Source organism: Macaca fascicularis, chromosome 9 (genome assembly GCF_037993035.2).
Source record: "Macaca fascicularis isolate 582-1 chromosome 9, T2T-MFA8v1.1".
Lineage (NCBI taxonomy): Eukaryota > Metazoa > Chordata > Mammalia > Primates > Cercopithecidae > Macaca > Macaca fascicularis.
Genome location: NC_088383.1, coordinates 6,086,306 through 6,230,484, shown reverse-complemented (window position 1 = coordinate 6,230,484; position 144,179 = coordinate 6,086,306). Strand labels below are relative to the sequence as shown.

The 144,179-nt window shown below is 39.8% G+C and overlaps 4 protein-coding genes and 2 pseudogenes across 11 annotated transcripts in view; 3 read left to right on the top strand and 3 right to left on the bottom strand.

Annotated features, from left to right (window-relative positions):
• The window catches only part of LOC102144231 (aldo-keto reductase family 1 member C15-like), a 17,792-nt gene extending 13,705 nt beyond the window's left edge, over positions 1–4,087 (top strand). Inside the window, exons 5-6 of the mRNA XM_065521386.2 lie at positions 522–631; positions 1,410–4,087. Of these exons, the coding sequence (XP_065377458.1) occupies positions 522–631; positions 1,410–1,695 (396 nt within the window). The 3' untranslated portion in view covers positions 1,696–4,087. The remainder of the gene's footprint in view (positions 1–521; positions 632–1,409) is intronic.
• A 39,012-nt stretch (positions 4,088–43,099) lies between these two features.
• Positions 43,100–65,649, bottom strand: LOC102116844 (aldo-keto reductase family 1 member C4-like). Of its 4 annotated transcripts, none has more exons than XM_045399488.3 (7): positions 65,448–65,592; positions 55,708–55,785; positions 55,153–55,275; positions 49,222–49,331; positions 48,791–48,956; positions 45,214–45,296; positions 43,100–43,338 (listed from the first exon to the last, which is right to left on the bottom strand). In XM_045399488.3, exons 1-7 carry the CDS (start codon positions 65,529–65,531, stop codon positions 43,296–43,298), a joined length of 687 nt encoding a protein of 228 aa, XP_045255423.2. In that variant the 5' UTR covers positions 65,532–65,592; the 3' UTR covers positions 43,100–43,295. The 4 variants fall into 4 exon arrangements, with proteins under 4 accessions (XP_045255423.2, XP_045255424.2, XP_045255425.2 ...); XM_045399489.3 differs by lacking the exon at positions 65,448–65,592 and adding an exon at positions 57,103–57,220; XM_045399490.3 differs by lacking the exon at positions 55,153–55,275 and having other exon boundaries at positions 65,448–65,649.
• On the bottom strand, positions 53,768–54,692 carry LOC102145996 (ADP-ribosylation factor-like protein 4A; annotated as a pseudogene).
• An 8,906-nt stretch (positions 65,650–74,555) lies between the features above and the next one.
• On the bottom strand, positions 74,556–99,682 carry AKR1C8 (aldo-keto reductase family 1 member C8). Of its 4 annotated transcripts, none has more exons than XM_074000910.1 (10): positions 99,547–99,682; positions 90,685–90,842; positions 83,791–83,958; positions 82,810–82,926; positions 81,725–81,802; positions 80,832–80,954; positions 79,553–79,662; positions 78,268–78,433; positions 76,327–76,409; positions 74,556–74,823 (listed from the first exon to the last, which is right to left on the bottom strand). In XM_074000910.1, the coding sequence occupies exons 4-10, from the start codon at positions 82,813–82,815 to the stop codon at positions 74,781–74,783; spliced, it is 609 nt and encodes a 202-aa protein (XP_073857011.1). In that variant the 5' UTR covers positions 82,816–82,926; positions 83,791–83,958; positions 90,685–90,842; positions 99,547–99,682; the 3' UTR covers positions 74,556–74,780. The 4 variants fall into 4 exon arrangements, with proteins under 4 accessions (XP_073857011.1, XP_073857010.1, XP_005564601.2 ...); XM_074000909.1 differs by having other exon boundaries at positions 90,685–90,777; XM_005564544.4 differs by lacking the exon at positions 90,685–90,842.
• Positions 99,683–111,204: 11,522 nt separating this feature from the next.
• LOC102117205 (aldo-keto reductase family 1 member C4) lies at positions 111,205–143,393 on the top strand. 2 transcript variants are annotated; one of them, XM_045399491.3, is made up of 9 exons: positions 111,205–111,319; positions 114,428–114,595; positions 122,587–122,703; positions 123,992–124,069; positions 124,501–124,623; positions 137,096–137,205; positions 137,471–137,636; positions 141,192–141,274; positions 143,173–143,393. In XM_045399491.3, the coding sequence occupies exons 1-9, from the start codon at positions 111,236–111,238 to the stop codon at positions 143,213–143,215; spliced, it is 972 nt and encodes a 323-aa protein (XP_045255426.2). In that variant the 5' UTR covers positions 111,205–111,235; the 3' UTR covers positions 143,216–143,393. The 2 variants fall into 2 exon arrangements, with proteins under 2 accessions (XP_045255426.2, XP_045255427.2); XM_045399492.3 differs by lacking the exon at positions 124,501–124,623.
• Positions 131,241–132,253, top strand: LOC123566767 (ADP-ribosylation factor-like protein 4A; annotated as a pseudogene).
• Positions 143,394–144,179: the final 786 nt, after the last annotated feature.

The following is a 144,179-nucleotide window of genomic DNA, read 5'->3' as shown; positions in this document are numbered from 1 at the left end:
TTTGAACTCGTGAATTTTAACAAATATGTCATTTTCCCAACCATTGTAGTTACTATTCTTTTTGATGCTCAACTTGCCATCATTTTGACCAGCAGGAGACTTTTCAAATGAGCTTCTTGGTCCTTTGACTTGCCTCATTTTTTTTAATGTTCTTTGCCATTTAGAATGTAAGCTGTTCTAGGCTGAACTTGTAGCTTCCCCAGTCAGAAATGGAATTAGCCATTTTTCTAAGAAATCTTGGTTTCTCTGAGTAGAAATGTCATGTAGAGACTATAATTTGGGGACAAGAGATTTTAATCATTTAAAAACACTAATTAAAAAAGAATATGTAAGTTATCGTATTAGTACGACCGCTGATGGAATTTGAAGGCATTTCAGAAGGTGCATGGGGAAAATCACCAATCTGAAATACATAGTACATATATTAATATAGTTCTAGATATTCCTTCAAAGCATTTTAAAATTTACATGTGGCTATTGGCTCATGTATTCTGACACCTTTTGGTCTTGAAAAATTACAGGTGGAATGTCACCCTTACCTCAACCAGAGCAAACTCCTGGAGTTCTGCAAGTCCAAGGACATTGTTCTAGTCGCCTACAGTGCCCTGGCATCTCACAGAGACCCAAACTGGTAATAAGAGTATCAAAGAGTTAATTTATATCAGCAACTCTATCGATTAAGAAACTTTTAGCATTTCATTATAGATAAAGTCAAACATATAACAGTGAACACAACAGTGTAGTGAATTCCCATGCAGCACCACTGAGCTTCAATGTCACCAACATTCCTTCCCTGCTGTTTCATTTGTATATCTGCCTTCTCCCAACCCCACTCCAATTTCAAAGTGATTTGAAGGTGAAATTTACATAGACTGTAATGCATATATGTTAGCTGTACAATTTTGATAAATGAATGTAGTTTGTAATCCACATTATTGTCATGATATAGAAACTTTCTCCCAAAAATGTTAATTTGTGTTCCTTCTGAGACAATTCCTCCCCACCTCTAGGCAACTATGTTCGTAATGTTTTCAGTCTTAGATTACTTTTGTCTGCTGTAGTACTTTATGTAAAGAAGTCATATATATTCTTTTGTGTAACTTCTTTTGCTCGACCTGTGAGATTCATTCCTGTAGTTGCATGTGTCTGTTCTTTCCATTTTACTGCTGTAAAATATTCCATTGTATGGACATGCACACCACAAGTTGTTTATCCATTCACCTATTGATGGGTAGTTTAGTTGTTTCCAGTTTGCCACAATTGCAAATGAATCTCTATGAATATTTATGAGACACTTTGAAACATACTATATTGTATCTTCTCCTCTTGTTGTCTGGGGCTTTGGGCAAAAGGGGTAGCACACTCTAGATTTTTCATCTATACTCTTCATATCTATTGCTTTTCTCCAGGATGGACCCAGATAGCCCATATCTCTTGGAGGAGCCAACCTTGAAATCCATTGCCAAGAAACACAATAGAAGCCCAGGCCAGGTTGTCCTGCGCTACCAGCTGCAGTGGGGGGTGGTGGTCCTGGCCAAGAGCTTCTCTGAGAAGGGAATCAGAGAGAACTTCCAGGTACAGGTCAAGTGGTTTTGCTCCAAAGTGAGCCATGGTCGCTGGTCTGGGCCATCTCTCTTCCACGGGGGAATGTGCCACATGTCATTCATGCCCATGCTTCTCTCCTCTGTGTGCTAAGGGAGGGGGTTAGGATGGAAGAGTATGAAGAGAGATCACTGGATTCACAGTTCTAAAGTTTATCACCTCTAGGACTGACTTTGCCACTCGCTAGTTGTGTGACACTAAGCAAATTTCAACTCCACCATTTTCATGAGTTTCAGGAGTTCTACATGGTAAATAACTTTAAGGACCCTCATTTCTCTCCTTCACCATCTCTATCTGACAAATCTCCATTTGTATTTTATGATCAAACTCAAATAGGATTACCTGCTTTGTTACATCTCATACATACATAACCATTGGGACAACGTAGCACATTTTTCACCACAATAGTGCCTGGCATGGTTCTGTTAGTGAGTCTTTTCCCTTTTAACTTAACATTGTTTTTCTCTAAGATGTCAGTGTGCTCTCTGGACTGTGAGACCCTAAATGCAGTGACTCCTTCTAGGTCATCTTTTATCACCTTTCCCCTGGCAGTGCCCCAAGCAGGTGGGAAGCTAGGTATAATTTCATAGACTGATCAAATTATTCATAGTAAATCAATGAGTAAAGATTTTGCCTGAAGACTTCCTCATATACACTCCAATCCATTAGATCAATCAGTGGTCTTTACTTTACTTTGTTTTGAATTCTAAAAGAATTTTTAAAGACTATGTATGCTGTTGTCCATGTAAAGATGGCAGCTGGAAAAATCAACATGAGTTTAGTTATTACAAAGGGTGATATTTGAAGCATATTTTCTAATGTATTTGTTTCACAACTTTGTAGCTCTAAATTTTTAAAGTTATACTAAAATCAAATAGGCAAATCTAAACCTTGCTACAATATAGAAAAAAAATCTTACTGTATTTTATTTTTCAATTTAACGTAACATGTTAATACATATCCCTGTGACAACCATGTCACTTCTGGAGTATATTTTAAGACGAATCACTGATGGGTAAATGTATGGGTGGATAGGTAGATAATGGGCAGATACAGGTAGGTAGAGAGAGAGAGAGAGAAAGAGAGAGAGAGAGAGAGAGAGACATTAGATAGATATGTAGATCATAGACGGATGGATAGATAGGGCTCTGAGTTTTCTGTCTTCTGCATGAAATAATGAACTTAATTTTTTTAAACCAAATATCTCTTTTCTTTGCTATTAAGGGATTCTTCATCAGGGGTTATGTGTCTATATGTTTTCAAATAAAAACAACTCTTGGCTTAAGTAAGATAAATATATTCAAAAAAGTTTTTTTTTTTTTTTTTTTTATTAGGAAGTAGTATTTGGTACTATTTAGTAGTAGCTGGAAATAGTATTTGGGGGCCTGCAATGAGCCAGTGGTATGGTGAAACAATTGATCAGGAAATGCTTTTCTAAGGCCAACAGATTCTTGGAGCAAGGTTGTCCTGTGTTCCAAGGCTTGCACAGTCAAAGACTGGGTCAAGTTCCAGGGGAAGTGAGTAAGGGAAATCCTCACCAAGTGTGGTCAAGTCAAGGAAGCAGGTATTTTGTCCAGATTTGCCTTTGTTTAGGATAAAGAATTTATTTTTTCTGTCTCAAGCAATTCTCTAGAAATGTCTAAGATTGATAAGTTGTCTTTCTTTTAGAAGTGGGCAGAGCAGGAGGGAGGTGGGATGGAAAAGTAGCAGAACTCAGGGGGAAGAGGTCTCGGGGGGAAGAGCTCTCACCTAGAGGCCAATGAGGACAGAAATACTTCCCATATTGCCATCCTTGCCTCTGCCCTCTGAAAGCCTTGTATTCCCAGGAAGAAGCTGCTGTCCTGGGGACAGGTTAATGTGTTTTCTTCCTTTCAGGTTTTTGACTTTGAGTTGACTCCAGAGGACATGCAAGCCATTGATGGCCTCAACAGAAATTTTCGATATGCTAAGTTACAATTGTAAGTCATGCTTGCAGATTCTTTCACAGGCTATTTTCTGTAATATGCAGGCAAACAGAGGAACACATCTTCCCTAAATCGGGAAGGCAGGCCAGATTGCAGGAATAGGTATGAAACAGGAGCTTCCCTATAGTCCTCATTTGGCTCAATCTCTGACCCAACAGGAATGTGAGTCTGTAAGTGAAACTGCTGATGTCTGCACCATTGTGAATGCACTTCTTCTACTTTTTTTGTTTTTTTTCAGAGACAAAGTCTTACTCTATTGCTTAGGCTGGAGTGCAGTGACACGATCTCAGCTCACTGCAACCTCCGCCTCCCAGGTTCAAGCAGTTCTCCTGCCTCAGCCTCCTGAGCAGCTGGGATGATAGGTGTGTGCCACCACGCCCAGCTAATTTTCATATTTTTAGTGGAGACGGGGTTTCACCATGTTGGTCAGTCTGGTCTTGAACTTCTGACCTCACGATCTGCCATTGCGCTCCAGCCTGGGCAACAGAGTGAGACTCTGTTAAAAAAAAAAAAAAAAAAAAGACCTTGTTGAAGGGTGCACATGGAGAGGAACTCAGCAGGGCCTCAGACCACCAGCCAGCGAGAAACTGAGGCTTTCATTCCAACAGCTCAGAAGCAGCTGGATTCTGCCAGGGATCCCATGACCTTGGAAGGAGCTCATTCCCCACTGAGACTTCAGGGACACCCTGCCTATGTGTTGTGCCTTCATTGCAGGGCATTGAGGATCCAAGCAGAGACATTAGCTCAGTTCTGTCTGGCTGCACACAAATCACTATAACCTTAGCAGCTTACAACCAACACAAGGGGAGAGAGTGCAAGTGGCAATTATAATACAGGATGACAGTCAAGGAGACAGAAGGACACGTGCAATCCTGGAAGATGGGGTGGAAGGAGTGTCAGAAAAGATGTTACAATGGCCTCTGAGGAACATGCTACAGAATTATATGAAATATATTTCATTCAACAATAAATATGTGTTGAGCAGCTATAATGTGCAAAATATTATTGAAGGCACTAAAACCAAACAGATAAAAATCTAAGCCCTCATATAACTTACATTCCAGGAGACAGAAACAGACAATACACTAATGAGTATGTAGAATGAGGACCATGTTGCATGACAAGAAGCGCTGTGAAGGGGAAAAAAAGCAGGGAAAGGGGTAGAGGATGGAAGGAGTGCAGGCACAAATGAAATTACAAACAGTAGAAGCAGAGAATCCTCAGTGAGACAGAGACATTGAGAAAAGACCTGAAAGAGCAGAGGAAGTGAGCTTTGCTGACAGCTGAGGGGAGAGGGCATCAGGCAGAGGGATCCTGAAGGGCAGTCCCTGCAGCAAGGGCAGGCCAGGAGTGAATTGTGTATGTGTGTGTGTGTGTGTGTGTGTGTATATATATATATACACACACACATGTGTATATATATATATACACACACACACACACACATACACACATACACATGTGTGTATATATATACACACACATACATATACATACACACACACACACACATGAGTAAATATACTTGCTCAGGGAAAGATTTTTCTCAACTCAATTCGTAACATATTCACACAAACTCACATACTGTTTCCCAGCTACCCTCCCTAACCAGATGCTCTTACCAAACCCTGGCCTGTGTCCACCTGTGTGCAGCTGGGGGTACACGGAAGGGAGGAAGGAAAGATAAGAGACTTGACTCTGATGGCCCTCGGTCCTGAGTAGAGATGGGTTTCTCCATGTTGGCCAGGCTGGTCTCGAACTCCTGACCTCAGGTGATCCACCCGTCTCAGCCTCTTTACCTTTCAAATAGTCATTTGCTTTTCATCCTCTCCCTTTGGCCCTTTGAAGTTTCACTGGAAACTCAACTCAAAAAAAAAAAAACCAGATTATTTGGAAAAATATATTTAACATGTACAAACAGAAACCTTCAGAATGAAGACCCAAAGATACAGGGGAAATTACACACGTTTATTCTTAGGTTCAACAAAGTATGGACAGCTGTGTAGAAATAGGATGGGATAAGAAGGGCCTGACCTAATGCTAACGGACAGAGCGGGGCCCCCAGCAAGGCCTGACTGTCTAGATTCTCCGCAGCCTCCCTGAGCAGCACTCCCTCCTTGCTGCTGTGGGGCAGGGCCCTCTGTGGAATGGGGCTCTTATGACCTACAGTCAAAGAAGGTGGGCAAATAATTATTTAATAGACAGCATTTACACAGAAAAGCAGAGGGAAAGTTAGAGTAATATTTTTTTTGAGATGGAGTCTCGCTCTTGTTGCCCAGGCTGGAGTGCCACGGTGCAATCTTGACTCACTGCAACCTCCGCCTCCTGGGTTTAAGCAATTCTCCTGCCTCAGCCTCCGAAGTAGCTGGAATTACAGGCATGCACCACCATGCCCGGTTAATTTTGTATTTGTAGTAGAGAGAGTGTTTCACCTTGTTGGTCAAAGTGGGTCTCAAATTCCTGACCTCAGGTGATCTACCTGCCTTGGCCTCCCAAAGTTAGAGTAATATTTTTATGTTTCATGGCTGGCTTTGGGAAAGGGGCTCTGCCTTCTACGACCCACTTCAAGGAAGAGGGAGTCTAGTTTCAGTGGCACCTCAGGGGAACGGGAGACAGAACAGCAGGAGGAGGTCAGAGAAAAACCTCTGCGACCTTCACATTGAGGCATTGTCCTTGCCTATACCTCAGAGGAGCCACTGCCATTTCTCTAGGTCAAGTTCATGAAGTTTACCCTCCCTCAGCTCTCCAGAAATGACTGAAATGCAGTGGGAAAAACCTGCTGCTCGGGAGGCCAGGAAAGTCCTTGTCACACAATATTCCCCGAACGGCAGTGCTGTTGGCATACTTGCTTCCTGGTGTTTTCCTTGGAGAACTTCAGAACCCTGGGGAGAACTTCAGTACATGGAATGACTGGAAAATTCATAGCCCCATTTTAGGAGCCTCCTTTCAACCAGCTGGTACTAAAACCTGTGCAACTCAGAGCACGTTCCCTGATCCAGGTTGGTGATTGACAGTTCTAGCATGCCATCAAAGCCCCTTGGTCACTGTGAATCAGCGATATTGTCCAGAGAGGGCAGTTGGATTTAACGCTATTGAATCACTTTTGGATTATCCACCGTGGTGGGCATGAGTTTGTAAATGAGGGTGGGACAAGGGAGAAATGTCTGCTCCTGACAGCAGATGGGCCTGTCCTGTCGTTTACCAAAAGCTAGCCTCTGGAAGCTCCTCTTCACCTGTTTAACCTTGAGGCAAATTGTCACTAGCACAGGTGGGAAATATTTTCAACTTCCAACACTAACTACAAAGCAAAGGTAACAGCATTTAAACCACTTATGGTCTTAACCTTTCTGGGCTGCTTGATATATATCTCATATATATATATGATATATATATGATATATATATGTTTTTTTATATATGTTTATATATATGTTTATATAACTTGTATATCTGAAACTGCAATCCTTAAGCTAATTAGAAAATATATTGAAGAAAATTACTGGACTAGAGGAAAAATCGACTCACAAACAAGTACTATACTTTACTGTTGACCTACTTGGTATTTAAAACTGTGGTGAGTTGTGATGCCAGTTAAAGACATCTGTGATTTTATCCTGGGGCATGTTCAAAAAAATCAAATTGATAGCCCAGATAGACATACAAAAAATGAAACTTTAATGTTCTCCCTTTGTCTTCAGAAATCCATCCAGAAAATAAACACTGCATTTTCAAAACAGGACAAAGTGATTAGATGCCAGTCTCTTAAGAATGAAGGGTTATGTAGACAGTCAAGGAGAATTGGGAAATTCAGAACTCAGATATTACGTTTCCCACTAGAACAACGTTGTAACAAGCAACACAAGAAAATCAAGCCCAGTTTTGGTTTGACCCATTCTTTTCTTGGCAGACACATTTTTCTTCCTTCTCTGCTTCTTGGTCTTCTCCACTGACAGCCAAGATAAAATTCTGTGACCAGGAATCTACCAACCCTCTCCTCTCCATGAGAAACAGCTACTCAAGACTCGCTGGGGGACTCGGGGACCCACTGGGCAAGTGAACAGCCCTTTGCTCTGCATAGCTCAGTCCAACAAAATTCTTCTTGGGGAAAAAAATGATGCAAATTAATCTTATGGCCAAACATTTCCGTAAGTGTTTCTCTTCACATGCCTCATGTTCAGACTAAGAAAAATCACAGATTTTCTTCAGTGAAAAAAAAAGTATCGTGTTGCAGCAGGGAAATGGCTAGAGGCTTTTATGAACATTTGAAGTTCAGGTAAAGAGTTTACTTGATTTGAATAATCTCAGTCAGGTGCTGAAACAGGGACCACTGCAATGTGATTCTCACAAATACGTAGAGATGACTCTTATGAACAGCAAGCCATATGACTTCACAAACTAGATTTGTGTTTGTTTGCACCATGTAGCCACATAATTCTGGGCATGACTGTTTAAAACAGGAGTGTGCAGCTAAAGGAAAGCCAAGAAGCAGGGTTGGGGCGGGGGATGGAGGATCACTAGGAGGAAGTGCCCAGGGTAAGGGGCATTCTGACTCAACCAACCTAACAGGATTCCTGCTGAAGGCAGCTCAGGGTGGCCAGAAATTCCTTGGGGATGGTGAGGGACAAGGAACCTGGCCAGATATTGAGGCTGAGGGTGACAGACATCAAGGGTGGGGCATTCTGGCTAAACTGAGGTAACAAGATTCTTGCTAAAACTGGGGTCTTGGGACACACCCCAAAACGGGGCCTCACTGAACAAGGAGCTCAGAGGAGCCTGACTAGGGTTGGGGCAAGAAGAGAGTCTTTGTCACCAGAGAATGCTCTCTAAACACCCTCCCGTGAAGAAAAGGACAGCGGCCCAGCATTCTCTGTGCTTCCTGGCCCAAGTCCTCATCTTGCATTGACCTGATGATCTCCACGCTGTCCACATCTGGAGCAGAGGTGACAAGACTGCGTGGCCTTGTTTCTCCTTCAGCACAGCTGAGATGAACTAAAATCCACCGAAGGAACTTGAAGTTAGCACAAGTACAGGGTCTAGGAATCCTAGAAAAGAAAAAATGGGTTCACCAAAACTCTAATGCAAGGTTGAAACCCTGACAACAGGTCAAAATGGCACACGTTTTTGTGTTTGTTGGTTTTGTAGGGACCAAGGGAAACCATCCTCTTTGCCTCTGAAAAAGGCTTACTGGAAAATTAACTGGCAAAAGGCAGATTAATAAGAGAACAGGCGTACAAAGGTGTTAGTGTGCAAAGGACAGAATCGGGGTGATTACCCCAACCCCTCCCTCAATTGGGTTCAGAAGTGTATGTAGTATCTTAAGGTTACCAAAAGAATGGGAGTTGAGAGCATGGCACAAAACAGGCTCTGGTGAAGTATTAAGTTATGAGAGGAAGAGAAAAGGAAGCCTGGCTAGCAAAGGTGGTCTTGTTGTGTAGCTGAAACCTCACAGGGAGCAGCGCTCAGAGAGAAGAGGTGAAGGTTTCAGGTCTATAAAGGTATCAGACTCTCAGTTAATCATCCCTAGGTCTAAGGGAGGGGCTCCGAGGAAGCCAGGCTGCATCGAGGCAGATTCTATCCAGATGCAACTCTCCCCTGCCCAAGCCAGCTTTGCACAGCTGTTTCTGTTGGCAGTCCCTTTGAAAGGCCACCTCAAAATATGTCAAGGAAAGACCCATATTAGATTGAAATACTTTGGTTTCCTTCAGTTTTTATTGATTTTGTTTAAAAATAAAGACCCTACCTCTGGCTTCCTGATTCACCATCTCCCAGGGTTAGGCCCAGGCATTTGCATTCTTGGAAGCTCCTCAGGGGAGCTGCCCCGGTAAGAACCCCTCCCTGGGTTCTTGGGAATGGACATTCATTCCTCTGGGCAACAATCTTCATGCACTACCCGCTGTACATCCTAATCCAAATGCCTGTGATACACCAGGGACACCTGGGGGCAGCTCCCTCACGGAGCTTGTGTTGTTCCTCTGTCCCCTTTTCTCCCTCTCTCTGCACTGTATGGTTTCAGGGAACCTTTTCTGATATGGATGCCACCTCCAGATTTCTCCATTGTGCTTGCTGTGATGCGAAAGCTAGGACTATTTTTCAGTTCTTAATGTTTCCTGTGGTCCTTTTACCTGCCTGGGCCAAATTCCTTTCAAACCCCGCTTGGTCATCTGGTTCTGTTTCTGACTGTCAGATTTACGAACCCAAGCATTGGCCATTCTCATCACCACCATGACACCCACACACCAGTGTCAGTTTCCTAAAGTCATCGATTGTTGGCCAGGGGAATGTTTGCAAAGCAGAAGATTATGAAGACCCCTGTCCTGAATCCTCATGCAGCTCATACTTGAGGAACCTCTCCTGTCTTCTGAATTTGCTGCCAGAGTTGCTGTCTTGGCATCTTCTCTTTGCATTGCTCTTCATGAATTGGAGGCCTGATCCATTTCTCTCCCTGGATTTGTTCCATTGTCTTTGGTGCTGTGTGGACGGCATACCTTGTAGGGTAGACACACCTGTCAGCAATAACGTAGGCATCCCCGGTAAGGCAGACTCACCTGACAACAATAACGTAGGCATGCCACGTATAGTAGACACACCTGTTACAAATAACTTAGGCATACGCTGTAAGGCAGATGCACCTGTCAGCAATAACGTAGGCATCCCCAGTAAGGCAGACTCACCTGACAACAATAACTGAGGCATACCCTGTAAGGTAGGCTCACCTGGCAGCAATAACGTAGGCATAACCTGTAGGGTAGAGTCACCTGACAACAATAACGTAGGCATTCCATGTAAGGCAGGCGCACATGGCAGCAATAACTTATCCTAAGAAATGAGGGTTGTCACGTGGAGGTCGCTGGTGGGAGGAGTTCAGTGATGGTGCTATATAAACTGCATGCTTTTGTTTTTTATTTTTTGGCAAGTGATTACAGTGTTCCCGTCCAGCCTGCTGACGCCGGATCACCCTGTAAGTAACCCCCAACTAAGCCCTATAGGTTAATAGGTGCCCAGCACAATGGGTTCCTTACTTATAACTTGGTACCATCTTCAATAGCTACAAAAGTAGATATATGACACTGTTCCTTTATGCTTATTTCAATTCACCTTTTTTTACCTGAGTATTCTCTGAAGAGTGAGACTTTTGTAGTTTATTTTTCTTTTTTTTTTTTTTTTTTTTTTTTTTTTTGAGACAGAGTCTCGCTCTGTCGCCTGGGCTGGAGTGCAGTGGCTGAATCTCAGCTCACTGCAAGGTCCGCCTCCCAGGTTCACGCCATTCTCCTGCCTCAGCCTCCCGAGTAGCTGGGACTACAGGCGCCCGCCACCTCGCCCGGCTAGTTTTTTTTTCTTTTTTTGGATTTTTTTAAGTAGAGACGGGGTTTCACCGTGTTAACCAGGATGGTCTCGATCTCCTGACCTCGTGATCCACCCGTCTTGGCCTCCCAAAGTGCTGGGATTACAGGCTTGAGCCACCACGCCCGGCCAGTTTATTTTTCCTATCCTATTCTATCCTAAAGGAAATGTAAGATTCAGATGTTCTGTGTTTGTAGTTTTGTTTAGTTGAGGGGAACCAGTTAGATAAAGCAACCAGGAGCTGGGAAGTGACGAGACACATGAAATCTCTCTAGACCTAGAGAAGTCGATATCCCAGATCTTCCCTGGGGTATGAGCTAGTTCTTGGTGATATTCTTGATCTGTATGATAACACTCCTAATTTCTTTGAGCACCTTTGCTGCCCGTTTTCCACGTTTCTGGATATTGCTGGACTGTTTCTCCACCTCACTCACTCCCTCTTTTACACCTCATGAAAGCCAAACTTAAACAGTAACAGCTGCTAATCTATGCAGCTAAATATGGGTAACTGCGACCTTAAAGAACTGAGCAAGAATTGCCCTCTCAGCAAATCTCAACTCTCGAGTCACCTTTCTTCCTGCACTGAAGGAAATCCTGGCAGCTTTTCTCTAGCAGGAACCACCAGATGGGATGAGAGGATAATGAATTTCTTCTTTACTTCCCAGAAAAAAAGGATGTTTGAGCCCTTCCATGTAAAAGCATAAACTGAGAAAAGGCAGTATTTGTTTTAAAACATTTTGCTGAAATGGAAGAAAGTTATTCACAGAAAAACCATGAGGAGTGGGATAGAGTTTAAACTCTGATAGGGAATTTAACCAAACAGAACAAAGTTCAGTAAGGGCTCTGCAATTCATGAGGAAAAGGCACTTGGGTTTATCAGAAAGGTGTTTTTTTTTTTTTTTTTTTTTTTAAATACATTCATACCACATCGTTTATTGTCATGCATTTGTAGGATTATTGTAGACCTTGCAAATTTTTATTTTACAATAACTTGCATTTATTCATTCATTCCTTTCCCAACCTGTTGACTACAGTTTGGGACCAAGGGTGGCCAGAACCCATCCCAGCAGCTCCAGGCACAAGGTAGGAACCACACCTGGACAGGACACCATCCCATGGCAGGGTGTACTCACAATCTATGCCCACAGTCACTCAGAATGGGACCAATTAACCACTATGTGCACATCCTTGGAATGTAGGAGCAAAGTGCAGTATCTAGAGAAAACCCACGCTGGCTGGGGGACAAAGTGTGAACTCCACTGACAGTGGCCCCAGCCAGGAATTGATTTTTTGTCTCATCAACATTGTAACAAAGACATTGAACAAAACAACATTATTCAAGGACCTGCTATATTGTCTTCTACAACCTAGTTATTCAAGCAGTTTTAACAATTGAATTTAGATCACTAAAAGCTTTAAAATGACTTTCCTGATAGCCAATTTATTCACATGGTATAAAAACCCAAATCTCCTAAAGCCAGGATAATTACATAATGTAACATTTTTAGAAGGGGGAACTGAACAATGACTTTAACTGAAACCCTGGTGGGGGATCTGAGATAAGTACAATGGAACTGCCTAAATTGGATGCCGCCCATCCTTAGCACACTCATCTGTAGGAAAGTGCCAAGAAATTGTCTTGGCAATAGGCATTCTCTAGAGGCAATGGGGGAATGAAGTACAGAGATGAGGGTTTGCAAAGTAGCCAAAAGTTTAAAATTCCAGGGGCTGAAAAGTAAGCTTTCACAAACCCACCTATTTATAACTTAAGCACATTTCTGTATGTATATTTCAAAATATTCACTGAAAGAAAAACCCCCAAAACATAAAGCAGACAAGGAAACAAATGTAGGATGCTTCACAGTCAGCAAGACAACTGTGCTAGATCCTTCAAAAAGGTCAATGACATGAAACATACACACCCAAAAAGGAGGAATTGTTCTAGATTTAAAAGGACCAAAGAGACACAACCAATTCTTGAACCTTGGTTGGATTCTGAGTTGATTCTTCTTTAAAAGCTAAAAGGACATTTTGGGGACAACTGTGGAAATCTGAACATGGGTTGTTTATTAGAAAATATTAGGCAATTGTTGGTTTTCAAAAGTGTGATAATAGTATTGTGCTTATGTAGGACAGTGTCCTTATCCATAGGAGATGCAGGCTTAGGAAAATCACGATGTCTGCACTTATTTTTATTGTTTCAATAAAAACAAGGAAAAGTATTAAATGTGATAATAGTCTAACAATAAGTATTCATTGGTCTACTCTTTCAACTTTTCTATAAATTGAATATTTTTAAAATTTAAGTTCTAGGGTACATGGGCACAATGTGCAGGTTTGTTACATATGTATACATGTGCCCTGCTGGTGTGCTGTACCCAATAACTCGTCATTTACATTAGCTATATCTCCTAATGCTGTCCCTCCCCCATCCCCCCACCCCACGACAGGCCCCAGTGTGTGATGTTCCCAACCCAGTGTCCAAGTGTTCTCATTGTTCAATTCCCACCTATGAGTGAGAACGTGGAGTTTGGTTTTTCTGTCCTTGTGATGGTTTGCTCAGAATGATGGTTTCCAGCTTCATCCATGTCCCTACAAAGCACAAGAACTCATCCTTTTTTTATGGCTGCGTAGTATTCCATGGTGTATATGTGCCACATTTTCTTAATCCAGTCTCTCATTGTTGGACATTTGGGTTGGTTCCAAGTCTTTGCTATTGTGAATAGTGCCACAAGAAACATATGTGTGCACGTGTCTTTGTAGCAGCATGATATATAATCCTTTGGGTATATACCCAATAATGGGATGGCTGGGTCAAATGGTATTTCTAGTTCTAGATCCTTGAGGAATTACCACACTGTCTTCCACAATGATTGAACTAGTTTACAGTCCCACCAACATTGTAAAAGTGTTCCTATTTCTCCACATCCTCTCCAGCACCTGTTTCCTGACTTAATGATCGCCATTCTAACTGGTGTGAGAGACGGTTTCTCATTGTGGTTTTGATTTGCATTTCTCTGATCAGTGATGATGAGCACTTTTTCATGTGTCTGTTGGCTGCATAAATGTCTTCTTTTGAGGAAGTGTCTGTTCATATCCTTCACCCACTTTTTGATGGGGTTGATTTTTTTCTTGTAAATTTAAGTCCTTTGTAGATTCTGGAAATTAGCCCTTTGTCAGATGGGTAGATTATAAAATTTTTCTCCCATTCTGTAGGTTACCTGTTCACTCTGATCGTAGTTTCTTTGGCTGTGCAGAGCTCTTTAGTTTAATTAGATCCCGTTTGTCAATTTTGGCTTTTGTTGCCATTGCTTTTGGTGTGTTAGTCATGAAGTCCTTGCCCATGCCTATGTCCTGAATGGTATTGCCTAGGTTTTCTTCTAGGGTTTTAGTGGTTTTAGGTCTAACATTTAAGTCTTTAATCCATCTTGAATTTTTGTATAATGTGTAAGGAAGGGATCCAGTTTTGGCTATCTACATATGGCCAGCCAGTTTTCCCAGCACCATTTATTAAATAGGGAATCCTCTCCCCGTTTCTTATTTTTGTCAGGTTTGTCAAAGATCATATGATTGTAGATGTGTGGTATTTGAGGGCTCTGTTGTGTTCTATTGGTCTATATCTATTTTTGTACCAGTACCATGCTGTTTTGGTTACTGTAGTCTTGTAGTATAGTTTGAAGTCAGGTAGTGTGGTGCCTCTAGGTTTGTTCTTTTTGCTTAGGATTGTCTTGGCTATGTGGACTCTTTTTTGGTTCCAAATGAACTTTAAAGTATTTTTTTCCAAATGGACTTTAAAATATTTTTTTCCAATTCTGTGAAGAAAGTCATTGGTAGCTTGATGGGGATGGCATTGAATCTATAAATTACCTTGGGCAATATGGCCATTTTCAATAATTCTTCCTATCCATGAGCACGGAATGTTCTTCCATTTGTTTGTGTCCTCTTTTATTTCATTGAACAGTGGTTTGTGGTTCTCCTTGAAGAGGTCCTTCACATCCCTTGTAAGATGGATTCCTGGGTATCTTATTGTCTTTGAAGCAGTTGTGAATAGGAGTTCATGATTTGGCTCTGTCTGTTATTGGTGTATAAGAATGCTTGTGATTTTTGCACATTGATTTTTGTATCCTGAGACTTTGCTGAAGTTGCTTATCAGCTTAAGGAGATTTGGGGCTGAGATTATGGGGTTTTCTAAATATACAATCATGTCATCTGCAAACAGGGACAATTTGACTTCCTCTTCTCATAATTGAATACCCTTTATTTCTTTCTCCTGCCTGATTGCCCTGGCCAGAACTCCCAACACTATGTTGAATAGGAGTGGTGAGAGAAGTCATCCCTGTCTTTTGCCAGTTTTCAAAGGGAATGCTTCCAGTTTTTGCCCATTCAGTATGATATTGGCTGTGGGTTTGTCATAAATAGCTCTTATTTTGAGATACGTCCCATCAAGACCTAGAGAGTTTTTAGCATGAAGGGCTGTTGAATTTTGTCAAAGGCCTTTTCTGCAACTATTGAGATAATCATGTGGTTTTTGTCTTTGGTTCTGTTTATATGATGGATTATGTTTATTGATTTACATAAGTTGAACCAGCGTTGCATCCCAGGGATGAATCCCACTTGATCATGGTGGATAAACTTTGATGTGCTGCTGGATTCGGTTTGCCAGTATTTCATTGAGGATTTTTGCATCAATGTTCATCAGGGATATTAATCTAAAATTCCCTTTTTTTGTTGTGTCTCTGCCAGGCTTTGGTATCAGGATGATGCTGGCCTCATAAAATGAGTTAGGGAGGATTCCCTCTATTTCTATTGATTGGAATAATTTCAGAAGAAATGGTACCAGTTCCTCTTTGTACCTCTGGTAGAATTTGGCTGTGAATCTGTCTGGTCCTGGACTTTTTTTGATTGGTAGGCTATTATTGCCTCAATTTCAGAGCCTGTTGTTGGTCTATTCACAGATTCAACTTCTTCCTGGTTTAGTCTTGGGAGGGTGTATGTGTCCAGGAATTTATCCATTTCTTCCAGATTTTCTAGTTTATTTGTGTAGAGGTATTTATAGTATTCTCTGATGGTAATTTGTATTTCTGTGAAATCAGTGGTGATATCCGCTTCATCATTTTTTATTGTGTTTATTTGATTCTTTTTATTAGTCTTGCTAGTGGTCTATCAATTTTGTTGATCTTTTCAAAAAGCCAGCTCCTGGATTCACTGATTTTTTTTTTTTAAGGGTTTTTTGTGTCTCTATCTCCTTCACTTCTGCTCTGATTTTAGTTATTTCTTGCCTTCTGCTAGCTTTTGAAAGTGTTTGCTCTTGCTTCTCTAGTTCTTTTAATTGTGATGTTAGGGTGTCAATTTTAGATCTTTCCTGCTTTCTCTTGTGGGCATTTAGTGCTATAAATTTCCCTCTACATACTGCTTTAAATGTGTCCCAGAGATCTGGTATGTTGTCTTCATTCTCATTGGTTTCAAAGAACATCTTTATTTCTGCCTTCATTTCATTATGTACCCAGTAGTCATTCAGGAGCAGGTTGTTCAGTTTCCATGTAGTTGAGTGGTTTTGATTGAGTTTCTTAATCCTGAATTCTAGTTTGGTTGCACTGTGGTCTTGAGAGACAGTTTGTTATAATTTCTGTTCTTTTTACATTTGCTGAGGAGTGCTTTACTTTCAACTATGTGGTCAATTTTGGAATAAGTGTGATGTGGTGCTGAGAAGAATGTATATTCTGTTGATTTTGGGTGGAGAGTTCTGTAGATGTCAATTTAGGTCCGCTTTGTGCAGAGCTGAGTTCAATTCCTGGATATCCTTGTTAACTTTGTCTCCTTGATCTGTCTAATGTTGACAGTAGGGTGTTAAAGTCTCCCATTATTATTGGGTGGGAGTCTGTCTCTCTGTAGGTCTCTAAGGACTTGCTTTATGAATCTGGGTGCTCCTGTATTGGGTGCATATATATTTAGGATAGTTAGCTCTTCTTGTTGAATTGATCCCTTTACCATTATGTAATGGCCTTCTTTGTCTCTTTTGATCTTTGTTGGTTTAAAGTCTGTTTTATCAGACTAGGATTGCAACCCCTGCTTTTTGTTTTCCATTTGCTTGGTAGATCTTCCTCCATCCCTTTATTTTGAGCCTATGTGTGTCTCTGCATGTGAGATGTGTCTCTTGAATACAGCACACTTATGGGTCTTGACTCTTTTTATCCAATTTGCCAGTGTGTGTCTTTTAATTGGAACATTTAGCCCATTTACATTTAAGGTTAGTATTGGTATGTGTGAATTTGATCCTGTCATTATGATGTTAGCTGGTTATTTTGCTCATTAGTTGATGCAGTTTCTTCCTAGCATCAACTGTCTTTACAATTTGGCACGTTTTTACAGTGGCTGGTACTGGTTGTTCCTTTCCATGTTTAGTGCTTCCTTCAGGAGACCTTGTAAGGTGGCAGGCCTGGTGGTGACAAAATCTCTAAGCACTTGCTTATATGTAAAGGATTTTATTTCTCCTTCACTTTTGATGCTTAGTTTGGCTGGATATGAAATTCTGGGTTAAATTCTTTAAGAATGTTGAATATTGGCCCCCACTCTCCTCTGGCTTTTAGAGTTTCTGCAGAGACACACAGTTAGTCTGATGGGCTTCCCTTTGTGGGTAACCCAACCTTTCTCTCTGGCTGCCCTTAATATTTTTTTCCTTCATTTCAACTTTGGTGAATCTACAATTATGTGTCTTGGAGTTGCTCTTCTCAAGGAATATCTTTGTCGCGTTCTCTGTATTTTCTGAATTTGAATGTTGGCCTGCCTTGCTAGGTTGGGGAAGTTCTCCTGGATAATATCCTGCAGAGTGTTTCCCAACTTGTTTCCATTCTCCCCGTCACTTTCAGGTATACCAATCAGACATAGATTTGGTCTTTTCACATAGTCCCATATTTCTTGGAGGCTTTGTTCACTTCTTTTTACTTTTCGTTCTCTAAACTTCTCTTTTTGCTTCATTTCATTCATTTGATCTTCAATTACTGATACCCTTTCTTCCACTTGATCGAATCAGCTACTGAAGCTTGTGCATGCCTCAAACCCTGTTTGAGCTTCCCAGCTGCTTTGTTTACTTACTCAAGTCTCAGCAATGGTGGACACACCTTCCTCCGCCTTGCTGCCACATTGAAGTTGGATCTCAGACTGCTGTTCTAGCAGGGAGTGAAGCTCTGTGGGCGTGGGACTCTCCAAGCCAGGCGTGGGATGTAGTCTTCTGGTGTGCTGTTTGCTAAGACCATTGGAAAAGCACAGTATTTGGTGGGAGTGTCCCGATTTTCCAGGTACCATCTGTCACGGCTTCCCTTGGCTAGGAAAGGGAATTCCCCAACCACTTGCTCTTTCTGGGTGAGGAGATGCCCAGCCCTGCTTCAGCTCACACTCCACGGGCTGTGCCCATTTTCCAACAAGCGCCCAGTGAGATGAACTCGGTACTTCAGTTGGAAATGCAGAAATCACCCGTCTTCTGCACCGCACGTGCTGGGAGCTGTAGACTGCAGCTGTTCCTATTAGACCATCTTGGAACCAGACCGCTATCGGCAATGTTAACATTGCATGAGAATACAATGCCAAACACCTTGCTGTGGTTTGATTGTATCCCCCAAAGTCCATGTGTTGAAAGTATAATCTCCAAGGCAACAGTGTAAAGAGATGTGCCCTCCAAGAGGTCACTAGATCATAAGGTCCCTGTTCTCATCACTGACATTGTGAAAATGGGTCCATTTTCATGAGGGGGTTTATTGTAAAAGTCATTTCAGTCCTCTTGTTCACTTATCCTCTTACCCCTGCTTCCCACCCCCTGCCTTCTGCCATGGGATGACACAGCACAAATGTCCTCACCAGGTGTGGGCCCCATGTACCTGGACTTTCAAGCCTCCAAGACTGAGCTAAATAACCTATTTTCTTTCAGTCACTCAGCCTCAGGTAATTCTGTAACAGAAAACAGACTAAGACACCCATACAATCCTTCCTGAATAAGTGAAAGTCCATTGTCAAGCAACAAAGACAAATGCTGCTGGATTCGCTAGGGAAACACACCTCATCCCTCCTTTACCACTTCGCACAAGTGGGGAGCCAAAAAGGTCACCTTTCAGGGTTCTCAAAATGCCCCCAAAGGCTGGTTAATACCACGCCTTCTGACTGGGAATCTAGTTCATTAATGCTGCTATGACAAAGTACTGTAGACTGGGTGTCTTGAAAACAAAAAACATATCTCAGATCTGGAGGATAAAAGTCCAAGATCAAGGTGCTGGCAGATTCAGGGTCTGGCAGGGGCCTGCATCCTGTGTCATAGACAGCTGTCCTCTCACTGTCCTCATGTGGTGAAACAAGCATGAGATCTCCTGGGGGCTATTTTATCAAAAGCACTAGTATAGTTTGTACATTTGTCCCTTCCAAATCCCATGTTGAGGCATGACCTGCATTGTTGGAGGTGGAGTCTAATGGGAGGTTTGGGGTCATGGGGTTGGCCCCTCATGAATACACGAATGCCCTCTCTGGGGAGGGGTGAGGTCTTACTCTATTAGTTCCCAAGAGAGCTGGTTGTTAAACAGAACCTGGCCCCTCCCCTCCTTCCTGCTTCCCTCTCACCAGGCGATCTCTGCACGCACCAGCTCCCCTTCACCTTCTTCCATGCTCGGAAGCAGCCTGAGGCTCTCACCAGAAGCCCAAACCTGAAACTTCCAGCCAGCAGAACTGTGAGCTGAATACACTTTTCTCTAGAAATTATGCAGCTTCAAGTTCTCTTTTATAGCAATAATAAATGGATTAAGAGGGACTCTAATCCCATTCATGAGGGTTCCACCCTCACGACCTAATCACATGCACAGGACCCACCACCAAACAGCATTACCTTGGGGGTTAAGGCTTCATATATGGCTTTGATGGGAATGGAAAGATTCCATCCATTGCACAGGGCAAAGGGAGGCCACAGCAGCGGGTCATTCTCATAATAGTCAGTGTTCTGGGGCTGCTCACCGCCCCTCACTTCCAGGCCTGCCCCCGCCCCCCCAGGCCAAAGCCTTCATGCTGCTCTGAGCCACCTCTCCCAGGTCCTGCATCCCAAGCAAAGGTGCTGGCTCAAATAAGGTCTCTTGAGGCTCACTCCCTGCCCCTGTAACAAGATGGCCATGTCCTTGTCAAGTTCTTCTCTAGGAAAATGTGAGAGTCACATAGAGACTTGTACCTACCTGTGTAGAGGTTGTCCAGAGCCTCCTGTCACCCCCTCTCTCATCATTGGTTTTTGGCTTCAATCTCACCTTCTTGGTGATGTCTTTGTCCCTGTGTCCCTCTAATCAAAGTAGCTCCCCAGTCCCCACTGTGTCTCCATCCCACTCCTCTGTTTTAGTTTCTTCAGAACAATTGTGACCAGAGCAATTGCCTGAATTATTCACTCATTTTGTGGTGTGTTTTCATATTTATTGACTGGCTTCTGCAACACTAATCACCACACCTAGAAAAGCTCCCTAGTACGTGGTCAGTGCTCAATAAATACTTGTGGAATGAATGAAATTGAGCTCTAAGCGTGGCCACAGTGGGGTTTTTAAGTTATTCTGTGCTGTTATTTACTGTGATTTCCAAACTGTTTCTAAATCCTTATTAAAGGTTGCATCCAACACTATTTTTTTTTGCAGTGGGAAACTCAGAGGCCCACGTTGCACTCAAACAGAGCAGCAAAGCAATCGTCATCCCTCCCCTTGGGGCTGGGACTAACAGCAGGGCCTTCCTCAGTAGAGTACAGCTGTGCCCAGCTGAGTGACAAATGCCATAGTCACAGAACACAGCAGCACAGCAGGCCGGCAGGGTGGCCACAGGGAGAGTTCACGCTTGGCAGCTTGTGGACAGGTGCAGGGTGGCAGCCCTGAGGAGGTTCAGAGGTGACCAGGGACATCTGGAGGGAACAGCATCAGTCATGAACCAGGATATAAATATCCATGCTGCTTATTTAAACAGGATGTGTCATCTGATGGTGGGAATACCTCGAAGCCAGTAGGGAACAATGAAGCAACCCAGAGGCTTTTAAACCCAGGAAGCCGCTACCCTCCTAGGCTGGAGAAGCAGAGGCAGTGCTGGGGGCAGAGCCCGGGCACCCTGGAGGAAGCAGCAACTACGGAGGGCCTGAGAGAGGCAGCCAGGATGACTTGGGGGATGGAAGCTGCTGTGTCCCCCAGAGAAGGGAAGAAAGGCGTGTGGACTCCAGCTTTCCTTTCTGCTCTCAGCAGTACCTCAAAGTGGCCAAGCCCAGCTGGAAGGCAGCAGGTAGAGAAGGCAGTACCCAGGGCTGAAGAGGGCTGCCCTCCTGGGCTCTACAGCAGAGCAGGAGAGGGAGGAGGGAGGGGCACTGAGCACACAGGAGTTTCAGTCAGGCTGATCGTGGCCCCCGTCCTTGGTGGGGTATGAATGAAATCCACCGCCTTCTGTAGTTCAGGCTGATGGGGCGGGAACGCTGGGTTATGTAATTGTCATGGTGTTCACTGAGGCGGATAACTAGAACACATGAAAAACAGTATTTGTTCCTGGGAAAAATTCTTAAATCTCATTAAGGCTTAAGCATTCACAAGATTGAAGCCACCTTTGCCAGAGGTTAGGATTAATACTCTACCTGAAATTCAGTTCCAGAAATATTTACTGAGTATCCTTTATGTGGAAATCAGTGTTCCTAGTGTTAGAAATGCAAAATGTTTTGTTCTTTCGTGCCGCAAGGAAAAATCAGTATTCAGACCAAAAGTGCTCTCAGCAGGGCAATTTTTACTTTCTGCAGAAAGGGTACCCCTTGCGGATGGAACAATGGTGAGGGCGGCACACGTAGAATAAAGAGACATCAGAATATTTATTCCTCATGCATGAGGTCCCTATTGCTGTATCCTTTCTCCACTGGCTGGAGCCAGACCTCACAATCTGGATTAAAAGCTGATTGGCTAATTTCAAACTTTTAAAAATAGATAGAAAAGTAATAATATTCCCAAATAAGGAAGGGGCATAGGCTGTGAGCTTGGACATGCCTATGAGCATGTCCAGCACACATCTTGGTTAAGGTACAAGGACATAGGATGTATTACATGCCTGTGAGCATGTCTAACAGCTGTATAGCATAGGGCTTAAAGTTATTAGCATAAAGCAAGGAGGCTTGAAGGAAGTTAGTCTTTAAAAGAAACTATCATTTCTAACATTTATGATTTATTTTACAAGTAAAACTTTGAAGAGGAAACTTTTTACACTATTTAAGTCAGGCATGTAAGAATAAGTAAGAGTTCCACATTGACTTTGTGAGGCTATTATCTTCACGTGTTTCCCTGGGCTGGGACTAAAGAGCCGTTTTTGAAACTAGGACATGGGAGTGATGCAGTTAGGGCAATTGCATCATGACGAAAGAATACCCAAGACTTGGGTAATTGATAAAAGGGGTTCAATTGGCCCATGGTCTGCAGGCTGGACATGAAGTATGGTGCTGGCATCTGCTTCTGGGGAGGGCCACAGGGAGCTTACAGTGATAGCTGAAGGTAAGTGGGGAGCCCGTGTCTCACACCACAAGAATGGGAGCAAGACAGAGTGAGGGGGCTTGTGCCACACTTGACATAGCCAGATGGCCCATGAACTCACAGCAAGAACTAATCACAAGGGATGGTGCTGAGCCATTCATGAGGGATCCCATCCATGATCCAATCACCTTCCACCAGGCCCTGCCTCCAGCACTGGGGATTACATTTCTGCATGGGATATGGAATGTACAAATATTGAAATTATATCAGTAATTATTGCTGAATTTTGAAGCCCTTGGTCCCGGGGTAAACACCTTCCCAAACTTGCCCAGAAGACGAAGGGAGAATTTCCTGTCTGTCTGGGTCATGGATTATACCAGGGAAAAACATCAGGTGTTTGAGTGCCAACGGCTCTGCCATTTGTAGGTTGTAGCACATAATGAGAAGAGTGCAACAGATTGAATATCCAGCTTTGCTAAGGTTGCAGAGTTTGGCCTGAGCTAGGAGTGTGCATTCTTCACCAAGGTCTTCCTCAGAATCCATGCCATGGGATCTGTGCTTGCTGAAGAGGGGGATAAGCCACAGCTGAAGACACTCCAACTTCAGAGAACACAGCTGCCCTTTAATACTGAAAAGCTCACTGCCATCAGCACCCCAAGTTTTCTCCTCTCCTAGCCTTGGGTGTTCTAAGTGTGTGAACTGTAGGAAAAGAGGAGACACCCAGCATCCAAGAGAGCAGTTGGGTGTAATTGGGACCCACTCAAGACATGAGCAGATCCTTCTCTCAGCCCCAGGGCACCCCCACCCCCCGACCCCCGACCCCAGAGACAGAATGAAATCTGCCATGCAGCTCCTCATGCCTAAAATTATCTGCATTCCTGGTTTTGATGCTGCAGGAAGTTAGACAAATGCTGAGGCTATTGGAACAGTAACAACAAGAATACTTACTGCTGTTTGCCAGCACCTTTACTGAAGTAATTTACATATCATGAAACTCACCAAATTTTAACATACAGTTTTAATGAGTTTTAGCAAATGTCTAGAGTTCTGCAATCATCCCTATGTTAAGGCTCAGAAAATCAAAGTGGAAAATGATACCCCAAGGTAGGGTGCTTTGACAGGCTGAACTCAGCAGCCTCAGGGTCTCCCCTACCATACCCCTCTCCTCCTCCCACCTCTCCTTCCTTTGTCTCCCAAGAAGGTGCAGGATTAGGCTCTTTTCTGAAGTTTCCTGATCTACCTAGAAACTAGACTCACAAAGAGGAACCCAATTGCTTTCAATCTCTCCCCTGAAATTTCATTAACAAAGGAGGTTAGAACTTATGTAACAGACAGAGGAAGAGACTGAAACTTAAACACCAACATCTACAGCCTGAACCAACTTAGTCCCAAATTGTTATTTGTTCTGTGCTCCCAACATCCAAAGTAAAGAGACTACAGGATGGTCTCTGCCTCCCAGGTCCATTCATCTCTCCTGAAAACCATTGACTCCCATACCGCCTATTTCCCCAGCTCCCTTTCTCTCGTGAAGTGAGGTGTATAAGCACCTGGACCTCACCTGGGTTATTGGGTCATGATTCTTCTGCAATTCTTCCATGCTATACACATAAAAATAAATTTATATCCCTTTTCTCTCCTCGTGTGTTTTTGTTGTTGTTCATTTTTAGTGAAACTTCAAAGGATAAAGAGGTAAGGTTTCCCTTTTTGGCCCTATAACCACAATCTCGTTTTGAAACACTTTCATCACCCGAAAAAAATTCTCTGCCCGTCTGCAGGCAATCCCTGCTCCCAACACCAGCTCTAAGTAACCTCTAACCTACTTTGTCTATAAAGCTTCACCTTTTCCAGAAATCTTATAAAAATCCAGTCAAACAATTTTTTAAATATTTGACTTTCACTTGATAAAATATTTGTGGTTAAGTTTTGTTCCTGCCTGTACCAATAGTTTGCTCCTTCTTATTGAGAAGTATTTATTCCATTGTATGGATGTACCACATTCTGTTTCTCTATCCACCAGTGAACGGAGTTTAGATTGTTTCTAGTTTTTGGCTATTATGAGTAGGAATGGTACAAGGAACACTTGTGTAGTAGTCTCTGTGAACCTACAGTTTTCTTTTGGGTGGTTGTCTAGGAATGGAACTTCTGGGACCTAGGATAAATGGATGTTTAACTTGTTAAACTGCTTCACTGTTTTTCAATGTGGCTGCACCATCTTACATTTTTCATTAGCCATGTTTGATGACTCTCCTGCCCAGAGAGAGCCACCTCATCCTGTTTTTCCATCTTTGTTTGCTTTGTTTTGCTGACTGTGCCCACCGGAGTTTCTAGGTCATGAGCCTCCTCAGTTCCCAGTCCAGGATACACAGGAGGCAAAAAGATCCAGAGGACTCACTGCCTAGTCATCTCCTGAGTCCTGGGGTCTAGGTCCCTAGACAACTTACTTTCTTTTCTCAACATTTTAGACTTTTACTGTTTTTAGATGTAATGTGTAGAGGGGGAGCACATTTAAGTGTGACACTACATTTCTGGAACCAGAAGCAGGTGTCATGATTAAGAGCATGGGCAAATCTAAGTCACACTGCTAAGTCTCATCTCCTGGCTCTGGATTACTTCTCCCAGATTCTGGGAGAAGTCCAGCAGAGGCACTGGCTCCAAATGGGGTCTCCTGAGACTCACTCCCCCTCCCCCCACAACAATATGACCATGTCCTTGCCAAGTTCTCCTTTAGGAAAGTACTTGAGTCACACCAAGGATTGTACCTGTCTGAGCAGAGGTTCCCTAGAGCACCATGTCACCCCCTCTATCATTTGGTTCTTAGCTTCAGTCTCATCTCAGTGAGGTCTTCATCCCTGTGTCACTCTATTCAACGTAGCTTCCCAGTTCCCATTATGTCTCCTTGTCAACCCTTTGTTTCAGTTTAAGAATTGTCACTATTAGTAATTATTTGATTTATTCACTTATTTCATAGTGTGTTTTCATAGTTTCTGATTCTTCCAACTCTGACTACCACACCGAGAAAAGCTCCCTAGTAATAAACACATCTTTGTTAATCAAAAGAGGAACAATTATAACCAACACATTTTTGCCAATGAGAAATACGTTTGTTCCTGTAACATAAAAATCCATGCTTCAGGATTCTGTGAACTCGTGGAAAGAATTTTCTGTATCAAGCTGGTTGTGGAAGCATTTTTCCTGCAAAAAGTTGTGAAAATGCTTCAAAAAGTGCTAGTTGGTTGGCGAGAAGTCGGGTGAATATGGAAATGAGTCAAAACTTTGTAGCAGAATTCCTTCCAGTTTTGAAGCGCTGGTTGTGCGACGTGCGATTGGGCGTTGTGGAGAAAAAATGGGCCATTTCTGTTGACCAATGCCTGCTATAGGCATTGCAGTTTTCAGCGCATCTCATAGATCTGCTGAGCATACTTCTCAGATGTGACGGTTTTGCTGGGATTCAGAAAGCTGTAGTAGATCAGACCAGCAGCAGACTACCAAACAGTGACCACGCCCTTTTTTGGTGCAAATTTGGCTTTGGGAAGTGCTTTGGAGCTTCTCGGTCCAACCATTGAGCTGGTCCTCATCAGTTGTCTTATAAAACTCACTTTTTGTTGCATATCACAATCAAATCATGAAATGGTTCATTGTTGTTGCATAGGATAAGAGAAAACGAAACTTCGAAATCATGGTTCTTCTGATTTTTTGCTCAGCTCATGAGGTACCACTTATTTCACCTTTCCAATTTGCTTCAAATGCTAAATGTCTGTAGAATGGTCGATGTTGAGTTCTTTGTCAACTTCTTGTAAGAGGATCAGCTTTGATTGCTCTCAATTGGTAAGTGTCAACTTCCGATGGCCGGCTACTACATCTCCAAGACTCTCGTCTTTGCAAAACTTCTTGAACCACCACTGCACTGTATATTAGTTAGCAGTTCCTGGGCTAAACGAGTTTTTGATGTTGTGTGTTTCTGCTGCTTTACAAACCATTTTATACTTGAATAAGAAAATCGCTTGAATTTGCTTTTTGTCTAATTTCTAGTCTAAAACATAAAATAAACATCAAGTAGTAAGTCACTAACAAAATACATTAAGTGAGAAATGCCCATTAAAATGATACATAATATAATCACATTTATTTAAGAATGCATTCTCGTATCACACAGAAAATTCCAACAATGCAAAAACCACATTTTTAAAAATTTAAGTCCTGGGATATGTGTGCAGAACGTGCAGGTTTGTTACATAGGTATACAAGTGCCATGGTGGTTTGCTGCACCCATCAATCCATCTACATTATGTATTTCTCCTAATGCTATCCCTTCCCCAGCCCCCCACCCTACAACAGGTCCTGGTGTGTGATGTTCTCCACCCTGTGTCCATGTGTTCTCATTGTTCAATTCCCACCTATGAGTGAGAACATGTGGTGGTTGGTTTTTCTGTCCTTGCAATGTTTTGCTCAGAATGATGGTTTCCAGCTTCATTCATGTCCCTGCAAAGGACATGAACTCATCCTTTTTATGGCTGCATAGTATTCCATGATGCATATGTGCCACATTTTCTTTATCCAGTCTATCACTGATGGACATTTGGGTTGGTTCCAAGTCTTTGCTATTGTGAATAATGCAACAGTAAACATACGTGTGCATGTGTCTTAGAATGATTAATAATCCTTCAGGTATATACTTGGTAATGGGATTGCTGAGTCAAATGGTATTTCTGGTTCTAGGTCCTCGATGAATTTTCACAATGTCTTCCACAATGGTTGAACTAATTTACACTCCCACTAACAGTGTAAAAGCGTTTCTTTCTCCACATCCTCTCCATCTGTTGTTTCCTGACTTTAATGATTGCCATTCTAACTGGCATGAGATGGTATCTCATTGTGGTTTTGATTTGCATATCTCTAATGAGTATTGTTGAGCTTTTTTTCATGTTTGACTGCATAAATGTAGTCTTTTGAGAAATGTCTGTTCATATCCTTTGCCTACTTTTTGACGACTGTTTTTTTTCTTGTAAATTTAAGTTCCTTGTAGATTCTGGGTATTAGCCCTTTGTCAGATGGATAGATCGCAAAAATTTTCTCCCATCTGTAGTTCGCTTGTTCACTCTGATAGTTTCTCTGGCTGTACAGAAGCTCTTTAGTTTAATCGGATCTTATTCGTCAATTTTGGCTTTTGTTGCCATTGCTTTTGGTGTTTTAGTCACGAAGTGTTTGCCTGTGCCTCTCCTGAATGGTATTGCCTAGGTTTTCTTCTAGAGGTTTTATGATGTTAGGTTTATGTTTAAGTCTTTAATCCATCTTGAGTTAATTTTTGTATAAGGTATAAGGAAGGGGTCCAGTTTGTTTTCTGCATATAGCCAGTTTTCCCAACACCATTTATTAAATAGGGATTCCTTTCCCCACTTGTTTTTGTCAGGTTTGTCAAAGATCAGATGGTGGTAGATGTGTGGTGTTATTTCTCAGGCTTCTGTTCTGTTCCTTTGGTCTATATATGTTTTGACACCAGTACCATGCTGTTTTAGTTACTGTAGCCTTGTATAGTTTGAAGTCAGGTAATGTGATGCCTCCAGCTTTGTTCTTTTTGCTTAGGATTGTCTTGGCTATACAGGGTCTTTTTTGGTTCCATATGAAATTTAAAGTAGTTTTTTCTAATTCTGTGAAGAAAGTCAATGGTAGCTTGATGGGGATAGCACTGAATCTATAAATTACTTTGGACAATGTGGACATTTTCATGATACTGATTCTTCCTATCCATGAGCATGGAATGTTTTTCCATTTGTGTCCTTTGATTTCCTTGAGCAGTGGCTTGTAGTTCTCCTTGAAGAGGTCTCTCACATCCCTTTTAAATGTATTCCTATGTATTTTATTCTTGTATCAATTATGAATGGGAGTTCACTCATGATTTGGCTCTGCCTATTATTGGTGTATAAGAATGCTTGTGATTTTTGCACATTGATTTTGTATCCTGAGACTGCTGAAGTTGCTTATCAGCTTAAGGAGATTTTGGGCTGAGACAATGGGCTTTTCTTAAATATAAAATCATGTCAGCAGCAAACAGATAATTTGACTTCCCCTCTTCCTATTTGAATATCCTTGACTGCTTTCTCTTGCCTGATTGCCCTGGCCAGAACTTCCAATACTATGTTGAACAGGAGTGGTGAGAGAAGGGATCCTTGTCTTGTGCCAGTTTTCAAAAGGAATGCTTCCAGCTTTTGCCCATTCAGTGTGATATTGGCTGTGGGTTTGTCATAAATAGCTCTTATTATTTTGAGATGTTCCATCAATACCTAGTTTAGTGAGAGTTTTTAGCATGAAGCACTCTTGAATTTTATCGAAGGCCTTTTCTGCATCTATTTGAGATGAAAATGTGGTTTTTGTCATTGGTCGTTTATTTGATGGATTACATTTATTGATTTGCATATGTTAAACCAGTCTTGTATTTCAGGGATGAAGCCAACTTGATCGTGGTAGATAAGTTTTTTGATGTGTTGCTGAATTTGGTTTGCCAGTGTTTTATTGAGGATTTTTGCATCGATGTTCATCAGGGATATTGGCCTGAATTTTTTGTCATGTCTCTGCCAGGTTTTGGTATCAGGATGATGCTGGCCTCCTAAAATGAATTAGGGAGGAGTCCGTCTTTGTCTACTGTTTGGAATAGTTTCAGAAGGAATGGTGCCAGTTCCTCTTTGTTCCTCTGGTAGAACTTGGCTGTGAATCTGTCTTGTCCTGGTCTTTTTTTGGTTGGTAGGCTATTACTGCCTCAATTTCAGAACTTCTTACTGGTCTATTCAGGGGTTCAACTTCTTTCTTGTTTGGTCTTGGGAGGGTGTATATGTCCAGAAATTTATCCATTTCTTCTAGATTTTCTAGTTTGCATAGAGGTGTTTATAGTATTCTCAGATGGTAGTTTGTATTTCTGTGGGATCAGTGGTGATATCCCCTTTATCATTTTTTATTGTATCTATTGGATTCTTCTTTCTTTATTGGTTTGACTAGTTTTCTATTTGTTGATCTTTTCAAAAAACCAGCTCCTGGATTCATTTTTTTTTGTTTTCTGCGTTTTTTTTTTTTTTTTTTTTTTTTTTTGGTGTGTGGGGGGTAGTTTTCTTGTCTCTGTCTCTGTCAGTTCTGCTCTAATCTTATTTCTTCTGCTAGCTTTTAAATTTGTTTGCTCTTCTCTAGTTCTTTGAATTGTGATGATAGGGTGTCAATTTTAGATCTTTCCTGCTTTCTTCTGTGGTCATTTAGTGCTATAAATCTGCCTCTGAAGATTGCTTTTAGCTGTGTCCCAGAGATTCTAGTATATTGTGTCTTCATGCTCATAGGTTTCAAAGAACTTAATTTATTTTAGCCTTAATTTCGTTATTTACCCAGTAGTCACTCAGGAACAGGTTGTTTAGCTTCCATGTAGTTGTGCAGTTTTGAGGGAGTTTCTTAGTCCTGAGTTATAATTTGATTGCACTGTAGTCTGAGAGACTGTCATGATTTCCATTCTTTTGCATTTACTGAGGAGTCTTTTATTTCCAATTGTGTGGTCAATTTTAGAATAAATATGTGGTGCTGAGAAGAATGTATATTCTGTTGATTTGGGGTAGAGAGTTTGGTAGATGTCTATTAGGTCTGCTTGGTCCAGAACTGAGTTCAAGTCCTGAATATCCTTGTTAATTTTCTGTCTCGTTGATCTGTCTAATATTGACAGTGGGGTGTTAAAGTCTCCCACTATTTTTGTGTGTGAGTCTAAGTCTCTTTGATGGTCTCTAAGAGCTTGTTTTATGGATCTGGGTGCTCCTGTATTGGGTGCCTATATATTTAGGATAGTTAGTTCTTGTTGCATTGATCCCTGTAACACCTATGTAATGCCCTTGTCTTTTTTGATTTTTATTGGTTTAAAGTCTCTTTTATTAGAGGGTATGATTGCAACCCCTGCTTCTTTATTTCTTTCCATTTGCTTGGTAAATATTCTTCCATCTCTTTATTTTGAGCCTATGTGTGTCTTTGCACTTGAGATGGGTCTTCTGAATACAGCACACTGATAGGTCTTGACTCTTTATCCAATTTGCCAGTCAGTGTCTTTCAATTGGGGCATTTAGTCTGTTTACATTTAAGGTTAATATTGTTATGTGTGAATTTGATCCTGTCATTATGCTAGCTGGTGATTTTGCCCATTAGTTGATGCAGTTTCTTCATAGTATTGGTGGTCTTTACAATCTGGTATGTTTCTGCAGTGACTGGTGTACTGGTTTTTCCTTTCCATATTTAGTGCTTCCTTCAGGAGCTCTTATAAGGCAGGCCTGGCAGTGACAAAATCTCTCAGCATTTGCTTCTCTGTAAACAATTTTATTTCTCCTTAACTTATGAAGCTTAGTTTGGCTGGATATGAAATTCTGGGTTGAAAATTCTTTGCTTTAAGAATGTTGAATATTGGCCCCCACTCTCTTCTGGCTTGTAGGGTTTCTGCAGAGAGATCCACTGTTAGTTTTGATGAACTTCCCTTTGTGGGTAACCTGGCCTTTCTCTATGAATGCCCTTAACATTTTTTCTTTCGTTTCAACCTTGATGAATCTGATGATTATGTCTCGGGGTTGTTCTTCTCAAGGAGTATCTTTGTGGTGTTCTCTGTATTTCCTGAATTTGAATGTTGGCCTGTCTTGCTAGGCTGGAGACTTTCTCCTGGATAATGTCCTGAAGAATGTTTTCTAACTTGTTTCCATTCTGCCAGTCACTTTCAGGCATACCAATCAAACGTAGGTTTGGTCTTTCACCTAATCCCATATTTCTTGGAGACTTTGTTTGTTCGTTTTCATTTTATCTCTAATCTTGTCTTCACACTTTATTTCATTAAGTTGATCTTCAATCTCTGATATCCTTTCCTCTGCTTAATCAATTCAGCTATTGATACTTGTATATGCTTCATGAAGTTCTCATGCTGTTTTTCAGCTCCACGAGGTCATTTATGTTCTTCTCTAAACTGTTCTAGTTAGCAATTCCTCTAACCTTTTTTTCCAAGATTCTTAGCTTCCTTGTGTTGGGTTAGAACATGTTCCTTTAGCTTGGAGGAGTTTTCTATTATGCAACTTCTGACGCCTACTTCTGTTAATTCATCAAACTCATTCTCCATCCAGTTTTGTTCACTTGCTGGCATGGAGTTGTGTTCCTCTGGAGGAGAAGAGGCATTCTGGTTTATGAAATTTTTAGTCTTTTTGCTCTGTTTTTTTGTTTCTCATCTTTGTGGATTTATCTGTCTTTGGTCTTTGATGCTGGTGACTTTTGGATGGGGTTTTTGTGTGGGCGTCCTTTTTGTTGATGTTGATGCTATTCCTTTCTGTTTGTTAGTTTTCCTTCCAACAGTCAGAATGCTCTGCTGCAGGTCTGCTGGAGGGTCTAATCCAGACCCTGTTTGCCGGGTTTCACCAGCAGAGGCTGCAGAACAGCAAAGATTGCTGCCTGTTCCTTCCTCTGGAAGCTTCGTCCCAGAGGGGCACCCACCAGATGCCAGCCAGAGCTCTTCCTGTATGAGGTGTCTGTTGGCCGCTGCTGGGAGGTGTCTCCCAGTCAGGAGGCACAGGAGTCAGGGACCCACTCAAGGAGGCAGTCTGACCCTTAGAGCTCAAGTGCTGTGCTGGGAGATCTGCTCTCTTCATCGCTGGCAGGCAGGAACTTTTAAGTCTGCTGAAACTGTGCTCACAACTGCCCCTTTCCCCAGGTCCTCTGTCCCCAGGGAGATGAGAGTTTTATCTATGAGCCCCTGACTGGGGCTGCTGCCTTTCAGATATGCCCTACCCAGAGAGGAGGAATCTTAGAGAGGCAGTCTGGCTATAGTGGCTTTGCTGAGCTGTAGTGGGCTCTGTCCAGTTCAAACTCTCCAGTGGCTTTGTTTACACTGTGAGGGGTTAACTGCCTACTCAAGCCTCAGTAATGGTGGATGCCCCTCCTTCCACCAGAGCTTCCCAGGTCAACTTCAGACTGCCTGGCTGGCAGTGAGAATTTCAAGCCAGTGGATCTTGGCTTGCTGGGCTCTTAGCAGGGTGTGGGATCTGCTGAGCTAGACCACTTGGCTCCCTGGTTTCAGCCCCCTTTCCAGAGGAGTGAACTGGTTCAGTCTCGCTGGTGTTGTAGGCACCACTGAGGTATGAAAAAAACTGCAGTTAGTTTGATGTCTGTCCAATCGGCTGCTCAGGGCTGTGCTTGAAACCCAGGGCCCTAGTGTGGTAGGCACCCAAGAGAATCTCCTGGTCTGTGGGTTGCCAAGACCATGGGAAAAGTGTAGTATCTGGGCCAGAATGTACCATTCTTCACAGTACAGTCCCTCCCGGCTTCCCTTGGCTAGGGGAGGGAGTTCCCAGATCCCTTGCACTTCCCAGGTGAGGTGACATCCCACCCTGCTTCGGCTTGCTCTCTGTGGGCTGCACCCACTGTCTAACCAGTCCGGATGAGATGAGCCACCTGCCTCAGCTGGGAATGCGGAAATCACCCGCCTTGTGCGTTGATCTCACTGGGAGCTCCAGACTGGAGCTGTTACTATTCGGCCATTTTGCCAGCCACCCTGGAAAAAACAAAAACAAAAAACTTGCTTTTCTTATGGCTGCTGAAAATGAATTCCTCCCTTTTCTCAAAAACGAAAGTAGTTCTATTGCCTGCAACTCTCACTTGAAGACCACACAGCTCCAGCAAGGCAGCCTGCCTTCTCTTAAACCCCACTCGAATGGGATGACACACACTAACCGCAACCGTCTGTTGAAACACGTCCTCAAGCTCTCAGTGCAGTGGTGTCAAGACAGGCTGTCCAATTCAATTGCTCACTCATAATTACTTTTGCACTCACCTAATGCATAGTCAGTGTTCAGTAAAGTGAGCACTTTATATTTGTGAAGTGAGCGAAAGTGAGCTCTGAGCATGGCCACATTGGGTAGTTTTAAGTTCTTTTTCTGGTTTGTTCTTACTTTGTGATTCTCCAAACTATCTTTAAATTCTTAGTAAAAGCTACATCTGAAAGTTGTCTCCACTGTGGGAAATCGAAGGGCCAATAACACACTTGGAACAGAATAACGAATACTTAGAAGCGGTGGTTTTACCATCACACATCGATGTCCACACCTATAGCCATATTCCCAGGAAATGTAGGCCTGGGATATTAAACCTCCATCAGGAAAGTGGTGCAATGATTCAGATACTGGCGTTTGCAAAGTGTTTAAATATGAAATTGTTAGATAAATCTGTCTTCCAAAGACAATTCTAACATCTTGCATCTATTATATGTACTAATAAATACCATTTTCTTATGGGGTCTCCTAGTTGACTTAAGTTACTTTTTCCTGCCCCCTGTATGTTGCTTTGTGGAAATGCTCCTTTTCACTGGGAAAGGCAGTAGTTACCTGACCTTAAAGTTCAGCAATACTGGATTGCAGTTTTGACCCAGGGTAGACAACCCGTTTCTTATACCTTTGGATACGAGATGGTCCAAAGGCAGATAAAAGCATAACAGTGTCTGTCAATGTTCTTTTCAGTCCCTCTACTCAGTGGATATCAGAAGGTCTAGAGAACTCTCATGTATTAATGACCTTGAGTCTTGAACTGTCCCATGGTCATATTTTCCACCAATGTAAATGCTGGGACAAAAATAAAGCAAGCTATAAAATGCAGAGATACAAGAAAAAAGGACGTTTTTGAAGACAACTTGGAATTAAGTCTAATGTCTTGGCCTTCCCATGTATGTAATCCAATAAACTATTTTATGGAATTCTGTCGAATTCGGCTTAATCAGAAATAGGACTTGCAAATACTTTCCTCATTCTGTGGGTTGCCTTCTGATTCTCCTTGTAGTTTCTTTTGATGCAAAAATGTTTCAATTTTTATGAAGTCCAATTTTTATCTATCGTTTTTCTCCTTTTGTGGTGCTTTTTGTGTCACTTGTGTTTGATTTTCAGCACTTTTAGCCCTGTGGGCTACAGGACATAAGATTCTCCTTCCCAACACACCCATGCATTGCTTGATCCTGGAATTTCACCCATGAGCTCATCCTTTTCTTTCCTCAACACTGTCTGGCAACATTAGGTGCCACCAATCAACTAATTATATTCTTTAGTTTTCCACTAATGTTCAAAAGTATCACATGCAGAGTCACCAATTTCCTCGCTACCTGTGGGTCATTGAGTAGAGTGTGATTGCAGATGTCTTGTACATCTCTATAAATAATTGCCATGGACTATCATTGTTCTCTGTATTACTGTAAATAGTCCTCAATGTTTTCAAGTCTAATCTTAGGGAGACAATCTAGAAACCCCACAACCAATCAACCAGCTCAGAAAACTTATACTTAGATTCCTGTTCCTCTAGAAATACTCCTGTTACTAAAATCTATTAGAGTTCTGAAAAACAGAATCAATTTTTGTGTGTGTGTGTGTGTGTGTGTGTGTGTGTGTGTGTGTATGTATGTATGTGTATGTGAGGGGATTTATCCAGGAGCATTAGCTCATGTAATTATAGAGGCTGAGAAGCACCACCATATGCCATTCACAAGCTGGAGAACCAGGGCGCCAGTAGCATGGCTCAGTCCATACATGAAGCCCTGAGAGCCAATATTTTATCTCTCAGCCTGAAGCCCAGAGAGCCACTGGTGAATGTCCTAGAGTTCAAAGACCACTGAAATTGGGGCTCTGATGTCAAAGGGGAGAAAAGAAAGTGGTGTCCCAGCTCCATAAAAGAGAAAGAGACCAAATTCACCTTTCCTCTGCTTTCTTCTATCTGGGCCCTCAGCCAGTAGGATTGTGCCTGCCCATAGTGGTGGCACTTCCTTAATCACTGATTCAAATCCTAGTATCTTCCAGGATTATCCTCAGATACACCACAAAATGCTTTACCAGCAGTCGAGGTACTACTTAATGCAATCCAGTTGACACCTAAAATGAACCATTACACATGTTATATTTTTCATGATTTGACCCATTTATCAAGAAAGGATTACCTCATTTTATTCCTCACTTTATTGTACTTTGCAGATATTACATTTTTTACAAATTCAAGGTTGGTGACATCCCTTTTGAGCAAGTTCACGGGTGCATTTTTCCAGCAGCACACGCTCACTTCATGTCCTTGGGTCAAATCTTGGTAATTCTTACAATATTTCATTCTTTATTATTTTATCTGTTTTACTGGTCTGTCGTCAGTGATCTTTGATGTTATTATAATTGTTTTCGGGAGCCATGAACTGTGACCAGATAACATGGTGAACATTCGATAAGTATTTTCTGAAGGTTCCACTGACTGGTGGTTTTCCAGTCTCTTTCTCCTCAGCACCAGCCCTCCCCTGTTCCCTGAGAAACAACAATATTGAAATTAGGCCAATTAGTAATCCTACAACAGCCTCTAGGTGTTCAAGTGAAAGGAAGAATTGCACATCTCTAACTTGAAAACAAAAGCTAGAAATGATTAAGCTTACTGAGGAAGGCATGTTGAAAGCTGAGATAGTGCAACAGGCCGAGCTTCCAGACATTTTTTTTTTTTTTTTCTTGAGACAGTCTCGCTCTGTCGCCCAGGCTAGAGTGCAGTGGCATGATCTCAGCTCACTGCAACCTCTGTCTCCCGGGTTCGAGCAATTCTGCCTCAGCCCCCTGGGTAGCTGGGATTACAGGCACGTACCATCATACCCAGCTAATTTTTGTATTTTTAGTTAGAGACAGGGTTTCACAATGTTGCAGGCTGGTCTCGAACTCCTGACCTTGTGATCTGCCCACCTCGGCCTCCCAAAGTGCTGGGATTACAGGTGTGAGCCACCACACCTGGCCTGTTGCACTAAGTTTTAGCCAAATCGTGAATGCAAAAAGGAAACGTTCTTGAAAATTCAAATACTACCTCAGTAAACACACAAATGATTAGTAAGCAACAAAACAGCCTTATTGTTGATATGGAGAAAGTTTTGATGGTGTGGGTCAACCAGCCACAACATTCTCTTCCACCACAAGCCTAATCCAGAGCACAGCCTAACACTCTACTAGTCTGTGAAGGTTGATAGAGATGGAGGAAGCTGCAGAGGAAAACATGGAATCTAGCGGAGATTGGCTTACAAGGTTGAAGGAAAGAAGCCATCTCTATAACAAATGCCAGGTGAAGCAGCAAGTTATCCAGACTTACCAAGATCATGTAGCTACACTATAGATTTTCAGCATAGAAAAGATAGCTTTCTATTGAAAGAGGATGGCATCTAGGACCTTTATAGCTAGAGAGAAGTCAATAGCTGGTTTTAAATCTTTAAAGACAGGCTGACTCTCTTGTTAGGAGACAGTGCAGATGGTGATGTTCGGAGAAGCCAGTGCTCATTTACCATTCCAACAATCCTAGGGCCCTTAAGATTTAAGCTAAGTCTATCCTGCAAGTGTTCTGTAAATGGAGCAAGAAAGCTTGGATATCAGTGTATCTCTAAATAATAGCTCACTGAATATTTTAATTCCATTGTTAAGACCCACTGCTCAGAAAACACAGATTTCTATGAAAATATTGCTTGTTGCTTGTTGACAGTGCACCTAATCACCCAAGAGGTTTGTTGGAGATGTATACAGAGATTACTGTTGTGCCTCTACCTGCCAACACAACATCCATTTTGCGTCCCACGGATTGTGGGGTAATTTTGATTTTTTTCTAGTCTCGCTGTTCACAAAATACATTTAATAAATCTATAGCTGCCATAGTGATTCCTACAAAGAATGTAGACAAAGTAAATTGAAAACCTGGGAGGGATGTATTCTAAATGCCATTAGAAACATCTACGATTCATGGGATGAGGGCCAAATATTAACGTTATTGGGAGTTTTGGATGAAATTGATTTCAACCCTTCTGGATGACTGAGGGATTCGAGACTTCAGTGGAGAGAGTAAATGCAGATGTGGTGGAAATAGCAAGAGAACTAGAATTAGACTTGGAGCTTGAATGTTATGGAATTGTTGCAATCTCCTGATAAATTATAACAAATGAAGAGTAGCTTTTTATGGATGAGCAGAGAAAGAGGTCTGGTGAAATGGATTCTACTCCTGATGAAGATGCTATTGAGCATTGTTGAAATGACAAAGCATTTAGAATATTATATACACATATTTAATTAAAGCAGTGACAGGATTACAGAATTGACTGAGTTTGCAATAAGTTCTGCTAGGGGTAATGTGCTATCCAACAGCATAATGTGACAAATATTTCAGGAAAGGAAGCGCCAATTAGTGCAGCAGACTTCATTTTTTGCCTTTAGAAAAAGACATTGTCACAGCAACTCCAACCTTATAACTACCCTAATCAGTCAGCCGTCAACATCAAGGAAAGACTTTCTACCAGCAAAGAGATTTTCCTTTGCTGATGGCTCTTTTGATAATAAAGTATTTTAAAATTAAGGTATATACATTTTCTTTAGACAGAATGCTATTGCAGACCTAATAGATTACAATACAGTGTAAACATTCTATGGGCACTAGGAATTCAATTTTTGTCACTCATTGGGTTATTTGCTTAATTGGGGTAGTCTGGAACTGAAGCTCTGCAATATCTAGGGTATGCCGATATTTAATGTCTTGTCTTTTGTCAGTTTTTGACTAAATTTTATTTTGTCTAATCCTAGTATAAATATCACAGCTCTTTTGGTTACAATTTCCATGGACTATCTACTTTTAAACTACTTGTCCTAAAATTTTGAGTTTCTTCTAGAGAGTATATAGTTTGATCCTATGTTTTAAAAATCTATTCTGCCAATTGATTTGCTTTTGGAATTTTAATCCATTTAAGCCCATGTCCCTCACAGACCCACGCTTCCCTCCGACCACCTCCCCCCTCAGATCAATGCCTGCCTCCTCTGCTCTCCCCCATCAGACCCAAGCCCCCTCAGTGGCCCTCCCTGCTCAGTCCCACGGCCCTCTCAGCCCTGCCTCTCCCCCCCCCCCGGCCTCCCCCCGCCGCCTACCCCTCGCCTCACCCCCCGCGTCCCCCCCACTCCCCCCCCCCGCCTCCTCCCCCGCCTCCTCCCCCGCCCACCTCCCCCCACCCCTCAGCCTCGCCTCCCACCTCAGCCCCGCGGCCCTCACCTGGACCCGCTTCAGCCCTGCCTCAGCCCTGCCTCAGCCCTGCCTCAGCCCTGCCTCAGCCCCGCCTCAGCCCCACCTCAGCCCTACCTCCCCACTTAGCCCCACGGCCCTCACCTGGACTTGCTTCAGCCCCACCTCCCCCGTCAGCCCCACCTCCCCCGTCAGCCCCACCTCCCCCGTCAGCCCCACCTCCCCCCTCAGCCCCACCTCCCCCCTCAGCCCCACCTCCCCCCTCAGCCCCACGGCCCTCACCTGGACCTGCTTCAGCCCCACCTCCCCCCTCAGCCCCACCGCCCTCACCTGGATCTGCCTCAGCCCCACCTCCCCCCTCAGCCCAGCGGCCCTCACCTGGACCTGCTTCAGCCCCACCTCCCCCCTCAGCCCCACCGCCCTCACCTGGATCTGCCTCAGCCCCACCTCCCCCCTCAGCCCCAACTCCCCCCTCAGCCCCACCTCACCCCTCAGCCCCACCTCCCCACTCAGCCCCACTGAGCCCCACCTCCCCCCTCAGCCCCATTCCCCCTCAGCCCAACGGCCCTCACCTGGATCTGCCTCAGCCCCACCTCACCCCTCAGCCCCACCTCACCCCTCAGCCCCACCTCCCCACTCAGCCCCACCTTCCCACTCAGCCCCACCTTCCCACTCAGCCCCATGGCCCTCACCTGGACCCGTCTCAGCCCCAGCTTCCTACTCAGGCCCACAGCCCTAACCTGGACCCGCCTGAACCCCACCTCCCCCCTCGGCCCCACCTCCCCCCTCGGCCCCACCTCCCCCCTCGGCCCCATGGCCCTCACCTAGACCCACCTCAGCCCCACCTTCCTACTCAGGCCCACAGCCCTAACCTGGACCCGCCTCGGCCCCAGCTTCCCCCCTCGGCCCCGCCTCCCGCCTCGGCCCCATGGCCCTCACCTGGACCCGCCTCAGTCCCACCTCCCTCACCTGGACCTGCCTCAGCCCCATGGCCCTTACCTGGACCTGCCTCAGCCCCACCTCCCCCCTCAGCCCCACCTCCCCCCTCAGCCCCACGGCCCTCACCTGGGCCCACCTCAGCTCCACCTTCCCACTCAGCGCCACCTTCCCACTCAGCACACATAACAATATTTTGGTCAATGATAGATCACATATACAACAGCAGTTTCATAACTTAATAGCTTATTTTATTGTATCATTTCCATGCTAAAATATATTTGGATATGTAAATTGGATATGTAAATACATTTGGATATGTAAAACTATCCATTGTGCTATACTTGCCCATGGTATTCAGTGCAGGACCATGCTGTACAGGTCTGTAGCCTGGGACCCATATTTTTATTTTACAGATTTCTTTTTTGAGTCAGTCTTGCTCTGTTGCCCAGGCTGGAGTGCAGTGGTGTCATCTTGGCTCACTGCAACCTCCCTGGTTCAAGCAATTCTCCTGCCTCGGCCTCTCAAGTAGCTGGGATTATAGGCATGTATCACCATGCCTGGCTAATTCTTGTATTTTTAGTAGAGACAGGGTTTCACCATGTTGGCCAGGCTGGTCTCAAACTCCTGACCTCAAGTGATCTGCCTGCCTCGGCCTCCCAAAGTGCTGGGATTATAGGCGTGAACCACCGTGTCTGGCCCCATATTCTATATCATACCTTTAATGTATAGTAAGCTATGCCATCCAGGTTCATGTCATTATACTCCTTCTTCTTTGTACAAAGAAAGATGTAATTGCCTAATAAAGCCTCTTTCAGAAGAGAGCCCAGGTGTGATGTGATGCATGATTGAATTAGTGACAGGGAAAATGTGACTTTTGCCATTTTCAGTTTTTCCTTTCTGTCTGTGGCTTTGTCTTTCACATCCACAGTTATTATTTTTTTTGGTGTGTTTGTATGATTTTTATAAGTGACATTGGGATTCCCATATCATTTCCTCTTAAGTGTATTCTATAGTTATTTGTGGTTGCTGTGAGGATGACATACAACTTTATAAAGTTATAATAATTTACTTTGAATCAATACTAACCTACCAATATTTCATAAAAAACTTTCCTTTTCCACAGGGCTTCTCTTTACCTCACCTTACTTTTGTCAGTAAAATTATATACTATGTACATATTTAGTGTTATTTGCATACATTTATATTTTAAATCTGGAGATAATTGGAGTACAAATGTGAATTTCAAAAGTACATTTTTTTCATATTTTGTCCTATGTATAGAGTCTAGCAGTCTTTATACCTCTTCATGGGTTTGAGTTACTACTTTTTATTTAAACCTGAAGTACTGACTTTAGCATTTCTTTTTTCTTTTTCTTTTTTTTTCTTTGAGAGGAGTCTCACTCTGTTGCCCAGGCTGGAGTGCAATGGTGCAATCTTGGCTCCCTGCAACCTCCGCCTCCCGGGTTCAAGCGATTCTCTTCCCTCAGCCTCCTGAATAGCTGAGATTACAGGTGCAGGCCAGAACACCTGGCTAATTTTACATGTTTAGTGGAGATGAGATTTCACCATGTTGGCTATGGTGGTTTTAAACTCCTGACCTCAAGTGATCTGCCCACCACGGCCTCCCAAATTGCTGGGATTATGGGCGTGAACCACTGCTCCCAGCCTCACTTTAGCATTTCTTATAGAAAAAAAATAGTGAAATGAGGAATTGGAGGTTATAGAATTTTGTTACATCCCATGTGTTACCAATTTAAGCTTTAAAACATTCTAAGTAACTTTTATTTTTATTTTTTAAAAATTTATTTATTTTGAGACGGAGTCTCGCTCTGTCGCCCAGGCTGGAGTGCAGTGGCACGATCTCAGCTCACTATAAGCTCCGCCTCCCGGGGTCACGCCATTCTCCTGCCTCAGCCTCCTGAGTAGCTGGGACTATAGGTGGCCACAGCCACACCCAACTAATTTTTTGTATTTTTAGTAGAGATGGGGTTTCACCGTGTTAGCCAGGATGGTCTCAATCTCCTGACCTCGTGATCCACCTGCCTCAGCCTCCCAAAGTGCTGGGATTACAGGTGTGAGCCACAGCACGTGGCCTTTTTTTTAAAATAAAGTTTTTGTGAAAATGATGGATAAACAAGTAGAATAAGCCTGTAGCAGATTTACTATTTATAAATGACTGTTCTAATTATTACTTCACATCTTGGGGAAAAAAAGTCACGCATGCTAAGAAAATCTGAAATTCTTTGGCATTACATACTTGACTAATGAGCTTAATTTTTGATTATGTCAATCAACTTTACAAGATGTGAAATAATCATTACTGAGTCTAGGAACATTGAGGTGGAACAGGAAGGCAGCAATCGAAATGAGCTTTGAGGCACACTAAGTGTGACTGTCCATTAGGCACTAAGGTAGAGATGCAGTCAATATGATTCATTCTGGAGTTTTGGAGAAAAAGCTGAGCTGTAGATACTGATTTACCGTTTCTTGGCCTAGAGGTTGTATTTAAAGCCATGAGAATATTTGACATCAAGGAAATGAGTGAAGACAGAAAACAGTCCAGAGATTATGGCCTCTTCCAATTTTAAGAAATAAATTATTTTAGGAAATATTGTAAACTATGAAACTTGGCAGGATATTTCTCAGCTGAAATACGTGGCTTAAGGAAACCCCTCTAATGGGGTTAAGTCAGTGGAGGGTAAACGCATTGGGAAATGTGCACAGGTCATAAACATCTGTCAGTCTCAAAGTGCTTTGGCCAGTAGCCCACGACTTTGTTCCAACTTTTCAAAAAGTTGTCTGGAATGAAATGTTATGTTCTTGACCAACTGATTAAATTTGTACCCCTACAAAGTATAGGAACAATTAGGTGTCTTTGTAAGAATTATTCCTGAAAGTTACCAAAGTTTGAAAGCATCATGCTATTTTACATACTGTTTTCAAAAGATTTTTGAAATTTTGGATAATTAGATGTTTTTGTAATTTTGAAATTAATTTGACAATAACATGTAATGGCTTTTGGATATTTTATATTAGTGTGCCTTTTTAAATGTATGAAATATTTCAAAAGACTGAGTAGAACAAATTAATAGTATATTTTTAGGTCCTAATATTTGCTCTATATGGAGCTGATATTCAGGAGAATGTGACCAGTCAATGGTGTCTTTGGTGTCCTGCTCCACCACAGCCCAGCAAGGCCACTGCTGATACTGGGCACACAGGAGGTCAAGGCCTGGCTCTCAGCCTTGAAACAATGTGGGAAGTTTCCTTTTATGTACAAGACCTAATTGACAAAAGAGCATGTGTTTGTATTTCCCAAGCAGAATTGTGCTCAACTCTCTTCTTCTAACCTCTCCCATATCTGACTTCTCATTATTTATCCTGGATGGGTGCCCTCCCACCTCCCTAACCATTAACCCACAGGGATGCTGCATCCCTAGGTTGCTGGAGCTCCAATTTGCGATGCTGGAGGGAGGCCATAGATTGTTGGTCATCCTGTCAATATGGCTTGTGTTCAGGTTCTATGCTGTGTGTTTTCCTCTTTCTGAAAGAGCTAAAGACAGACTAACTGATAAATACTGGTCACTTGCTCCTCCTCTAGAGGCTGCAAACTCCACCCACTCTCACCTCAAAAATGTCTATAAAATATCCACTCTGCCCCAAACTTATAGGCAAATCAATTTTTGGCCCTAATGAAGTAGAAGGAAAAGAAACACACAAGTGTGTAGAAAGGAGTAGGAAAAGAACCTTTAAGGAAAACATTCAATTACTTCAAGATAAAATTTATTTTCTTTGCTTTCTGGACTATGGATGTATGTAGCTAACTGAAGTTGCCAAGCAGGAGGGATTTAACCAGAGGCCGTGTGTCCACCAGCATAGAGACATCCTCTGCATCACCATCCACACGCAGGGCTTCTGCTAGATGTCGTGCAACACCCTCTCTGCTAATATTCATCTGAAAATGGATAATCAGGGTGGTCCACAAGACTGAAAAGAGAAATGATAGTACATAATATGGATGAAATGACTCTATTAAAAAGCTGGTAGCAAAGTGATTTCTAGGACGCTGCCATTAGTGTGAATGTTAAGTTTATTTTCAATTTGTAGAATCTGTCTTTCATGAACATGACTTTATAATGTGTTTTTTTTTTTCCCCAAATTAAGAGCATTTTCAACTTATATTCCCTTGCCTGGAATTTATCACACAAACTACACAGGGTCAGTTGTTCAAACACAGTCTTTCATATCTGTTAACAGAGCAAAGAGATACTCTGACCTTTTCTATTTCAAATTCTCAATGAAAGCAGCAACTCATCCTGCATTGTTTTGAATAGAAACAAGCCAGCTACATGTTCATCACTAAATTTTGAGGGTTAAATGTTCTTCGTAGCAATCACACATCCTTTAAAGTATTCATTACTGACTAGCTGCTTACCATATGGAAAATATTTTCTTTGATTCAGACATGTAAACTGTCCTATGTGATATGGGGTTCCATATCCAAAACTCTACAATATAAGGGCAATCTTTAGGTGGAAATAACACAAAATAGAATGAATAAATGATTAATATTGAATACTTGGTGAGAATTACTGATGTTTGCCACTCTTCATTTCCTTTTTCTGATTTCCTATTTTACTATTTTCCTCTAAACAATGATATTTAAAAACGTTTGAGTTCTTACGACGTGCTGCTGTGTTTATCTTTTTTAATACATTATCTCATGTCTATTACCTGTTAACATCGCCACTGCAAGCAGTGACATAACTTGTTTTTCCCTCATCACGTGAGTGCCTTTCTGTTAATCCTAGAACCTTGGAGCATATAGAAAAAGAGTAAGATCTTTTGTCAGCTATATATTATCCCCAAAGATGGGACTTTCCAACTCTTCCCTTGATTTTTTTTTTTTAATGATGGAATCTTGCTCTGTTGCCCAGGCTGGAGTGCAGTGGCACAATTTCGGCTCACTGCAACCTCTGCCTCCCAGGTTCAAGGGATTCTCCTGCCTCAGCCTCCTGAGTAGCTGGATTTACAGGTGTATGCCACCACGTATGGCTAATTTTTGTATTTTTAGTAGAGACAGGGTTTCTCCATTTTGGCCAGGATGGTCTGAAACTTCTGACCTCAAGTGATCCACCTGCCTTTGCCTCCCAGAGTGTTGGGATTATAGGCATGAGCCACTGAGCCTGGCTCTTCCCTTGACTTTTAATCTCTCTTCTCTAAAACTTCTTTATAGTCTGCATTTAGATTTCCATATTGGAAAAATAAATCAGAGCCAAGAGTTCTAATGCCCACTAAGGGCAAACTTTCTGGAGGCAAAATGCAGTGCTTGGGTCATGAGCAAATGTCTAAAGAGAAGGAAGAAAGAAATTTGAAAAGGGTAAAGATACTGAACTGACATGATCTAGTGAGCAATTCCACACGGAAGAGATGAATTTCTGGCATGGACACCAATGTTGTTGGAAATGTTTATCTGATAAGGAACTGAGCAGATTTGGAAGAAAAAGCTGTAAGTACAGATTTGGAAAAACATGTAATCAAGCCATGTGGGCAATATCCAATTTGTCCACTAGGCCATAGCAGAAATGCCAGGCCAACATGAAAGGTGCTGATTCAGCAATAATATTGGCTGCTCTGGAAATTTTCAGGGAGTCAGGAGAGCAGAGGCACAGGTTGACCCTGGGCCCGCTCACCCTGTCAGAGAACAGCTCTGGAGTGAATCCAGAAGGAGAGTTCCAGAGTTCCTGTCTCACCTCTGACTCACATTGGCCTGTCTCCCTGGTATTGAAGTCACTTTTAACACCCATCTGACATTCCTCCCCTAAAAATAAACTTGGCAACCCATTTTCCAAAGTTACTTACAAATCCATGACAGCATATCGAAAATTTCCGTTTAGGCCATCTAGAACTTTCATATCCTCCGAAGTCAACTGGAATTCAAAAACCTACCAAAGAAGTAGAAAATTTTCATTGTTAGATTGCATAATTGTCAACTTGGAATAGCCAAGTATATCAGAGCAGGGTATAGAGGCAATATGTAAAATATTTGATAAGTTTCCAAGTTATGAAAGATCATCTCTAAACTCTCAAGTGATTAAAGAATATCAGGTAAAATATAAATCCATTCCTAGATATTATATATTGAAACTGCACAAAACTGTAGACAAAGAAGATCTCAACAGAAACTGGAGACGGAATGAAGTTGACCTGGTGTGCGCATGATTGGTTCATGTACTTAGAAGATTTAGAAGAATCTAGAGGGAAAATTTTGAAACATTTTTAGAAATTTTAGACGTTTGGTGGTGCTACAATTTGGATATCTGTCCCCTCCTAATCTCATGTTAAAAACGTGATTCAGCAATGATGGAAGTGGGTCCTGGTGGGAGGTGTTTGTGCCATGGGGGCATCCTTCATGAATGGCTGGGTGCCCTCCCCATGGTAATGAGTGTTCACTGCATTAGGTCACATGAAATCTGGTTTAAAAAGGAGACTGACATTTTTTTTCCCTCTTCATCTCTTGCTATTTGATATGCTTCCTCCTCTGTCACCTACCATGAGTAAATGCTTCCTGAGGCCTCACCAAAACCAAATTGGTGCCATGATTTTTGTACACTCTGCAAAATGGTAAGCCAAATATACCACCTTCTGGCATATTTTATCTGGCCTCAGGTATTTCTTTATAGCAGTGTGCAATGGGCTAATATGGAAAATTGTTACCAGGAGTGGAACATTGCTAAAAATGTCTGAAAATGTGGTAGTGGCTTTAGAACTGGGTAATTAGCACAGTTTGGAGTATCGAGAGGGTTCAGAAGAAAATGAGAAGATAAGGGATAGTTTGGAACTTGTTAAGCATTGGTTAAATGATTCTGACCAAAATGCTGATAAAAATATGGGCAATGAAGTGTAGGTTAATGAGATCTAAGACCAAAATCAGAAACTAAAAACTGGAACAAAGATCACCCTTGGTATACCTTAGGAAATTGGCTGCATTGTGTCCATTCCAGGACTTTGTGGAAGTCTGAACTTAGTGATGATTTAAGGGTTTCTGGTGGAAGAAATTTCTAAGCAGGAAGACATTCAAGAGATAGTGTGACTGCTTCTAACAGCCTATGATCAGGTATGGGAGCAAAGGAATGACCTAATGTTGGAATATAAAGCTTCCTGAAGCCTCTCCAGAATCTGGTGCTATGCTTTTTGTACAGCCTGTAAATTGTGAGCCAAATATAGCTCTTTTCTGTATAAATTGCCCAGCATCAAGTATTTTTTTTTTATAGCAGCACAAAACGGACTAATACAGATGGATATTGTTGGATTTCTATATTTGTCCCCATGACAAAAACACCTCCCACCAGACCCCACTTCCATCATTGGGGATAACATTTTTTCTTAATTTCTAGGGTACATGTGCACAACGTGCAGTTTTGTTACATATGTATACATGTGCCATGTTGGTGTGCTGTACCCATTAACTCGTCATTCACATTAGGTATATCTCCTAATGCTATCCCTCCCTCTTCCCCCCTTCCCCACAATAGGCCCTGGTGTGTGATGTGTTCCCCTTCCTGTGTCCAAGTGATCTCATTGTTCAATTCACACCTATGAGTGAGAACATGTGGTGTTTGGTTTTCTGTTCTTGCGATAGTTTGCTGAGAATGATGGTTTCCAGCTGCATTCATGTCCCTACAAAGGACACGAACTAACCTTTTTTGCATTTTAAAAATGAGATTAGAAGGAGACAAATATCCAAACCATATCATCATCAAACTATCTAAATCATAAGTTTCAAAGTTGTTCTCTAGATTCTTAATCTTATAAGTACATGAACCAGTCATGTACACCCAAGGTTAACTTTATTTCATCTCTAGTATCTGTTGAGATCCTCTTTGTCTGTAGAGTCGTACAGTTGTACAGTTTCACATCAGATATAGAAATACTGAAATCGAAATATATTCATCTGATTTCCATCTTCAATGAACAGGTATAATGTGAAAATTGTTTTCAACAAGATTCAAGACAGTAATTGTCCAAATCCTAATAACATCATGCTCAAAGAAAACAAGTAGTTGCTTGTAGAGGATCTCAGTATTCAAATATCAAAAGATGTCACTAACTGCTAGCATAATACTAAATTACTAAAATTTATTGGAATACTCTAATACAGAGAATAAGAGGAAAAGAGAATAAAAGTCTAGGTAAGTCTAGAAAATTCTCAAGTTATCCAAAGACTATTAAAATTATAAGTTTTCTATGAATAAATCTAGGAAAACATACACAAATGCCTCAAGAATGCTATGTAACATAATTTAGACAGTACAGGAAAGTTAACTCTGAAAGAAGGGAAATGTCAGAAGTACTTATGGACACTTTATGACAGGATGAAAAATCAAGATAGGTGAGCAAATATGGACTTTTCAATCATTCTTAGTGGGACATTTTAGTATCAAGTGAAAATTGTATGTACATTTGCACCCTTATTTCACATATTAAAAATCAATTATCCCAATTTATAAAAGTACATTAATATTTTTATAAGATATTAATAGAATATAGTATATTACTCTGTATTACTATATAATATTTTACTACATAATATAGTAATGTATTGTCATGTTTCCAATATAGGAAAAGTCACGATATTAGCAACTACAAGACAATGTCATAAAGAATTTGACTACATTAAGAGTAGAAACTTTTGTTAAAACCACCATAAAGAGAATCAAAACACGGGTACATTTTGGGAGAGGCTATTTCAACAATACATCTGAAGCTCTAAAGAATATCCAGAATACAAATTCTGGATTAATTCTGCAGAGCTGCCTCATTGCCCTGCACACACGTGAGACAGCCCAGCCAGGAACAGAACTAGACTGAGTTCAGGTGGAGCTTAGGCTAAATTACAAACCATGAAATTGTCAGTTAAATAAATGGTTTTCTATTAAACCTCTATGTTTGAGAGGTTTTCTTTTTTATAATTTTACTTAGTATTATGTTTTTCTACACATAGAAAAAGACATGCAACCTAATAAAAATACCCAAAGACTTCAACAGGCACTCAAAAAATAATTCTAAGAGAATAAATACATGAAATTTATACGGAATAAACAAGGACATGAAGAAAAAATCTGCAATGATTTGAAGACTAGAGAACACCTAACCCAACTCATTTCAGAAAATGAAGACAAGGTGATGTCCCTAGCAGAGGGATACAGAGTAAGTTGCCAACTTTATGCCAAAATTTCTGGTTTTGGTCCCATCCTGATTCTTTCCACCCATACTACTGCTATAGTAGAGTAGAAAACCCTTATGATGCACACAAAGCATTTGTGCATAGGAAATGCCCAGGAGATGGACTTAGTGCAAGGGTGTCCTGAGAAGCTTACAAGAAGCACACATGTGAAGGACACCATGCAGGAGCCCTGACACCCACTCAACTCCTCACCTGGACGTTTTCTCTGATCCGCTGTTCATTGTAGCTCTTGGCCAGGACCACAACCCCACGCTGCAGCTGGTAGCGCAAGGCAATCAGGGCTGGGGATGGTTTGTGCTTCTTTGCTAAGGCACAAAGAACTGGGTCTTCCAAAAGAGCTGGGGAGTTCTGGTCCACCCTGGAAGGAAAGCCAGAAATGCTGAAGTCTTGAGGCTGGATTCAGTTTGGTAGGAGGCTCCCTAAACAGACTAAGGTGTTCATTCTGCACCAGAGCCTCTCAAGTGAGGCCCCTGTACAATAGCATCACCTGGGAACTCATCAGAAATGCAAATTCTCCCCGTACACTGATTCACTGAGAGTGAACTCCAGGAGACTGAGTAGGCTATAATTAAACTTTTTCATCAAAATGGCATTTTAGGTAAACTTCCTGTTGCTTTTATTACCATAGTTTATGTCGTTGGGTTCCCAGAGCACTATGGGCAACCAGGACAATGTCTTTTGACTTGCAGAAATCCAGCAGTTTGCTCTGGTTGAGGTAAGGATGACATTCCACCTGCAGATGAGCAAGACGGAAAAGCATCAGATAATCCAAAACATAGGTTAATATAAAGATTAAAATAAGCTGAATAAAGTATAACATTAAATTTGAACTGAGACTATTATTGTCAAATAATGATCTTTTTAATAAAAATACATTTTATATTGCTGTCCTAAAAGTATACACAGAAATGTTATTTCTGAGCATAAGCAACTCTATGAACCAGAGTCAGTTTCTAACAACCTTTGACCACTAGAATTGCACATGGCCAATTCCAGTCTTGGAATAGGTTAAGATTCTGAACTTTGAACATCAAATTGTGCCAGAATGTAAGAATTTCTTTAAAGACTTATGAGATCAGGTTTAAAATAAAAAAGTAGTTTTATAGGAATCTCAGTAATATTTGTGTAGATGTGAGCATCAAAAACCAATAATGAATAAAAATCACAAATTATAGGAAAACAATCCATGTCTTCATAGTGTTGAGTGGTTAAAAGTGATCAAAAGTATTTGCCTTCATCAATGGTGATTGATATGTTTTGGCTCTGTGTCCCCACCCAAATCTCATTTTGTAGCTCTCATAATTCCCACATGTCGTGGAAGGGGCCCAAGGGTGATAATTGAATCATGGGAGTGGGTGTTTCCTGTGTTCTCATGATAGTGAATAAGTCTCTCAAGATCTGATGATTTTAAAAATGGGTTTCCCTGCACAAGCTGTCTCTTTGCCTGCTGCCCTCCATGTAAGATATGACTTGCTCTTCTTTGCCTTCTGCCATGATTGTGAGGTATCCCCAGCCATGTGAAGCTGTAAGTCCATTAAACCCCCCTTTTCTCCCCACTCTTGAGTATGTTTTTATCAGCAGCATGAACACGGACCAATATGGTAACTTCGTACCAGTAGAGTGGGGCGTTGCTGAACGATACCTGAAAATGTGGAAGTGACTTTGGAACTGGGTAACATGCAGAGGTTGTAACAGTTTGTAGTGCTCAGGAGAAGACAGAAAAATAAATGTAAGAATGTTGGAAACTTTCTAGAGACTTGTTGAATATCTTTGACAAAAATGCTGCTAGTAATATGAACAATAATGTCCAGGCTGAGGTGGTCTCAGATGGAGATGAGGAACTTGTTGGGAACTGGAGCAAAGGTGACTCTTATGTTGTAGCAGAGAGTGGTGGCATTTTGTCCCTGCCCTAGAGACTTGTGGAACTTTGGATTTGAGAGAGATGATTTAGGGTATCTGGTCAAAGAAATTTCTAAGCAAAGCATTCAAGAAATGACTTGGGTGCTGTTAAAAGCATCCAGTTTTAAAAGGGAAACAACATAAAAGTTCAGAAAATTTGCAGTCTGATGATGTAGTAAAAATTAAAAACCCATTTTCTGAGAAGAAAGTCAAGCCAGCTGTAGAAATTTGCATAAGTAACAAGGAGCCAAATATTAATCACCAAGACAATGGGGAAAATGTCTCCAAGGCAGTCAGACACCTTTGTGGCAGCCCTTCTCATCCCAGGCCCAGAGGTGGAGGCCTAGGAGGAAAAAATGGTTTCATGGGCTGGGCCCAGGGTCTCCATTCTGTGTGCAGTCTAGGGACTTGGTACCCTGCATCCCAATCACTCCTGCTGTGACTAAAAGGGGCCAAAGTACAGCTCAGGCTGTGGCTGCACAGGGTGCAAGTCCCAAGCCTTTAGCAGCTTCTATGTGGTGTTGAGCCTACGGGTGCACAGTAGTTAAGAATTGAGTCATGGGGCCAGGCGTGGTGGCTCACGCCTTTAATCCCAGCACTCTGGGAGGCTGAGGCAGGTAGATCACAAAGTCATGAGTTTGAGACCAGCCTGACCAAGATGGTGAAACCCCATCTCTACTAAAGATGCAAAAATTAGCCAGGCGTGGTGGTAAGTGCCTCTAATCCCAGCTACTCAGGAGGCTGAGGCAGAAGAACCACTTGAACCCAGGAGGTGGAGGTTGCAGTGAGCTGAGATCGTGCCACTGCACTCCAGCCTGGGCCTGGGCGATAGCAGCACGCTGTCTCAAAAAAAAAAAAAAAAAAAAAATTTGAGATTTGGGAACCTCCATCTAGATTTCAGTTTTCAGAGGATGTATAGAAATGCCTGGATGTCCAGGCAGAAGTTTACCACTAGGCCCGTGCTCCCATGGTGAACCTCTGCTAGGGCAGTGTTCTGGGGTCAGAGCCCCCACACAGAGTCCCTGCTGGGGCACCACCTGATGGAGCTGTGAGAAAAGGGCCACTATCCTCCAGACCCTAGAATGGTAGATCCACTGACAGCTTGCACTGTGCACCTGGAAAAGCTGCAGACACTCAATGCCAGTCCATGAAAGCAGCCAGAAGGGAGGCTGTACCCTGCAAAGCCACAGGAGTGGAGCTGCCCAAGAACATAGGAACCACCTCTTACATTAGCATGGATGTGAATGGAGTTCCATTGACTCCTGGATGTGAAACATGGAGTCAAAGGAGATCATTTTGAAGCTTTAAAATTTGACTGCCCTGCTGGATTTCAGACTAGCATGGGTCCTGTAGTCCCTTTTTTGGCCAATTTCTCCCACAGGGAACAGCTGTATTTACCCAATGCCTGTACCCCCATTGTATCTTGGAAGTAACTAACTTGCTTTTGAGTTTACAGGCTCATAGGTGGAAGGTACTTGCCTTGTCTCAGATGAGACTTTGGACTGTGGACTTTCGATCTAATGCTGAAATGAGTTAAGACTTTGGAAAACTGTTGGGAATGCATGATTGGTTTTGAATTGTGAGGACATGAGATTTGGGAGGGGTTAGGGGTGGCATGATATGGTTTGGGTATGTGTCCCCACCCAAATCTCATCTTGTAGCTCCCATAATTCCCATGTATTGTGGGAGAGACCTGGTGGGAGATAATTAAATCATGGGGGCAGGTCTTTCCCGTGATGTTCTTGAGATAGTGAGTAAGTCTCATGAGATCTGATGGTTTTATAAGGAGGAGAGATTTCCTGAACAAGTTCTTTCTTTGCCTGGTGCCATCTGTGTAAGATGTGACTTGCTCCTCCTTGCCTTCTGCCATGATTGTGAGACCTCCCCAGCCATATGGAACTTTAAGTCCATTAAACCTCTTTTTCTTCCCAGTCTCGGATATGTCTTTATCAGTAGCATGAAAATGGACTAATACAGTGATCATTACAGTAATTTTTTTCCAGGACATGAATAATTAAAGGGAAAGAGTTAAGCTTTTTAGCATATCCAAGAGGAGTAATTGTTTGACTTAGTGAAAAAAATTTTTTCATAATAAAATGTAAAGTGAGAATAGTAAACTTGTAGTTAAAATTGAAAGTAATTACTTTAAAGCCCCCAGGAAAGAACAAATACAATAAAAATGCAATACAAAAATTTAAAACATCATTAATGTATACTCAATCATTATGTGAAAATTTGCTGTGGAATATAACTTTCCCTTTTGATTATTTTCACCCAGCAGATTACTAGCAATTGCAAAGGGGAGAACACGTGTCTCTGGAAATTATTGTTATTTCCTTATATATAATAATTGCAGTGTTACTGGGAGAATATCTTCATTCCTATGCCATGCTTTGAAAGGTCTGTAGAGGTGAATTGTGATCATTACAATATATTTTGAAGAGATTCAACAAAGACTACATGTATTGATGCAGATCTACTCATATATACCTATATATTTGCCAGGTTGGCAAAGTGTCAACAATTTTGGATATAGATGGTAACATGTAGATGTCCTGTATTATCCCTTCAAATTTCTCTAAAATTTGAAAATGTCATAATAAAAAAATTGAGTAAAACTAATATTAAAACCACATTAATTCCTTAACTTTTTAATTGGCAATCAAGATTTTGTACTATATTACCAAATACATAAATTTTAAATACTACATGTTTCAGCTGTAGACCTGTACTCATTGACTCTAAGTAGTAAAAGAGTAAGTTAGAGAACCAGAACCATATGCAGAATAGATGCTTCTCAACAGTTGATTTGATGACAGAAAGCAAAGAGGTGCATCAAAATTAGATGTGGGCAGTCACAAGGTCGGCTCAATGTTCTGCTAAATTTTCCTCAGTGTTGATTTCATCCACCACAACTAGTGATCTCCATAAATAGTTAACTCTCTTTTTTTCAGTCTTTAAAGTTTTATTTCACCAACTTCGCGTCAAATTTCCGCAATTGCATTCTGGTTAATTTAGTATACTTGCTTGACTTCCCAAAATGATAGTACTGAAATATTTGTGGGGTAGGGAGAAGAGACCACTTGAAGCATCACTGCATTTACTCATCTTCCACACAGCCACAGAGTTGGGCATCTGATTGTTCGATGAAATGAAGCTTTGACAGCACGCAGGAGGGCATACGGGATCTGATTGTTCAATGAAATGAAGCTTTGACAGCACGCAGGAGGGGCATACAGGAAAACCAGGCTTAGACAGTCTTGCATTTGTCAAAATCAGACCAGAGAAAATCTATTCCACATATATAGAAAAGGTATCATATTCATCTTTTTATATTACTGCAACATTTTTCTTTTGTCACATCATGGAGTTTCTCAAATCCTTTATTTCATGTCCTATGATTGCACAGGTAGGCAGCAAATGCCAAGGAGTGGATGAGCTCAGTTCAACCATTGCTAACAATTTCTCAATTTCTGAGAGAGACAAGTTCTTCAAGTCTAGTTTCTTAGTACCCGTAAGTACAGGGACATCTTTATTTTCTTATACCCTATTTTATAAAGTTCAGTTTTGACTTCTTCCATTCTTTCAACATCAACAGAGTCCACAGCAAACACAATGCCATCTGTGCATCTTGCATATGGCTTCTACAGTGTTCCTCATTTCCCCTGACCACCTACATCCCAGGAGTGAAAAGTGACTGTTTTAGAATTTTCCAAGGTTACCTTAATTTTTCAGTGTTAAATCCTTTGGTGGGTATGGTATTTACAAATTTATTGAATAGCAGCCTGTATAAAACAGTTCTTCCAGCACAGTCCAAACACGAAATAACAATGTGGAAGGACTGAAATGATGGCAGGATGGTAGTTTAGTCAGTTAGTCCATTCCCCTATTTCCAGCTGCAAATAAGTGTTCCAAAATGAAATGCTTTCTTTTTTGTGCTTTAGAACTTTTCTTCCCAGGTGGTCCAGCTATAAGACTCCCGTTTTGGGTCTGGGTCTAAATGAGACAATATTAGCAGGCTTTTCTACATGAGGCAAGGGTGGGGGTAGCACGCCACATCCTTTCAGCTTCTCTCTCAAGCAGCTCTCATAAACAGGTAACTTCCTCTCCCTAACCTGTATGACTTTTACTGTTTCCAGTTAGTTCTTAGTACCTGCTGAAGAACTATGAAAACAGAGATGCCAATAAAAAGCATTCAGACATCTAAACCTTATTTAAACCCGTAGTACCTATCTTCTCTTATTCTCACTCCCCTGATTTATTGCTCATCCCATGTTTTTATGGCCTTTATAATTATACACATTATACTCCAAATCATCTTTACCAATCCACTCTCTGGTGGTCTTTTCAAACCTTAGAGATAAGTCCACCTTCTCCCTGAGCTCTGATTAACCATTTCAGTCCTCCTTGATGAAATTTACCTCCTCCAAAAGTAGTATACAGAATTCAGCATGAAGGTCTCTGTACCTTTTTCACTAAGACTTCTCCAAGGAGAGGTACAATTAAGGGTCTTCCATGTTCTTCTAGACAGAGGCTTTGCTTTCTAGAATCTTCTCTTTCACAAATGTAAGTGGAACAAAACAAATGGAAGCCAGGCAGTAGGACAGGAAGATGGGTATTGAGAAGAGAAAGGAGAGGAGGCTGAGGGCCCTCACCTGGTTGCAGACGGGCTTGTACTTGAGTCCTGGGTTGTTGAGGATCATCTCCAGCTGTCTGCGGTTGAAGTTTGACACCCTGATGGACTTGGCCAATCCTGCATCCTTACACTTCTCCATGGCCTGGGAAGGGGTTGTGAGGAATTATTTGTGTGGTTGGCTGCAGATTATGATAAATGCAAGACAGAACTGTTAAAGCAACAACTGTTAAGATATGACAATGAAAATAGCAGTGATTCTCAAGAGAATTACAACAGATAACAGAAAAGGATAGTGACAGCAAGAAGAATTTGGGTATCCTCTTTAGGAAGCTGGAGAGAAAAATGCACATGGAGGGGGAGGAATACCTGTCTTCCTTGTCCCCAATTTATCTCCTTCATTTCCCACTATTCTATTTCAGTCATGTGTTCTTCCCTACCACTCAGCAAAACTTCCTTCGTCAAGCTCCTGAATTTCTAGTTCCAGTGATGCATATTCCACTGGTTGCACATGAAAGCTGGGAAACAGGTTTACCTCTTGTCTTCCTTTTCTGTACTCTGTCCTCCTAGCACTTACCTCCCATATGGCACAGAGATCCACTGTGTCGAACATTACTTTTCCATTTTCATCTTTTGGTAGTGGCGTCTCACCTGGCTGAAGTAGAAGCAGTCATTTTAATGTCACAATTTAATTTCTCCACCCATAGGCTTGTTCCCATGTACATTTTAGGATAATCCACCAGGTGCTGCAATGTTCTAGAAAGTGGTGTGGGCAAAGTGTCTCACATACGGAGTTTTAAGGTATGTCTTTAGGAGACAGGCTTCCTTTAATCTCCTACTTCCATTTTATATATATATATGTATATATAATATATATGTGTATATAATATATGTATATATTATTATGTATATATGAAATAAACATTTTACAGGTTTATAATGGGGTTTCACAGTTGATTTTTGTTACTTGTATCTGCTCCTATAATTTTCTCTGGGGAAATGCCACTCTTTGACTCAAAAATCCTTGATATCCAGCAAATATCCAGCAATAAGGGATTGTATTCTTGATCCACGTGATACAATAAGAGTTCCTTATCCCCCTGAAGATTTGATAGTACATGAGCAGGATCATAAACCAAACATGGTCAAATATATGTATTTGAAAGTTGTAAGACCCATGGAGGCTCTCTTATGTTAATCACCATGAGCCTTGAGCTGCCTCAAAACTATCATTGCCAACAATGAAAAAGGCTGGGACAAAAATCCAGAAAACCTCTTGCAGTTCATAGATAATTATGGAGAAAAGGTCACATTTTTAGAGTCTAGGTGAAATCTTTATTCATGGCAGTGACTACCCATTTGCATCATGGAATAAACTCTTTTTTAAATAAGCTAGCCTGAGTTTTTCCCTATAAATTTAAAAGTTATGCACAGCCGAAATTCATGACTAAGCAAAGCTACAAACTCCAGTGTGAAACAAGCTTTAGTGAAGAAGGCAACGATTCTCAGGTCCCATTATGGTTTCCTTTTTAAGACTCACCCAGAGTGAGTTCCACCAATTCTACTTCAGCTTAAAATGGGGAGAGATAATGGAAACTCACTGTGTACCATATTGCAGCAGTTTTTTTGGGTACCACAGCTGCGTGGATCTCTATATCTGTGAACATCCTAAGAGATGGACTCAGGAACCCCAATTAAGACAGAGCCTTGAAGGTGGCTATTGTTATTTTCTCGAGTTTTTGAGGCAGAGGCTTTGAGGTTGATGTACTGTCTTCTGTTGTCATCATACATTAGAGAAGGAAGGTTTCGCTATTTATTCAATAAAACAGGGGTTAGGCATTATACTTAGGACTCTTCTTCCATGTAACAATACCTACATCCTCCTAAGAAGAAGCTTAATTCTACCATCAATGTAAAGGATTGTCATGCTGGCAACAGAAGAGAAAGAAGTTTGATCTCAAAAACTGCCAACCTTGAGAGCCATTGGGAAATGAATAAGATAAAGGTCAACATAGTCCAGTTGACGTTTTTTTCAGTGAGCTTTCCAAGGCTGGTTGTACCAACTCTGGTTGATGGAAAGTACACCAAAGCTGCAGGGTAAAACTAAAGAATTGTGTTGAATAAAAACATGACCCAGTTTTATTAGTTTGCCCCATCTAATAGTTAGACATTTTTTCCACTGGTTCAAAACTGAAGACTGCTAGCAAAAAAAATTCACATTCTTGTTGTATTTTCTTTTGATATGATCTATCCACGTAAATTCTACTATCTATTGCAAATATAGTTAGTACAATTGCTAAACAATGGAAATAAAATTTTCAATAGGTAAAAATTGATATCAATAATTATGTTCATTATCTGAATGTTTGACAGAATTTATAAAACACTTCAATTGTCTAATTTTCTCATCCATTGAACCCAATGGACAATAATAGTTATTCCTGTTGCTTAGAAACTAAAGAAAATAATGTTCTTAACATGATGACATTTGTGGAACTCCATTCAAGATACTTTAGTTATATGTTATTTAATACCTATAGGGCTCCCTTATTTTGTACTCTCCCCACTCACACACACTCTGATGAAAGGGACAATTGAGATTCAGAATAATATATTAATGAAAGTCATCCAGGACCTAAGAAAAGCTATATTATTATTATAGTTCTCTATGATTTTTTTTTTTTTTTTTTTTTTTATTTTTTGAGACGGAGTCTCACGCTGTTGCCCAGGCTGGAGTGCAGTGGCGCAATCTCGGCTCACTGCAAGCTCCGCCTCCCGGGTTCCTGCCATTCTCCTGCCTCAGCCTCCTGAGTAGCTGGGACTACAGGCGCCCGCCACCGCGCCCGGCTAATTTTTTGTATTTTTAGTAGCGACGGGGTTTCACTGTGGTCTCGATCTCCTGACCTTGTGATCCGCCCGCCTTGGCCTCCCAAAGTGCTGGGATTACAGGCTTGAGCCACCGCGCCCGGCCTATAGTTCTCTATGATTTTATAGCCTGATCTGAGATTTTTTTCCCCAAGAGTGTGGATCAGAGCCAGTGTTAGCATGTCCCTCCCACTTGGAAGAACAGAATAGTGTGTAGATATTCACACTGTGAACTATTTTCCAAGAAGCAACACAGAAACTTAATAGAAAAACTGAAAGAATTCATAGACCCTTTGAAAGAAGTGGCAGGCTGCAGCATACACTATAAGATAGATGAAAAACTGTAAGTGCCCAGAGTGTAAGAAGGGGAGAAACTGCCTCCAGAATATCCTTTCCTACCAGGGAATCTGAAAATGTAGGCCATGGGGCCTAACTGATTTAGGGAGAGGTGAGAAATAAAGTAGAAGCAGCAGTGGGAAATGCCACAAAGGCATTCCCAATCTCCAGCATGGACAGAAGGAGGCCATTTCTTATTTTATCTCACAGGGGACCCTCAGTGAAGTCAGCCAACTAGTTCAGGCAAGGGTCGCAGATTGAAAGAAGCTCCCAACTGAATTTCATATTATTGTTTTGAGTGGGGATGAACTCCTTTGGTTAGAACTCGGGGGGCAAGCAAGAAGTGTGCTGCAGACACAAATGCAGAATTCTTGTGCCCAGCCTTGCAGTTGGATAAGGAGGGGCATAGCTTGAAAGCCACAGTTGCTATCTCTACAGGAAAACTTTTGTCCCAGGGCAGTTCTGAATTCTGAGCACAGGCTACTTAGAACTTAGTCCAGTGCTCCTAGCACCTGCACTCAGCAGCCTGGGCAACAAAGCACTGTAGAACCGAGATCTGCCTTGCCAATTGTGTGGGATCTCAGTGAGGCTTACTGCCACCTGTTACTCCCACTCCCTGTGTGAATACTTCTGCGCAACAAAGGCAGTTGTACTCCCTTCTGCAACATGACCCTATTGGCCTGAGAACCATCTCCTTGCCCTCAGAGCAGCTGCAGCTAGCACCACTCCAGGAGAGTCAGAATGCAGACCTGCCTAACCCTGACCCAACCTGGTTGTGCCCCTCCACCCACCCTGGTAGCTTAACACAAAGGACGTAAACTTTTGGGAACTCTATGACCCTGCCCATCACCTGAGAAACGAGAATACCTCCCTAGGGAAACATAAGGCAAGCTCAAATCGCACAGCTGGTGCTCTTGTGCAAGAGCTGGAGGCCAATGCAGTTCATTACAGCATTCCTAGGTAGAATAACATTGCACCCAGGAAGAAGAAAACTTGTTTGTAATCTCAGCTGACCCCATTGCCTGCATCTATCTGACTAACCAGAAGTCCTGAGTCTGTTCCTGAGACAAGTTCACTACCATTATAACCAGCATTTGAGAAAGCCAACACAAAATGGCTATCTGCAACCAAGGAATCTCACAGTCTATGTCACTTCCCTGACGCCATCATGAGAACTGGTGCTGGTACCCACTGCTGGGAGACATGAAGACAGGTCACATCACAGAATCCCTTTCCAATATTCCCCAGCACTAGCCCAGAGAGGGGCAACCCCACTGGGTCGTTAGACCCAGAAGAGCAATAGCAATCTGTCACTGTAGTCTGGCTCTCAGGATCTTTTACTCATAATGTAATAGAAAGAGCATCACATCAGGACAAAAATATCCAGTTAGCAGGACTTGAGTTCCAGATCTTTACACTGGCAGCAAGTTTCTTTCAGCAGAGACACAATCTCAGTGCTAGATTCAGTAGGGAAAGTCTGAACCTCTACCACCAACAGTCAAGTGGCCTTGGTGCTCATGAAGAGTCTTGGAGAAGGGGTCTTCTTTCCCCCCTTTTCCATCAATGCAGACATAGCTAGGGCTTCTCCTAAAGAAGCTCTGCATGGGTACACCCATACACAACTTTCCTGGAACACTTCAGAATGACTGCGTCCCCACAGGAAGGGCACTCCCCATGTTCAGGCTTGCATGAGAGGCAGTCACAATTTCTCCCTACTTGGAACATCAACATTTCTACAGATGAAAAGAGGTACCTGTCTGATCTCAAGATTCAGAACACTGGGACAAGAGTGAGACTGGGAAGCGCATAGCTTTCCTGTCAACCTGGCATGGGAGCAGAGGTAGCTTCCATCCTTAGCATTGATAAAAGAGGTGAATCCAATTGAAAACTCTCCCAACCACATTGGGTACTTCATTTATCCACCTGCTTTAGTTACAAATGGTTCCTACCCAGAGATACCACCTCTACTGGCCTGTGGTTATATCCCTGGGTAGGGGATACTCAATAAATAAAATAGTGGGAAAAATTGAATAAATATAAAAGTACATATAACAGCAGTATAAGATAAACTTCAAGAGACTGCTGCCGTTCCAATCCCACAGGAGACAGTGAACTTGCCCACACACTGAGTATATAGCTACTACAACCAACATCTGAGGAAGCCATTATACAAAGACTCTCTATAACCAAGGAACTCATATAAGTCTTCACACCTAATAGCACTAAGAACCCAATTAGGCTATTATAAACTATAAATATTAAAGTCAGATCCTTAAAAGGGAAAAAAGAAATTAAAGAAAAACAGGGAAATCAAAAATGAATTCAAGAATAATTAGAAGAAATAATCTAGCAAAATGAGAGGACATCAGAAAAGTAATTATGGTAATATGACAAAACAAGATTTTGTCAATCCCAAACCCTGGGGCCACCCAAGTCACCCCAAAAAGATCACACTAGCTCCCCAGCAATAAATTCAAACTAAGATAAAATATTTGAAATACCAGATAATGAATTCAGAAGGTTCATTATTAAGCTACTCAAGGAGATATCACAGAAAGGTGAAAAACAACCTAAAAAATTAAAAAAAAATTCAGGATATAAATAAAAAATTTTCCAGAGAGATAAATATCACAAAGAAAAACCAATCAGAACTTCTGGAAATGAAAGACACATTTGGGGAAATACAAAATGCAGTGGAAAGTTTCAACAATAGACTAGAACAAGTAAAGGAAAGAATTTCAGAGCTCAAAGACAAGGCTTTTGAATTAATCCAATCAGACAATGATAAAGAAGAATCAATCAGGCTGGATGGATGGCTCACACCTGTAATCCCAGCACTTTGAGAGGCTGAGTTGGATGAATCACTTGAGGTCAGGAGTTCAAGATCAGCCTGGCCAACATGGTGAAACCCAGTCTCTACTAAAAATACAAAAATTAGCCCAGCATAGTGGCATGTGCCTACAATTCCAGCTACTCAGGAGCCTGAGGCAGGAGAATCGCTTTAACCTGGGAGGCAGAGGTTGCAGCAGTGAGCCAAAATCACGCACTTGCACTCCAGCAGCCTGGGCAACAAAGCAAGACTCTTGTCAAAAAAAAAAAAAAAACCAAAAAACAAAAAACAAATTATCTAAGAAATATGAGATTATGTAAAACAGCCAAACCTAAGAATAACTGGTGTTCCTGAGGGAGAAAAGAAGTCTAAAAGTTTGGAAAACTTACCTGAGAGAATAATTGAGAAAAAATTCCCTGGCCTGGCTAGAGATTTAGATATCCAAATAGAAGAAGCTCAAAGAACTCCTTGGAAATTAGAGGATGTGGAGAAATAGGAACACTTTTACACTGTTGGTGGGATTGTAAACTAGTTCAACCATTATGGAAAACAGTATGGCGATTCCTCAAGGATCTAGAACTAGATGTACCATATGACCCAGCCATCCCATTACTGGGTATATACCCAAAGGATTATAAATTATGCTGCTATAAAGACACATGCACACGTATGTTTATTGCAGCACTATTCACAATAGCAAAGACTTGGAATCAACCCAAATGTCCATCAGTGACAGATTGGATTAAGAAAATGTGGCACATATACACCATGGAATACTATGCAGCCATAAAAAAGGATGAGTTTGAGTCCTTTGTAGGGACTTGGATGCAGCTGGAATCCATCATTCTTAGCAAACTATCGCAAGAACAGAAAACCAAACACCGCATGTTCTCACTCATAGGTGGGAACTGAACAATGAGATCACTCGGACTCAGGAAGGGGAACATCACACACCGGGGCCTATCATGGGGAGGGGGGAGGGGGGAGGGATTGCATTGGGAGTTATACCTGATGTAAATGACGAGTTGATGGGTGCAGCACAGCAACATGGCACAAGTATACATATGTAACAAACCTGCACGTTATGCACATGTACCCTACAACTTAAAGTATAATAATAATAAATAAATTAAAAAAAAAAAAAAAAAAAAAAAAAAAAAAAAAAAAAAAAATATTACCACCAAGTCACATAGTCATGAGTCTATCTAAAGTCAACATGAAGGAAATAATTCTAAGAGATGTGAGAAAAAAGCATCAGGTAACACAAAGAAAAATCAAACTAACAGAACTTCTAAGCAGAAAACTTAAAAACTAGAAGGGATTGAGGTCCTATCTTTAGCCTTCTTAAACAAAATAAATGTCAGCCAGAAATTTTGTGTCCAGCAAAACTACGTTTCATGAATGAAGGAGAAATAAAGTCGTTTTTAGAAAAACAAATGATGAAGGAATTTGACATTATCAAACCAGTTCTACAAAGCATGCTATAAGGAGTTCTAAATCTTCAAACAAAAGATTGTTATTCACCACAATGGAACCTCCTGAAAGCATAAAACTCATGAATCCTATAAAACAATACACAACAGCAACCAAAAGTATTTAGGTAACAACTGAAATGATGAAAAGAACAGTACCTCACATCTCAGTAATAACATTGAACATAAATGGCCTAAATTCTCCACTTAGAAGATACAGAATGGCGAAATGGATAATAAATTACAAACCAAATACCTGCTGTATTGAAGAGATTCACCTAACACATAAAGATTTGGATAAACTCAAAAAGGTGGAAAAAGAGATTCCATGCAAATGGAAACCAAAAGTATGCAGGAGTTGCTACTCTTATATCAGACAAAACAGACTTTAAAGCAACAGCAGTAAGAAAAAAAAGACAAAGAAAATCATTATATAATGATAAAAGAACCAATCTAGCAAGAACATATTACAATCTTAAATTTATATGCACCTAACACTGGAGCTCCCAGATTTGTAAAACTATTACTAGCAGACTTAAGAAATGGATAGCAACACAGTAATAGTGAGGCACTCAATACTCCATTGTACAGTGCTAGTCAGATAATCAAGGCAGAAAGTAAATAGGAAACAATGGATTTCAGATACTCTAGAAAAATGTTTACTAAACAGATGTTTACAGAACATTCTACCCACCAACTGCAGAATATACATTCTTCTCATCAGCACATGGAACATTCTGCAAGATAGACCATATGATAGGCCACAAAACAAGTGTCAAACTTGAGAAAATCCAAATTATATCAAGTATCTCTTAGAACACAGTGTAATAAAACTAGAAATTGACTCTGAAAGGAACCCTCAAAACTATACAAATACATGGAAATTAAACAATCTGCTCTTGAATGATTTTGGGTTAACAATAAAATCAAAATGGCAATTCAGTAATTTTTTGAAATAAATGATAGTAGTGACACAAGTTATGAAAACCTCTGGAATACAGCAAAAGCAGAGCTAAAAGGCAAGTTCATATCATTAAATGCCTACATCAAAGAGTCTGAAAGAGCACAAATTGACTAAAGATGTACTAGAGAAACAGGAACTAACTAAACCCAAAGATATTAGAAGAAATAATATTAGAGCAGAACTAAATGAAATTGAAACAAAACACCCCCAACAAAAGATCAGTGAAAGATAAAGCTGGTTCTTTGAAAAGAGGAACAAATTTGCTGGACCATTAGTGAGATTAACCAAGAAAAGAAGAGAGAAGATCCAAATAAGCTCAATTAGAAGTGAAACTGGACACATTACAAATGTATCATAGAAATACAAAAAATCATTCAGGACAACTAAGAACACCTTTATGTGCACAAACTATAAAATCTAGAGTAGATTGGTGAGAAATTCTGAGATACCAGCCAGGCTCCAACTTTGAAAACAGGTGCATCTACGGGTGGCAGTCTATTGTGTTGACTCCTTTCTACACAGCCATTAGCCATTCTGTGTGCATGCCAGAACTATATATGAGGAGTAAAGACATACACTCCAAGGATGTAGAGTTATACATAAGAAATTAACTGCAACCTGTAAAAGATTAGTAAAGTATGCTTTAGTCTTAAAAAATAAGGATAACTTTTTTTAGGAGACATAAGTTCAGTGAAATTTAAAATGATTGACTTATCTATCAAATTTGGATAAATATTTGAAAGGTACATTTTTAAAACAACAAAGCCATAAATGGAACAATTTTCTATTTTAATATGAGTATTTCAGGAGTTTTTCTATTTCCAATGATATTAAAAGGAACTAGATGCCAGGTCTCACTGCCTTCCCCTGATACCAGCCCTGATCTTCTCTTTGCTATGCAGGCACTCAAGTTTATCAAAGCTAAAGTTTTCATGTTGTGCTTTTCCTTACTTCCCCTTCATGCCAATTTTCATTACAAAGTAAACCGCTAGTGTTGATGTTTTCAAGATATTTCTCTGTAAATTCTTACAATGTAAAGTTGAGAAAAGTGAGACAAATTTTTATGTGACTAGTCCTTATTCACACACTTAGTAGCCTTGGAATACATGCTTTCTTCCAGTATAGAAATAGTTCAGTCTAGAAAATAAAGTCTCCATTTTGCCTACTTTCATGTCAGGGGACCACCCATACCATTTTGATACAAATCTGATGCATATTAACATGGACCAAAAATTTAAAATTTCTCTTGTGAGGTTCTAGTTTTTTCTTAAAGTTATTTTTCCCTTCAGATAATTTTCCTAGAGGTGAAAGTTGTACATGGGAAATTGTATTAAGTCCAAGACCAGTATTATTACTCTGTCATGCTCAAGGCCACACAGCAGCTCAGCAATACTCTCCCCAAGGGTTTTCATACACCCCATCTCCAGACACTGCTACCACAAAGATTTTGTTTGATCATGTACACTTGGAAGAATAAACAATTTCTTCAATGATAGAAAGAAATAGAGAAACCATTCCACTGCAGTCAATCTCCTACAAAAGGAAATGCCAGGCAGTGTTCTTCATTGTTGAGTTTTAAATATTCTGCAAAGCTGGGAATACCCATAAACAGAAGAAAAAAAAACAGTGCACAAAAGAAAAGTAAGCGGTACATGACCATATGACCAGACCTCAATGCAGAACAGATTGACTGCCTTTTCTCATTGAACTTGGAATAGCTCTGGCCTATTAAAACAGACCAAGTGAATCATGCAGAGTAACACAGGAACACAAAGCTAAAAGCCAGGTCATCATCTACTTATTCCAGCTTTGCTCTTTTAAATGCTCAACACTGAAAATATGATTGTTACCTCTGGAGGCACATAGGTGCCAAATCCTAATACAGGCATGAAATGACCATCATTTAGCTCCACACGCTGATATTTGGGATCCATTGAATGTCACTCCTTTTGCTAAGCAGACGCTGTTTCCTTCTTCAACATCCAGCATTTATATTCACAGGTTATATAAACAATGGGCAGGCAATGTGACACTGCCCACTGTCTGGGGCTGACCAATGCCATGTAGGAAGAAGCAAGTGATGGTATATTACACAGGCTGTGAAGAAAATTGAATCCAGTCCACTTGGCTTTTATCAAAGATAATTCTTAAGTACATTTTTATATAGTCAGAATAAAATTATTTTTTGCTAAAGTAAAATGTTCTATCTGGAATCTATCTATCTGGCAATTTATTATTTATCTATCTATAATCTATCATCTGTCTTATCTATCTTATAAATTCCTCCAACAGATTTATTGAATGATTATCATATATTAGACTATGAAACACTTCTAGAAACAAGTCTCGTTTTTGTTCATGCCATGACGATGTTTCATCTTTATTTTATGTCATATAAATGATCAACCATTTTACATCTTTCTGCCACATGACACTATTTAAAGGAGTGACTAGTAAGCATTTTTTAACAGGTGACAATAAAAAAATTAAACATTAAAACCAAAAGAAACTTTCTCCTTTTACCTTTCCATGAGCTAATATATATATTTTTTCTTTGCATTGTAGAAAGAATATTCATTCCTGATGAAAATGCAGTCCTGATGATGTTGTAATCCTGACAAAAGTACAAAGGAAAAAGAAAACACAGAAATTCTGACATGTTTATTAGAGTATTAATTATTAACAATGTTTGGTCTTTGGACATCATTTCCAATATGCAAACAGTGCCTTATAGTATTTGTATCTTTCATCCAGTTTTAGAAGAAACTATCAAAAGTAACTTCCCAAAAAACTGGTAACTATTTTATATAATTTGTGATCCTGTTAAATATTATAAAACTGGAAACTAATTACAATAAATTGGTGAATAATCCTCACATGCTTTAATTTTTACTTGTGTCTCTCTTTGGAGGGCAGCTTTGAACAGATTGGGCCAGACACGTTGGCTCACACCCATGTAATCCCAGCACTTTGGGAGGCTGAGGTGGGTGGATCACTTGAGATCCAGTGTTCGAGACCAGTCTGGCAAATATGACAAAACCTCATCTCTACCAAAAATACAAAAACTAGCCATGCAAATGTCTGTAATCCCAGCTACTCAAGAGGCTAAGTAGGCAGAGGCTACAGGGAGCCAAGGTCGTGCTACTGTACTCCAGTTTGCATGATATATGATTAACATCCCTGATGAATCAACACCAATATCTGTTGTTTTTTGACATTTTAAGAATAGTCATTCTGACTTGTGTAAAATGATATCTTAATGTGCTTTGTTATGTGTATCGTAAGTGTACATTAAATGTAAATGACTTAAATTTCCACATCAAAAGGAAGATTTGCAGAGTGGGTTTTAAAAAATCCAGGATGCAGCTATATGTTCTGAACCAGAAACTCACTTTAGATGAGGACATAAATAGTGTGAACATGAAGGACAGAAATAAGTATTTTAAGAAAATAGTAACCAAAGAAAAGATGTGATAGCTATACCAGGATCAAACAAAATAAAATTTAGTCAAAAACTCTGACAAGAGATAAACAAGACATAAAACACAGGCATATTTTATAGCTATTAAAAGTCGGGTTACAGACCACCAATATAAAGCAAACACCACAATAAAATGAATGACATAATTTTTAAAATTTCAACTGTATATAAAAATAATGTTTATTCTATATTAGATGAGCAATAGTATCTAAGGAAAAAATATACATATCTTAATTTAAATATTTTTTGTTACAAAAAGCTAACAATTATCTGAACCTTCACAGCAGGATGTAATCTTTTGGCTGCTAGAAATTATTCCCTCACTGGGAGTCCATTCCAAAATGGCTGAATAGGAACAGCTCCTGTCTGCAGCTCCCAGCGTGATTGATGCAGAAGACAGAGGCCAGCATCATCCTGATACCAAAGCCTGGCAGAGACACAACAAAAGAAGAGAATTTTAGACCAATATCCCTGATGAGCATCAATGGTGAAAATCCTCAATAAAATACTGGCAAACCAAATCTAGCAGCACATCAAAAAACATATCCACCAAGATCAAGTTGGCTTCATCCCTGGGATGCAAGACTGGTTCAATATATGCAGATCAATAAACGTAATCCATCACATAAACAGAACCAATGATGAAAACCACATGATTATCTCAATAGATGCAGAAAAGCCTTTGACAAAATTCAACACCCCTTCATGCTAAAAACTCTCAATAAACTAGGTTTTGATGGAACGTATCTCAAAATAATAACTTTTTATGACAAACCCACAGCAAATATCATACTGAATGGGCAAAAACTAGAAACATTCCCTTTAAAAACTGGCACAATATTGGCGGAACCCACCCCCAATATTTCAATGTAAGTTCTTTCTATTTTCCATGTGTCAGCTGGCTGAGAAATACAGTATAAAGAGAGGAATTTTACAGCTGGGCCACCGGGGTGACATCACATATAGGTAGGACTGTGACACCCACCTGAACCTCAAAACCGGCAAATTTTTATTAAGGGTTTCAAAAGGGAAGGGGGTGTAAGAACAGGGAGTAGGTACAAAGATCACATGCTTCTGAGGGAACAGGACAAAGGGCAAAAGAAGAACTACTGAGAAGGGTCCAACAAATATCACAAGGCAAAGGGCAAAAGCAGAACTACTGATTAGGGTCTATGTTCAGCGGTGCACATATTGCCTTGATAAACATCTTAAACAAGAGAAAACAGGGTTCGAGAGCAGAGAACTGGTCTGACCACAAATTTACCAGGGCAGAGTTTTTCCCCACCCTAGTAAGCCTGAGGGCACTGCAGGAGACCAGGGTGTATCTCAGTCCTTATCTCAACTGCACAAGACAAACATTCCTAGAGCGGCCATTTATAGACCTCCCCCCAGGAATGCATTCCTTTCCCAGGGTATTAATATTAATATTCCTTGCTAGGAAAAGAATTTAGTGACATCTTCCCTACTTGCATGTCCATTTGTAGGCTCTCTGCAAGAAGGAAAATATGGCTTTTTTTGCCCTACCCCACAGTCAGACCTTATGGTTGTCATCCCTTGTTCCCTAAAAATCGCTGTTATTCTGTTCATTTTCAAGGTGCACTGATTTCATATGGTTCAAACACACATGTTTTACAATCAATGTGTACAGTTAACAGAATTATCACAGTTGTCCTGAGGTGATGTATATCCTCAGCGTACAAAGATAACAGGATTAAGAGATTAACATAAAGACAGGCATAAGAAATTATAAAAGTATTATTTGGGAACTGATAAATGTCCATGAAATCTTCACAATTTATGTTCCTCTGCCATGGTTCCAGCCAGTCCCTCCATTTGGTGTCCCTGACTTCCCACAAGCACAAGACAGGGGTGCCTTCTCTCATCACTCCTATTCAACACAGGAGCAAGAGAAATCAGGCAAGAGAAAGAAAGGATATTCAGTTAGGAAAAGAGGAAGTCAAATTGTCCCTGTTCGCAGATGACATGATTGTATATTTAGAAAACCCCACCATCTCAGCCCAAAATCTTCTTAAGCTGATAAGCAACTTCAGCAAAGTCTCAGGATACAAAATCAATGTGCAAAAATCACAAGCATTCCTATACACCAATAAGAGACAGAGAGTGAACTCTCATTCACAATTGCTAACTCTCATTCACAATTGCTACAAAGAGAATAAAATACCTAGGAATCCAGCTTACAAGGGATGTGAAGGACCTCTTCAAGGAGAGCTACAAACCACTGCCCAACGAAATAAAAGAGCACACAAACAAATGGAAGAACATTCCATGCTCATGGATAGGAAGAATCAATATCGTGAAAATGGCCATACTGCCCAAGGTAATTTATAGGTTCAATGACATCCCCATCAAGCTACCAATGACTTTCTTCACAGAATTGGAAAAAAACTACTTTAAAGTTCATATGGAACCAAAAAAGAACCCACATTGCCAAGACAATCCTAAGCAAAAAGAACAAAGCTGGAGGCATCATGCTACCTGACTTCAAACTATACTACACACCTGCAGTAATCAAAACAGCATGGTACTGGTACCAAAACAGAGCTATAGACCAATGGAACAGAACAGAGCCCTCAGAAATATCACCACACCTCTACAACCATCTGATCTTTGACAAACCTGACAAAAACAAGAAATGGGGAAAGGATACCCCATTTAATAAATGGTGCTAGGAAAACTGGCTAGCCATATGTAGAAAGCTGAAACTGGATCCCTTTCTTATACCTTATACAAAAATTCAAGATGGATTAAAGACTTAAATGTTAGACCTAAAACCATAAAAACCCTAGAAGAAAACCTAGGCGATACCATTCAGGACATAGGCATGGGCAAGGAATTCATGACTAAAACACCAAAAGCAATGGCAACAAAAACCAAAATTAACAAATGGTATCTAATTAAACTAAAGAGCTTCTGCACAGCAAAAGAAACTACCATCAGAGTGAACAGGCAACCTACACAGAATGTGAGAAAATTTTTGCAATCCACCCATCTGACAAAGGGCTTATATCCAGAATCTACAAAGAACTTAAACAAATTTACAAGAAAAAAATCAAATAACTCCATCAAAAAGTGGGCAAAGAACATTAACTGACACTTCTCAAAAGAAGACTTTTATGCAGCCAACACACACATGAAAAAATGCTCATCATCACTGTTCATCAGAGAAATGTGAATCAAAACCACAATGAGATACCATCTTACACAAGTTAGAATGGCAATCATTAAAAAGTCAGGAAACAAGTGCTGGAGAAGATGTGGAGAAATAGGAATGCTTTTACACTGTTGGTGGGAGTGTAAACTAGTTCAACCACTGTGGAAAATAGTGTGGCAATTTCTCAAGGATCTACAACTAGAAATACCATTTGACCCAGCCATCCCATTACTGGGTATATACCCAAAAGATTATAAATCATGCTGCTACAAAGACACATGCACACATATGTTTATTGCGGCACTATTCACAATAGCAAAGACTTTGAACTAACCCAAATGTCCAGCAATGACAGACTGGATTAAGAAAATGTGGCACATATACCCCATTGAATACTGTGTAGCCATAAAAAAGGATGAGTTCATGTCCTTTGTAGGTACATGGATGAAGCTGGAAATCATCATTCTGAGCAAATGATTGCAAGGATGGAAAACCAAACACCACATGTTCTCACTCATAGGTAGGAATTGAACAATGAGAACACTCGGACACAGGGCAGGGAACATCACACACCAGGACCTGTTGCGGGGTGGGGGATGGGGGAGGGATAGCATTAGGAGAAATACGTAATGTAAATGAGTTAATGGGTGCAGCAAACCAACATGTCATATGTATACATATGCAACAAACCTGCACATTGTGCACATGTACCCTAGAACCTAAAGTATATTAAAAAAAAAAAAAGAAAGAAAGAAATTATTCCCTCACTGTTGATTGCTGCTGACTGATCAGGGTCATGGTTGCTGAGTTCTGAAATGACTGTGGCAATTTCTTAAATAAAATACAACAATGAAATTTGCCTCATTGATAGACTTCTTTCACAAAAGATTTCACTGTAGAGAGATTTCTCTGTTTGACAGCTTACAGTGTAGAACTTCTTTGAAAGTTGAAGTCATTTCTCTGTAATCCAGCCACTACATCATCAACTATCTTTTCATAATATTTTAAATCTTTTGTCATTGGAGCATCTTCACCATCTCACAATGGTTAAGAAAAGAGATTTCAACCCAAAAACAACTTTTTGTGTATTCATATGAAGGGACTCTTAATCTCTTAAAGTTTTGTCATGAGATTACAGCAATTCAATCACATATTAAAGCTCTACTTCTCATTCTAGTTTTCTTGCTATTTCCATTACACCTGCAGTTACCAAAACCTTAACCCCGTTAAAATCATCCTTGAGAGTTGTAATTAACTTTTTCCAAACTTCTGTTCATGTTGATATTTTGACATTTTCTTATGAATTACAAATTTTCATGATGGCATTCAGAATGCTGAATTCTTTCCAGAAGGCTTTCCATTTACTTTTCCTGGATTCATCAGAAGAATCACTATCTATGGCAGCTATAACTGATTGAAATGTATTTTATGAACAATAAGACTTGAAAGTTAAAATTACTCCTTTATCCATGTGCTGAAGAATAAATATTGTGAAAGCAGTCATAAAAACAAATGCAATATTTTGGTACCTCTGCATTAGAACTCTTTGTTAACCAGGTGCATTGTCATTGAACAGCAATATTTTGAAAGGAATCTCTTTTTGAGCAGTCGGTTTCAACTGCTGCTTCTTATTTTAAGCAGTAGACTTGAAATATTCAGTAACCATGCTATGAAGAGCTACGCTGTAATACAGTCTTTTTCTATTTATAGAGTGTGGTTTTGAAATTATAATAAAGCATTGGTTTTATCCTGAAATCAGCAGGCACAGGAGCTACTAACACAAGAGTCAGCCTGTCTTTTGAAGCCTGGCATTGACTTCCTTCTAAATATAAAAGTCCTAGATGGCACCTTTTTTGATACAACACCCTTTCACCTACATTCAAAATCAATTGTTTATTGTAATCACTTTCATTAATGATCTTACATAAATCTGGTTGACCTGCTGCAGATTCTCCATCAGTACTTGATGCTTTATTTTGTACTTTTTTGTTATGGAAATGGCTTATTTTATTCAACCTCATGCACCAACCTCTACTAGATTTCAACATTTTCTCTGCAGCATCCTCACCTCTATGAGCCTTCATACAGTTGAAGAGAGTTAAGGTCTTCTTCTGGGTTAGGCTTTGGCTTAAGGGAATGTTGTGGCTGGTTCATCTTCTGTCCACATCATTAAAACTTTCTTCTTAGCAACAATAAAACTTGTTTTGCATTCTTACCATTTTGTATTCAACTGGAGTAGCATTACAGATTCCTTAAAGAACTTTTCCTTTGCATTCACAACTTGGCTAAATAATTAACAATAGACCTAGCTTTCAACCTACCTCAGCCTTCAACATGCATTCATCAATAAGCTTAATCATGTGTAGCTTTTGTGTTTAAGTGAAAGATATGCTATTCTTTCTTTCATGTGAACATTTAGAGGCCACTGGAGGGTTACAATTTGACCTAGTTTTAACATTCTTGTGTCTTAGGGTATAGGAAGGCCTGAACAGAGGGAAAGAGATAGGGGAACCACCTGTCACTGAAGCAGTCAGAAGACACACAATTATCTATTGCATTCACTGTCTTATATGGGCACAGTTTAGGGTATCCCAAAACAAGTATAGCAGTAACACCAAGATTACAGATCTGGTAGACCTCTGGAGAGGACTCCAGGCTGCTTACACTCATGGCAAACGGGGATGTGGAGTTAGCATGCACTGAGGTTAGATGGTGAGAGAGGAAAGCAATAGAAGGGGAGTAAGGTGTGAGGTTCTTTTTAACAAGCAGCCATCAAGAAAAGTAATAAAGCAAGAATTCACTTACTACTGCAGGCAGAGCACCAAGCCACTCATGATGGATCTGTCCCAATGACCATAACAACTCCACTAGGCCCCAATTCCTACATTGAGAACTCAGCATATGGTTTAGAGGGTCAAATATCCCAATTACAGCATTCTGACCCTGGTCAATGAACGTCACACCCTTCTTACAGGCAAAATGTAACCATTTCATCCCAATAGTCCCCAAAAGTTTTAACTTGGTCCAGCACCAACTTAAAATTCCAAAGCACAAAAGTTCATCTCAGACTCAAGGCAAGTTCCTGCCAGTTATGAGCCTGTGAAGTCAAAAACAAGTTATTTACTTTTGAAGTAGAACATTGTTATCAGTTGTGAGTAAACATTCCTTTTCCAGAAGATAAAAAAATTAAAAACAAAACAAAACAAAACAAAAAAATGGTGTGGGTAAGGTCAGGAGAAACAGGACCTGTGGAAGTCAGAATGCCAGCAAGGCAGACGTGAAACCTTATAGCTCCAAGATAATTTCCGGGGACTTTGTGTCCTGCGTCCTGGGCACATTGGTGCAAGGGGCCAGCTCTCGAGCATTTGGGCAGCACTGTCTCCACGGTGTTGCTGGGCGCAGCCCACATGACTCCTCTTACAGGTTGGAGTTCTATTCCCATGAGACTTTTCCAGGCAGAAGTTTCAAGCTGCCAAAGGGTCTGTGATTCTGGGATCTGGAGGGCTGTGGTCCTGCTCCCACATCTCCACTAGGCAGAAACCCCATGGTGAATTCTGACCCCACATTTCTGCTTAGCATTGCCCAAGTAGAGACTCTGGGTGGGGCCTCCACTCCTGCAGTAGGCTTCTGCCTGGCTCGGTGAAGCTGCCAAATCTCAACTACTGTTGTGCCACAGAGATATCTGGTTTGAAGCCCCCCTTTTTTTTTCTACTCAGAATTCCCTCCAATGACCAGGTATGAGGCCTCTGGCTTCACAAGGCTCAAGGGACTAGGTGGCTGCTATGTGGGGGACTTCTGCCTGAAGAGTGTGGGTTCGTGGGGTTGATAAGAATTCAAAATTTTTCCCAGATTGTATACAATGAGAAACTGATCTCAGGAGGCCAGGAGAATACTCAGTAGTATAGGAGATAGAGAGGAGTTTAATTGGCTCACAGTTCTGCAGGCTGTGTAGGATGCATGGCTGGGTAAGCATCAGGAAACTTACAGCCATGGTGGAAGGCAAGGGGAAGGAGACACGTCTTCATGTGGCCAGAGCAGGAGGAAGAGAGTGAAGGGGAGATGCTACACATCTTTAAACAACCAGATTTCATGAGAACTCACTATCACCAGAACAGCAAGGGTGAAGACTATCCCTATGATTCAATCACCTCCCACCAGATCCTTCTTCCAATACTGAAGATTACCATTGACATAATATTTGGGTGGGGACACAGATCCAAACCATATCAGACCTTTTGTTTAGAAAAATCATGAAGGAAAATGTACCAAATGATAAGTATCCTGTAATGAAAGAACTACAGATCATTTTTGTTTTATATTCTTTATTCTTCATTTTTAAAAAATTTATGGGTATTACTTTATCAGGAAAAACAAACATCTTCCTGTTAAAGTCTTCATTTCATAAAAGAAAGGAAAGGCAAGAAACCTGCAACTTCAGATCCTACTTCCGGCTCCTCTATCAAATACAGAAATCCTCTCTATGTCACCTAAAAGGAGGAAATTGTGGTGGTAATGTTCAATAGCTCATGGTCAATATTCTTCAGAAAATGGAAAATAAGGGTGATTAGCAGCACTGAAAGAGAAAAAATAATATTAATTTAGTAACTTTTTTCCATTCTGTCAAAGAGTTTTTTCTGAAGATGCACTTAGGATGGGCTAAAATTTCTGAATTTACCATTGAGTCCCTACTTGTACCTCGGCACACACAATTTAATCTATGGAGGGGATGAGATGCATCTCTAATACTCACACCTAAAAAACAATTATGTCTTACTTAAATATAATTATAAACATACCTGTTAGTTAGGAATTAAAATTACTGTTTGTTTTCCTTTCCATGTTCATTTTTCTTTTTCATAATTTGTTCTTTTTAATTGAGTGACATTAAAAAGTACCTTCTAAGCAGTTAAATGTGCCAGGAGTCATATTGACATAGGGCCACAGACAAGAGTAGGACAAGGCGTTCACAGTCTCATAAGGCAGATCACAGACTTATACTCAGCCTTCGGGTATAGAAAAGTTACTTCCTACATTTTTCTCATTGAAAATGTTTCTTCTCAGAATCCTGGTGTGATTTTATGTAAAGGAGAGGGATTCTTCAGATCTTTTTTGGAGACTGAGTCTTTATTCTGGCAACCAAAATTGTATTTCCCCTGTTTCTAAACTCTCCTCTAAACTCCTCTCTGTTTAGCCTTCTCTCTCCTTAGTCCTGAAATCCTGCAGTAGTTGAGCAAATGGAACATCACGTTTATAAATAAACCAGTCAAGGGATGTTGGGTTCCCCAGAGGTGGACTTCAGGTGGACAAAGATGACACTGGAGTAAGAGTCCTGCCTTGAGGATCCAGAGAAACTCCAAAGGATCTTATGTTGGTAAAGGCCATTGACACCTCAGTCACTAGCATTTGAGGGTCTATGACTCTCATAATTCATTCACCATTCAGCATGGTGAGATTATATAACTGAGGAAATGGGGGGTTGTGGTAGGTAAAGAAGGCCAAGAAAGACATAAATGTTGCAGAAATAGTTGGCATCCTGAAGAGGGAATACCACATTAAGGCTTCCCTAGGACATAGGCAACCTTTGCCTTCGGGGGCCCATCCTGCACTAATACTTAAATTATGTTTTCCATTACCATGATGCAAACACAAAGATAGAGCAGGATGGAGTCATTATTACATATGCATTATTATTGTATTCATTTTTCTTCTGATTTTAATATAAATTAAAGAGAACATGATGATGGACCCCCATAGGTTTGTAGGTACTACGCACTGAGCCTTCTAGACTCACAGGCAGTGGGGCCCTGAGTGCTAGACCCAGGCACAGATAGTAAGGGCATTCAAGAATTGGATTCACAATGGTGCAGACACTGGCAGTTTCACTTACAGACACATTTCTGCTGGGTCAGAGATTGAGTCCTGGAGGAAACCTCTGGTCTGAGGGCTACAGGGCATCTCCTATTTTATCCCGTGCCTGAATTTGGGCATGTCTTCCTGATAGGGGGAAGATTTGTTCCCCCATTTCCCTGCATACTACAGAAAACAGCCTGTGAAAGAATCTACAAGCATCACTTACAATTGTAACTTATCATATCGGAGATTTCTGTTGAGGCCATCAATGGCTTTCATGTCTTCTGGAGTCAACTCAAAGTCAAAAATCTGAAAGGAAGAAAACACTCACATTAACCCCTCCCCAGGGCAGCGGCTTCTACATGGGAATACAAGGACTTTCCAGGAGGCAGAGGTGAGGACAGCATTAGGGGAAGCATTTTCATCTTCATCGGCTTCCAGATGCACTTGGCCTGAGACCTCTTCCACCTACATTCTGCCTCTTCTCCATCCCACCCCTCTCCTACTGAGCTCCACTTCTCAAAAGAAAGGTGTGCACTCATCAATCTAAAATATTTGTTGAGAATTGCTTGAGACCGAAAAAGGAAATCCTTTATTTTAAAATAGAAAAGAAAGTGTGCAAAATAACTGCCACCTGGACATGTCCACACTTGGTCAGGCTTTTGTTGCCTCAGTTCCCCTGGAACTTGATCCATCCTTGGAATGAGAAAGCCTTAGAACACAGGAGACTCCCACTCAAGAATCTGTTTACCCCAGAAAAAGCATTTCTGGACAACTATTCTACTTGCTCAACTCAGGACCCCTCAATACTGTCTATTTCTAGCTGTGTTTTATCTTCCTTATAAAAAATGCTTACTAATTGATCTTTGAGACACTTACATCTTATGTTCAAAGAGTTCTGCATTTTTAATAACTCTCTCTTACTTAAGTCAAGAGAGGTTCATTTGTGTCAACACATAGTCCCTGATGAGGAGTCCCTTAATAGTAAAACAGATATTTTTGGTTAAAAAAAAAAAAAAAAATACTAAGTTCATTATGTGATCCAGGAGACAATTCCACGAAAGACTCAGATACCTCTCCCTCTATCTATCTATCTAACGTGTTTATCTCTTTCTTTATATATATCTGTCCATTTTCTTTCTATCTACCAACACATTTATTCACAACTCTTTTTAAAAATGTACTTCAGAAGTTATATGGTTGTCAAGAGAGCAGGTATTAACATTTTGATTTGGATCAAAAAATAAAATGGATATTTTTTCTTTACGTTGTAACAATGAGATTTAGATTTACCGATTTAATTTTTCCACAAGTTAATATATTTAATCTATAACTTATTTTGAAATAAATACATTATATATGACTCAAATGTCATCTCTTATAAATATTAAACTCATAATAAAATTTGTAGCTGTCATTTTAAAATGAGAAACAGCTTACATATTTTTTCAAAATTCATGTGGGATTCAAAACAAAATAAGTTGGAGACCTGTGATTAATATAAGGTCCAGAGTGTATGTGGAGAAGGGTTTACAAAATAACTTCACTCATCAATTTCTTAGTTTGGTTAGTCTGTAACCTTATACCTAACTTCATACCTGCTAGGGTCACTGCCAGGGGAAAGGTAATAAAAGATAATCCAGAAGGAGTCATTGTATTTAGGTTCTCACAGTCCAGAGAGCACACTGAAGTCTTAGCAAATGATGTAAAATTAATAAAGAAAAAACTCACTAACAGAGTCATGCCAGGGGCTTTTGTGGTGAAAACTGGGCTGGGGTGTCCCAGTAGTTTAACAGAGCAGCTAATTTTATTTGGGTTTGATTTTAAAATACAAATAGGCATTTATAGGTAGAGAAAGTGAAGGAGAGGAATCAGGGTCCTTGAAGTTCGTTACCATGTAGAATTCCTGAAAAGGATGAAAATAAGTGAATTGAAATTTGCCTAGTGTCACACAACTAGTAAGTGGCAAAGCCAGGCCTAGAGACGATAAACCTTAGGCCTGAGTTCAGTGCTCTCTTGTTCGATCCTTCCACACTGCCCTCCTCCCTTAGCACACAGTGGAGAGAAGCACAGGAATGAGTGACACGTGTTGCATTTTCCCATGTAAGGGAGATAACCCAGACCAGCGTCCGTGGCTCACTCTGGAGTGACTCGGCTCAACCTGTACCTGGAAGTTCTCTTTGATTCTCTTCTCAGAGAAGCTCTTGGCCAGGACCACAACTCCCCGCTGCAGCTGATAGCGCAGGGCGACCTGGCCTGGGCTGCGACTGTGTTTCTTAGCAATGGATTTTAAGATTGGCTCCTCCAAGAGATGTGGGGAGTCGGGATCCACCCTGTTGGGGTAGGAACAGACACAGATGTGAAGGATGCAAAACGGAAAATCTAGAGTGTGCTGCTCCCTTTCCCCAAATTCTCCAGAGAGTTGAGAGGAGTAGACACAATACAATTTGATTTAAAACGGTCTCATAGGCCGGGCGCGGTGGCTCAAGCCTGTAATCCCAGCACTTTGGGAGGCCGAGACCGGCAGATCGCGAGGTCGGGAGATCGAGACCATCCTGGCTAACACGGTGAAACCCCGTCTCTACTAAAAAAATACAAAAAACTAGCCGGGCGCGGTGGCGGGCGCCTGTAGTCCCAGCTACTCGGGAGACTGAGGCAGGAGAATGGCGTGAACCCGGGAGGCGGAGCTTGCAGTGAGCTGAGATCCGGCCACTGCACTCCAGCCTGGGCGACAGAGCGAGACTCCGTCTCAAAAAAAAAAAAAAAAAAAAGGTCTCATAACTATTCATATGGATTCATTCATAAATGCAGTGAACTGAAAACAATAAAGCTGTCCATTAACAGGTGAATGCATAAACAAGTTATCCATACCCTGGAATAATATCCAAAAATAAAATGGAAAGAATTACAGATACTCACAACTACATGAATGCATCTCACAGACACAGTGAGCCAAAGAAGCCAGGTGCAAAACAGTGTGCATGATCTCTTTCATATGAAAATTTAGAGCACACAAAACTAATCTAAGGAGAAAAAAAAAATCAGAAAATAGTTTCCTAGCAATGAGAAGTTATTGTCTCAGAAGGAACAAAAAATAACTTTTCTGGGAGATAGTAAGTTTGTATACCACATTAGGGATGTGGGTTACAGAGTATGTCCATTTGCCAAAATAGTATAGCATTACAGCCTATGCAAGTTTTACCTAAAGATCACTTTAAAATTTATATTAGGAGTGGGATTGGGCATAAGTAGTCACATAGATGACACAGGAAGGAAAGAATGTTGGTGATATTTAAGCTCAGTGGTGATACATGGGAACAAACTACACCATTGCTTTTTGTTTTTAATCTTTGAACTTTTTAATAATAAAATTTTAGAACTTAGTTTTAATAGGAGTTTTTCAGCATCAACAGAATTCCCGCCATAGATTAGCTCTTTGATATTCTTATTACCACTGTGGGTCTCTTTGGGATCCCAGGGCACTGTAGGCGACTAGAACAATGTCCTTGGACTTGCAGAACTCCAGGAGTTTGCTCTGGTTGAGGTAAGGGTGACATTCCACCTGTAATTTTTCAAGACCAAAAGGTATCACAATATATGAACCAACAATCACATGCAAATTTAAAATTGGCCGGAAGGCATGTGTAATACCACATTAATAGATGTACTATATTTTCATGTTGGCCCTTTTCCCCATGCACCTTCTGAAGCACCTTTAAATCCCATCGTTTGCCATACTGATACAGTAATTTTCTTATTCCTTTTCTATTTATGTTTGAAAATTATTAAAATACCTTGTGCCCCAATTATAGCCTCTAAAAGCCATTTTTAGTGAAAGAAACCAATATTGCTTAGAGGAAGGGCATATTCCAGTTCTGAGTGTGAAAGTTTCCATTTGAGCCTAGAAGAGCTTGCACTCTAGAAAGGAAAGAATAATGACAATGACGCATGCTGCCAAATGATCCAGGATCTTACTTGAAGAGGCTTCTGCTGGTCTAAATATGGAAATTTGAGCATCAAAAGACATAGTAATTATGATTAATGGAAAATGACATATTGGCTAAAATTCATAAATTCACATGGCATTAATCAAATGAGATGAAATCTGTAGCACTAAGCTTCAATTTGCAGGAAGCACAAAAGGAACATGTCAAAGTGTGTCACGTGGATCAATGAGTAAGCCATTAGTAAGTGATGTGGAAATTTTTACAGAACAAATGAATTAATTTCTTTCATAAAACCGAAACTTTCACTGGATTCCTGACACCACCCTCTCCTGGTTGTCTCCACCTGTCTGGCAGCTCCTGTTCAATCTCCTTGCCAGTGCCTCTCTGCCTCACCCTCTCCTGTGGATTTTCCTGCCTGTTCCTTTTCATTCATGAACTTTCCCTAGGAGAACAAATCCATGTCTGTGAGTTTAGTTACTATCCATAAAACAATGACTGCAAACATCTGTATCTCCTCCTGGACCACTCTCTAAGCTCCAGACCAGAGCTGCCACTTCCCAACTCAGCACCTCCACATGGCTGTCTCACAGGAACTTTCATCCCCTCTGAAGAATTGTGCTCTTCCACCCCACTCAAATTGCCTTTCTCTCGTATCTTCTATTTCTGAGAGAAAAGAACTCTCATCTACATAGATAACATCAAAGCAGAAACTTGGAGACATGATTAAGCAAGAAGTGTGTGAAGAGCAGAAAGTCAGAGAAGGCCCTGTGGGCTAAGGGCTCACCTGGTTGCAGGTGGGCTTGTACTTGAGCCCTGGCTTGTTGAGGATGAGTTCCAGCAGCTTATGATTGAAATTGGACACCCCGATAGACTTGGTTAAACCTGCGTCTTTGCACTTCTCCAGGGCCTGCGGAGGAAGGATATGGGTGGTAGACCTTTAGTGTAAATTTTTCTTTTCAATTGGCATTTGACTTTGTAAATGCTGGAAATCTGTTTTAACATATATAAATATTAGACTGAATTAAACAGTTTTATCACTTGAATATACAATTTGCTAATGCATTACTTTGCTATGCATATACGTTTGTCTCCTTGATTCTATTACATGCACACTTAGGACAGCAAGTAGACATATTTGTTGTCTCCCACTTATTTCAATGGTACCTATTTGGCTTGAGACATGCAATAGTTCCTTAACAAACTATACCAAAGTCATAAGAAAGGAAGACTCTCAGGTTTTCTGTTAGTAGACGGTTTTTTGCTACATCTATTCTAGAATGTTAAAAAAAAAATCAATCAAATGGGTTTTTCAAGGGCAGGTTCACCGTCCTGCACCTTCCACCCTCCTGCTGAGTCAGTCCGCAGCTGTCCCTCCTCCATGATGTGTTTCTATCCAAGGATAACACGCTGACCGCTCTTATAGGGCTCACATCCTCAACCTGATCTCAAGGCCAAAGGTGCTTCTGTGTCTAATTAGAACCTTAGAAGTTACAATTAAAATGAACCGTAGAGGCCATCTCATTCCACTCTCTCACTTCACAGATGAGAACACAGAGGCACAGAGGTCAGATGTGAGGTCAGACAACTGCTGGAGCAAAATCTCATCTCTTCTGACCCCTCCTCCTGTGATTTCAACCTCACCACACAGTGCTGCCTGGTGTCTGCAGCAGAACATACCTCCCAAGTGTCACAAAGGTCCACAGTTTCTAAAATAATCTCCCCACTGGCATTCTTTGGCAGTAATTCTTCCCCAGCCTGGAAAATAGAACAGAAGATAAAGAAGGATGTTTTCTATGAACTCGCCTTTCTGGTGCCTAATGAGTTTGGTCAAACAACCTTCAAGAGTTTCAGGAGGCTGTGATTATTAATCTGAGTGTGCCTATTTGTGCCTGTGTGTGCATGCATGTGTGCATGTGTGTATATATATGTGCGGGTATGTGTGTAAATGTGTTTGTGTGTGTGTTTGCAGGCATGTGTGGATTATGTGTACATATGTGTATGTGTGTGCAAACAAAGACATGGGTTGAAAGAAAAAAATCATGAGTGACTGTCGCAAAACACATTGCCCCAGTAACCTCCAGGCTCCATCCTCCACATGTCCCTACTCTTCACTAAGAATGAGGTCCCTATAGTTGGAATTCATTTTGTTTCCCAAGGACAAACTGATGTGGAGGACAGAGCTTAGTATAACCATTCAGTGTGTTTAGCCCCAGTTTATGCTTACCCAACTCAGATAGTAAGGACATCAGATGTGCTCAGCCAATGTCCCCTGTGATGAGAGGTTGGATCAGTGAAGCCCAAAGGAGCCCAGTTGTGCCACATGCACCATCACAGATATCTCTCTTTTGTTGGGCTGAGGGGTACATATGGGAGACCCTCCTGTTAAAGAGGTGGGGGTTCCTATTGTATCTCTGCAGTCTGTGGTAACTCAACATTCTTGAGGATCCTAACAGCTCAGGGCCTCCATTCAGGAACACAAGCACTGAGACAGGGCAATGCCCTCAACTATCTAGGGTGGAGGAAGTGAGATCATTGAATCTGAACCCCCCCTTAAGGCTGGGGGACAAGGATAGACAGAAAATCTTGATGGTAGAGCACTCAATGTGAAAGATACTCATGAAAGATTTGGATGTCCTATGCACCTCACTCAAATCTGCCTCTCTCTGGAAGAACCCAGGAAACCAAGCCAGAATGAGATAATTCAGGTGCTCATAACAATGATGAAACAGTCTTGGGCATAACAAGGAAAAACAAAAGCTGACCTTCATAGCAAATGGTACATGAATAATGAAGAGATCTACATAATCCAGTCCAAGTTTCTTCAGTGAACTTTCTAGGGCTGGGCGAACCAATTCTGGCCGAAGGAAAGTAGCCCAAAGCTGCAGTGACCAAAAGAAATGAAGTGGATTATAATTTTACACATTTGAGGACCAAAATTAAACTTCATGGTCAGATACTGAGATGTGAGTCTTAAAACACTGTAGTCTAAAGCTAAAAGAGTGGCACTAAATATATGTTACTCAGTATAAATCAGGTCCTCGATGGGACACTGAGATTTCCTTGAATGACTGCAATGTAAGAAAACTGAATAAAACTAACAAGGGGCAGGAAAATCAACTTCAGTGTATCAAGGGTTAGAGGAGTCATCCACCAAAATGAGTCAATAAATGGCAGGACAGAGAGAACAGAATCTCTTGTCCTGTATAATAAATTCCCAGGAAGAATTATTCTGAGAGACTCACATTCTAAAATTAAGTTTGTATCGATATAAACACACACAGCGTGCATCCCTGAAGACCCCAGCTCGGTTGACATTGGAAGCATGGATTTCCACCTAGGACAATTTTAGAAAGTTCAGAAAACTCAATGCTGATTTTAGAAAAAGTGTTTTCTTGTCTGGATCCCTTTTCTGAATAATATCTAACTTTACTTGCTACATCCTAAGATCTCCTGAAGGAGTGGACCCATAGTGGCTTGGTTAATCTGTACAACAGTTAAAGGAGATAAGTATTATTATTTCCATTTTATATATGAATACTGTCTGATGCTCAGAGACACTAAAGAACTGTGTTCCACCGTAACATATTTCAGAGTAAGCAAGTCATTTCTGTTTCTGTTTCTATAATGTGCCTTCCCAATATTAGGAGGTAAATAAACAATTCAACTTAGACCATATTTTCATTTCAAAATAACATATCTCAACTGGTAGTGGCCTCTGACCACTTCACACACAGAACTTTCACCTTGGTAGTGTAGAATATATCCTCTCTCTTGACAGTACCATCAGCAATCTTCTCCCAAATGGCCTGTCCAACCTCCTCCTCATTTTGGTATAAGTACGCTGAATCAATATGGCGGAAGCCTACGTCAATAGCCACTTTGGTGGCTTCAGCAGCCTGGCTTTTGGGAGTCTACAAGACAGGAGTAAGACGAGTTGTTGATCTGCCCGAACCAGAGAACATCAATGCATTTCCCCCAATAGCATTTTCACTGGTAGTTTCTGCTGGCCTCCTCCTCCAATTTTGATGGCATGGGTTTCAATGATAGACCTGTACTCTAAGGACATTGATTAAACTCCAGTATAACTTCTATTCCCAAATGAATTAGAGAAATCAGCTTCACCCTGGAGTATGGAAAAATTGTGTCTCATTCCATATCAATCAATTGTAGAAACTGAATATAACATATGTTAGACACACCTTATACTTACTGGATAAAATGGAAAATTTTGCCATTGACAGCAACTGGCCCTGTCTGATGGCTGTTATAAATTCACTTCTCATGTTATAGTTCTTCCAAGATTAAGCACATTGTTCTCTCATTTTTAGAGCAATTCTTGCAAAGAAACCCCAAAGCTGCCCCTACCTCACTGTGACCAGAGTGTGACACTTTAAATTTCCTTCAGTGAACTGAGTGGATGGCTGAATAGTGTATTTCACTGAGAAGCACAATCTAGTCCCCATTATGACGTTATGACTCTGAGTTTTCCCTTCTCATTTCCTAATGTGTGGAATTGAGATAAAAAAGTTAGTCAGGGTGGGCTCTTGGTAAAACTCCTTTAAACAGAGAAATGGCCTGAAAAATCAGGCTGCAGACACAGATAAGGAAACTTACACAAATCTCTGGCCCATTCAGATAAAAGACCAAGGCCAACATAAAAACACATTTGTCCTTTATGCCTAAGACATACCAACAACTACACTAATAAGAGAACAAGACTCAACATAAAAACGCCTTTGTCCTTTAAACCTAAGACATGCCCACAACTACACTAGTAAGAGAACAAGACCCAACATAGAAATGCCTCTGTCCTTTGTATAACCAACAGGCTTCTAGAAAGTAGTCTCTTTTTCTTTCTGTGGATATGTACACTATGGGCTACAGTGGGTTCCAGTGGACACTTTTCTTTTTTGGACATGCTTTTGACTGTGAGCTGAGCCTCTAAGAATCATCACTACAGTGTCTGATTGCTCCTGGCCAAGGTTTTTGGTCAAGCTTTTACTTCAACTCTCTGTTAGTCTCAGACCAAGGTCCTGGACAAAACTTTCACTGCAGTCTCTGATTAGTCCTGGGCCTAGGTCCAAGGCAAAGCTGAGTAACACTTTCTGTAAGTCCGGTCAACACATTCCTTCCCTTCCCAGTTCAAAACACCCCAGACCCAACTTCAGAGTTGACAACCCATTCAGGTCCCCTCTCTACTACAGAGAGCTTTCTTCTTTCATTTATTAAACCTTCATTCTAACCTCACCTTTTGTGTCCACAATTTTGTTGGTGGTCGGTCAAACTTTGGATGATACCTCACAAGAGACTAATACATTTTTGATACATTGATGAGACTGTAACACATTTTTGGTGCATGGGTTGGGAATGGTATTAATGGGAAGGGTGAGCAGGAGCCAACTTCCAAACTCTTTACTTTCATTTCAGATTTTTTTTTTTCTCTCAAGAGCAAACAAAACACTGGGCCCCTGTCAGTGAATAGGGCAGCTGCCAGTCTTACAAGACTCAGGGGACAGGCTTCCTGGAGAGGACTTTGTCAATCCCTATCATCCTCAGGTGTTGGGAATGTTGACTCTGTTCCACTCCAGTTTTCTTTCATGGAAGACCTAGCTGTTGCATGCATGCAAACTTTCAGAGGTCCTAAGACAACAAAGTTTCTGGCTGAGGCTACACCTCAATATTACCTGAAGGCGCCTGTACTAACTCCAGTTCCCAACAGCTTATCAGGGCTTTGGCACCAGAACTTATAGCCTTTCCTATTGCATTTTCTTTCTCTCTTTTCATGGCTGTCATGTCTTCTGTTCCTTCTTCGTAGACAATGTTATAGCATTTTTACAAGCTGTGAATATATTCTTGTTGGGTAAACTCAGCCAGTGTTGTAGTAATCAGGAATGTAATTCAAATAGGTACTGTTTTTGTGATTCCCTAGAAACAAGTGGAATTCAACATTTCTGTCTAAATTTTCACCTAATAAGGGTCTTTTTGTCCCTACTGATAGACATTCATGACACTGTATAGGGGGTCATTTCACCATGAGTGAATACCTTCCTCCCTCTCCATTTGGGTTGTCTTTCCTCCATGTAAAAATTCACCACTCCCCAATGTATTTTAACGGTTGCTTTATGAGACTAATTAATTTTTTTTCTACTGTGAGACATACAGGAACAGCCTATTATGCCTCTGACCTCTAACTTCTGCCTGCAAAAAAATTTGGAGTCAGAGTTTTTACCTAACATTTCAGACCCTACAACACCACCTAGGGGGATGGCATTTTTTTCTCCATGGGGAGCCTTGTCAGCCCTTTGCTCAAAACCTCTGGTTTCCCAATTCCTCTCTCTCCTATGTCCCTCTAACAGTGATCAAACTTCATACCCTATCTGTGAACAGAAATACACCACTTTCAACAATCAGAAAGAAACCTCCCTTGAGAAACAAATTCTAGCCTCAGTGCTGTCCCCATTAGAGGGAGGACAGTCATTCAATCCTCAGGTTCTTTTGAGACACCTGTTCTACATCCAGTTACACTGACATTTAAACAAAAAGGAGTACTTTATGTTTAATAGTCAATCAGTCCCATTCTCTAGAAATTCAATGCTTTACCAGCACCATAGCTAGAAAAGACAGAGATGAGGTTAAAACGCTCCCTTCATTAAAGGGTCTTACCCAAATCCAACTACTGTACAATGTCTCTCAGACACCTAGGGTTCCCCCAGGGAGGCTTATGGTCTAAGAAACCTAGAAAGACAGAGAACTAGTACTTCATACAGGTGAACATGACTACTCCTAACGACTAACTTGTTCAGATCTATGGGTGAAGGTCACATTTGCATCCATGGGTGACTCCTATAACAGTCACTGGGACCTGGAGGATGAGAGAAAAGAGGAAAAGGGAGACACTCTTTCTTTCTCTCCACCCTGGGTCACTCTAAAAAGAAGAAAGAGACTAAGGAACATCTTTTCTCCTCCCCTTTTCTAGATGAGTAACAAACCATCTTCAGCCTGCACTCTTCTCAAGTGCATTTTGAAGCATTGAGATTCCTTTGACCCTGAGACGGAATAAAAGACTCAAATTCTTATACACAAGGACATGGCTTTCTTACCAACTCTAGGATGGACAGGCCTAGACTCCTGAGAAAAGTGTTAATTTTAACGCTATCCAACAACTAGATCTTTTCTGCAGACAGGAGAGGAAATGGTCTGAAGTTTCCTATGTACAAGCCTTCTTTGCCCTGAAAAACAACCCAGATCTTTGTAAGCATTATAAAATTGACCCTGCCCTCTTAACAGTTACATCAGACAAGCCCACAGTAGACAACTCCCCAAAGTCAGAGAAAAGAACCCCCAGAAAACCCTGAAATGCAACTCCCAGGTGTCCCAGCCCTTGTCCCCACTTCACAGAGCCTCTGTAGTCAGATAATCATCAATTCCTCCAGTTCTACCACCCAAACCCCCGAATCCACTACTATCCCTACAAGAAATGCCTGATAGTCATGGTACCACTACAGTTTAGATTCCTTTTTCATTACAAGACTTTAAACAAATAGAGGGAGACCTGGGCAAGTTATTTGATGACACTGACAGATATATAAAGGCTTTCCAAAATCTAACTTAAGTGTTTGATCTTACATAGAGAGATGTTACGTTACTCTTGAACCAAACCCTAACTACTGAGAAGCAGAGAGCTCTGCAAACAACAAAGAGATTCAGAGATGAAAACATATCTCCTATAACTGGCTGAAAAAGAAAACCAGTAAAAAGGGGAAAGAGAATGAAAAAGAGACAAGATCCCCATTCCCGATAAGAAGGGAGACAACGTCCCTTGAAAACCATAATTAGAGTTCTAGTGATCCCATAGAGGTGTGAAAAAGAAAGCACTCTCTGATGTACATATTAAAAGACTTACAAAAAATCAGAACCAAATCTCTTAATTACTCTAAAATGTGCATGTTGAATCTAAAAACAGATGAAAATACCTCAGCCTTTATGGGAAGGCTGAGATAGACTTTAGTGAAACCCACCTCCCTATCTCCTGATTCAATTGATGGACAATGAATCTTAAAAGACAAATTCATTACTCAGACAACCACTGACATCAAAAGGAAACTACAAAAACAGGCCATAGGTCCAAATAACACCCTAGAGAAACTCCTGAAATTAACTACTTTAGTCTTTTACAATAGGGACCAAGAGGAGGGGGGCCAGGAGAAAGAGAGGAAACATACAAAAAAAAAGGACAGAGACTCGAGTGACCACATTACAGGCCTATAAAATCCAAGATCCCCAGGTACACCTACTAACTACTACCAGTACGACAAGTCAGGACACTTTAAAAAGAACTGTCAAAGCACAAAAAGTCATCTCAACCCTGTCCAACGTGTGGTGACCACTGGAAGGTGGACTGTCCCTGGAGACACAGGTCTCTGAGTCCAGGGCCAGTCTCCCAGATGGTCCAAAAAGATTGATGGGTCCCAGGACTCAATTCCCCTACTCCAATGACTCAATCTGTCATCACTACCCAGGGGGCCCCAGGTGATGCTAACAATAAAAGGGGAAAAAAAGTAGATTTCGTTCAAAACTCTGAAGCCAGTCTCTCTATTCTCCTCTCCAGTCCAGGCCTCCCCTCCCCCCATAACACAACTCTTATGGGCGTCTCAGGAAAGACTTTAACCCAATATTTTTCTAAACCACTTAATTCTAATAGGGGGTGTAAGAATTAAAGAAAGAGGGAAAAAACACAAAAGAAACATGAAAAGGTGCCTTGCCAGTCTGGACAGATTTATTTTAGAGAAAACAAATCTGAGAGGTGCCTTCTGGCTGAGTTAGGTCAGAGGTTTGCTCTCTTTACAGACTAAGAGTTTTTAAGGATTCACAGTGGGAGAGTTGATCAGAGGCTTGGACTGCTTCTGTGTTTCTTTGTTGTGCTCATGTGGGAGGGAGAGTTGTGTGCCTGTTCCCATACATCTTTCTGCAGCTGCAGGCATATCCCAGGAGTCTGCTTTTAGCTTCCCTATCTTAGTGCACCTGAAGGGAAAGGAATTCACTTATTAAGGCCCACTGTTTTACTGGGGCCCGTTGTATGAGGGTGAAGTTTGGCAGTTACCCAAGAGACTCTCCCCCCACCTCTGCCTGTGTCTGAGCTGTCTTTTCTGTGTTTTACTGTCTGCTCTTTCTGGCTACTTGTAGTAGAGAAGTGATTTCCTTGAAATGCATAAGGCTAGAAAGGGAGCTGGAATTTAAAGTGGTGGTGTTTGTCCGAGATGATGGTGCTCCTGTTCAATAATTCCAGACCCTATAGTTATAAAAGGACAAAGGGTGATGTGTTGTTTCTGGCTACTTCCTGCTGGGGGGCGGAGGAGAGTTTCTTGGTGTTGGATTGACTGCAGGAGCAACACAGTCTGTAGATGTTTCTGGGTAGTTGTCTATGAAATGGCCATGATTCTGTTAAAAAAACTTTTGAAAAAGATTAATTAAGCTGTGTAAAAACATTAGTTCTTTTTAGCAGCATTTCTTATTTGGCCTGATGGTTGAGACAGAAGTAACATTTTTTTCTTAATGACAGTCAGAGGCACATATTTGGAAAGAGACATGTGTTATTTTTTTGTTAGTTATTATCCTCATAGCAGGAATAACAGTTACTAAGTAAAATGCTACGGTAACTGAGATTGTCTATCAGACATTACATCCTGAGGGTACTACAGTATATAGTCCTACTAAATAGCAGAGTGAGTAAAGCAGTTCTCACAAGGGTATCATAGTAAATAATTTCCATTAAAAAGTTTTAATATTTAGCTTTAAAGGAGAGGTAGAAACAACAAAAAGTATTTGGTGAGGTAGGGTTGAGGCTGAGTAAGATGAGTAATTTTCACTTAGTTACTTACTTTTTATGATTTTCAGTTTAAGATTTCTTATTTGTTTACAGTGATATTTAGGACATTTTTTGGGCTGTCAGGGGTTGCTTCCTTAGCTTTCCAGGTTTTGACCTGAGTGTGATGTATCTAGGATTTGATTCCTGTAACAGGCACCATCTTAATTACCCTGGGTTCCATGGACTCACTAGACATGGGGACAAAGGATTCCGGACACCCTTAGTTATTAGTTGTTGACACCAGCAGTGAAGAGATTTCCTCCTGTGATGGTCGGGGGACTTAGATACAGCGCCTGCTGAAACATCTAGTTTTCCGTTTACAGGACTTTAAGAAAGGATAGCTTATTTTAGAAACTTGTAGCCGGAAAAAATAGAATTTAAAACAGTAGAAAATAATAAAAATTGAAAAACATTACACAACACTACTATTTAACAACAGGTGTGCTATGGTTTTTGAAACATAATTTTCTCTCTTCAGTTTCCCATTTTTATTAAAAGACAAATTATGGTAGGATTGGTTTGCTTTATTATACTTGTCTTAATTATTTGCATACAGTGCAGCAAGAATAATTATTTGTTACATAGGCCTTTTAAATTGGCTTTTATGGAACTTTGTTCCATAGAAGGAATGTGAGATAAGGCCTTTTTAAACCCAACCCCATTCATGAATTTGTACCACTAAATACATATTAGTTGGTGAATTTCTCTTCTCTTGAGATCACAAGATAACTTAGGGCTCCCAGCCTGCTAGAAAGTGACATTCTTTACTTACCACAGATCAGAAACCCTGTACAGGGACTCTGTAGACAAAATATGATGCCGGTTTTCCAAGGGCTTCATTGGCTTCATAAGTTAAGTTTGATTCCTTAAAGGAAAGCACACCATTTCAGTCAAAGCCTTGGTAAAATAACCAGTTTTTCTAATTGTGTCCTGTTACAAAAGAAAACAGATTCTTATTGCACTTATACAAATAACTATATTGCCATAACTTAAGAATACTCACAGATAGTTTCCAAATTTTGGAGACAATCAGGTAGAGTGAAACAAGTATGTTCCAAATTTTGTTTACGGGAGTAAACTAAATTGTTAAAAGTTGTTAATGGCTCAAAAGAAAAATTTCTTTGACTTTGAAAAGCAAAACAAAAGATTAGCAATATTTTAAGCAAAATGTTAAAAAGATTAGCTTCTTATTAATTTAATTTATGCAGCTAATTCCTGTCCTGTTCAACATTAACATTTTAGTTCTTTAAAAGTCCTGAACATTTTTCCTTTATTTTGATGTTACAATTCTCCAAAGTTATCAGAAACCTGCATTTAAGAGTACCTGTTGGAGCTTTATAGCTGATTATAAAACCACCTTTTGAAGAAGACCAAAGCAAGGCAACAATTGCTTATGGATAACAAAAAGTTTTAAGGTAGCCATAGTTTAAGACACAATTGACAAGGATATCTGTTACCTCTGCGGCACACAATAATTTTAACATAACAATTATAATTATTACTGATAAGATAGATACACTAAGGTACATGGGAATTATAGGCATTTCCTATAACTTTGGGACACATACAATATATTTATATAAATATAGCCCAAAGAAAGCTAAACACCATTTTATATTTGACAATGCTTTCTGCATGATTTTATACTAAATAAGCCAAACTTTACTTTTATATTAGTGTGCTATTAATTTTAAACTTAATTTTTAATAAAACCTTGTATACATGTCTGAGCATAAGATAAGAGTTCTATAGACTCTTTTTAACCCTTTATAATTTTTGTTAAAGAGCAGGTTAGTGCTTTAAGAAAAAACCATTGTGCTTTTATTTTAATGCTCAATTTACAGAAAAACTGGATGATGCCCCTTTAACCTTAGCCAATACATTTACACACAGAATTTCCTTTACAATTAACCTCTCAAAACTTGCTTAAGCCTTAAAACAATTCTTCAACCTTTTAATGGAGATAAAAATCCACATTCTCATACCTCCTTAATAATCTTTTTACCAAAAGTATATTTTACTTTTCTTACACACCTTGCACATAAAACGTTTCTTCAATAGTTTTAAATACATGTTATGCTGTTAAGTTTTAGCAACCTTTACTTTTGTTGAAAACCTTCATAAGTTTGAGATTTTAATTCTGTACTAGGTGTAGAGCCTAGGACCCAGAGAGAAGTGCAGATAAGGTCTGACTTATTCCACCATTTAACTTCATGTGTCCTAGGTTTTACTTAGCTGCAAAGGAGGCAAGTTGTACAGCTAAGAGTTACAGTGGAATTTTATAAAGCATTTATGAGGCTTAATTACTTTTAAATTGTACAATGTTTCTTGCATAAAATCCCTTTTATAAAATTTTTCATGACCTTCACAGTCAATTTCTGATATGCATTAATTTTTGACTTGTAAACATTCCTTTCTTTAAACAACCAGTTAATTTACTTTAGGACAAGAATTTGCCATATACGATTTTTTAAATATAAATTATCTTTTTTTAAATATTAAAGAACAGTTCTGGCCGGGTGCGGTGGCTCAAGCCTGTAATCCCAGCACTTTGGGAGGCCGAGACGGGTGGATCACAAGGTCAGGAGATCGAGACCATCCTGGCTAACACGGCGAAACCCTATCTCTACTAAAAACACACAAAATTAGCCGGGCGAGGTGGTGGCGCCTGTAGTCCCAGCTACTCGGGAGGCTGAGGCAGGAGAATGGCGGGAACCCGGGAGGCGGAGCTTGCAGTGAGCCGAGATCGCGCCGCTGACTCCAGCCTGGGCGACAGAGCGAGACTCCGTCTCAAAAAAAAAAAACCAAAAAACAGAAAACAGTTCTTTCCAAAAACAAACTTCCTTCATGTCTGTGGACTAGACTGCCTAGGGCCACAAGATTAAAAGTAAGGATATTTTAGCCGGGCATGGTGGCTCTCGCCTGTGATCCCAGCACTTTGGGAGGCCGAGGCGGGCAGATCATAAGGTCAGGGGATCGAGACCATCCTGGGTAACACAGTGAAACCCTATCTCTACTAAAAATACAAAAAAATTAGCCAGGCATGGTGGCAGGCGCCTGTAGTCCCAGCTACTTGGGAGGCTGAGGCAGGAGGATGGCGTGAGTGAACCCAGAAGGCAGAGCTTGCAGTGAGCCGAGATTGCGCCACTGCACTCCAGCCTGGGTGACAGAACAAGACTCCATCTCAAAAAAAAAAAAACAAAAAAACAAAAACAAAAACAAAAAAACCAGTAAGGATATTTTACTAAATAGTTTAAGATGTAGCTATTTTCATTAAATTAGTATTAATTTTTATTTATTAAAAAATACACAAACATTATTTTGTTTGGGCTGAGTTATAGTTTTGTAGCCTCTATGCCAAATTTTGACACCTTATAGTATTTGGCAGAGATAAGTATGAAATTGCTTAATAAATGCAAACAAAAATGTATGCTAGCAACTCTTAAGACATTTCTAATTTTACTGTACAAGTAAGTTTTAAAGATCAAAGTCACGTGAACTGAAAGGTTCCACAGCTTTAACTTTTTCCTTAAAAATATTTAAGTGCTTATTTTCCTTAGGACAATTAATTAGAGCTCTTTTAATAGACATTGCACACATAACATACATATATCCACACAGACAACCAGAAGAAGATCTAGTAGTTATAAAATTTGCATTTGCTAATTTCCTGATTGGATAATTGGCCTCCAGATGAGGGCCTTTAAGAATAGGGCTAGGAAAACAATTTTTAGGGCCCAATAAGCAAGCATAGCTGGAAGACAAAGGTTTCGAGAGATACTTATTTACCTTTAATTCCAGGGGCTCCATAAGGAAAAGAGAGAATTTTTCCAAAATGAGATTTGTGGCGACTTTTCTATTTTCCCAGGGAGTCCCAAGCTACCAGAAGTTATTTTAGGATTTTTTATTCATGCACTAAGAGTGGCAAGACAGAATGGAGAAAAGTAATTCAGTTAACTGGGAAAAAAACCTTTTTCCAGGAAAACAAGACTGAAGAGAAAAATATAAAAGACTTTTGAATATACTTACAACTTTGATTTGCAACAGATCAGACATGGAGAAAGGAACATGAATGCAAGCAATGCCTTTAACCCCAGCCACTTTTCAGAGAGAGAGAGAATGGCAGAGATGGTTTTTGAATGGGCAACAGGTGGAGACTGAGGAGGAGTGGGGTTTGGGACTGAAGGCTTGGAGGCAGGAGGCACCACTGGGCAAGAGCGTTAGGACAAGCGAGAAGCGGATGCAAAGGTGTAAGAATACAGAGGCGATTCACCCGAGAAGAAACTAGAAAACCTGAACACAACTATAAACAAATAGTGGTACAAACTTATACAGCCAAAAAAGACTTCAAGAAAAACTCCCCTAGAAAACCCAAAAGCCAGACATACCGACAAAATGATTAAAAAAACACAAAAATCCAGTCAGACTTTAGGCCTCTCTCCCTATACAAACCAATAAAAAGAATAATAAGCATCACTGTTGCTAGTTTCTGTAAAATTTTAATTAATGAAAAATAATTTTCTTAAAGAACACTCAACTAAAGGTTGAGATCGAAACTATAGGTATATTTAAAAGGCCTTTGTAGTTTTCTTAGATCTTGTTTTTCCGGAAAAGGTTTTATTCTCAGTCAACTAAATTACTTTCCTCCACTCTGTCTTACCACCCTTAATACATACATAAAAGGCCCTAAGATGACTTCTGATGACCTGGGACTCCTTTGGAAAAAAAATTTAAAACACCATATACACAGACACAACAAATTCCATTTTGAGAGAAATCTCTGTTTTCCTTGTGGAACCCAAAGAATTAGAGACAGGTAAATGACTCTCAAAATCTATTTTTTCTTTCAACTACACCTATTTATTAGGTCCTAGAAACTGCATATTTTCCTAGCCCTTTTCTTAAAAATCTCCATCCTGAGACCAATAATCCAATTAGAAGATTGACAAACGGAAAATCTTACAACTACTAGATCTTCTTCTGTCTATATAGTCATATATATGTTAGGTATGTGATGTCTATAAAAAAAAAAATTCTAATTAATTGACCTAAAAAAAGATTTTTGAAGGCAAATTAAAAGTTATAATGCTTCTTAGTTCACATGACTTTAATCTTTACAAAATTAAAAGTCTTAAAAAGTATTGGTAAAATACAAATGTCTTCAAGATATAAATATGTGGTATACATTATACAAGTCATATACTAAATTTACTAAATATTTTAAGATGGCAAACTACTTGTTTGACCTTTAAAAACTGTTTGACTTTCCTACTTCACAATTAATAAGACCTGAGGACATATAGTAATAACCACACCTCTAACTATACAAGAAAAAGTCAGGTTTTATGCCTAATACATCACTAAAACAACTTACCAGGTTTTACATTAAAGTTAAAAATTACTAAGAATTATGACATATAATTGAGACTATATAAATAAATTTACATACAAGGTATGTAAAAACAGTAAAAAGTGTTTTCAATAAAAAATTATAAAAAGACATAAAAATATAAATTTGGCCTAGGAATACACGGCTGTCTTAAAGAAAATAAAACCGAAAGATTAAACAGGTTGTGAAAAATTATAAAAATTTTACAAAACCACTCTCTAAACGTATTAACTAAAACAAGTTGTGAAAAATTATAAAAATTTTACAAAACCACTCTATGTAAACCTATTAACTAAATTCAAAAATATTACTTTTTTTCATAAATTGAACATTGAAATAAAAACACAACAAGGTTTTCTTAATAAGCTAATCTACTCTTTAATAAAATGTATAAAGAATTATTAAAGGTTTATAAAGACCTCACCTCATGGTCAAATTGGTTATGATTAAATAGAATTATCTATAAAGTTTCATTAAAATTGGGATTGACATTAATAATAAACTAATAAAAGGGTGAAATTCGACTTTCTTTTGAACAAGATTTTCATGTCATAATAAAGACTAATAAAAAGTTTTTACTTTTTTAAATTTTTGAATCATCATTTTAACAAAGCAAATGACTTATGGTAATCTGAAATTTTATTTCATAATATCAAGTAGTTTTTAAACTCTAACATATTCAACAGGCTTCCGAAAATCAAGCTTGAGTTTCAAGATTGTCTTCCCTGACCCCTAATGTTTAACTACAGAAGGCCCCTAAAACAATTCCAAAAAAGTAAACAGGATCACTTGACATATTTAAATATGTGAGATTGCCAAAATGATATTTAATCTTCCTCAAGTTATATTTCAGTAAATATTAATATATGTTCCAAAATCATATAAAATGTCTAAATATATACTGTCAACCATAATTAAGGTTATTATGTTAAACTATTGTAAACCACAGAAATAACCAAATTACTTTGTCAATCATATTCTTAACTACAACTACCCTGGAAATTTTGTCATTCACATGCAATTGTTATCTTGTTTTAATCCTCTTCAAAAGATGATTCATAATCAACTATAAGACTTTAACAAATACTCTCAAATACAACTTTCTAATAACAAAAAACATATAAGACTCACAAAAAACTAGTGTTTATAAATATCAAACAGAACAAGAGTTAACCAAATAGACTAATAGAAAACTGAAGTAATCCTTTTTTTTACTTAAAAAATTACTGATCATCATTTTGTTTTTTTCAGAGTCAAAAAAACTTTTGAACTAACTACAACTTTTAACAGTTGAGTAACATATACTTCTGTGAACAAAATTTAAAACGTATTTATTTATCTCTACCTGGTTCCTCTAAAATTCAGAAACTAATTATAAATATTCTAGACTTATAACAATACAATTGTTTATATCAGTACAATAAAAATCCATTTTCTTTTACAACAAGACACAATTTTTTAAAATGATTATTTTACCAAGACTTTGACTAGAAGGATATATTTCCCTTTGAAGAATCAAACTTAACTTCCAAAACCAATAAAAACCTCTTAGAAAAACTGGCCTCATACCTTGTCTATGCAGTTCCCAGAGTTCCTAACCTATAGTAAGTAAAGAATGTCACTTTCTAACAGGCCCAAGAACCCCATGTTCTTGAGACCTCAAAAAGAGAAGAATTTACCCAACTCATAAATATTTGAGAGTATAAACCCATGACTAGACTCAACTTTAAACTGAGGTCTTATCTGAGGTTACTTATGGAATAGAATTCCATCAAAACCAATTTTAAAACACTATATAAAAATAATTATTCTAAGGCCAGGCATGGTGGCTTATGCCTGTAATCTTAGCACTTTGGGAGGCCGAGGCGGGCAGATTTCCTGAGCTCAGGAGTTCGAGACCAGCCTGGGAAACATGGTGAAACCCTGTCTCTACTAAAATACAAAAAATTAGTCGGATGTGGCAGCATGCACCTGTAGTCCCAGCTACTTGGGAGACTGAGGCAGTAGAATTGCTTGAACCCGGGAGGCGGAGGTTGTAGTGAGTCAAGATCATGCCACTGCACTACAGCCTGGGCAACAGAGCGAGACTCTGTCTCAGAAAAAAATTTTTTTACTACTCTTTACACAAATAATCACCAAATATGAAACTAAAATTTATTTTACAAACAACTCAGTCCTATCCTATCATGATTTGTTTTTGACAAAAATAAGAACTGGAGAGAGAGAAATAGTGTGTCAAAACTTACCAGTTGTCATTAAATTCTAGTCTCACTAATTACTTTTAAATGTTTACCTACATTTTAGACTAACCCCACTTATTCTTATGAACCAACAATCTCTGACTACCACAAAAAATAAAAACAGAAAAAGATAAATAATATAAAATTTAGAACAATATTCTAGTTCTGAACAATTATCCTACAAATCCTACCAGGTCATAAGAATATATAGAATACCCATAATCCAGCAGTTTATTTGAGAAAAGAAGACCAAAAAAATTAACCAAAACCAAGCTCCATACACCAAAATCTTAACAGACATAACTATAACCACCAATTATCAGGATATGTCAACAACCTCAGAATTTTTAAACCATCCTTATCCCCCCTTGTTTCATTTTAATACATGTACTCTAATAGCCCAAATTATTTCTTCTCACCTAAAAACTATCAAACTCTAAATGATAATACTAATAACACCACACATAAACACATCTTTCTTCCAAAGACCATTAAACCAACCCCAAGAAGAACTCTAACTACTATTCCCCACATGACACCACCATCAGACAAAAAACAGCCAGAAAAGTCAACACTCAATCTCCCTAACGACAATTAGGGACTCCACTCCTGAGGGTAAAACTGAGAGAAAAAACTTAAACGGTGAGCATGAGTTCCTGGTAAAACTCCTTTAAACAGAGAAACAGCCTAAAAAAATCAGACTACACACACAGATAAGGAAACTTACACAAACCTCCAGCTTACTCACATAAAAAAAAGAACAAGGCCCAACGTAAAAATGCCTTTGTCCTTTATGTCTAAGGCATACCAACAACTGCACTAATGTGAGCACAAGAACCAACAGAGAAACACATCTGTCTTTTGTATAACCAACAGACTTCTAGGAAAGTCTCTTTTCCTTTTGTGGGCTTGTACATGGTGGGCTCCGGTGGGCTCTGGTGGGCACTTTCCTTTCCTTTTGTGGACATATGGACTATGAGACGAGCCTTTATGAATCATCACTTCAGCATCTGACTGCTCCTGGGCCAAGGCCCTGGGCCAAGCTTTCACTTCAACTCCTGATTAGTCCTGGACCAAGGTACTGGACCAAACTTTCACTTCCGTCTCTGACTTGTCCCAGACCAAGGTCCCAGGACAAGCTGAGTTACACTTTCTCCAAGACCCGTCGACAAATTCTTTTCTTTCCCAGTCCGTCAAAACCCTAGACCTGACCTCACAGTTAACTATCCATCCAGGTCCCCTCTCTACTCCAGAAAACTTCCTTCTTTCACTTATTAAACTTTCACTCCAACCTTACCCTTTGTGTCCACAATCCTTAATTTTCTCAGTCATAAGACAAAAAACTTCAGGTAATCCCTCAAAATGAAAGACTACTATATTTTTAATACATTGATGAGACTATGACAGAATCATAGTGGCTTCTTACATGGCAAAAAGTTTGCATGGTTGAAACTCTCTGGCAAATACTTCCAAGCTCCAATAACCTCACAGCAAAGCTGCCACTAAGTACTCACTTTGGCTTTTGATTCCTCCTGGACCCTTGGCCCTTCACGTTTCTAAGCAAGAGTGAGGTGGCTCTGACCAGAGCAAAAGATGAGAACAGCCTGAACTTGAATTTTAAAAATGTAACAAATTTTGATGAGTACTTACCTAGGCCAGTTGTTAAGGAATTAAATAAAGTAATGCATGTAAAACACCTAAAATACATGGAAGGCATTTGATATATTAGGTAATATTGATACTTTTAATAGAAATAAAAATAATATACCCACAAAATTTTCAATCTCAGAATCCCCACAATCAATAACTTGTCATGCCACCTAATGCAAAAAAGATCTCTGTGACTTTGAGAGGAGCAAGTTAGAGACAGTTAAATGGAAGCTCAGATAAGCCCTTCCAAGCATCCACTGTCTACCAAGTGCAGGGCTGTTGCCTGATGACTGCAACAGCTAACCCTGCAAGTACAGCTAACCTAAGAAACTTCAGCCTCCTGGGGTCCACTTACATGATCAGGAGCATAAGTGCCAAATCCCAGCACTGGCATGAAGTGTCCATCATTCAGCCTCACAGAATAGCTTTGCTTCAGATCCATCATTATGCCCAGCTAATCTGTCTTTCCACCATTTCCTCACTGACAGCCCAGCGGGAGACAAGGCTCCTGCGTTCTTTATTTGCACCAAATACAGGATGGGTGGGGTGGAGACGACAGTTGCCAATGATTTCGAAATGAAGCTGGAATCAGTCCAGTGCCTTTTCTCTGATTCTTCTGTGTCCCTGTGGGAGTATTTTACAGAAAACTCATTCGGAAATGCTGTGAATGTCAGAGGAATTTGATTTTCTCCTCCGTGCTGTTCACACGTGATTCCTTAGTTGAAAAATTAACCATGCCAATTCGTCCTTGATAACTGCACTAGACTTCCTTTACAAGATGCAAATTATCATCAGGGTGGTCATTTCAAAGCACTAATTCTGCTACAGACTGAAGTTAACTTTCTCACTTACATTTGATTGTTAATCCCTTTAAAAACAGCTTATTAGAATTCCTTGAATAAAGCTTGATGCCTGGTACCAGCCACTCATGTAATGAAATTCTGTAAGAACACCCACCCCTACTCCCAGTGTACTTCCCTTCTGTGCCAAGCCCCACTCCATTTTCTCTGACTTGTTTCCTTGAATGTTTTGCAGAAAAAAACTTGTCTGAGATCATGGATAAATGTCTATGCTCTTGCCTTTGTTCCAGCCATTGCCTCTTTCTAGAACAGCCTGCTCGACTCCCTCCTGGTCTCCAGCGGGTTTCTGATTTTTACTTATCCTAAAAGCACCTCCTGCAGTCTCACATCCTTTATGACTCCTTTTTGTTGTTTTTTGTTTGTTTGTTTGTTTGTTTTGAACAAAGATAGGAGATAGCAAAGCAGCCTGGGTCTTAACCGAACAGCTTGGAATTCCAGGGCCGAAATTGCTTTTGCAAACAGAAACACACACACAACAACTATGAGAAAAATGAAAATCAAAAAAGGCATCCAATTCAGAATGCCTAGAGGTTCAGCATAATGGTCTGCTGCATAATTCACTTTGGACACTTTCATCCTCTGTAGGTGAGGGCAGCAGGTCTGGATCAAGGTTAATATCTTAAATAGTTCAAAATAACTGACTTTGGGCCGGGCGCAGTGGCTCACGCCTGTAATCCCAACACTTTGGGAGGCTGAGGTGGGCGGATCATGAGGTCAGGAGATCGAGACCATCCTGGCTAATGTGGTGAAACTCTGTCTCCACTAAAAATACAAAAAATTAGCTGGGCGTGGTGACGGGCACCTGTAGTCCCAGCTACTCAGGAGGCTGAGGCAGGAGAATGGCATGAACCTGGGAGGCGGAGCTTGTAGTGAGCCAAGATTGTGCCACTGCACTGCAGCCTGGGCAACAGAGCAAGACTCCTTCTCAAAAACATAAAATAAAATAACTGACTTTGAAATAATCAGCAGGGTCACCAGTTATTGCTAAAAACACCTCTTCATCTTTTATTTTTTCAAATTTTAAGTAATAGATTTAATTATCACATTATGAAATGTTATAAAAAGAAAAGATGACTTCTTCTATAATCTCCCTGGGTGGATTGACCAACCTTCTCTGCGTGCCCTTTATTCTCTTAGCTTCTATGAAGCAGGTAAAAAGAATCACATCGTTGAAATTACACTCTCCTCGAACAAGGAGCTTCTGCTACATAAGATGCCTAAGTGGTATTTTTTTTGGTGTTTTTATTATGCTGTGCTTTGTCCAACATGTATTTGTGCCATGGGTATTTTAGAGGCAATCCTGAAACATGGCATTTTAGAGGCAATACCTAAATCTGGTAAGCATACTGTTTATATTACATTGGTAAAACTGTTGAACCCTAAAGAGATGGGGTTAAGTTCTCAGTAAAGTCACAAGAAAAGCGTGTCTTTATTACCAGTAATAGCCAGAAGCTCATCATTCACTAGATTAAAAATTTGTCTAACAAGTTTGCAATATTAACCCGTATTTTGCACTAAATGGTTGACCCAAGTAAGAGACATTATTTCTCTCTCACTTTCCTAATTTAGCAGTCTAGGAAATTTGTTACTGAAAGAGAGTAGGCCAATTTTATTCTCAGTAAATCCAAAGCAGGGCTTCATGCTCCCTGCCCCTCTTCTCATAAAACTTGCCTTAAGCATTATCCTAAAACATTTATAGATTAGATGTCATACTTTGTACCTAACACTTTTCAGAGTCCATCTTCCCTTTGTAACTGGAAAGGTATTTGTCCATGGTTTCCTGGCACTATTTTTACTTCCTCAGGTTTTCAAAAGCTACCAAGGATATGAGATGCTCTCAGGAAGCTCATGGTTTATTGGATAAGAGGTGGGCAGATGGCAAATTGTTCCCCTATGATCCCTGCCTCCTGGTATTTATGGCCCTGTGTAATGTGTGTAATGCCCTCTTATCAACTGTGGCTAGCACTTGTGTCTTTATTCTAAACAATTGACTATTGTAAAGAAGAGTGATACTATTTCCATCATTAGGAAATACAAAATTGTAATTTCCATTGTGCTAGGAAACTCTACTGTTTTCTCAGTTTTCAAACTTTGATAAAATTGGTGCAACATAGGAGAGGCTCACATGGAGAGGAGCTGAGTGGGGCCTCTGGTCACCAGTCAGCTCGAAACTGAGGCTTTCATTCAGACAGTCCAGAAGAAACCAAACCCTGCCAGCTCCCCCCGATCTTAGAAGCAGGTTATTCCACTCTAAGCCTTCAGGGAGATCCTGCTTTAGGCTTATGCCTTTACTGCAGCCCATTGAGGATCTGAGCAGAGGTACTAGATCAACTCTGCATGGCTGCACACAAGTTACTACAACCTTAGCAGCTTAAAACCCACACAAGGTGACAGAGTGCAAATGGCAATTATAATACAGCATGGCACCCAAGGAAACAGAAGGACATGTGCCATTCTGGAAGGAGTGGAAGGAGTGCCAGAAAATATGTTGCAATGGCCTCCAAGGAACACATTCAAGAATTATATGAAAGTGTATTTCGTTCAAAAATAAATATTTAGTGAGTAGCTATAATGTGCAAGATACTGTTGTAGGCATTAAAAACAGACAAAAATCTAAGCCTGCACTGAACTCATTTTCAAGGAGACAGAAACAGACAAAAAGCTAATAATTATATAGAATGAAAACCATGTTGTATGATAGGAAGCACTGTGAAGGGGAAAAAGCAGGGAAAGGGGTAGAGTATGGAAAGAGTGCAGGAACAATTGAAATCACAAATAGCTCAAGCAGGGAATCCTCACTGAGACAAAGACATTTGAGAAAAGACCTGAAGGAGCAGAGGAAGCCAGCCTTGCTGACAGCTGAGGGGAGGGCTTCAGGCAGAGGGATCCTGAAGGGCATAGTCCCTGCAGCAAGGGAAGAGCACGTGTGATCTGGGAACAGCAGGATTAGGAAAGAGGTCAGAAAGGAAGGAAAGGCCATGGTTAGGCAGAGCCCTGTAGGCCACTGCAAGGATTTTGCTTTCACTCTAGGACAGATAAGGGGACACTGGATGAAACTGAGCTTCTGTGTAGAGAGTAGAATGTAGGTTGGTAAGGGATAAAAGGGGAAAACTAGTTAGGAGGCTATTTAATAACCAATGTACGAAATTGAGTAATTTGGAACAGGATGGTTGTAGAGCAGGTGATGAGGAGTGGTCAGATTCTGGGTAATTTTTAAGGTGAACATGGGAGGACTTGTTCACAGGTTTTATACTGGTTATGAGAGAATTTTAAAAGGCAAGACTCAGTCCCCAAATTTGGTTCTTTATGATGGAAAGAACAGAATTATTGAGACTGTGAAAATTTAAGGTGGAGCTGAATTGCATGGAGATTAAAGAAATTTTTTTTTCTGGGGCATCCTGAGCTTGAAATGTCCATTAAACCCTCAAGAGGAGGTGCTGAACAGACAATTTGTTATTCCAGTCTGAATTACTGGAAAAAGGTCTAAACTGGAGTTCAGATTACAGCCTGCTGAAGGTTCAGATGATTGGTAGCATTTTGTCACAACTTTTTTTTTTAATTAAGGTATGTACATTGTTTCTTTAGATACTATTGCTCACCTAATGTATTACAGAATAGTGTAAACATAATTTTATATGCAGTTGAAATAAAAAAAAATTTATGTAATTCAGATTTTGTGCTATTTTTTATGTTGGTGGTCTGGAACCCAACATTTAATATCTATAATGTATGCCTGTGTGCTATGTCTTGATTATCTCTTGTCAGAGTTTTTGACTAAATTGTATTTTGTCTGATCCTAGTATAGCTATCACAGTACTTTGTTGGTTACTACTTTCATACAATACCTATTTCTGTCTTTCATATTCACATTATTTATGTCCTCACCTAAAGTGAGTTTCTAGTTCAGAACATACAGTTGGGTCCTAGATTTTTCTAAATTCATTCTGCAAATCTTCCTTTTAATGTGAAAATTTAAGCCATTTACATTTAATGTACAGTTATGAGACACACAACAACGTTCTGATAAAGGATGAAACACAGAAACAATGGTGGCTTACCCCAGTTAAGTAGGTGCTATCCCTGGGATGCAAGGTTGACTCAACATACACAAATTAAAAATGTGATTCATCACATTAACATAACTAAAGACAAAAACCACATAATCATCTTCATAGATGCAGAAAAGGCTTTTGATAAAATTCAACACCACTTCATTTTAAAAACTCAATAAACCAGATATTGAAGGAATGTGCCTCAAAATAATAAGAACCATATATGACAAGTCCACAGTCAATATCATACTGAATGGGCAAAATATAAAAGCATGCCCTTTGAAAAGTGGCACAAGAAAAGGATGCTGTCTGTCACCACACCTGTTCAACACAGTATTGGAAATCCTGGTTGAGAAATCAGGCAAGACAAAGAAATAAAGGGCATTCAAACAAGAAGAGAGAAAGTAAAACTACCTGTGTTTGCAGATGACATGATTCTGTAGCTAGAAAACCCCCTAGTCTCATTCCAAAAGCTCTTTAACAAACTGATAAACAGCTTCAGTGAAGTCTCAGAATACAAAATCAATGTACAAAAATCACTAGCATTTTTATACACCAACAACTGTCAAGCCAACAGCCAAGTCAGAAACACAATCCCATTCACTGGGATTACCATAAAAAGAATAAAATGCCTATGAATACATCTAATCAGGAAGGGAAAGATCTCTACAATGAGAACTACAAAACATAGCTCAAAGAAATCAGAGATAAAACAAACAAATGGAAAAACATTCTATGCTCATGAATAGAAAAAATTAATGTCATTAAAATGGCCATACTTCCCAAAGCAATTAATAGATTCAATGCTATTCCTATTAAACTACCAATGGCATTCTTCAGAGAACTAGAAAAGAACTATTTTAAAATTCATATGGTACCAAAAAAGAGCCCAAATAGCCAAGGCAATCAAAAGAAAAAGAACAAAGCAGGAGGCATCACACTTCAAACTATACTACAGGGCTACAGTAACCAAAGCAGCATGGTACTGATACAAAAACAGACATATAGACCAAAAGAACAGAACAAAGAGCCCAGAGGTAAGGTCACACACCTACAACCATCTGATCTTCAATGAAGCTAAGAAAAACAAGCAATTGGAAAAAGACTTCCTATTTCACAAGTGGTGCTTTGATAACTGGCTAGCCATATTCATATGATTTAAATCAGACCCCTTCCTTACACCATATTCAAAAATGAACTGAAGGTGGATTAAAGACTTAAATGTAAAACCCCAAATTATAAAAACCCTAGAAGACAAGGAAATACCATTCTGGACACAGGAATGAGCAAAGATTTCATTACAAACACACCAAAATCAATTTTTATAGTATATATTTTTAAAATATATATTATAATAATCAAAAACAAAAATGAGCAGTAGCCATTCTTATATAAGTTGAAAGTGACTTCGAACTGAAAACAGTAGAAAAACACAATCTATCCTAAATATGTATACATTCAACTCTGAAGCATCCAGATTCATGAAATAAATACCACTAGACATATGAGAAAACATTTGCTGCTATACTTCCATACTGCATAGATAACACCTGACAGGTCATCAAGGCAGAAAGTCAAAAAGAAACTTCAGATATAAACTAGCCTTTAGATGAAATGGATCTAATGGGTATTTACAGTACATTATACACAACAACCACAGAGTATATATTTTTCTTATCTCTGCATGGAACATTCTGCAAAATCAACCATATGCCTGACCACAAAGCAAGTCTCAATAAATTCAAAAGCAAGTCTCAATAAATTCAAAAAATTGATGTTATATCAAGTATCTTCTCGGTCTATATGAGAATAAATTTAGAAATCAATACCAAGAGGAATTCTCAAAATGATACAAGTACATGGAGACTAAAAAACTTGTCTTCAACGACTTTTGGGTAAACATTAAACAAAGGCATAAGTCAAAAACATATTTTGAAAACAATGAAAATAGAGACACAACTTACCAAAACTTCTAACATACAGCAAAAGCAGTGCTAAGAGGTAAGTGTAGTGGTAAATGTCTACATCAAAAAGACAGAAATAGGCCAGATGTGGTGGCTCGTGGCTGTAATCCCAAACTTAGGGAGGTCAGGGTGGGTGGATCACAAGGTCAGGAGTTTGAGACCAGCCTGGCCAAGATGGCAAAACCCCATCTCCACTAAAAATACAAAAATTACCTGGGTGTGGTGGTGGGTGCCTGCAATCCCAGCTACTCGGGAGGCTGAGGAACGAGAATCACTTGAACCTAGGATGCAGAATGTGCAGTGAGCTGAGATCGTGCCACTTCACTCTAGTATGAGCAATAGAGCAAGAATCCATTTCCAAAAAAAAAATGACAGAAACATCTCAAATTAACCACCTAATATCACACCTCTAAGAACTAGAAAAATAAGAACAAACAAGAATCAAACCCAAAGCTAGCAGAAGAAGAAATAAGAGACATTAGAGGAGAACCAAATGAGATTGACACTAAAACAACGATGCCAGAATCAAAGAAATTAAAAATTTAATTTTTAATTTAATCTTTTAAATTAAATTATTATTTATTTATATTTATTTGAAAGGTTATTTGAAAGGTTTAACAAAATTATAGACTACTAGTTATATTAACCAAGAAAGAGAGAAAATTCAAATGAGCAAAATCAGAAATGACGAAGGCAACATTGCAACTGTTAGAACAGAACACAAAAACTAACAAATATTACTATGAACATCTCCATGCACACAAAATAGAAAACCTAAAGAAAATGATTTAATTTTTGGAAATACACAAGTTTTCAAAATAGAGCCAGAAATAAATAGAAATTCTAAACACACTAATAATAAGCAAGCACATTTAATCAGTAAAAGAGCAAGAACAAAGAAAATCCCAGGACGAGGTGGATTCACAGCCAAATTTTATGAGATGTACAAAGATCCAAAACAAACCTTCCTGAAGCTATTTCATGATATTCCTCATTATAGGAAACAAGTGTCACCTTGATACCAAAAAAATGAAACCTAAAGGCCAATATCCCTGATGAACATGGATGCAAAAATTCTCAACAAAATACTACCAAACTGAAACCAAGAGCACATCGAAGAGATAATTTATCATGATCAAGTAGGTTTTAATGCAGGAATAAAGGACGTTTCAACATTCATAAATTAACAAATTTGATTCACCAAATAACCAAAATTTAAAACAAAAACCATATGATCATCTCGAAAGAGACACAAAAGCATTTCATAAAATCCAACATTTCTTTCTCATAAAACGCTTAACACACTATGTATTGAAGACATATCTCAAAATAATAAGAGTCATACATAACACACCCACAGCCAACATCTTCCTAATGGGAAGGGAATGGGAAAATGTTGAAAGCATTCCCCCTGTGAACTGGCAAAACACAAGAATGTCCACTGTCACCACTCTTATTTAACATAGAACTGGAAGTCCTCACCAGAGAACCCACGCAATAGAAAAAAACAAAAGCCATCCAAGTTGGAAAAGAGAAATTCAAATGATCAATTTTTTCTGACGACATGATTTTATACCTATCAAACTATAATGACTGCTTCAAAGGACTGCTTGACTTGACTGAAAAAAACATTTCAATAAAATTTGAAGATACAAAATCAGTGTAGAAAAATCAGTAGCATTTCTATACACCAATAATGTTGAAGCTAAAACCCAATTAATAACTCAGTCCCATTTGCAATAGACAAAAACAAAATAAAATATCTAGATATAAATAAAATTAAGCAGGTGAAAGATCTCTACAAGCAGAAATACAAAATACTGATGAAAAAAATCATGGATGAAACAAATAAAAAGATTACCATGCTCATAGATTGGGAGAATCAATATCATGAAAATGATCATACTGCCCAAAGCAAACTACTGATTCAATGCAATTCCTAACAAACTACCAACATCATTATTCAAATTACAAAAAAAAAAAAAAAATCTAAATTTCATAAAAAGGCAATCCTAAGCAAAAGAGCAAAGTCACAGGTATCATTTTACCTGACTTCAAATTATACTAATAGGCTATAGTAACTAAAACAACATGGTACTGGTACAACAGTAGACACGTGGATAAAATAGAGAACCTAGAAATAAAGCTACAAACATACAACCAACTGAACTTTGACAAAGTTAAAGAAAAACAAACAATGAGAAAAGGACACTATAATCATTAAATGGTATTGAGAAAATTGGCTAGCCAAAGCAGAATAAATGAAACTAAACCCCTATCTCTTACCGTTGGCAAAGTTAAATCAACATGGATTAAAGACCTACAAAGGAAGATCTGAAACTATGAATGTCCTAGAGGAAAACCTTGGGAAAACTCTTCTGGACATTGAGCTAGGTCAAGATATAATGATGAAGACGCCAAAAAGGAAATGCAACAAAGACAGGTAAATGGGAATTAAACTAAAAAACTTACGGGCAGCAAGAGAAATAATCAACAGAAAATCTACAGAATGGGAAAAATATTTTCAAATTTAGGCTCCAACAAAGGACTTTTATTTAGATTCTATAAGGAACTCAATCCAACAAGTAAACAATCCTGTTAAAAACTAGGCAAAAGACATGAACAGACATTCATCAAATGAAGACATACAAGCAGCTCACAAATATACAGGGAACTGTTCTTAATACTCATCTGAAAAATGCAAATTAAAAATACATTGAGATATCATCTTGCACCAGTCAGAATGACTATTATTAAAATGTCAAAAAACAACAAATATCAGTATGGATGTAGAAAGAAGGCAAAATGTGCATATACATACTAATATGCATATATATATATATATATATACTAAATGTACATACATATACTAAGCATATATGCTTATGGAATACTAAGCATCCACTAAAAAGAGTGAAATTATATCCTTTTCAGCAACATAGATGGAACTGGAGGATATTATTCTAAGTTAACTAACTTAGAAACACAACAAAATACCACATATTCTGATTTATAAGGGGAAGCTAAGCAATAGGTACACATGGACATAAACATGGAAATAGACATCAAGTACTTCAAAAGGGAGAAAGTTGGAGACGGGGCAAAGGTTACAACACTTCCTATTGGGTACAATGTTCACTATTTGAATGATGTGTACACTAGAGGCCCAAACCTCACCAGTATGTAACGTGTCTATATAACAAACTTACACATGTGCCTATTTAATCTAAAATGATTTAAGATTTTAATAAGAAATAAAAATCAGAAAGTCTTTCTTTACTAATATCAATGCCGGTAATTCTTCACAGTTTCTGTCAGCTTATTTTCTTCCTCATAATGAACGCTGTTTTCCTGTTTCTTTGTAGCTTTGTTATTGTTTTTATTGCACATTTGAAAAACAGCCACATTTCACAATCTATATTATTTCTGTGTCATGACAATAATCAGCTAATATGCTTGGCATATTCTTAGTCTCGGCGTCAGCTCTACATGAAAACTTAAGGTCTTCTCAGTTCTTTTCTGAATATGCATCTGCCTAGACTCTGTGTGCCCTATTTGATTTCTCCAAATGCCCAGTGGCTTTTGAATACCTTATCATGTCAAAAATTCACAGCTCAGCTTCTCCTCAGTGCCGTAGATGGCCTATTGTGTGTCTCTTCCCCCTAATCTCTTGCCAGTGGCATCTGTGCATCTATTGTCACCCTGCATCTCTACTGAGCCACTCTATAAATAGTTTATTTTAGTTCATTTCAGATTTTTTTTTATAATTCCATGGGAGATTTGAGAGCTTTCTAATCCACCATCCTGCTGATGACACTCTGTGTGAAAATTTTAAATGGCTCTATTATATTCCATTGCTTCAATGTGTAGTAATTTACCTAATTATTTTCTTTTATTGTTTCTTTTAGGAAGAAGTGAATAGAAGCAAAGAGGGTGTTGCAAATCAAAAGCACATAGAGATATCATCTTATACCAGTCAGAATGGCTATTCTTAAAATTCTTGGCTCACTGCAACTTCTTCCTCCTGAGTTTAAGCAATTCTGTCACCTCAGCCTCTGAGTAACTGGGATTACAGGTATCTACCACCACGCCTGACTAATTTTTGTATTTTTCATGGAGACAAGATTTCACCATGTTGGCCTTGGCTGGTCTCGACCTCCTGACCTCAAGTAATCCTACCGTCTTGGCCTCCCAAAGTGCTGGGATTACAGACATGAGCCACTGCCCCCAGCCTAATCATCATTTTCTAATCTGTCCTCCAACGGGAAAAACAAGTAAAATTATGCCATCTGAGGATTACTCACCAATTTAATTACTTTTTTCTTTATAATATTTAATAAGATCACAAATTATATAAAATAGTTATCAGTTTTTTGGGAAGTTACTTTTGCTGGTTTCTTATAAAACTGGATGGAAAATACTATTTAAGCACTCTTTGCATATTGTAAATTATGTCCAAAGTCCAAACACTGTTAATAATTAATACTCCAATAAACATCGTGTCAGAATTTTTCTTTTCCCTTTGAACCTTTGCAGGATTGCCACATCATGAGCACTGCACCTCCATCAGGAATGAAAATTCCTACTACAATTAAAAGAAAGAAGAAACAAAATTAATTTGCTGATGAAAAATGTAAAAAGAGAAATTTTCTTTGGTTTTTTTCTTTATTGAGGGTCATCATTTTTAAAAAAATGCTCACCAGTCATTCTTTTGAATACTGTCTGTGTGAAAGATGTAAGATGGTTGATTATTTCAAATGACAGAAGATAAAGATGAGATATCATCATGGCATTAACAAAAATGAGATTTGTAGCTGGAGTTATTTTATAGTCTAATATGATCACCAATCATTCTATAAATCTGTTGGATGAGTTATTATATATAGATAGATGGATTCTGAATAGAAAATTTCACTTTAGAAAAAATATTTTATTTTCACTATATAATAATGTACTTAAAAATTCTCTTTGATAAGAATCAAGTGAACCGGATTCAATTTTCTTCACATCTTGTGTAATACACTGTCACTTGCTTCCTCCTACGTTTCATTGATTAGCCCCAGGGAGCAGTGCAACATTGCCTGCCCATTGTTTATATAACCCCTGAATATAAATACCAGATGTTGACGAAGGAAACAGGATCTGCATAGCGAAAGAAGTGACATGCAATGGATCCCAAATATCAGCGTGTGGCGCTAAATGATGGTCACTTCATGCCCGTATTGGGATTTGGCTCCTATGCACCTCCAGAGGTAATAATCACATTTTCAGCATTGAGCATTTAAAAGAGCAAAGCTAGCATAAGTGGACGATGACCTGGGTTGTTCAGCTTTGTGTTTCCGTTACTCTGCGTGACTCATCTGGTCTGTCTTACTAGGCTAGAGCTATTCTACGTTCAAAGAGAAAAGGTAGTCAATGTTCGTTTTGCACTGAGGTCTGTCATTCAGTAATTTACTGCTTATTTTGTATACTGTTTTTATCTGCTGTTTCTGTGTGTTGCCCAGCTTGGCAGAGTATATAAAACTCAACGGTGAAGAACACTGCCTGGTCGTTCCCTTTGTAGGAGATGACTGCAGTGAGAATGGTTTCTCATTTATTTCTGTGGTTGAAGAAATCTTTTATTCTTCCACTAGACATGATCAAAAGAAACCTTTGTGGCAACAGCGCCTAAAGATGGGGTGTATGAAAACCGCTGGGATAGTATTGCTGAGCTGCCGCGTGGCCTTGAGCATGGCACAGTAATACTGGTCCTGGACTTAACACCCTGTACAACTCTCAACTCTAGGAAAATTACCTGACGGGAAAAATAACTTTAAGAAATTTGTATCAAAATGATAGGGGTGGTCCTCTGACACAGAAGTGGGCAAAATGGAGACTTTTTGCTAGACTGAGCTATTTCTACATTGGAGGAAAACTTGTATTCCAAGACTACTAAGTGTGTTAACAAGGACTAGTCACATAAAATTTGTGTCTAAATTTGGTCAACTATATGTTGTAAGAATTTACAGAGAAACACCCTGAAGACCATCAACAGGAGTGGTTCACTTTGTAATGCAAATTGGCATGAAGGGGAAGTAAGGAAAAATACAACACAGAAGCTCTAGCTTTGGTAAACCTTGAGTGCTTGCACAGCAAAGAGAAGATCAGGGCTGGTATAGGGGAAGGCAGTGAGGCCTGGCATCTAGTTCCTTTTAATTTCACTAGAAAAAGAAAGCTTCCAAAATACTTATATTAAAATAGAAAATTGTTTCATTTATGGTTTTGTCATTTCAAAAATATACCTTTAAAATCTTTATCCAAATTTGGTAGATAAGTCAATAATTTTAAATTTCACTGAAATTATATCATTCCTAAAAGAGTTGATCTTATTTGTTAGGGATAAAGCGTACTTTACTAATCTCTCACAGGTTGCAGTTAATTTCTTAGCTATAAATCTACATACTTGGAGTATATGTCTTTACTCCTAGTATTTAATTCTGTCATGCACACTGAATGGCTAATGACTGTGTAGAAAGGAGTCAACACAATAGACTGCCACCCGTAGATGCACCTGTTTTCAAAGTTGGAGCCTGGCTGGTATCTGAGAAGTTGAATTTCTCACCCTTTCCTAACTGATAAGGGTGCTGTCTATAATTAACTGGTTGTACAAAGTGTAGGGTTTCTGTATACCTGCTTTCTTTACAAGACTGGAAGTTTGGTGGGTGCTATACAGACTGGGTCAATGTAACCAGCACCCAGTTAAAATCTTGGGAATTGAGTCTCCAAATAGCATCCCTTGTAGTCAACATTGCTGGAGGAAGTCAGTGTGTTTCCTGAAACATCACTGAGAGACTAATCATAGGAACTTACACTGTATTCTTACCATAATTTCTTCCGTGTGCCTTTTTCCATGTGTTAATTTCACTATATTAAAAAATAATTAGAAGTGGGTATGCAGTGACTCATGCCTGTAATCCCAGCACTTCGGTAGGCCAAGCCAGGTGGATCCCTTGAGCTCGGGAGTTTGAGCCTGGGTAACATAGTGAAATCCCCTCTCTACCAAAAATACAAAAACTTAACCGGGATCATGATGCCTGTCTGGTCCTAGCTATTTGGGAGGCTGAGGTGGGAGGATCACTTGAGCCCAAGGTGAAGAAGGTGGGGGTGGGGGCAGATTTTGTAGTGAGCCAAGGTTGTGCCACTTTATACCAGCCTGGGTGACAGAGTGAGACTCTGTCTCAAATAATAACTATAATTTGAGTCTTGTTAATTTTTCCAACAAATGACTAAATCTGAAGTTTTTGTTGGGAAACTTCATGCTAGTGATTAACCAGTAATTGCCTGGGACTGAAGAGGTCCAGGGATACCCAATCTTTATTACTAACTAGGAAAGACTAAAGCAAATTGGGATGGGTTTATCACTCCACATGTAGAACTAACCCAAGACACGAGGATAATGTGATTTTTGTGCAGGTCATTGCTGGTGCCTGAACTGCTGATACGGAAGTGCTGGGAAGGGAAGAGCGTGGTCTCTTTAAATTATACAGAAGCGCGGAAGGGAAGTGCTGGGTGGAGGAGGATGTGGTCCCTGGCTAGGGCTCCACCTCCAGGGACCTAGGTGAGGACAGGCATTTTTGTTTTCCTGCCCAAATGTTGCATTTCCCAAGACCACCCTGGCCTGCCATGCCCCCATCCTGTGCCTGTAAAAACCCCAAATCTTAGAAAGGCAGAGACAGAACCGGATGGACTTTGAGAGGAGCACATCGGCAGAGGAACACACACACAGGCCGCTGGACCTCTAGAGAAACTCACCAAAAGGCACCAGCACGCCAGCGGGCCACCTACTGGCAGAAGCAGAATGACGCTGAATGACTGAGGCAGTCAAAAGACAATCCAGGCTGCTGATAGGGGAAAACGTTCCTACTCCATCCCCTTCTGACTTCCCCCAAGCTACCTCCACTCTCCACTCAATAAAACCCTGCACTCATTCTCCAAGCCCAGGTGTGATCCGATCCTTCCGGTGCAGCAAAGCAAGAATCCAGGATACAGAAAGCCCCTCTGTCCTTGCAACAAGGTAGAGGGTCTAATTGAGCTGGTTAACACAAGCCTGTAGATGGCAAAACTAAAAGAACAAAACTGAAAGAGCACCCTGTAACACACGCCCAGTGGGGCTTCAGAAGCTGTAAACATCCACACCTAGACACTGCTGCGGGCTCGGAGCCCCACACCCTGCCCCCATCTGTATGCTCCCCTAGAGGTCTGAGCAGCGGAGCACTGACCACACCCCCATCGCACACCCTGTGAGGACAAGGGAACTTTTCCTGTTTCACTACCTCTCAAGCACACTAATCACCAACTACTACTTTCCGTTGCTCCTTCAGGTTCCGAGGAACAGAGTTGTGGAGGTCACCAAATTGGCAATAGAAGCTGGCTTCCGCCATATTGATTCTGCTTATTTATACAACAATGAGGAGCAAGTTGGACTGGCCATCCGAAGCAAGATTGCAGACGGCAGTGTGAAGAGAGAAGACATATTCTACACTTCAAAGGTACTGTGCCTATGATGAGCTTGCATGCACATGTATTTAATGTGATCGTGTGGAGATGACAATTCTGTAACTGGTTCGGTAGTTGTGGGTGAATTGTGCTTATTAGTTCCAATTTATTCACACATATTCATGTATTAAAACTGAAATAAAAGGCAGAGAATGATGATGCCTTTCTCATCATTATTGTGTTCAAATTTATTACTTGAAAATTACTTTAAGTGTTGAGCCTCAGCTCAGTGTAATTTTTTTATGAATTCATATTTTAATTTCAATAGGTTTGGGGATACAAGTTGATTTTGGTTACATGAATCAATTCTATAGTAGTGATTCTGAGATTTAAGTGAAGCTGTCAGGCGATCACTGGACATTGTACTCAATATGTAGGCTTTTATCCCTTACCTTACTCCCAACCTAACCCACACTGAGTCTTGAAAGTTCATTATATAATCTGTATGTCTATACATCCTCATAGCTTAGTTCCCACTTAAAAGAGAGAATGTACAGTGTTTGGTTTTCCATTCCTGAATTACCTTACTTAGAATAATGGTCTCAAGCTCCATCCAAGTTCCTGCAAAATATATTATTTCATTCCTTTTTATATACACACTGTTCCATGATGTATATATATATATATATACCACATTTTCATTATTCATACATTGGTTGATGGGCACCTGGATTGGTTTCATATTTCTGCAATTGTGAATTGTACTGCTATAAACATGTGTATGTGTCTTTTTCATATAATGAATTTTCTTTTTGTTAGATACCAGTATTGGGACTGCTGAATCAAATGGTTGATCTACTTTAAGTTCTTTAAGGAATCTCCAATACTGTTTTCCGTGATTATAGTCATTTACATTCCTACCAGCAGTGTAAAAGTGTTCTCTTTTTACTATATTCATGCCAACTTCTGTTTTTTCAACTTTTTAATTATAACCATTCTTGCAGAAGGTGATGTGATATTGTGATTTTAATTTGTACTTCCCTGATTATTAGTAATGTTGAGCATTTTTTCATATGTTCTTTGGCTGTTTGTATACTTCTTTTGAGAAATGTCTATTCATGTTATTTGCCTACTTTTCAACAGGGTTGTTTTTATCTTGGTGACTTAAGTTCCTTGTAGATTCTGGATAATAGTCCTTTGCTGGATACATAGTTTGCAAAAATTTTCTCCCATTCTGTAGGTTGTCTGTTTACTCACATAATTATTTCTTTTGCTGTGCAGAATCTTTTCAGTTTAATTAGGTCCCATTTATTTTTGCTTTTTGTGCATTTGCATTTTGGGGTCTTAGAGATAAATTCTTTGCTGACGCCAACGTACAGGCCAATGTAAAGAAGAGTTTTTCCAATGTTATCTTCTAGAATTTTTATGGTTTCAGGTCTTAGACTTAAGTCTTTGATCTGTCTTGAGTTGGTTTTTGCATATGGTGAGAGATGGCTTCCAGTTTTATTCTTCTACACGTGTCTTGACAGTTGTCCCAGGACCATTTATTGAATAGGGTTATTTTCCTTAATTTATGTTATTGTTTGCTTTGTCGAACGAAGATTAGTATTTGGCCTGATTTACGGGTTCTCTGTTTCATTGATCTAAATTCCTATTTTTTATACCAGTACCATGCTGTTTGTGTAACTATAGCCATGTAGTATAATTTGAAGTCTGGTAATAAAATGCCTCCAGATTTCTTCTTTTTGCTTAGTATTGCCTTGGCTATTGAGGCCCTTTTGTGGTTTCATGTGAATTTAGAATATGGTCATTTTCATACTATTGATTCTATCCATAAGCATGGGATGTGTTTCCATTTGTTTATGTATCATTTCCTTTAGCAGTGTTTTGTATTTTTTTGTAGAGATCTTTCAACTCTTTGGTTGAGCATATTCCTAGGGATTTTATTTGCAGCTGTTGTAACTGGAATTCTTAATTCAACTCTCAGCATGGTTGTTGTTGAATAGCAGTGCTACTAATTTCTGTAAACTGATTTTGTAACCTGAGACTTTATTGAATTTGTCAGATAGAGGAGCCTTATTGGATGAGGCTTTGGGGTTTTGTAGGTATATGATCATATTATTGGCAAACAGCAATACTTTGGCTTACTCTTTTCCAATTTGGATGCCCTTTATTTTTTTGTCTTGCCTGATTACTCTGGCTAGGACTTCCAGTATTACATTTAACAGAAGTGGTAAAAATTGGATATCCTTAGCTTGTTCCAGTTCTCAGGGGAATGCTTTCAATTTTTCTCCATTCAGTATGATGTTGGCTATGGATTTGTTATACATGCTTTTTATGCCTAGTTTGTTGAGGATTTTTAATCATAAATGGATTCTGGATTTTATTGTTTTTTTTTTTTTTGCATCTATTGAGATGATCATATGGTTTTGGTTTTTAATTCTCTTTGTGTGATATATTTATTGGCTTGTGTATATCATAGCATCCTTGCACCTATGGGATGAAACCCATTGATCATGATATATTTTTGATGTGCTGATGGACTTGGTTAGCTAGTATTTTCTTGAGGATTTTCGCATCTGTGTTCATCAGGGAGATTGGTCTACAGTTTTCTTTTTCTGCTTTTTGTTTTTGTTTGTTATGTCCTTTCCTGGTATTGGTATTAGGGTGATGCTGGCCTCATAGAATAATTTAGGCAGGATTCCCTCTTTCTCTATATTTTTGAATAGTTTCAGTAGGATTGGCACCAATTCTTCTTTGAATGTCTGGCAGAATTCAGCTGTGAATCCACCTGAACCTGGACTTTTTGGTGGCAATTTTTTTGTTGTTGTTGATTCAATCTTGCTGCTTGTTATTGGTCTTTTCTGGGTTTCTATTTCTCCCTGATTTAATCTAGGAGGGTTGTATGTTTCCAGAAATTTATCCATTTACTCTAGATTTTCTAGTCTGTGCACATAAAGGTATCCTTAGTTGTCTCAAATGATTGTTTTGTATTTCTGTGGTATCATTTGTAATGTGTCCAGTTTCATTTCTAATTGAGTGCTTATTTCGATTTCTCTTCCTTTCTTGGTTAATCTCACTAATGGTCTCAATTTTGTTCATCTTTTCAAAGAACCAGCTTTTAGCTTCATTGATCTTTTGTAATTTTTTTATTTCAATTCATTTAGTCCTGCTTTGATCTTCGTCATTTCTATTCTTCTGCTAGCCTGGGTTTTAGTTTCTTCCTGTTTCTCTAGTTCATAGAGGTGTGACATTAGATTGTGAATTTGTGCTGTTTCAGATTTCTTGATGTAGGCATTTAATGTTATGAACTTTCCTCTTAGCACTGCTTTTGCTATATCCCAGAGGTTTTGAGAACTGTGTCAATATTATCATTTATTTCAAAAAATTACTTGTCATTTTGATTTTTTTAACCCAAAAACATTCAAGAACAGATTAATTTCCATGTATTTTTGTAGTTTTGAGGGTTCCTTTCAGAGTTGATTTCTAGTTTTATTCCACTTAGTTCTGAGAAGATACTTGATATAATTTGGATTTTCTTAAATTTATTGAGACTTGTTTTGTGGCCTATCATATGGTTTATCTTGGAGAATGTTCTATGTGCTGATAAGAAGAACATATATTCTGCAACTGGTGGGTAGAATGTTTTGTAAACATCCGTTAAGTCCATTTTTTAAGAGTACAATTAAATCCATTGTTTGATTTTCTGTCTCAATTATTTGACTAGTGCTGTACAGTAGAGTATTGGGTCCCCCACTATTATTGTGCTGCTATCTTATTTATTAGGTCTGGTAGTAATCGTTTTATAAATCTGGGAGCTCCAGTGTTAGGTGCATATAAATTCAAGATTATAATAGCTTCCTGTTGGATTGATTCCTTTGTCATTATATAATGACCTTTTTTTTTTTTTTTTTTTTTTTTTTTTTTTTTTTTACTATTTTTGCCTTAAAGGCTATTTTGTCTGATGTAAGAATAGCAACTCATGCTCACTTTTGGTTTCCATTTTTGCATGGAATCTTTTTTTTCACCCTTTTATCTTGAGTTCATACAAATCCTGATGTGTTAGGTGAGTCTCTTGAAGACAGAAGGTATTTGGTTTGTGGTTTATTATCTATTCTGCCATTTTGTATCTGCTAAGTGGAGCACTTAGGTCACTTATGTTCAATGTTAATATTGAGATAGGAGGCACTATTCTATTTATCATTTTAGTTATTATATACTTTGGTTTTTTGTGTTATTGTTTAATAGGCTTTGTAAGTTTTGTGCTTTCAGGAGGTTCTACTGTGGTACATAATGAGCTCTTATTTCCAGATTTGTAACTCCTTACAGAATTTCTTGCAGTGCTGGTTTGATAGTGGCAAATTCCTTATGCATTTGTCTGAAAATGACTATTTCTCCTTCATTTACGAGATGTAGTTTTGCTAGATACAAAATGCCTAGCTGACAATTATTTTGTTTAAGGGGGCTAAAGATAGGACCTTAATCCCTTATAGCTTGTAAGGTTTCTGCTGAGAAGCCTCCTGTTAAGTCTGATAGATTTTTCTTTATAAGTTACTTGATGCTTTTGTCTCATGGCTTTTAGAATTATTTCCTTCATGTTGACTTTAGATAGCTTCATGACCTTGTGCCTTGGTAGTGATATTTTTGCAATGAATTTCCCAGGATTTCTTTGGATATCTAAATCTCTAGCCAGGCCAGGAAAGTTTTCCTTAATTATTCCAAATAACTCAATCAAATTTACAAGAAAAAAACAAACAACCCCATCAAAAAGTGGGCAAAGGATATGAACAGACACTTCTCAAAAGAAGACATTCATACAGCCAACAACATGAAAAAATGCTCATCATCACTCGCCATCAGAGAAATGCAAATCAGAACCAAAATGAGATACCATCTCACACCAATTAGAATGGCAATCATTAAAAAATCAGGAAACAACAGGTGCTGGAGAGGATGTGGAGAAATAGGAACACTTTTACACTGTTGGTGGGACTGTAAACTAGTTCAACCATTGTGGAAAACAGTGGCGATTCCTCCAGGATCTAGAACTAGAAATACCATTTGACCCAGCCATCCCATTACTGGGGATATACCCAAACGATTATAAGTCATGCTGCTATAAAGACACATGCACACGTATGTTTATCGCGGCACTATTCACAATAGCAAAGACTTGGAATTAACCCAACTGTCCATCAGTGACAGACTGGATTAAGAAAATGTGGCATATATACACCGTGGAATACTATGCAGCCATAAAAAGGATGAGTTCATGGCTTTTAGTAGGGATAGGGATGCAGCTGGAAACCATCATTCTCAGCAAACTATTGCAAGAACAGAAAACCAAACACCGCATAGGTGGGAATTGAACAGCTCACCTGCCAGGCTGACAGGAAAGCTATCCACCTCCCAGCCTCTTTTGTCCCAGTGTTCTGGATATTGAGATCAGACAGGCACCACTTTTCGTCTGTAGGAACGCAAATGTTCCAAGTAGGGAGAAATCATGACTGCCGCTCATGGAAGCCTGCACCTGGGAAGTGCTCCTCCTGTGGGGATGCAGTCATGCTGAAATGTTACAGGAAGGCTGGCTATAGGTATACCAATGCTGAGCTCCTCTGGGAGAAGCCCTAGCTTTGTCTGCAGTGATGGACAAGAGGGGAAAGACCACCCCTTCTCTAAGACCTTTCATGAGCACCAAGGCTGCTTGACTGTTGTGAGTAGAGGTTGAGACTTTCCCTACTGAACCCAGCACTGCAATTGTGTGTCTGCTGAAACTTTCCACCTATGGAAAGATGTGAGACTCAAGGCCTGCTCTCTGGATTATTTTGTCCCACGGAAAGTTCCCTTGATGTGATGCGATCCCCTTACCCTGAGAGTAGGAGTTCCTGAGAGCCAGACTACAGTGATTGTTATTGCTCTTCTGGGTCTAGCCACCCAGCAGTGAGGTTGCCTTACTCTGGACTAGTGCTGGGGAATATCTGCAAGGGATTCGGTGATGTGGCCTGTCTTCAAGTCTCCCAGCAGTGGGTACCAGCTCCAGCTGTCATGGGGAAGGCAGGGAAGTGACATAGACTCTGAGATGCCTTGATTATCAATAGCCCTGATGTGCTGGCTTTCTCAAATGTTGGTGATAATAGTAGCAAACTTGTCCCATGGCCACACTCAGGACTTCTGTCTGGCCAGGTAGTTGCAGGCAATGGTGGTAGCTGAGATCCTACACAAGTTTTCTCCTAGCTGGGTGCAGTGTTAGTCTACCTAGATATTCTGTGATGAACTGTGTTGGTTGGCCTCCAGCCAAGAGATGGCACTTGCAAAAGAGCACCAGCTGTGGTGGTAGCAGTGAGATTTGAACTTCCCTTATGTTGCCCTGGGGAGGTATTCTGGTTTCTCAGGTGACGGGCAGGGCCATAAATTTTCTAAAAATTTATTGTGTGTTACGCTACCAGGGTGGGTGGAGGGGCACAACCAAGTTTGGTCCGGGTTAGGCAAGTATGCACTCTGACTTTCTGGAGACTAGCTACAGCTGCTGTGAGCATCAGGGGATGGTGCTCAGACTACTGGGGTAATGTTCCAAAGGGGAGCATAACTGCCTTTGCTGCACAAAAGCGTTCACACATGGAGTAAGGAGTAGCTAGTGGCAGTAAGCCTCACCAAGATCGCATGCAGTTAGAAGCAGATCCCAGTTCCACAGTGCTCTAAGAGCACTGAACTAAGTTCCAAGAATCCTGTGCTCAGAACTCAGACTTGCCATGGGCCATAAGCTTTTCCTGTGGAGATAGCAACTTTGGCTTTCAAGCTATGTCCTGCCCATCCACCTGCAGGGCCAGGTGCCAGGCTTCTGCATTTGTCTGCAGCACACTTCCTGCTTTCCTCCAGAGTTCTGGCCAAAGGAGCTCATCCCTACTCGAGATAATATTAATATCATGAAATTCAGCTGGGAGCCTCTTTCGATCTGTGGCATGTGCCGGAACTCCCCAAGTTCAGATTGGCTGACTTCCCTGATGTCCCCTGTGAGATAAAATAAGAAATGGCTTCCTTCAGTCCATGCTGCAGATTGGTAATACCCTTGTGGCACTTGTCACTGCTGCTTCTACTTTATTTCTCACCTCTCCCTAAATCAGCTCTGAGCCTGGGTAGGGTTAAGGCCTTACACCCATGGCCTGAATTTTCAGAGTCCCTGGTGGGGAAGGGTATTCTGGAGGCAGTTTCTCCCCTTCTCACACTCTGGGCACTTAGTTTTTCATCTGTCTCACAGTGTAGGCTGCAGCCTGCCACTTCTTTCAAAGGGTCTGTGGATTCTTTCAGTTTTCCTATTCAGTTACCGCATTGCTTCCTGGAAAAAAGTTTACATTGTGAATCTCTACACGCTATTCTGTCTTTCCAAGTGGGAGAGTCATGCTAACACTGCCTCTGATCCACGATCTTGGGAACAAAAAACTCAAATCAGGATGGTTTAACCTAGACTAGAGATTAATAGTGACCTATAATCATATTTTAGTTTTTCTTATATCTGGGATGACTTTCTTCAGTATCTTATTATTCTGAATCTCAATTGTCCTTTTCATTGAAGAGTGTGGGAGGCAGGGAGATACAACATAAGAGAGCCCTATGAGTGTGAAACAACAGATAACAAAAGTATCTTGAATGATGCTCAACACTTGTCAGCATGTAACAACTTTTTGCTCTTCAGTTTCTAAACAGGAATACTTATTCTTAGCCATCGGGTTCAATGGATGAGAAAATTAGACTATTCAAATGCTTTACAATTTCTCTCAAACACAGTTCAGATAATCAGAATTATTATTTGATACCAATTTTTACCTATTGAAAATTTTAATTCCATTGTTCAGTAGTTGTACTAACTATATATGCAATATAGAATAGCTTTCATATGGGTAGGTCATATCAAAATAAACAAAGGGAATATTTTTTGCCAGGGGTCATCAGTTTGGAACGGTGAAAAATGTCTAAATATTAGGTGTAGCAAACTAATAAAATTGGCTCATGTTTTTATTCAACATCAATCCTTTATTTTACCATGCAGCTTTGGTGCACTTTCTTTCGACCACAGTTGGTCCAACCAGCCTTGGAAAGCTCACTGAAAAAACTTCAACTGGACTATGTGGACCTCTATCTTATTCATTTCCCAATGGCTCTCAAGGTAAGGAATCTTGAGATCAAACTTCTTTCTCTTCTGTTGTCAGCATGACCATCCTTTATGATGATGGTTGAATTAAGCTTCTGAGGATGTAGGTATTATTACATGGGAGAAGGGTCCCAAGTATAATGTCTAACATGCTTTATTGAATAAATAGTGAAACCTTCTTGTCTAATATATGATGACAACAGAAGACAGTACATCAACCTCAAAAGCCTCTGCTTCAAAAACTCAAGAAAATAATGATAGCCACCTTTAAGACCCTGTCTTAATTGGGGTTCCTGAGTCCATCTCTTAGGATGTTCACAGATGTAGAGATTTATGCAGCTGTGGTGCCAAAAAAAAAAAAAAAAAAAAAATCACTGCACATGTGGTACAGTGAGTTTCCATTATCTCTCCCCATTTTAAGCTGAAGTAGATTTGGTGGAACTCACTCTGGGTGAGTCTTAAAAAGGAAACCATAATGGGACCTGAGAATCGTTGCCTTCTTCACTAAAGCTTGTTTCACACTGGAGTTTGTAGCTTTGCTTAGTCATGAATTTCGGTTGTGCATAACTTTTAAATTTATAGGGAAAAACTCAGGCTAATTTAAAGAAGAGTTTATTGCATGATGCAAATGGGTAGTCACTGCCATGAATAAAGATTTCACCTAGACTCTAAAAATGTGACCTTTTCTCCATAATTATCTATGAACTCCAAGAGGTTTTCTGGATTTTTGTCCCAGCCTTTTTCATTGTTGGCAATGATAGTTTTGAGGCAGCTCAAGGCTCATGGTGATTAACATAAGACAGCCTCCATGGGTCTTACAACTTTCAAATACATATTGAAAAGAACTTCCATTTGACCACGTTTGGTTTAAGATCCTGCTCATGTGCTATCAAATCTTCAGGGGGATAAGGAACTCTTATTGTATCACGTGGATCAAGAATACAATCCCTTATTGCTGGATATCAAGGACTTTTTGAGTCAAAAAGTGGCATTTCCCCAGAGAAAATTATAGGAGCAGATAAAAGTAAAACCTGTAAAATGTTTATATATATATACACTATATAAATATATATAGTGTATATATATTATATATACTATACATATATATATATAATGAAAGTAGGAGATTAAAGGAAACCTGTCTCCTAAAGACATGCCTTAAAACTCCGTATGTGAGACACTTTGCCCACACCACTTTCTAGAACATTGCAGCACCTGGTGGATTATCCTAAAATGTACATGGGAACAAGCCTATGGGTGGAGAAATTAAATTGTGACATTAAAATGACTGCTTCTACTTCAGCCAGGTGAGACGCCACTACCAAAAGATGAAAATGGAAAAGTAATGTTCGACACAGTGGATCTCTGTGCCATATGGGAGGTAAGTGCTAGGAGGACAGAGTACAGAAAAGGAAGACAAGAGGTAAACCTGTTTCCCAGCTTTCATGTGCAACCAGTGGAATATGCATCACTGGAACTAGAAATTCAGGAGCTTGACGAAGGAAGTTTTGCTGAGTGGTAGGAAAGATCACATGACTGAAATAGAATAGTGGGAAATGAAGGAGATAAATTGGGGACAAGGAAGACAGGTATTCCTCCCCCTCCATGTGCATTTTTCTCTCCAGCTTCCTAAAGAGGATACCCAAATTCTTCTTGCTGTCACTATCCTTTTCTGTTATCTGTTGTGATTCTCTTGAGAATCACTGCTATTTTCATTGTCATATCTTAACAGTTGTTGCTTAGCAGTTCTGTCTTGCATTTATCATAATCTGCAGCCAACTGCACAAATAATTCCTCACAACCCCTTCCCAGGCCATGGAGAAGTGTAAGGATGCAGGATTGGCCAAGTCCATCGGGGTATCAAACTTCAACCGCAGACAGCTGGAGATGATCCTCAACAACCCGGGACTCAAGTACAAGCCCGTCTGCAACCAGGTGAGGGCCCTCAGCCTCCTCTCCTTTCTTTTCTCAATACCCATCTTCCTGTCCTACTGCCTGGCTTCCATTCATTTTGTTCCACTTACATTTGTGAAATAGAAGATTCTAGAAAGCAAAGCCTCTGCCTAGAAGAACATGGAAGACCCTTAATTGTACCTCTCCTTGGAGAAGTATTAGTGAAAAAGGTACAGAGACCTTCATGCTGAATTCTGTATACTACTTTTGGAGAAGGTAAATTTCATCAAGGAGGACTGAAATGGTTAATCAGAGCTCAGGGAGAAGGTGGACTTATCTCTAAGGTTTGAAAAGACCACCAGAGAAGGGGTGGAGCAAGATGGCTGAATAGGAACAGCTCCAGTCTCCAACTCCCAGCGTGAGCGACACAGAAGACCGGTGATTTCTGCATTTTCAACTGAGGTACTGGGTTCATCTCACTGGGGAGTGCCCGACGATTGGTGCTGGTCAGCTGCTGCAGCCCGACCAGCGAGAGCTGAAGCAGGGCGAGGCATTGCCTCACTTGGGAAGCGCAAGGGGGAAGGGAATCCCTTTTCCTAGCCAGGGGAACTGAGACACACAACACCTGGAAAATCGGGTAACTCCCACCCTAATACTGCGCCTTAAGCAAACAGGCACAGAGGAGATCATATCCTACACCTGGCCAGGAGGGTCCCACACCCACGGAGCCTCCCTCATTGGTAGCACAGCAGTCTGTGATCTACGGCAAGGCAGCAGCGGGGCTGGGGGAGGGGCGCCCGCCATTGCTGAGGCTTAAGTAGGTAAACAAAGCTGCTGGGAAGCTCGAACTGGGTGGAGCTCACAGCAGCTCAAGGAAACCTGCCTGTCTCTGTAGACTCCACCTCTGGGGACAGGGCAATAATAAACACAGCCGAAACCTCTGCAGACGCAAACGACTCTGTCTGACAGCTTTGAAGAGAGCAGTGGATCTCCCAACACGGAGGTTGAGATCTGAGAAGGGACAGACTCCCTGCTCAAGTGGGTCCCTGACCCCTGAGTAGCCTACTGGGAGACATCCCCCACTAGGGGCAGTCTGACACCCCACACCTCACAGGGTGGAGTACACCCCTGAGAGGAAGCTTCCAAAGCAAGAATCAGACAGGTACACTCGCTGTTCAGAAATATTCTATCTTCTGCAGCCTCTGCTGCTGATACCCAGGCAAACAGGGTCTGGAGTGGACCTCAAGCAATCTCCAACAGACCTACAGCTGAGGGTCCTGACTGTTAGAAGGAAAACTATCAAACAGGAAGGACACCTACACCAAAACCCCATCAGTACATCACCATCATCAAAGACCAGAGGCAGATAAAACCACAAAGATGGGGAAAAAGCAGGGCAGAAAAGCTGGAAATTCAAAAAATAAGAGCGCATCTCCCCCGGCAAAGGAGCACAGCTCATCGCCAGCAATGGATCAAAGCTGGACGGAGAATGACTTTGACGAGATGAGAGAAGAAGGCTTCAGTCCATCAAATTTCTCAGAGCTAAAGGAGGAATTACGTACCCAGTGCAAAGAAACTAAAAATCTTGAAAAAAAAGTGGAAGAATTGATGGCTAGAGTAATTAATGCAGAGAAGGTCATAAACGAAATGAAAGAGATGAAAACCATGACACGAGAAATACGTGACAAATGCACAAGCTTCAGTAACCGACTCGATCAACTGGAAGAAAGAGTATCTGCGATTGAGGATCAAATGAATGAAATGAAGCGAGAAGAGAAACCAAAAGAAAAAAGAAGAAAAAGAAATGAACAAAGCCTGCAAGAAGTATGGGATTATGTAAAAAGACCAAATCTACGTCTGATTGGGGTGCCTGAAAGTGAGGGGGAAAATGGAACCAAGTTGGAAAACACTCTTCAGGATATCATCCAGGAGAAATTCCCCAACCTAGTAGGGCAGGCCAACATTCAAATCCAGGAAATACAGAGAACGCCACAAAGATACTCCTCGAGAAGAGCAACTCCAAGACACATAATTGCCAGATTCACCAAAGTTGAAATGAAGGAAAAAATCTTAAGGGCAGCCAGAGAGAAAGGTCGGGTTACCCACAAAGGGAAGCCCATCAGACTAACAGCAGATCTCTCGGCAGAAACTCTCCAAGCCAGAAGAGAGTGGGGGCCAATATTCAACATTCTTAAAGAAAAGAATTTTAAACCCAGAATTTCATATCCAGCCAAACTAAGTTTCATAAGTGAAGGAGAAATAAAATCCTTTACAGATAAGCAAATGCTTAGAGATTTTGTCACCACTAGGCCTGCCTTACAAGAGACCCTGAAGGAAGCACTAAACATGGAAAGGAACAACCGGTACCAGCCATTGCAAAAACATGCCAAAATGTAAAGACCATCGAGGCTAGGAAGAAACTGCATCAACTAACGGCAAAATAACCAGTTAATATCATAATGGCAGGATCAAGTTCACACATAACAATCTTAACCTTAAATGTAAATGGACTAAATGCTCCAATTAAAAGACACAGACTGGAAAACTGGATAAAGAGTCAAGACCCATCAGTCTGCTGTATTCAGGAGACCCATCTCACACGCAGAGACATACATAGGCTCAAAATAAAGGGATGGAGGAAGATTTACCAAGCAAATGGAGAACAAAAAAAAGCGGGGGTTGCAATACTAGTCTCTGATAAAACAGACTTTAAACCATCAAAGATCAAAAGAGACAAAGAAGGCCATTACATAATGGTAAAGGGATCAATTCAACAGGAAGAGCTAACTATCCTAAATATATATGCACCCAATACAGGAGCACCCAGATTCATAAAGCAAGTCCTTAGAGACTTACAAAGAGACTTAGACTCCCATACAATAATAATGGGAGACTTCAACACTCCACTGTCAACATTAGACAGATCAACGAGACAGAAAGTTAACAAGGATATCCAGGAATTGAACTCATCTCTGCAGCAAGCAGACCTAATAGACATCTATAGAACTCTCCACCCCAAATCAACAGAATATACATTCTTCTCAGCACGACATCGTACTTACTCCAAAATCGACCACGTAATTGGAAGTAAAGCACTCCTCAGCAAATGTACAAGAACAGATATTATAACAAACTGTCTCTCAGACCACAGTGCAATCAAACTAGAACTCAGGACTAAGAAACTCAATCAAAACCGCTCAACTACATGGAAACTGAACAACCTGCTCCTGAATGACTACTGGGTACATAACGAAATGAAGGCAGAAATAAAGATGTTCTTTGAAACCAATGAGAACAAAGATACAACATACCAGAATCTCTGGGACACATTTAAAGCAGTGTATAGAGGGAAATTTATAGCACTAAATGCCCACAAGAGAAAGCAGGAAAGATCTAAAATTGACACTCTAACATCGCAATTAAAAGAACTAGAGAAGCAAGAGCAAACACATTTGAAAGCTAGCAGAAGGCTAGAAATAACTAAGATCAGAGCAGAACTGAAGGAGATAGAGACACAAAAAACTCTCCAAAAAATCAATGAATCCAGGAGTTGGTTTTTTGAAAAGATCAACAAAATTGACAGACCACTAGCAAGACTAATAAAGAAGAAAAGAGAGAAGAATCAAATCGACGCAATTAAAAATGATAAAGGGGATATCACCACCAACCCCACAGAAATACAAACTACCATCAGAGAATACTATAAACACCTCTACGCAAATAAACTGGAAAATCTAGAAGAAATGGATAATTTCCTGGACACTTACGCTCTCCAAGACTAAACCAGGAAGAAGTTGAATCCCTGAATAGACCAATAGCAGGCTCTGAAATTGAGGCAATAATTAATAGCCTACCAACCAAAAAAAGTCCAGGACCAGATGGATTCACAGCTGAATTCTACCAGAGGTACAAGGAGGAGTTGGTACCATTCCTTCTGAAACTATTCCAATCAATAGAAAAAGAGGGAATCCTCCCTAACTCATTTTATGAGGCCAACATCATCCTGATACCAAAGCCTGGCAGAGACACAACAAAAAAAGAGAATTTTAGACCAATATCCCTGATGAACATCGATGCAAAAATCCTCAATAAAATACTGGCAAACCGGATTCAGCAACACATCAAAAAGCTTATCCACCATGATCAAGTGGGCTTCATCCCTGGGATGCAAGGCTGGTTCAACATTCGCAAATCAATAAACATAATCCAGCATATAAACAGAACCAAAGACAAGAACCACATGATTATCTCAATAGATGCAGAAAAGGCTTTTGACAAAATTCAACAGCCCTTCATGCTAAAAACGCTCAATAAATTCGGTATTGATGGAACGTACCTCAAAATAATAAGAGCTATTTATGACAAACCCACAGCCAATATCATACTGAATGGGCAAAAACTGGAAAAATTCTCTTTGAAAACTGGCACAAGACAGGGATGCCCTCTCTCACCACTCCTATTCAACATAGTGTTGGATGTTCTGGCTAGGGCAATTAGGCAAGAGAAAGAAATCAAGGATATTCAGTTAGGAAAAGAAGAAGTCAAACTGTCCCTGTTTGCAGATGACATGATTGTATATTTAGAAAACCCCATTGTCTCAGCCCAAAATCTCCTTAAGCTGATAAGCAACTTCAGCAAAGTCTCAGGATACAAAATTAATGTGCAAAAATCACAAGCATTCTTATACACCAGTAACAGACAAACAGAGAGCCAAATCAGGAATGAACTTCCATTCACAATTGCTTCAAAGAGAATAAAATACCTAGGAATCCAACTTACAAGGGATGTAAAGGACCTCTTCAAGGAGAACTATAAACCACTGCTCAGTGAAATAAAAGAGGACACAAACAAATGGAAGAACATACCATGCTCATGGATAGGAAGAATCAATATCGTGAAAATGGCCATACTGCCCAAGGTAATTTATAGATTCAATGCCATCCCCATCAAGCTACCAATGAGTTTCTTCACAGAATTGGAAAAAACTGCTTTAAAGTTCATATGGAACCAAAAAAGAGCCCGCATCTCCAAGACAATCCTAAGTCAAAAGAACAAAGCTGGAGGCATCACGCTACCTGACTTCAAACTATACTACAAGGCTACAGTAACCAAAACAGCATGGTACTGGTACCAAAACAGAGATATAGACCAATGGAACAGAACAGAGTCCTCAGAAATAATACCACACATCTAGAGCCATCTGATCTTTGACAAACCTGAGAGAAACAAGAAATGGGGAAAGGATTCCCTATTTAATAAATGGTGCTGGGAAAATTGGCTAGCCATAAGTAGAAAGCTGAAACTGGATCCTTTCCTTACTCCTTATACGAAAATTAATTCAAGATGGATTAGAGACTTAAATGTTAGACCTAATACCATAAAAATCCTAGAGGAAAACCTAGGTAGTACCATTCAGGACATAGGCATGGGCAAAGACTTCATGTCTAAAACACCAAAAGCAACGGCAGCAAAAGCCAAAATTGACAAATGGGATCTCATTAAACTAAAGAGCTTCTGCACAGCAAAAGAAACTACCATGAGAGTGAACAGGCAACCTACAGAATGGGAGAAAATTTTTGCAATCTACTCATCTGACAAAGGGCTAATATCCAGAACCTACAAAGAACTCAAACAAATTTACAAGAAAAAAACAAACAACCCCATCAAAAAGTGGGCAAAGGAGATGAACAGACATTTCTCAAAAGAAGACATTCATACAGCCAACAGACACATGAAAAAATGCTCATCATCACTGGCCATCAGAGAAATGCAAATCAAAACCACAATGAGATACCATCTCACACCAGTTAGAATGGCGATCATTAAAAAGTCAGGAAACAACAGGTGCTGGAGAGGATGTGGAGAAATAGGAACACTTTTACACTGTTGGTGGGATTGTAAACTAGTTCAACCATTATGGAAAACAGTATGGCGATTCCTCAAGGATCTAGAACTAGAAGTACCATATGACCCAGCCATGCCATTACTGGGTATATACCCAAAGGATTATAAATTATGCTGCTATAAAGACACATGCACTCGTATGTTTATTGCAGCACTGTTCACAATAGCAAAGACTTGGAATCAACCCAAATGTCCATCAGTGACAGATTGGATTAAGAAAATGTGGCACATATACACCATGGAATACTATGCAGCCATCAAAAAGGATGAGTTTGTGTCCTTTGTAGGGACATGGATGCAGCTGGAAACCATCATTCTTAGCAATCTATCACAAGAACAGAAAACCAAACACTGCATGTTCTCACTCATAGGTGGGAACTGAACAATGAGATCACTTGGACTCAGGAAGGGGAACATCACACACAGGGGCTTGTCATGGGGAGGGGGGAGGGGGCAGGGATTGCACTGGGAGTTATACCTGATGTAAATGACAAGTTGATGGGTGCAGCACAGCAACATGGCACAAGTATACATATGTAACAAACCTGCACGTTATGCACATGTACCCTACAACTTAAAGTATAATAATAATAATTAAAAAAAAAAAACCACCAGAGAGTGGATTGGTAAAGATGATTTGGAGTATAATGTGTATAATTATAAAGGCCATAAAAACATGGGATGAGCAATAAATCAGGGGAGTGAGAATAAGAGAAGATAGGTACTACGGGTTTAAATAAGGTTTAGATGTCTGAATGCTTTTTATTGGCATCTCTGTTTTCATAGTTCTTCAGCAGGTACTAAGAACTAACTGGAAACAGTGAAAGTCATCCAGGTTAGGGAGAGGAAGTTACCTGTTTATGAGAGCTGCTTGAGAGAGAAGCTGAAAGGACGTGGCGTGCTACCCCCACCCTTGCCTCGTGTAGAAAAGCCTGCTAATGTTGTCTCATTTAGACCCAGACCCAAAACGGGAGTCTTATAGCTAGACCACCTGGGAAGAAAAGTTCTAAAGCACAAAAAAGAAAGCATTTCATTTTGGAACACTTATTTGCAGCTGGAAATAGGGGAATGGACTAACTGACTAAATTACCATCCTGTCCATCCTGCCGTTCATTTCAGTCCTTCCACATTGTTATTTCGTGTTTGGACTGTGCTGGAAGAACTGTTTTATACAGGCTGCTATTCAATAAATTTATAAATACCATACCCACCAAAGGATTTAACACTGAAAAATGAAGGTAACCTTGGAAAATTCTAAAACAGTCACTTTTCACTCCTGAGATGTAGGTGGTCAGGGGAAATGAGGAACACTGTAGAAGCCATATGCAAGATGCACAGATGGCATTGTGTTTGCTGTGGACTCTGTTGATGTTGAAAGAATGGAAGAAGTCAAAACTGAACTTTATAAAATAGGGTATAAGAAAATAAAGATGTCCCTGTACTTACGGGTGCTAAGAAACTAGACTTGAAGAACTCGTCTCTCTCAGAAATTGAGAAATTGTTAGCAATGGTTGAACTGAGCTCATCCACTCCTTGGCATTTGCTGCCTACCTGTGCAATCATAGGACATGAAATAAAGGATTTGAGAAACTCCATGATGTGACAATGAAAAGAAAAATATTGCAGTAATATAAAAAGATGAATATGATACCTTTTCTATATATGTGGAATAGATTTTCTCTGGTCTGATTTTGACAAATGCAAGACTGTCTAAGCCTGGTTTTCCTGTATGCCCCTCCTGCGTGCTGTCAAAGCTTCATTTCATTGAACAATCAGATCCTGTATGCCCTCCTGCGTGCTGTCAAAGCTTCGTTTCATCGAACAATCAGATGCCCAACTCTGTGGCTGTGTGGAAGATGAGTAAATGCAGTGATGCTTCAAGTGGTCTCTTCTCCCCTACCCCACAAATATTTCAGTACTATCATTTTGGGAAGTCAAGCAAGTATACTAAATTAACCAGAACGCAACTGCGGAAATTTGACGCGAAGTTGGTGAAATAAAACTTTAAAGACTGAAAAAAAGAGAGTTAACTATTTATGGAGATCACTAGTTGTGGTGGATGAAATCAACACTGAGGAAAATTTAGCAGAACATTGAGCCGACCTTGTGACTGCCCACATCTAATTTTGATGCACCTCTTTGCTTTCTGTCATCAAATCAACTGTTGAGAAGCATCTATTCTGCATATGGTTCTGGTTCTCTAACTTACTCTTTTACTACTTAGAGTCAATGAGTACAGGTCTACAGCTGAAACATGTAGTATTTAAAATTTATGTATTTGGTAATATAATACAAAATCTTGATTGCCAATTAAAAAGTTAAGGAATTAATGTGGTTTTAATATTAGTTTTACTCAATTTTTTTATTATGACATTTTCAAATTTTAGAGAAATTTGAAGGGATAATACAGGACATCTACATGTTACCATCTATATCCAAAATTGTTGACACTTTGCCAACCTGGCAAATATATAGGTATATATGAGTAGATCTGCATCAATACATGTAGTCTTTGTTGAATCTCTTCAAAATATATTGTAATGATCACAATTCACCTCTATAGACCTTTCAAAGCATGGCATAGGAATGAAGATATTCTCCCAGTAACACTGCAATTATTATATATAAGGAAATAACAGTAATGCCCTCATATAATTGATTATCCAGTCAGTATTCAGATTTCCCATTGTTTTATTGAAATGTCTCTTATACCTCTATTTTAACCATAAATAGAAGATGAAAAAATTTAAAGATACCATATAAGTACCTGAAATTATACCAAATAAAAGATGTGTATGACCTCTACAGAATTATAAAGTAATGAGAAATGTTAAAGAGTAAATATAAAAGATATATCATGAAAACAAAAAAAAAATCCAGTTGTGACTTTCAGTTTGTTATACTTTGATCAGTTAACTTGTTCCAAGTTTTTGAAAGGTAAGTTTCTGTAGATTCGAAGTTTAACTTCTATGATATAAAGCATCCATTCAAGTATAACATTTTTGGTGACAAACTGCCTCTACCTTGCTGTATCCCTGAAATTATACCACAGTAGGCAGCATGAAATGACAGATTGTCCCACAATTAGTGATGCTAATTTTGATCACTTGGTTAAACAAGTGGTAACCAGATCTAATTTCCAGAGACACGTGTTCTCCCCTTTGCGATTACTAGTAATCTGCTGGGTGAAAATAATCAAAAGGGAAAGTTATATTCCACAGCATATTTTCACATAATGATTGAGTATACATCAATGATGTTTTAAATTTTTGTATTGCATTTTTATTGTATTTGTTCTTTCCTGGGGGCTTTAAAGTAATTACTTTCAATTTTAACTACAAGTTTACTATTCTCACTTTATATTTTATTATGAAAAATTTTTTTTCACTAAGTCAAGAAAAGAAACAATTACTCCTCTTGGATATGCTAAAAAGCTTAACTCTTTTCCTTTAATTATTCATGTCCTGGAAAAAAATTACTTTAATGATCACTGTATTAGTCCATTTTCATGCTACTGATAAAGACATATCCGAGACTGGGAAGAAAAAGAGGTTTAATGGACTTAAAGTTCCATATGGCTGGGGAGGTCTCACAATCATGGCAGAAGGCAAGGAGGAGCAAGTCACATCTTACACAGATGGCACCAGGCAAAGAAAGAACTTGTGCAGGAAATCTCCTCCTTATAAAACCATCAGATCTCATGAGACTTACTCACTATCTCAAGAACATCACGGGAAAGACCTGCCCCCATGATTTAATTATCTCCCACCAGGTCTCTCCCACAATACATGGGAATTATGGGAGCTACAAGATGAGATTTGGGTGGGGACACATACCCAAACCATATCATGCCACCCCTAACCCCTCCCAAATCTCATGTCCTCACAATTCAAAACCAATCATGCATTCCCAACAGTTTTCCAAAGTCTTAACTCATTTCAGCATTAGATCGAAAGTCCACAGTCCAAAGTCTCATCTGAGACAAGGCAAGTACCTTCCACCCATGAGCCTGTAAACTCAAAAGCAAGTTAGTTACTTCCAAGATACAATGGGGGTACAGGCATTGGGTAAATACAGCTGTTCCCTGTGGGAGAAATTGGCCAAAAAAGGGACTACAGGACCCATGCTAGTCTGAAATCCAGCAGGGCAGTCAAATTTTAAAGCTTCAAAATGATCTCCTTTGACTCCATGTTTCACATCCAGGAGTCAATGGAACTCCATTCACATCCATGCTGATGTAAGAGGTGGTTCCTATGTTCTTGGGCAGCTCCACTCCTGTGGCTTTGCAGGGTACAGCCTCCCTTCTGGCTGCTTTCATGGACTGGCATTGAGTGTCTGCAGCTTTTCCAGGTGCACAGTGCAAGCTGTCAGTGGATCTACCATTGTAGGGTCTGGAGGATAGTGGCCCTTTTCTCACAGCTCCATCAGGTGGTGCCCCAGCAGGGACTCTGTGTGGGGGCTCTGACTCCAGAGCACTGCCCTAGCAGAGGTTCACCATGAGAGCACGGGCCTAGTGGTAAACTTCTGCCTGGATATCCCAGGCGTTTCTATACATCCTCTGAAATCTGAAATCTAGGTGGAGGTTCCCAAACCTCAATTTTTTTTTTTTTTTTTTGAAACAGAGTGCTGCTGTCACCCAGGCCCAGGCTGGAGTGCAGTGGCACGATCTCAGCTCACTGCAACCACCACTTCCCAGGTTGAGGTGATTCTTCTGCCTCAGCCTCCTGAGTAGCTGGGATTACAGGCACATACCACCACGCCTGGCTAATGTTTGCATCTTTAGTAGAGATGGGGTTTCACCATCTTGGTCAGGCTGGTCTCAAACTCCTGACCTTGTGATCTGCCTGCCTCAGCCTCCCAGAGTGCTGGGATTAAAGGCGTGAGTCACCATGCCTGGCCCCTTGCCTCAATTCTTAACTACTGTGCACCCGTAGGCTCAACACCACATAGAAGCTGCCAAAGGCTTAGGACTTGCACCCTGTGCAGCCACAGCCTGAGCTGTACTTTGGCCCCTTTTAGTCACAGCAGGAGTGATTGGGATGCAGGGCACCAAGTCCCTAGACTGCACACAGAATGGAGACCCTGGGCCCAGCCCATGAAACCATTTTTTCCTCCTAGGCCTCCAGCTCTGGGCCTGCGATGAGAAGGGCTGCCACAAGGGTGTCTGACATGCCTTGGAGACGTTTTCCCCATTGTCTTGGTGATTAATATTTGGCTCCTTGTTACTTATGCAAATTTCTGCAACTGGCTTGAATTTCTTCTCAGAAAATGGGTTTTTAATTTTTACTACATCACCAGACTGCAAATTTTCTGAACTTTTATGTTGTTTCCCTTTTAAAACTGGTTTTAAAAGTTTTAAAACTTTTAACAGCACCCAAGTCATTTCTTGAATGCTTTGCTTAGAAATTTCTTTGACCAGATACCCTAAATCATCTCTCTCAAATCCAAAGTTCCACAAGTCTCTAGGGCAGGGACAAAATGCCACCACTCTCTGCTACAACATAACAAGAGTCACCTTTGCTCCAGTTCCCAACAAGTTCCCCATCTCTATCTGATACCACCTCAGCCTGGACCTTATTGTTCATATTACTAGCAGCATTTTTGTCAAAGATATTCAACAAGTCTCTAGAAAGTTTCAAATATTCTTATATTTTTCTGTCTTCTTCTGAGGACTCCAAACTGTTACAACCTCTGCATGTTACCCAGTTCCAAAGTCACTTCCACATTTTCAGGTATCGTTCAGCAACACCCCACTGTACTGGTACGAAGTTACCATATTGGTCCATTTGCATGCTGCTGATAAAGACATCCTCAAGAGTGGGAAGAAAAGGGGAGTTTAATGGACTTACAGCTTCACATGGTTGGGGACGCCTCACAATCATGGCAGAAGGCAGAGAGGAACAAGTCATATCTTACATAGATAGTAGCAGGCAAAGAGACAGCTTGTGCAGGGAAACCCATTTTTAAAATCATCAGATCTTGAGAGACTTATTCACTATCATGAGAACACAGATAAGACCCCCTTCCACAACATGTGGGAATTATGAGAGCTACAAAATGAGATTTGGGTGGGGACACAGAGCCAAAACATATCAATCACCATTGGTGAAGGCAAATACTTTTGATCACTTTTACCCACTCAACACTATGAAGACATGGATTGTTTTCCTATAATATGTGATTTTTATTCATTATTGGTTTTTGATGCTCAAATCTACACAAATATTACTGAGATTCCTATAAAACTACTTTTTTCTTTTAAATCTGACCTCATAAGTCTTTAAAGAAATTCTTACATTCTGGCACAATTTGATGTTCAAAGCTCAGAATCTTAACCTATCCCAAGTCTGGAATTGGCCATATGCAATTCTAGTGGTCAAAGGTTGTTAGAACCTGACTTTGGTTCATAGAGTTGCTTATGCTCAGAAATAACATTTCTGTGTATACTTTTAGGACAGCAATATAAAATGTATTTTTATTAAAAAGATCATTACTTGACAGTAATATTCTCAGTTCAAATTTAATGTTATACTTTATTCAGCTTATTTTAATCTTTATATTAACATATGTTTTGAATTATCTGATGCTTTTCCATCTTGCTCATCTACAGGTGGAATGTCATCCTTACCTCAACCAGAGCAAACTGCTGGATTTCTGCAAGTCAAAAGACATTGTCCTGGTTGCCCATAGTGCTCTGGGAACCCAACGACATAAACTATGGTAATAAAAGCAACAGGAAGTTTACCTAAAATGCCATTTTGATGAAAAAGTTTAATTATAGCCTACTCAGTCTCCTGGAGTTCACTCTCAGTGAATCAGTGTATGGGGAGAATTTGCATTTCTGATGAGATCCCAGGTGATGCTATTGTTCAGGGGCCTCACTTGAGAGGCTCTGGTGCAGAATGAACACCTTAGTCTGTTTAGGGAGCCTCCTACCAAACTGAATCCAGCCTCAAGACTTCAGCATTTCTGGCTTTCCTTCCAGGGTGGACCAGAACTCCCCAGCTCTTTTGGAGGACCCAGTTCTTTGCGCCTTAGCAAAGAAACACAAACGATCCCCAGCCCTGATTGCCCTGCGCTACCAGCTGCAGCGTGGGGTTGTGGTCCTGGCCAAGAGCTACAATGAGCAGCGGATCAGAGAAAATGTCCAGGTGAGGAGTTGAGTGGGCGTCAGGGCTCCTGCATGGTGTCCTTCACATGTGTGCTTCTTGTAAGCTTCTCAGGACACCCTTGCACTAAGTCCATCTCCTGGGCATTTCCTATGTACAAATGCTTTGTGTGCATCATAAGGGTTTTCTATTATACTCTAGGAGGGGCAGCATGGGTGGAAAGAATCAGGATGGGACCAAAACCAGAAATTTTGGCATAAAGTTGGCAACTTACTCTGTATCCCTCTGCTAGGGACATCACCTTGTCTTCATTTTCTGAAGTGAGTTGGGTTAGATGTTCTCTAGTCTTCAAATCATTGCAGATTTTTTCTTCATGCCCTTGTTTATTCCGTATAAATTCCATGTATTTATTCTCTTAGAATTATTTTTTGAGTGCCTGTTGAAGTCTTTGGGTATTTTTATTAGGTTGCCTGCCTTTTTCTATGTGTAGAAAAACATAATACTAAGTAAAATTATAAAAAAGAAAACCTCTCAAACATAGAGGTTTAATAGAAAACCATTTATTTAACTGACAATTTCATGGTTTGTAATTTAGCCTAAGCTCCACCTGAACTCAGTCTAGTTCTGTTCCTGGCTGGGCTGTCTCACGTGTGTGCAGGGCAATGAGGCAGCTCTGCAGAATTAATCCAGAATTTGTATTCTGGATATTCTTTAGAGCTTCAGATGTATTGTTGAAATAGCCTCTCCCAAAATGTACCCGTGTTTTGATTCTCTTTATGGTGGTTTTAACAAAAGTTTCTACTCTTAATGTAGTCAAATTCTTTATGATATTGTCTTGTAGTTGTTAATATCATGACTTTTCCTATACTGGAAACATGACAATACGTTACTATATTATGTAGTAAAATATTATATAGTAATACAAAGTAATATACTATATTCTATTAATATCTTATAAAAGTATTAATGTACTTTCATAAATTGGGATAATTTGATTTTTAATATGTGAAATAAGGATGTAAATGTACATATAATTTTCACTTAATACTAAAATGTCTAAGAATTATTGAAAAGTCCATATTTGCTCACCTATCTTGATTTTTCATCCTGTCATAAAGTGTCCATAAGTACTTCTGACATATCCCTTCTTTCAGAGTTAACTTTCCTGTACTGTCTAAATTATGTTACATAGCATTCTTAAGGCATTTGTGTATGTTTTCCTAGATTTATTCATAGAAAACGTATAGTTTTAATAGTCTTTGGATAACTTGAGAATTTTCTAATCTATGCAAATATTCTAAGAATACAATGAATGCTTCTTACCTAGATTCATCAATTGTTAAATTGATGACTTTCTCTTTTCCTCTTATTCTCTGTATTAGAGTATTCCAATAAAATTTAGTAATTTAGTATTATGCTAGCAATTAGTGACATCTTTTGATATTTAAATTCTTTCCAATTTGAATACTGAGATCCTTTTCAAGCAACTACTTGTTTTCTTTGAGCATGATGTTATTAGGGTATGGACAATTACTGTCTCGAATCTTGTTGAAAACAATTTTCACATTATACCTGTTCATTGAAGATGGAAATCAGATGAATATATTTCGATTTCAGTATTTCTATATCTGATGTGAAACTGTACAACTCTAAACACAAAGAGGATCTCAACAAATACTAGAGATGAAATAAACTTGTGTGTACATGACTGGTTCATGTACTTATAAGATTAAGAATCTAGAGAACAATTTTGAAACTTATGATTTAGATAGTTTGATGATGATACAGAGTTTGGATATTTGTCTCCTTCTAATCTCATTTTAAAATGCAAAAAAGGTTAGTTCGTGTCCTTTGTAGGGACATGAATGCAGCTGGAAACCATCATTCTCAGCAAACTATCACAAGAACAGAAAACCAAACACCACATGGTCTCACTCATAGGTGTGAATTGAACAATGAGATCACTTGGACACAGGAAGAGGAACACATCACACACCAGGGCCTATTGTGGGGAGGGGGGAAGAGGGAGGGATAGCATTAGGAGATATACCTAATGTGAATGACGAGTTAATGGGTACAGCACACCAACATGGCACATGTATACATATGTAACAAAACTGCACGTTGTGCACATGTACCCTAGAACTTAAAAAAAGAAGTTATCCTCAATGATGGAAGTGGGGTCTGGTTGGGGCTGTTTATGTCATGGGGACAAATACAGAAATATAGAAATCCAACAATATCCATCTGTATTAGTCCATTTTGTGCTGCTATAAAAAAATACTTGATGCTGGGCAATTTATACAGAAAAGAGCTATATTTGGCTCACAATTTACAGGCTGTACAAAAAGCATAGCACCAGATTCTGGAGAGGCTTCAGGAAGCTTTAAATTCCAACATTAGGTCATTCCTTTGCTCCCATACCTGATCATAGGCTGTTAGAAGCCGTCACACTATCTCTTGAATGTCTTCCTGCTTAGAAATTTCTTCCACCAGATACCCTTAAATCATCACTAAGTTCAGACTTCCACAAAGTCCTGGAATGGACACAATGCAGCCCAGTTCTTTCCTAAGGTATAACAAGGGTGATCTTTGTTCCAGTTTTTAATAAGTTTCTGATTTTGGTCTTAGACCTCATTAGCCTAGACTTCATTGCCCATATTTTTATCAGCATTTTGGTCAGAATCATTTAACCAATGCAGAGCAAGTTCCAAACTATCCTTTATCTTCCCATTTTCTTCTGAACCCTCCCGACACTTCCAAACTGTGCTAGTTACCCAGTTCTAAAGCCACTACCCCATTTTCAGACATTTTTAGCAATGTCCCACTCCTAGTAACAATTTTCCATATTAGTCCATTGTGCACTGCTATAAAGAAATACCTGAGGCCAGATAAAATATGCCGGAAGGTGGTTTATTTGGCTTACCATTTTGCAGAGTGTACAAAAATCATGGCACCAATTTGGTTTTGGTGAGGCCTCAGGAAGCATTTACTCATGGTAGGTGACAGAGGAGGAAGCATATCAAATAGCAAGAGATGAAGAGGAAACAAAGAAAATGTCAGTCTCCTTTTTAAACCAGATTTCATGTGACTTAATGCAGTGAACACTCATTACCATGGGGAGGGCACCCAGCCATTCATGAAGGATGCCCCCATGGCACAAACACCTCCCACCAGGACCCACTTCCATCATTGCTGAATCACGTTTTTAACATGAGATTAGGATACAGATATCCAAATTGTATCGCCACCAAACTCTCTATAAGTTTCAAAATTTTCCCTCTAGATTCTTCTAAATCTTCTAAGTACATGAGCCAATCATGCACACACCAGGTCAACTTCATTCCATCTCCAGCTTCTGTTGAGATCTTCTTTGTCTGCAGTTTTGTGCAGTTTCAATATATAATATCTAGGAATGGATTTATATTTTACCTGATATTCTTTAATCACTCAAGAGTTTAGAGCTGATCTTTCATAACTTTTGGAAACTCATCAAATATTTTACATATTGCCTCTACACCCTGCTGTAATATACTTGGCTATTCCAAGTTGACAATTATGCAATCTAACAACAAAAATTTTCTACTTCTTTGGTAGGTTTTTGAATTCCAGTTGACTTCAGAGGATATGAAAGTTCTAGATGACCTAAACAGAAATTTTCGATATGTTGTCATGGATTTGTAAGTAACTTTGGAAAATGGGTTGCCAAGTTTATTTTTAGAGGAGGAATGTCAAATGGGTGTGAAAAGTGACCTTAATACCAGGGAGACAGAGGCCAATGTGTCAGAGGTGAGACAGGAACTCTGGAACTCTCCTTCTGGATTCACTCCAGAGCTCTGTTCTCTGACAGGGTGAGCGGGCCCAGGGTCAGCATGGGTCAACCTGTGCCTCTGCTCTCCTGACTCCCTGAAAATTTCCAGAGCAGCCAATATTATTGCTGAATCAGCACCTTTCATGTTGGCCTGGCATTTCTGCTATGGCCTAGTGGACAAATTGGATATTGTGCACATGGCTTGATTACATGTTTTTCCAAATCTGTACTTACAGCTTTTTCTTCCAAATCTGCTCAGTTCCTTATCAGATAAACATTTCCAACAACATTGGTGTCCATGCCAGAAATTCATCTCTTCCGTGTGGAATTGCTCACTAGATCATGTCAATTCAGTATCTTTACCCTTTTCAAATTTCTTTCTTCCTTCTCTTCAGACATTTGCTCATGACCCAAACACTGCATTTTGCCTCCAGAAAGTTTGCCCTTAGTGGGCGTTAGAACTCTTGGCTTTGAGTTTTTTTCCAATATGGAAATCTAAATGCAGACTATAAAGAAGTTTTAGAGAAGAGAGATTAAAAGTCAAGAGAAGAGCCAGGCTCAGTGGCTCATGCCTATAATCCCAACACTCTGGGAGGCAAAGGCAGGTGGATCACTTGAGGTCAGAAGTTTCAGACCAGCCTGGCCAAAATGGAGAAACCCTGTCTCTACTAAAAATACAAAAATTAGCCATACGTGGTGGCATACACCTGTAAATCCAGCTACTCAGGAGGCTGAGGCAGGAGAATCCCTTGAACCTGGGAGGCAGAGGTTGCAGTGAGCCGAAATTGTGCCACTGCACTCCAGCCTGGGCAACAGAGCAAGATTCCATCATTAAAAAAAAAAAATCAAGGGAAGAGTTGGAAAGTCCCATCTTTGGGGATAATATATAGCTGACAAAAGATCTTACTCTTTTTCTATATGCTCCAAGGTTCTAGGATTAACAGAAAGGCACTCACGTGATGAGGGAAAAACAAGTTATGTCACTGCTTGCAGTGGCGATGTTAACAGGTAATAGACATGAGATAATGTATTTAAAAAGATAAACACAGCAGCACGCCGTAAGAACTCAAACGTTTTTAAATATCATTGTATACATTTTTATTAGTTTAGAGGAAAATAGTAAAATAGGAAATCAGGAAAAGGAAATGAAGAGTGGCAAACATCAGTAATTCTCACCAATTATTCAATATTAATCATTTATTCATTCTATTTTGTGTTATTTCCACCTAAAGATTGCCCTTATATTGTAGAGTTTTGGATATGGAACCCCATATCACATAGGACAGTTTACATGTCTGAATCGAAAATATTTTCCATATGGTAAGCAGCTAGTCAGTAATGAATACTTTAAAGGATGTGTGATTGCTACCAAGAACATTTAACCCTCAAAACTTAGTGATGAACATATAGCTGGCTTGTTTCTATTCAAAACAATGCAGAATGAGTTGCTGCTTTCATTGAGAATTTGAAATAGAAAAGGTCAGAGTATCTCTTTGCTCTGTTGACAGATATGGAAGACTATGTTTGAACAACTGACCCTGTGTAGTTTGTGTGATAAATTCCAGGCAAGGGAATATAAGTTGAAAATGCTCTTAATTTGGAAAAAAAACCCACACATTATAAAGTCATGTTCATGAAAGACAGATTCTACAAATTGAAAATAAACTTAACATTCACACTAATGGCAGCGTCCTAGAAATCACTTTGCTACCAGCTTTTTAATAGAGTCATTTCATCCATATTATGTACTATCATTTCTCTTTTCAGTCTTGTGGACCACCCTGATTATCCATTTTCAGATGAATATTAGCAGAGAGGGTGTTGCACGACATCTAGCAGAAGCCCTGCGTGTGGATGGTGATGCAGAGGATGTCTCTATGCTGGTGGACACACGGCCTCTGGTTAAATCCCTCCTGCTTGGCAACTTCAGTTAGCTACATACATCCATAGTCCAGAAAGCAAAGAAAATAAATTTTATCTTGAAGTAATTAAATGTTTTCCTTAAAGGTTCTTTTCCTACTCCTTTCTACACACTTGTGTGTTTCTTTTCCTTCTACTTCATTAGGGCCAAAAATTGATTTGCCTATAAGTTTGGGGCAGAGTAGATAAATATTTTATAGACATTTTTGAGGTGAGAGTGGGTGGAGTTTGCAGCCTCTAGAGGAGGAGCAAGTGACCAGTATTTATCAGTTAGTCTGTCTTTAGCTCTTTCAGAAAGAGGAAAACACACAGCATAGAACCTGAACACAAGCCATATTGACAGGATGACCAACAATCTATGGCCTCCCTCCAGCATCGCAAATTGGAGCTCCAGCAACCTAGGGATGCAGCATCCCTGTGGGTTAATGGTTAGGGAGGTGGGAGGGCACCCATCCAGGATAAATAATGAGAAGTCAGATATGGGAGAGGTTAGAAGAAGAGAGTTGAGGAAGATTCTGCTTGGGAAATACAAACACATGCTCTTTTGTCAATTAGGTCTTGTACATAAAAGGAAACTTCCCACATTGTTTCAAGGCTGAGAGCCAGGCCTTGACCTCCTGTGTGCCCAGTATCAGCAGTGGCCTTGCTGGGCTGTGGTGGAGCAGGACACCAAAGACACCATTGACTGGTCACATTCTCCTGAATATCAGCTCCATATAGAGCAAATATTAGGACCTAAAAATATACTATTAATTTGTTCTACTCAGTCTTTTGAAATATTTCGTACATTTAAAAAGGCACACTAATATAAAATATCCAAAAGCCATTACATGTTATTGTCAAATTAATTTCAA

What these genes read in the sequence shown, in the direction of transcription:
- LOC102116844 (XM_045399488.3), bottom strand. Translation starts at nt 65,531, where the DNA reads ATGGATCCCAAATATCAGCGTGTGGAGCTAAATGATGGTCATTTCATG. An exon ending in ACCCAACGACATAAACTATG is followed by an intron (nt 48,957 to 49,221) that starts GTAATAAAAGCA and finishes CTTTCCTTCCAG; the next exon opens with GGTGGACCAGAACTCCCCAG. An exon ending in GGATCAGAGAAAACGTCCAG is followed by an intron (nt 45,297 to 48,790) that starts GTGAGGAGTTGA and finishes CTTCTTTGGTAG; the next exon opens with GTTTTTGAATTCCAGTTGAC.
- AKR1C8 (XM_005564544.4), bottom strand. Translation starts at nt 99,636, where the DNA reads ATGATGGATCTGAAGCAAAGCTATTCTGTGAGGCTGAATGATGGACAC. An exon ending in ATATATTCTACACTACCAAG is followed by an intron (nt 82,927 to 83,790) that starts GTGAAAGTTCTG and finishes TGGTCACTGCAG; the next exon opens with CTTTGGGCTACTTTCCTTCG. An exon ending in ACAAGCCCACCTGCAACCAG is followed by an intron (nt 79,663 to 80,831) that starts GTGAGCCCTTAG and finishes GAAAAATTACAG; the next exon opens with GTGGAATGTCACCCTTACCT.
- LOC102117205 (XM_045399491.3), top strand. Translation starts at nt 111,236, where the DNA reads ATGGATCCCAAATATCAGCGTGTGGCGCTAAATGATGGTCACTTCATG. An exon ending in ACATATTCTACACTTCAAAG is followed by an intron (nt 114,596 to 122,586) that starts GTACTGTGCCTA and finishes TTTACCATGCAG; the next exon opens with CTTTGGTGCACTTTCTTTCG. An exon ending in GGATCAGAGAAAATGTCCAG is followed by an intron (nt 137,637 to 141,191) that starts GTGAGGAGTTGA and finishes CTTCTTTGGTAG; the next exon opens with GTTTTTGAATTCCAGTTGAC.